Raw genomic sequence first — 133019 nt, forward strand, 5'->3', positions numbered from 1 at the left:
TGATTTATAATTACTTTAACTTATGTTGTAAGCCGCCCCGATGCTTCGGCGAATGGGGCGACATAAAAATGTTTTAATAAATAAAAAAAATAAAGTCCTGAGCCCCCGTCTAGCCCTCGCAAGCTCCTCCACACACTGGCGCTCATTGAATGTACACATTCCCACAAACAATTCTCCCAATATGATGCAGTTTAACATTATCTGACGAACACACACAAATTTGTGTTCCCCTGACTCAAATATGCACATTTTTGTAGGCATGTTGGGGCACTTGACCACAAAATCTGGAAAACTGCCAGCTTTAAAATTTTAGTTCATGTTATGTGTTGAAAGTGCGAGACTAAGTAAATTCACATTAACATGCGAGAGGAACCGATTTCTTCCCACCCCTGGTTCTGGGCACTTTTATTGTGGGACCTTTTATTGTGGGACCTTTTATTGTGCAATCACATATTATTGTGCTCACAGGAGAGTCAAGACAGAGTCATCTTCGAAGTGTGACCCTCCCGTTTCCTCATGCTGCATCTTTCGTCTCTTTCATTACCAGGAAAACTTGGCTAAGATAAAGAAGGTGGAATAGCTGCCAGGAGCTCTTCTGCCCACCAGAACCAAAACCCCCAGCCTGGAAGTACCGTCGGTTAACAGATCCGAGGCAAAGAGACAGACAAAGCCCAGCACTGGCTATGCAGCAGGGAGAATGCAGCTTCTGGCCCCGGCTCGTTGGTTGGAGCTGGGAAGGTCCTCAGCCTGAGAACTTGGAGAACCAAAAGCAGTTGATCTGGGCTGGATGGACCTCAGCACATAAAACAGCTCCGTGAGCTTTATTTCAAGGGGAGAGAGCAGTGATTTTTTTTTAAAAAAATGCAAACTGGCTCGTGCATCTTTCTGGCTTACTCTTGCTTTCTGGCAGGAATTGGGAAGTGCAGGGGCCTGACCTGGATCTCAGGACATGATAAGTCATGCGCTCTAAGCTTGAGCTCTGAGCCACTCGTTGTGACCACCAAAGGAATATACAGACGAGACGAGGCTGCTCTCTCCAGAATCACCCAAAGACCGAGTCTCCTAACACCTTTAGGGAGAAGCCATGGTGACTTCCAGATCCCCTTATCAGGCTGTGAAGGGAGGTGGCTCTTTCCTTGGGGTCATTTGGGTTCAAAGCAAGGGCGACCTATCTGGCCAAGCCCAAGTCACCATGAGCCAAAACCGCACCAGGTCCCCACACCTTCATGCGGGAGAATTTCCCACTGTCTTGGGCCACGTAGCTCAAAGCACAGTCTCGGCAGCAGACGTCTGCGAAAGGCTTTCCCAAGCTTGCTGCGAGAAACCGAGCTCCCTATGAAGACAGAAACTTAGCACTAAAAGCCACAGATCGCTCCTCGCCTGGCATTGGCCACTTACCAAAGTACAAGCCAAAGACGATGCCTGCCCCGAGGAACGCTCCCACGGTCTGCGCAATGGCGTAAACGGGCAGCTTGATCCACGGTTCCCGGGCCATGAGGCACATTGCGAAGGTGACTGCCGGGTTCAAATGGCCGCCTGTGAAATATCGGAGAGTTAGAAGCCGATCTTTTAATTGTCGGGCGCAAGTTAGAGGGAAAGGGTGCCCCTGGCCATGTTACTGGGGGGAGCTGCCAGGCCTGCACGGTCCTTCGAGGCCCCGTGGCAAAGCTCGGGGGAAACAGCTGGCATTCGCACACCACAATGGAAGTGCACAAGGTGCAGGTGGAAAGAGTGCGCCCCTGGAATGCAAAAGCTGGAGTCTGTCTGAATCACGCCTGAGACTATTTCAGGGCTGATCTGTCATGAAAGGTGGGCAGGGTGTTTCTGGTACGTCCTTCGTTCTAGTTCTGTTCTCAGGCAGAAACTTTGCACTGCCGGCTCTTTCTCTCACCCCGCCTTCCCTTGGTGGTGGAAAACCCTGCTTCAGCCTGGATTGAGTCCACGCGAAGGACAGCACAAGACAGAGCCTTGAAAACCGATGGCTGCAATACCAAAACCTGGGGAAACCTTGCACCGAGCGGCCGAGGTCGGCTGACAGGGCAGAGGGGCACTGAGCTCCATCCGCGACCTCCAGACTCCACCCACTGGCAGCACCCTTGGGATCCTCCTCTCTTTAGCCCTGTCCAGGTGCTGTCCAGCCAGGAGAGTTCCCTGGACCAGACGGTGGTGTGCACAGGAATCAACCTCATGGGCTGTGGTGACCCCACGCAGCCCAGTCTGACCCACATCCATAACAACTTCAAATAAACAGAAGGGGAATTTCTGCCAGATGGAGAATGACTGGGATTGACTGTCTAATTATTGTTTTATTGTTACTGCGATTGTCATCATCATTGTTTGCCATTTCCTTCAGTCATTGCATCTTTTCCAGTCATCCAGTTCATGCTTTCAGTCCAGTCTTTATAAAGAAAGCTACTACAGAAGGCCATGAGGGGGATCGTTCGGGAGGTTGTAAATGTGAAAACGGACGCATGTCTATTTGAAGTTCACTGGGGTTTTAGTCACAGATCAGTGAACCTTAAAGGTTTGCTCTCAGCTCCTTGAGAACATGAGAATTTTCTGCTTGTGGGCAATAACATTTCTGTGGACAGAAGTTCCACTAGGGAAGTTCCTCTTTGCTGTTGAACAAGGCCAGGTTCTTCCACGTGCATGGGAGACAATCGGACCCATAAATCTCCTGTCCATACCTGAAACCTGTCCAGCGATCAAAATCCCAAGTGTCACAGCAAAGCCAAACGCCAGGTTGACGGTCAGAAAGTGTCCGTGGCTTCCTTTGCTGAGCACAATCTGCGCCACAGAGCCACAACCGAACATCTGTAGGGAGAAAACAGGATCTCGGTCAAAGCCCATTGGGTGGGTTTCTCCTCCTTCTGCCTCGCATTGAAAGGTACAATTTTCTTTCTCAAGATGCTTCCAGGCGAGGCTGTAATGGCCCCATTGCTTTGGCTCTTCCATGGAGGGTCAACGCGCAACGCCCATGTGCAACCCCCCCACGTCCTTCTGCTGTTGCTGCTTCCCCTTTTTTCTCTTATAGTAGAAAATCCATTAAGGAAAAGAGAGAACAACTGCACAACGCCAACCACGTAATAGTCGCAGGAGCCCAGCATCTGGAGCCCCCCCCCCCCGACTTCACTCGGGGGAAACCAGCTTGGCGTGCTTATGGCAAAAGCCGCTTGTGCACAGCGCTGACGGGTCAGAAGCCAGTGGCATCACCCACCCGCCCTTTTCCATCATACGGACGGCATGTTTCAGGACTCTTGCGATTGCTCACCCATACCAGGTGCTTTACCCGTAGCATCTCCACCGCTTTTTCAGAATGGGGATAATGAGCTGTTTGGCTTTACTGCAACACTAGCTTGTGGCTAGAAACATAGAGTGGGTCAGAAGAGGTCTCCCGGGCCATCTAGTCTGACCCCCGGCTCCAGCCAGCTCCACTCATGACATCTCTGCCATGTGCATGTCCAGCCTGTCCTTGAGCACCCTCACCGTTGGGGCTTCAACCACCTCCCGTGGGAGCCCATTCCATACCCTCGGGGTCCTAACCTCAAAAATGGAGGCCGGATGACGGGAGAGTTCCCCTGCCAAGCCCTGAGTTCTCTCGGGTGTAACCCATCAGGGCCTGGCGCCTTTGTAACATCCAGAGCCCTGAGGAGCTCCTCACCTTCGGGTGGGGGGACTGTAATGGAACTCTAACGTTGTGTAATGGAATCTAATGCTGTGTAATAGAACTTATAAAAAGGCAGAGAAAGGAAACACCTGGGGGGGGGGAGGTGTGCAGGAGCCAAACCTGATCCTGCAAAGAATCCAGAAACAGAAGCCCTGAAGTAACAATTTAAATTGGGTTAATTACTTTGGATAGAGAAACCCTATCACTTAGAAAAGGGGAATATGAGTGGGGGGAGGCTGCACAAAACCCCGGAAGTCACTGGAAGTGGGGAGCGTGGCCATCTTGAGACCTCAGACTTTCTGTTTGCTGCATCATCACCTAGGAAGGTTTTTGCAAAGCTCAGCCAAACCGCCAGGCATAAAAGCAGACTAGCGATAATGTGCTTGCACAGCTCAGTGCAATCTTTGAGATCTGGATCTGGTAAATGTGCCATAGACTTTTCTGAATCATGTGGCCCAGGCATCCCAGAGAGTCCAGTGGAGCCCGACTGGTGTTGGCAGTTCGGGCAACTGGATTTCACATTCCCTGATACACCGCTGGAATTACTCTAGTGCAGGTCTTTGACTTTACGTATCTCGGAGTACGGCATCTGCACAGGCTGGATTTATCCGTAGGCTTGCAGAAAAGAGCTGCTGTTTGCCCAAGCTCAGTTTGCACTTAATGCGGCCTGGCCCTCTTTGCTTGGTGATTCATCGCCTTCCTCCTCCTCCTCCTCCCCGCACTAACTCTTGAACTGTATTTCTCCCCTTGCAGCAGAGGACAGAAACACCTGCGTGGTTCTTTGCCCTTGAACTTTAAACAAATATGATCCCTGAATCAATACACAGATGCACACAAGAGCACTTCTCAGTTTTATCTTGGACTAATTCCACAAGAATGTTATCTTTCTGAGAAACAATCTTCCTGAACGGGAAGCTGAGATGGCTGCGGCACTAAACCCAGCTTATTACCGCTGCAGGATGAGTCGAGGCTGCCAAGGAAATTGGCTCACCCGGAGCCGTTTGTCAAGTTTTAGGCTGTCGCAGGGATGGCTCCGGGGAGAAAGGCCATACGAGGAAGTGGACAAAACATGACTAAATGGAGGATGAACAGAGACCCCCAGGCAGTCTAGAAGTGAAGGCATTTCTTGCGCCCCGGCAGCTGCCCCTAAGCTCTCAGTGTGTTAAAGTGCTGCGGGTTTCGCCGGACATGATACACGCACATGAACAACAACACCCTTCCAGCTCTCGCACTCCACCAGAGCCAAGCAACGGCATCGTCTTCACTCTTCCTGCACCCCCAGCTCGGCCAGTTTCCTTTCTGGAAAATATCCCGCAAGGCCAAGCACTGCTAAGAGGGTGACTTGAGCCCTGAGGCGAGACCGATCCAGGCCTGGTGGTGCTGGAGGAGGCAAGTCCAAATGCCCCCCGGGCGCCCCAGGAGGGCATACGAGGAGTCTCTCTGCATCAGACCAGGGTCCGTCCAGTCCAGCATCCTGTCCACTGCATGCCAGCCAGCTGCCCAGGGGAGACATATGCCATGTTCCCCAGCCATCGGTGCACGAGGCCTTTTGCCTCTCCGTCGGGGCAGACCGCAATCCATCAGGAGGCACGAAATGGACAGGAGACTGGGCTGCTCCGAGCCGTACCAGTGGGGCTTGCATGCAAGCACCTCCTCGTGGGCTGGGGTCCAATGGGTCGGATCCCCCCATTGAGTCGCCCCTAAAACTCGCTGCAACCCTCCGCCTCCGACAGCCATGTCATCTTGCACGATGGCGCGGCCAGGGCAAGGGGGCGCTGTGGGTCCACGGCGTGGGACTCCATGCGGTGCACCGCTACGGGACTCCAGGAGTTTGCACATCTGTCGGCCTCCACATGGCAGCGCAAGGGGTGTCCGTGGGCCCCGGCCCACCCTCGAGCTGCCCCGAAGGAGGACGATCCTGGATGTCCTGCTCACAACTCTTCTTTGCCCTTTGTCCATTGGTCGAATACCAATTCATGCAACCTGCCAAAATCAGTCTGCCGGGCAAGTTATCACAAACAGCCCGACACAACCATAGAGGAAATACAGCAAAGGCTGACCTCGAAAGAAGCTGGGCTCCAGGCCCGTTGCCTGAAATCCCCGCGCACACACCATGAGGCCTTTCGTTTTAAGGTTTAAGCAGAGTATAAAGGAGCTCGAATCCTAGAACCAAGAGGTCTGTCATGGCCAGCGATGGGTATGGGCCAGCGGTGCAAACAGGACAGACGGAGCTGCCCAACTGAAGGCTCTTTCATAGGTGCGAAAGCAGCAGGTGAAGCTCATATTCTTAGACTGATGGCACGCTTCTGAATTTTTTGAGGAAGCATGTTTGGAAAAGGTTTTTGACTTCTCAAAATCTGGAAGAGGATTGAAGTCAAGACATTTTTTTAATTTGCTTGGTGAGCTGCAGGTGAGAAAAATGGGAGAGAGGGAAGGAAGGAAGGAAGGAAGGAAGGAAGGAAGGAAGGAAGGGGAAATGGGAAGTGGAAAAGGAAACTAAATTTTGCTCTGTGAAATACAAAAGGGAAGGTGGCAAGTTATCCTGGAAAAACATGGTGCAGATTTCATGTGTCTTCTTAGCACCTTTTTTCTGGGTGGGTTGGCGGTTTTCCTGGCCAGCAGTCCTTGGAATCTGTCCTACCTCCCTTCCGGCATACCCACAGCTGCTGTTACGTGCCAGCCACCTCCAACGTATGGCTTCCACAGAGCAATCCCGTTCTAACTGCAGCAAGAGGGTTTTGAGCACGTTCTGAACGTCCCTTGGCCGAGAATAAGAAGCATGGAAGTGGAGCTCAAAGAAACGGGCAGGTGCGAGAGTTTTCTCAGTGCAGCAGCTGCCCTCTGTCATCATCTCCCCGACTTCCTGTGGTTCCCCTGTTCCTATACATCTATTCACACACCTGCACGCACACCCCAGCATCCTTCTACCGAGGTGTGAGTTGTTCAAAATAAATTCCAAGCCGTTGGGATGCCACAAAAGGAGACCTCGTTTCAATCAACTGCAGCCGGAGCTCCCAGCCCGAGCCACGCGGCCAGCGTTGCCTCTGCTTGGGGTTTAAGAACAGCCAACCCAAACTTTTGGCCAAGTGTGCCTGATTTAGGGAGACTCTTTTCCCCCAAAAGAGCACTTGCCCTGTTCTTGGGTGTAATAGCTCGTCTCTCCATGACCAGATTAAATGGCTTAAAAGATTATCCCTGGCTGGCTTTGCCCTCAGAAAGAGTTAGAGCTCTTCTTCCGTGGAGGAGCAGACCTGGGAAGAATCGCTTCCCTCCCTCGAATTAGGAAGGCACCACCCGGCTGTCCTAATTAAGGACAGGGCAGCCCTAACGGCAAGGGAAGGGCATCATCCTGCATCCCACACGCTTGCCTTCCAGCTCTCCTTGAGGAGTTTTGGAAAATGCCCCTTCTTCCTCCTAGATGCCACTCAAAAAGGAGGTGAATGTTGCAGCAGAGAGAGAGAAGGGGATTGAGAAGGTTTCAGTGCAAGGACTGCTAGGCAGTTTGTCCCAGCTGGGAAGCAGAAAGGCTGGCCAAAGAACAAAGACATTTCCTGAAACTCGGCCAGGGTCCAGGGTCCAAAGATACACGGCCCGCTGGCCAGGGCACCAAGGGGCCCTGACCGAGCAAGCTCAGCACACCAGTTTGGCAGAACGCGTGTGAGCTGCACCAGTGCGGTGACTCGGCCCGGGACGGGCCCTGCCCTCTCTGCCTCTGCAGGGGAGCCTGCGCTTTACCCACAGCAAGGGGACAGGCGCTCACCCGCCCTACACAGGCCTTAATCCCGCAGCCACAGGTATGGGATGAGCTCCCAGTCCAGGTGCCATGTACCAGTGGCCGCAGGATCACTTTGTCCACACGGCATGGCATGTGAAGGGGGGTCGGTGATGCAGGAGCGGTTTGGGGTGTTGTGTGGCAAAGCAAGGAAGGGGGGGAATTCAGCCTCCTGCGTCCCCTGCTTAAAAAAATTCAAGTGAGCAGCGGCTGCGTTGCTTAAGTGCTTCGAGAACTGAGGGACCAGGCCCATATGAAACAAATCTGCACAGACTTTACGTATGCAAATGTTTAGCACTCGCTCTCCCTGTAATCAAGTTTAGAAATAATGACTTTAAATTTCACAGAAGGCAAAGCCAGACAATCCATTTCTCATCTAAATTGTGCCAAATAAAATAAATTATTTGTTTAATTAGCACCCCAACCTGAGATCAACCTAAATAGCCATTCCTTTTCGGTTGCCAAGAATTTGCAGTGGGCACCAGCAGGTGTGGAAAAAAATGCGCAAACCTGACAGGATGCGAAGTTTGATTGTCCTAGAGGGGAAAGCCTGCATTAGAACTCATTTTGCCATTGCTACCCCACCTCACACACACACACAGATGTACACAACTTTAAATGCCACACAGGGCATGTGTTTTGTGTATGTGTGCACGTGTGTTACAGTACATGGGGATCGGGAAGGTTAACCCTTCCCTTCCCAGGCATGATCCTCCTGGATACTTGTTTGTGCATAGAGATTAAGTGGAGGGGAGGGGATTCTGCTGGCACTCATGAATATTCAGTGTCCTGAGTGGGGATTTGGTTTGCAACACCTCTGTCAAGCAGGGGTGTCCGACCTTTTGTCTTCTCAGGCCCACATTGGAAGAATTGCCTTGGCCGCACATTAAATACACAATCAAAAACTGGTGAGCAAAAAAAAGGGTCTGTGCATGATTTTTGTGATATCCGCCAGCACAGATAAGCAAAAAACGATCATCCTAAGGGAGCCTGCCTACGCTTATTTTGCATGACATTGCAACACGACGTTGTCATCCACGAAGTTCACACTCAAGAACGACGCAATCGAGTCACCAAAAAATAGCAAAGAATCTCATAATGTTTTAAGTCAGTTTATGGTTTTGGGTTGGGCCGCATTTATAGCCATCCTGGGCCGCATGCGGCCCACGGGCCGTGGGTTGGACACCCCTGAGTGTAAAGCAGTAGGAGGAAAGTCCTGCTGTCTTTGACCTTGAATCTTTTGCTTCAGGAGAGGAGTTCCAGATCTGATGTGACCTTCTTCACGCTGCCAGCCCTTTGAAAGACGACAGCAACAGCCCGGGTGGGAGGCAGTGGTCCCAGGCTCTGCGCCTCCAGTGCTCTGGTCAAGATCCCCGCCCTCCGGAGCTGCCACATCCTGGGGAGGGGCGCACATTAAACTCCCCCTTGCTCCCTCTCCATCCCCCGCCTGGAGCACATTGCTAATACTGTGGCGTCTGGCCTCCCAGGGCAGGTCTCCTAGGAAATGGCTTTCTGCGCATCTCCTGTTTGCACAGGGTTTCAACTGGCCTCAGCGGAGCTGTGGAGCTGTGCCACGCAGCCCCACCTTGCCGAGCGGGACGGGCGCAGGAGACAGGTAGACGAGAACCCGGCAGAGAAGTCCTCCTGATGGTCACGGCCTGCCACGCGCTGCTGCACCGCACAGACACTGCTCCCCGCAACTTAGGATTCTCAGCATCTCATTCATTATTTTTAAAAGGTGTTTCAGATGGAAGGAAGCAATTTCCTAGCTGGAAATAGATCCCAGCATGTGAAGCCTCTTTAGCAAGAAGGTCCCAAGGAAAGCTCTCCACCTGGAGCATTCCAAGGTTCTTTCATTTGCCAGAGGAAGCGATACCATCTTGAGTGCATGATTGCTGGGTGTGGGTGACTTCATTAATTAAATCTGGCACCTGAGAGACCCAGCAATTGCTCAAGGCCCTCGACAAAGGGAGGGAATTCTCAACAGGGCTTAATTTTGGCTGACTAGTTGAGTTTTGCAGCACAAACCTGGGACTCGGGTGGAGTCTAGAGGCATTCTGTGCCTTTTCTGGTTTTTCCTCCTAAATTTTTTTTCCAGGTTATGAAAAAGGTTGGGAGCTGTCGTGGGGAAACATGGGCGTGTGGAGGGTTCAAGGCAAGCACTGTCCTGACTCTCTATAAAATTCTGTTGCACGAGGGAAAGGCCACCTGTGCATTCTGGATTTCCGTTAAATATTTTTAATATAAAAATACCAATCATCTGCCTGAAACTGATTAGCCAAGCACCTCCTCAATTAGAGTTGCAGCCTTAATTCATTCCCACCCAACAGATTCAATTCTGTTACCACATCTCTGGCTCAAACCAGAACCAAAACCAAAACTAGAACCGGAACAGAGGGTTCTCAGGACCCTCTGAAGCCTCATCTCCAGCTTCCCCCAGCTTGGAGGCTCCCAGGGGTGTTGGACTACAATTCCCATCATCTGCACTCAACACGTGGGCCAGCACGCCTTCAGAAATGCAAGCTGCTAGGAGGCAGGAGCCTGCCTTTTCCCTTACGTTACTCAGTAATTTGCCCCGAGCATTGCTGGGTCCGTCGGAACACGCAAACCAGTCGCTGCCCACCCAGTGCGGTTTCCCTGCGCACCAAAGCAAAACGAGAGAGCAAAGCAAAGGCGCATGCGTAAAAGAAGAGGTGTGAGAGAGGATGCAAAGGTCCCCCATGGGCCCACAGCAAATGCGTGGCGCATGCCAGATAAGGTCGCCGTCACCTATCCAGGCGACATTGCTTGCATTCTTCAATGCATCCAACCAAAGACAAGCGGCTCCCAAGGATCGCAAAGGCACCCAGGAGAATCAGGAGCATGCAGAAGGGACGAGCCAGCGGCAATGCAGAGATCGGTGAGATACCGCCAGGGAATTGCCCTTGGCAGGCTCACCTTGCCTTTTCGGAAGGGAGCGCATCGTCGATTTTATTGTTATCGCTGCGGGCCAAATATTGCTTTGTTTGATGGATTGCTGGCGCACGAGGCAAGGCCCCGCCAACGAAGTTAATCAATGGGATCAGTGTGAGCTCATCACAGGAGAATGAAAGCTAGGGATGTCTCGCCAACATTTGGAAAGCGATACCCATCACGGGCTGGAGAATACGATGCCCCTCCGGCTTATGGGAGGGTGGTGAGAGAAGGCTGGGGAAAGTGGTTTGCCATGGAAAGGGACCAACGGTGGACTGGCACTCGGGGTGGGGGCTTGGGGTGGGAGGCTATGCAAGCCCGATCGCATTTTGACTATGGGAGGGGAGGGGGCACTGTCCTGGTCTTTCCGCAAACAGCCAAACGCTGGCCGACGCCCCCTCCATCGTCTGTTCGCCTCCACTTCGGTTCCCGTTCAGATTGGCAAAGGAGGCGAGTTCCGCCGAGAGCCTGCATCTCCAGGCCTTTCCCCGTGCAGTTTCTCTCAGTGTGTGCCGAAAGCAGGCACTTAAGCAAGTGTTTACAGAAGAAAGCACTTTAAGGAGCACCCCCGTGCACATCTGCTTGGAAAGTCCTTATACAGATGGGCAAAAAACCTACACACCGTGGGCATCAGATGCCTGTATGCATAGTTTCCTAAGAAGCTGCATCTCTTGAACGCAGCAGCGGCCCATCGTCCACATCCTGGCCTGGGGAAGTCCGCACACCTGTGACTGGATGTGCTTTCTTAGCCCTTGTTGCACTGAGATTTTGCAAACTGGAGAAATGTTTGCTTCGCAGAGCTTTTTGCAGTTCTGTACAATTGAGGGGCTTCCCTCCTGTCTCCCCTCCTTACTCATATGGGGTTCTGGTGTCTTGAAAGCCGCGGGAAACCCTGCGGCTCTCCAGGCCAAGCCCGTGCGCATGCATGGGAGGGAGAGTTACCTTCTCCAGCCTCCAGAAGGCACCGAAAAGCCCTCCGTTAACCCTGCAGCTCCCCCATTAAGAGAAAAGAGCAGCACAACAGCTCCGCAGGGGCAGCCCTGTGACTCAATGCACCCGACACTTTCCTTGTTCTCCCACCACTTCTTCCAAGAAACCTGTTCATCAGGCTGAAGGAGAGAAGGCAGCAGGAAACTGAGCAAAGGCTACAAAGGAAAGAGGATGTTTGGACTCGCTGCCAAAGAAGGCAGCAGGATTGCACAAGAAATGCCTCGAAATAACTCCACGAGGTCTTTGGAGAGGCAGCGAACGGCAAAGCCACTGTGCAGGGTTAGCTCCCTGTTTCCACTCCCCCACCCCAACAATAAAAAATTCCCCCTCTTTCAGTATGGATATCTGTACTTCGACTTGACTTGGAGTAGGGACTTGACTTTTGGGGAGCAAATTTGTCTGGCGGGCAAGTGTGCAAGATTGCTAGCTACACAGAGCACTTCAGCTCCAGTCATAGAGTACATGTTTGCTTAAGTCCAAAGCTTGCCTTTTGCAGCGCATTTGATCTTCGAAAAATATTTCATTTTCAATCATCCCTTGCTTCTAAAGTCACAACCCTCACAGGCACAAACAGAGGATTTTTTCCCCTGAGCAATCCCCATTAAAATGAACGGTGTTTGCCCAAAAGCACAGCTCAGTCTTCCAATCTCCCTTTCCCTTCAATGGGGCTTTGTCCAGGGACCCTCTTCGCTCACCTGTCCCCTTGTTCCACACCTGTGAGTTGCCCCAAATCAAAAGCAGTCCTTGCAACCTTCCCCACAGGACTCTGACCTCCCCTCAGTATTTCTGCAAAGCTGCACCCACGTCCCTGGACACGGCAAGGAAACAAGCTGCTGCTTCGCCCCATCCGCACCCAAACCAGTGCTCCCAGTTCACGTACCACCAAGATCAGGGTGCCCAGGCATTCGGCCAGGGCCTGCCGGACGAGCTTGTTCCTGATCCTCAGCCTCTGCCCGACGGCTGCCAGAACGTCCTTCTGCCTGCTCATGGTGCTGGATGGTCCTGCCTAGGCTTGGGGAAAGATGAGGGAGTCTGCTCCTTGGCTCTCGGTGGCTCTGGAGAGCGTCCCACACCTGCCTGGTCTTATAAGCACGTGGAGAGCCGCTGCAGGTCCCTCCCCAAAGGAGCTCCACGCCTCCCAGCTTCTCCGCAGAGTTTCCCCCGCTTCTGACAGCAGAAGGCCAAGTGGGCGGCTCACTGGAGGTTTGTTCTGGCGCTGCCTCTTCCCCCCTTCCGATGACTCACCGGCCACACCCCAGTTCAGGATGGGTGCCTGAGTTCATGCCAAGCAGCACGGCCGGCCGCCCCGCCAGGCGTGGCTCCTTCCAGGGATGGGTCAGGCCGTGCGCTTTTCCCAGCCAGGCTCGTGGGGACGGAGCCCACTGCCTGCCTGGGCAAACAGAGCGAGCGATGCTGCAGCTCCAGGATTGCCGGGCCGGGGAAGGCGGGCCGGGCCGGGCTGGCCCAAGGGGAGGCTCGGAAGACAGCGTGGATTCAAGGAGGCCCGGAGGAGGAGACCCACCAGTCCAGCCGGATGTCGAGCAGACTGGGGTCGCAACCGGAGCCCCCCACCCCCCGGCTATGGGAACGTGGGGACGAATAGGGCACAGCTCCCTGAGCATGTGCAGAAGGCTCTTGGCACACACATTATGCGGAAGGAGTCTGCCTCTCTGGGATAAAGGGGCCAGCTTTGCATTCATTGGCCCGAGCAGCAGAACCTCGCTTATTTTCATGCGTTACACAGAAAGAGAGTGAGTCAGAAGGGGCCTCCTGGGGCATCTAGTCTGACCCCCGGCTCCAGCTGGCTCCATTCATGCCATGTGCCACGTGCATGTCTAGCCTATCCTTGAACACCCCCATGGATGGGGCCTCAACCACCCTCCGTGGAAGCCCATTCCATACCCTGGGGGTCCTAACCGTCAGGAAGTACTTCCTGGCATCCACTCTAATTCTTGGTTCCCTAAGCTTTGCTCCATTAGAACATTCCACCCTTTTTTTCCTTCCAAAGAACTCAAGGCAGCTTGCATAATTCACCTGCTCCAGTCAATCTTACCCTCGGAACAACAACCCTGTAAGGTAGGTTGGGTGGCGAGCCTGCGGCCGTTCCAGAGTTGGCCAGCGAGCAGAGCGGATCCCACGCAGAACCCCAGTGGTCTGGGCCCCAATCTGTGTTCTCAACCGCTGCAGCTCCCGGCTCTTTCCTTCTTGTTCCTGCTCACTGTCTGGAAATTTGGGGGTAAAGTGCTTCATGGCGAGCCACAAAACCTTTTGTAGGCCAAAGCTCTTTAAAACCTATTAGCAAAACTAGAATCAGACTCAAGGGAAAATGCACCTCTGGATACTCTGCACCTGTGGCTGGACAACTTGTGTCCATCCTTATGCACAGGATTGCAACTCCCATCATTCCCAACCAGTATGTTGGGGTCTGAGGCACCGGAGGGCACCAGGTTAGAGACGGAAAGGATCCTTTACCAAATTCTTCTTCTTCCTTTATTTTATTCTTGAACGAATCCATATCTTCAGATTAACATTTAAAGATCTGAGCGGGGCAGCTGACTGGCTTCCAAAATAGATACTTACATTTCCTGAACATGTGAAAAGAAACAGAACCTGGTCAGCCCTCTGAGTGGGATGGTTTGACTTGGTGTCCTGCAACAGCAGGGGGGTGGACTTGATGGCCTTCACGGCCCCTTCCAGCTCTTTTATTCTATGATTCTATGATTTATATTTTTCGTATATGAAAATGGCGTCTCCATCCATCTGTTCTGGTGAGGGCAGTTGAAAGGAAACGCCAAGTAAAGTGACAAACAGAATAAAAATTATTCTTGTCCAGAGAAACACAGCTGCTTTTTCAGCAGCAAAGTGATAGGAGTAGATTCTCACAGGTCCAAATCAACTCAAGAAAAACCAGAAGAGGGGAAACATCAGCAGTGGACAGAAACAGAGAGTGATAGAGAGAACAGCAGGCAGCAAAACATATTTTTAAAATTGTGAATACACTTACACACACACACACACACACACACACGATATTTTCCAGAATACTGAAGGTTCCTTATGTATCTTAAAATGATCAGGACAAACTCCTATACTTCCTTAGAGATTCTTCTACAGCTGGGGGAAAAACTGTTCCTTCACGAACACAAGGTTAAGAAACGAAAAGTACAAAACCAAACGGTCATTTTGAGCATAAGAAAACTTCCAAAATCTGTACTCATAGTAGTGTAATTCTTTTAATTAGCCCAACTCTAAACTTGGGGGCAGGCAGTGCAAACTTTGGGGATCCTCCAGAACTCTTCATCTGACAAGATGTCCAAAAAGCAGGCTTTTTGGGAGAGAGAGAGGTGGGAAGGGAAGGCTAACCAGACACTTGCAAGTGTAGACTCTTAAGATAATAGTGCACATGCACACGCACTCATACCACCAGCCTGCTTTTCTTAACATCTTGCCTGATGAAGAGCTCTGTAGCTGCCGAAAGCTTGCACACTTTGTGGCAGTGGCTCCAGGGTGAGTGAGGCCGTTCCTCCACCCGGAGTTCTCATCCAAACTTCGAGGGGGCTGTCCGTGGTGCTGAAAACCTGCCTCATCCTCAACGCTCGGCTCAGCACCGAGGACAGTGCCTGCGCAGCTCAGGCTGCCGCCCTGCATGGAGGCGTCTCCCCACTCCCTTTGGAGGCAGCAGCCTGTGCTGGAAGGGGCCGAGGAAACTAAAGGTGGGCCGGCGACAGAGGCATCTTTTCGGTTTGGGCTGATGCCACGAGGCCAGGAAGGAGGCCTCGGAGCGTTGCTGGTTCAAGCGGGACAGGGGAGCTTGGGTGCTGAGAGCAGCCCATCCTGACTCACCGAGGCTCTCAGGGCCACACGGCGTCAGCATGCAGGAAGCCTGGTCAGCCGGGTGCAAAGGAGCCAGTTTGGTCCTCCAAGCCGCTCGATCTGGGTGACCCCCACAACTCTGGCCCTGCGGCCAATCAGGGAATCGAACCACGTTTCTGCTGAGTGCGTCTGTGTTTCCTGTTCAGTCTTTGCTTCGTCCGTTCAGGAACCACAAAAACCTCAGGTTGATGGGTGATGGTGTGAATGAGTAATTAATTGCTCTTTACAAAATGGGGAGGTGGGGTGAGTGTTTTTATTTTTATTTATTTAATTCACCCATTAGATTTCTATCCCACCGTTTTGCTTACAATGAACGCAAAGCGGCTCACACAAGTCTCCTCCCCCCCTCAATCTCATCCCCACAACAATCCTGTGAGGTAGACTGACCGTTCCATGGCTCAGTGGGGACTAGAACTCAGATCTCCTGGGTCCCAGTCCTGCAGTCTTAACCACTGCACCGCACTGGTTTTAACAGGAAGTTTACAAAATCACATAGCAGCAGTTAAGCAAACGATATACAGAAGCAGATTTGATTAGCAGTAAGTTTTATCTTTTAATTTACACCTTCTAAGCAATCTTTGTCCATTACGTTGTAGGTAAGCTCTTTCCACTTTCCGAGGGGAATTCTCTGAGGCAGTTACTAGACATTTGAATGGGCTAGAGCTTAGGAGAGCTAAGCCTATCATGCATACCCTGAGACAGTTTGATTATTCTAGTGTTTGGCCGTGTCATACCTATCTGGAGCCTAGAGGAGTCATGCCTATCCTGAATGCCCTGAGAAAGCTGATAGATATTTATATTATGTCAGGATCCTGGGAAGTCAGGCATAACAGTTTTATATGTGCCAATATATGCATTATTACATTTATACCCTGCGTTTTTTCCTCTTGCAAGGGACCCAAGGCGGCTGGCAAGATCTTCCTCTTCTCTATTTTATCCTCACAATAAGCATGCTTAAAAGGATTGATAAATCTGGGAAAAGGCAAGCAGGGACATTCTGGCTGCATTAAAACCAGGGATGTTGTCCACCAATTTTGTGATGCTTTAACACCAGATGCCAAATTGAATGTTAGGAGATATTTGTCCCACTATGCATCACTTAACCGTTGAATTATATCGCGCTGCACTTGCTGTTTCAAAGAAAATTCCTCTGCTGTGCAGATTGTATTCTTCGCCAATCCTGTTTTGTTTTTAACCCGTCCAGTTTATCTCTGCTTCTTGTTCCATGTCTCAAGGAATCTGTGTGATTTGCTGAAGGATGGAGTCATCCAGATTTTATATTTTCAAAAATGGGGGGTCCATCATTGCTTTTCTTCTTTTAGCAGTGCTTGGGAAGGTCCAGGGCCCAGCCTGAAGCCATCTTAGGACCTGGCAGAGCCAAAACAGGATGTCTACAACCCCCTCCTGGTTTTCATCCTAAGACTGTAACCAAAGACCAACTCCACGACTTGAGCACCCCCTTTTTATATCCTTTGTGTATCATTTAGCCTGATGAAGAATCCTGAAGAACCCAAAAGCTTGCCCGGGATTTTGTGGCCTCTGACTTGGCCTTAGAAAAGCATTATGTAATATGGATCTGCACATTTTTCTTTTGAGTTGTGTCTTTTTGCCAACAGAGTGCTTCCACTTTCCGTGTGTCCCAAACAGTACAGCCTTGTTCAGCCATTCTTGCCTCTTCATGGTCCAACTAGAAATGCCCGTGGAAAAAGATCTGCCATGCTACAGTTCATCCCATCCAAAACAAAAACCCGACAGAGAGATCTTCTAGATCTAACTAGATCTTCTCGTACTGCAGAACACATCTTGCGGCTCCTTGGAGACCAACTGGTTCGTTGCGATGTCAGCTTTTGAGGACTCAGAAAGAGCCCGGCCTCTTGCCCACAGAAGTCCCACTGCAATCCGTCTGCGATTAAAACTGTCCTGCGAGACAGACCAGTCCCTCTGCAGCTGAGTCACTATGGCACAAGAGGGGGACCGTCCAGTTGCGTTCCGTTGCGGCACAGCCGAGGCCCGTCTAGCCCAGAATTTACTCTCCTGGACTTCAAGCTGACCTGCATTTCCTGACCTGCTTTCCTGCAGCTTTGGCTGGTCCACCAGCTGCGTCCTTACCTGGACAATCACTGCCTAGCGGCACTGATTCATGCTCTGGTAACCTCCCGCTTGGATTACTGCAACGCGCTCTACGTGGGGCTGCCCTTGACAACGGTCCGGATACTTCAGCTGGTGCAGAACAGAGCTGCCGGGCTGCTGACGGGGACCGGTTGCTGTCCTCCACCAGCTCCACTGGCTTCCAGTTGAAGTTCAGGCCCAATTCAAGGTGCTGGTTTTGACCTATAAAGCCCTGAACGGCTTGGGACTGGGATGTCGGAAGGAACGCCTCCTTCCTTATATGCCTTATAAGTTCTCCAAATAAATAAATAAAAATAAATGCCCTCATGCCCCTTAACAGGAGGAGCAGGAGAGACCCTGCTCCGGGACCCTCCCTGAAGGAGGTAAAAAGGATATCTACTCAGAGAAGGGCCTTCTCTGCAGTGGCACCCAGATTATGGAATGCACTCCCCGGAGAGGTTCGCCTGGTGCCAAGTTTGTATTCTTTTTGGCGTCAGGCCAAAACCTTTTTATTTAACTGTTATTGTAAAAACTAATTTAAATTTTAATGTTTTACAGTCACTTTCATTTAACTTATTTAATTTGTATTTTGGTTAATTGTTATTTATTATGTTAAGATTGCTCTTTAATGTGGTTGTTTTAATGATTTTCAGCTGTCCTGAGATGCCATGCATAAGGGACGGCATACAAAAGTTTTAAATACATAAATGAGTGCCCCTTCAGGGCAGCAGCACGCCTGCCTCTGAGCTGCAGAAGCCCCAGTAAATTCTAGAACACAACATGGTGCTTCCAAAAAATGTGGATTTTTAAGAAGAAGAGTGAAAATCCCCAATCCGCCTGCTGAAATCTCATCCTCACAAGAAAGACAGTCGAAAAATAGCCCTGGCCCTAATTATCTGCATGAATAGCTAACTTCCCTAAGATCCATTGGGATTCCTGAGATATATTTTGGCACCGATCAAGTGGAACTCAATCGTGGCCCTGAAGACACGGCGGATCCCGAGGGCAAGCACAGAAGGGAAGGCTGGGCTGCGGCCAGGCAGGCCGTGTCTGGACAGGGCAACCCAAGTGCAGCCGAAGCCACTGTGGCAAAGCGGAGCATGGAGGATGCTCCCGCGCGGCCACCGAGTGTGGAGAAACCCGGCCGCGCGCAGTCATGCGTGAACCAGCCCTTGGCGGAGTTGCGCACTAAGCTCCCTAGATGGAATCCGACAAGGAGCTTGCCAGGTGCGGAGACACTGCGACTTGCGTCTGACTCAGCGCAGCCCATCTCTCCGCTGGGTGACGCACCCGCATCTGGCCCGAATCGCACCATGACACAGGAGGTGCTGAGCGCATGACTCAATGCGCCGTCAGCCCATCCTCGCCTCGTCCCTGCAGCACTGCAGTGCTCCCAGTGAGGGGTTGCACAATAATTTCGTGGCTTGCACAGCCCGTGTGCCGAGGCATTACTCAGCGCAATTACCCAAGTCGTTGCCCAGGGAAGGAGGCAGGTGGAACATGTGCAACACAGCTTATCCCTGGAAATCAGAGGCTGGGAGTAGAAGAAGAGCCGGAACCAGCCCGGACACATTTCTCTTGGCCCTCCGGTTGAAGGCTGGTAACCTTTTTGCTTGTCTTCAGTTGGGAAGTCCTTCCTCCTGGTATCCAATTGGGTTGTCCTGCTCTAGCCTTTTCTTGTTCTATTTTTTTTCCCCAAAAGGGTAAGCAGAATGATTCTCGGTTTTCCAAGTGCTCCCGTATCGTGAGGCTGGGAGCCTTAATTCCAGTCACTTTCCCTCAAAATCACCAGATTGGATTTGCCCTGTTCTCTACTGCACATACTGACCCGAAATTCTCGTTGTGCCTCCTACGGCGATCCCGAGATCTCTCTCCTCATCATTCAGGCCTCACCAGGGTAGAGTTGTGTATTGTATTGAAGATATGCATGTGTGTATTTTTGTCATGTATACGAAGCCATCAGGGTGGTGCAGAGCCATTTTAAACCGGCTAGAGCGTAGGTGGAGGAAATCACGGGACGAATCTGACCGAACACACTTAAGAGCCCACTATCGGGCCTATGCTGTGGCGGTGAGGGCGGCGAAAAAGAGATTTTTTTTCCGCTTCCATTGCCTCCTCACAATGCCGTCCGGCGGAGCTCTTTCGAGTGGTGCAAGGCCTGGTCCGTCCAGGTCTGAAAGAAAAACTGATTCCACCCTCAAAGGCCCGCTGTGACGACTTTGCCAGGCATTTCAGGGAGAAAATCGCTCAGATTCGTCACGAGCTGGATTCCACTATTGAGTCAGAGGTCTTAAGGGAGACACCGATGCTACCGTCTGGTCCAGAATTATTGGATGAATTTCAGTTACTGCGGCCCAATGATGTGGACAAGGTGCTTGGACGAGTACGTCCCACCACTTGCCTATTGGATCCTTGCCCGTCTTGGTTAATAAAAGATTCCAAGCACGGGATTGGAACCTGGATCTTGGAAGTGGTTAACGCTTCTCTGAGGGAGGGTTGGGTGCCTGCCCCTTTAAAGGAGGCGGTAGTCCGACCGGTCCTGAAGAAGGCGTCACTGGATCCAGAGATGGCCACTAATTATAGACCAGTGGCCAACATCCCGTTTCTGGGCAAGGTGTTAGCGCGAGTGGTGGCGGGACAACTCCAAGCACTCTTGGATGAAACTGATTATCTGGACCCATTTCAGTCCGGCTTCAGACCCGGGTACGGTACTGAATCTGCCTTGGTCGCCCTGTACGATGACCTGTGCAGGGAGAAGGACAGGGGGAGTGCATCCCTGTTGGTTCTCCTGGACCTCTCGGTGGCTTTCGATACCATCGACCATGGTATCCTTTTGGATAGGCTTGCGGGATTGGGGGTCAGAGGCACTGCTTTGCAGTGGTTCCGCTCTTATCTCAATGGCCGATTCCAGAAGGTGGTGCTGGGGGACTATGGCTCTGCACCATGGCAGCTATGCCATGGAGTACCGCAGGGGTCCATTGTGTCCCCCTTGCTGTTTAACATCTACATGAAACCGCTGGGAGAGTTCATCAGGAGGTGTGGACTGCGGAATCACCAGTACGCTGATGATACCCAGCTTTACCTCTCGTTTTCCACCAATCCAGGTGAGGCAGTGGCTGTACTGAACCGGTGCCTGGCCGAGGTAATGGGCTGGATGAGGGCCAATAAACTGAAGCTCAATCCAGACAAGACGGAGGTCCTGTTGGTAGGCGGTTCCGGCTTCGGAGAAGGTGAATTGAACCTTGTCCAGAACGGGGTTGCACTCCCTCCTAGGGATAAGGTCTGCAGCTTGGGAGTGCTCCTCGACCCGGAGCTTTCACTCGGAGCTCAGGTAACGGCAGCGGCGAGGAGCGCTTTCCTCCAGCTTCGGCTGATTCATCAGCTGCGCCCCTACCTGGAGTATGACAGCCTCGCAACAGTGACTCATGCACTGGTGACTTCCCGTCTTGACTTCTGTAACGCGCTCTACGTGGGGCTGCCCTTGAAGATGGTCCGGATACTTCAATTGGTTCAAAATAAAGCTGCCAGGCTGCTGACGGGAACTGGACGTTATGCTCACATGACTCCAGTTCTCCATCAGCTTCACTGGCTTCCCATTGAAGTCCGGGCCCAATCCAAGGTGTTGGTGATGACCTATAAAGCCCTAAACGGCTTGGGTCCTGGTTACCTGAAGGAGTGCTTACGTCCATATATGCCCAGCCGCCCCTTGAGATCAGCGGGAGAGGCCCTCCTCCGGGAGCCCTCAGTGAAGGAAATTAGGAGGGTGGTTACTCAGAGGAGGGCTTTCTCAGCGGTGGCGCCTAAGTTATGGAATGCGCTCCCCAGAGAGGTCCGCCTGGTGCCGTCGTTATTTGGCGCCAAGTGAAGACCTTTTTATTTAAGCAGCATTTTAAATGTTAATATTATTGAATTTTATTTGGCCAGGGCGGCTTATTTTATTTTACTGTATATATTTTAATTGTTATTGTTTTAATGTATTTTGTATTTTATTTGATGTTGTAAGCCGCCCCGAGGCCTCAGCAAGGGGCGGCATAGAAATGTTTTAATAAATAAAATAAATAAATAAACCATAAAAATAAGACCAGTAAAAACAGTGGAATCTTAGAACATTAAGGAGACATCGTTTAGAAGGTTGCATTCAGAAGATGTGTCTTCACACCCTTTGCACCGCAGTGGCTGATCATGGGGTGCTTGGGGTGCTGGGATCTTGGGGTGCTGGTGGTAGACAGACTGATGAAAAGGCTAACGCCACGTACAGCTGCTGTGAAAGGGGCAAATGCCACATGAGGGAGAGCATTGAAAATAAAATTGTGATCCCTACATGGCTTCCTCTTTATCCAGTGACTGATCTATAAGACGATCCATGTTTTTATTACAGGGAAGCTAATTTTACCCAGAAGCTTCATGCACATCCAATCCTACAAACGGATAGTCTACCCCTAGGACACTCTGAGAACACATTTCACGCCGGGTTAGACAGAAAAGATCCTTACCATTCCCAGCATGCTTAGCTGGGGCATGCTGGGAATAGTGGGTCTCTCCTGTCTAGCCCTACACAGAACTGTGTCCCTAAATAGCATGACTTCCTTTGCAAAAGGCATCCTAAATCTTTTTCAGCAGGAGTTTCTTAATCATTTTTAATTTTTTTTAATTAGTTTGCAATATAACAAAACCAAGAAGGCATACATAATGGTCCCCACTCTCGAAGATACTGAGAAAAATCCAATACTCATGTTTTCAATCTGCACATGGATATCAACAGGTTACCTGTCGGAACAGGTATTCAAACAGGATTAATGGGGGTGGTGCATACATACAGTAACAGGCAGAGCGAGCAGTGAGGTCCTCAGGCCATCAGATAAAGATGATGGGTGATCCAGGCCCAGTGCTGCCTTTGTCCATCGGGCCGTCCCCACGGCTGAGAAATGTCATTTCAAAGCGTATGGAGAACCGAAGTTTGAAGGCACGATTTGCATGTTATGAACAAAAAGAAGCCATTGCAAAACATGCCCCGATTCTGTGCTTCTTAAATTAGGATTGTTCTCCTGCAGGACTGGCCTTTCGGGACACTTTCTGCCAATTCACCCCAAATAAATGCTAAGCTAACTTAGCCTGCCATTTTAAAAAATCTGCTTCATTCGCTGCTTCCCAACCTTGCAACACAGGGGTCTACTCTAGAGCCCGGTTGTAATTTTTTTTGGATGATAGTGAAGAAAGGGAATGCAATGTCTTCTAAAATATGTAGGTACTACGTCGAGATATTGTGCTGCAGATTTCTGCACTAATTGCTTGCAATTAATGCATAAATCATGAAATATCTCTCCTCAGTTGTGCAGTCTGGTCTTGTGCATGTCTCTCCCGCTGGGCTCCCTCTGGGCACCACCTCCCAGAGAGAAGGAACAAGGGATCCAGAGAGTCCCCTCCTCACAGCTTGCTCATGTCAGGAAATCATGATGGCAGGACCAGGAGAATGTATGCTCAGATGCACATGGAGGACACGATGCTCAGTCTCAGCAGCAGAACACCCAGGTGCCCCTCTCTGTCAGAGAAAAAAATGACAGCACTGCCAGGTAGTCAGTATGCCGAACTGACTACAAGTGTTCCAGAGCATACACAGAGTGTTTATAAGTTGTGGGTCACGTACAGTTTCAGGGTGGTGATGAGATTCTGAATGGGTGTGAAGGTGAGGACAATGGAGAAGTGCAAAATCATAATACAGAAACATTATAGAGCTCAGGAAAACATCCTGACATGTTGAAGGCTTGAGTCACAGATAACAAATAAAAAAACAGGAGTTACGGAATTCGAACAGGTTTCAATGTTTGGGTTTACAATCAGAGATACAAAATTCCTTAAGACAAGACTAGGTATATTTGCATTGCAAAGGAAGTGCAGCTGGGCTTGCAATTCTCTTTCAGATGGGTAACCAAGAGAGCAGGCAGCTTGGTACTGTTTTTCCTTTTCCCAGAGAAGGAACTAGAAAGGAAAACCCCTGTAGATGGCAGGGGAGAGGGGACAGGCTCCATACTTTAATGTATAAAACTTATAACTTTTATGAGGACAATTCCAGCACTCACTTGGAGAAGGGAACGGGCAGCAAAAATGCAGAGCCAAGAGGCCCCTGGACTTAACAGTGTGCCCCTGTTGGGGTTTGGACCTTAGCGGGTGCCCAGCTGTGCCAAACTCTGGTGCTGTTGCCATGCCTGCCATGGAGAATGGCAAGGAAATGGAAGCGAGACGATCAGGTTCTGCAATAGCCCTTCCGAACGAGAGAAGTCAAACTTTTTGAAATGAGAGTTCTGGAAAATGAATTGGCTCCTTTGATGAGCCGATTCAGTCAGCCAGCCCTGTACATGCTTTAAATCTAATATGACATGTCAAAGCATTTAAAGGCTTTTGAAGTTCGTGGCGCCACTGGTGACAACTACCATTGATGCTCCTGGTGGTGCATCTACATTGTGTGTGTGTGTCCACACGCACACACACAAGCGCGTGTAGGAATGCTTCCCAAACTCGACTGAGGTCCAAAGTTCACATGCAGAACTGAGGCTGATTCATGTATAATCTTCACTTGTGATCTCCATGCCGCATTCCAAGCGTCAACCTGAATGGCAACAGCACATAAAACTCCGCAGATTTTGGGTCTAACTTTTGCCAGAGGTCTGACAAAGACCAGGCAGCCCTGTGTGTGCGTTTGCCTTTCGCATGGCTCTGACATTTATTTTTATTTATTATGAATACCAATATGCCGCCTAAGACAATAGCATCTCTGGGAAGTTCCATATAGACTGAAAGTTGAGACTGTACTTGGAATGCCTTCAGTTCCGCATTTGAATCTGACACTTCTCTGATGCTGTTCCTGGCATTCCCAGGGAAGACCCCATTGGCACAAATGGAAAGGCGCCGATCCGTTGCAGAGATTGTTCTGACGTCTGCCTGGTAAGGAAGCTGCTTGACCTTACAGCTGCCCCAGTGACTGCCCACGTGGCTCCCTGGACCAGGGTCCAAGTCGCAGGAGGACGAGTCGCGATTGCCCCACATATTGTTGTCGTCATGGTTCTATAGAGTTCCTACAAAGTCACAGTTTGTAGGAGTGGGCCGTGTGCTAGTGAGGTGCTGTGGACCAAGACATGCTCTGGTCTTGGGTTGCAGCTCTGCCACAGCCTCGTTGTGTGCCCTTGTGTGTCCTCCAGGAGTTGCTTCCCATCTATAAAATGGGCATCGTCGCAGAAAGCTCATTGCAGGGACAACCCAAGAGCACTGGAAGAAGCTGTTCAGACTGCCAGTGCTAAGAGAAGAGTGGATGGTCAGTTATGATCAGCACTGAACGTACAAAGAGCTGAGGGGAATCAAAGCAACGGTCGGTCTGGCCCATTCTGTTTGCACGGTGGCCGAACATTCCCCATGGAAACCCACAAGAAGGATGGGAGAGCAACAGGGTTCCCGGGCAATTGGTGTACATAGGCATAGTGCGTGTAAAACTAGAGGTGCTATATAGTCATGAGGACTAGTAGCCATTGATATCCTCCATCTCCACGGATTGCCCAGTCCCCTGTTAAAGCCATCCATACTGGTGGCCAACTTATGGGAGTGAACTCCACTCTGGGCTGCGTGAAGAAGGGCTCCCTTTGATCTCGCCTGAGTCTCCCACTGTTCGCTTCAGGGGATGGTCCCTTTGGCTATGAGCAATGCGAGAGAGGGAGAAAAACACCCCCCCACCCCATTTGCATCCCAAATTGTCACTCTCAAGGCCCATGGAGGCTTTTAAAGAAGAAAAAGGCAAGGCAGGGCAAGAGGGCAGGGCAGGGCAGGGAAGGCAAGGCAAGGCAAGGCAAGGCAAGGCAAGGGAAGGCAAGGGAAAGCAAGAGGGCAGGGCGGGGCAGGGCAGGACAGGGTCTATCTATCTCCACATTTCACTTGACTGGCATCCAGGCCCCCCCTGAAGCCCCTGGCCTGGCAGCGGAGCACCAGGGAGCCTGGGGAATGGTCCATTTCCCCATGTGAGGAGCACCTGGTGGCAGAGCAAGGAGGAAACACGGCTGAGTTTGGAGCCCGGCTCCCGTGCCCCGTGGTGCGGTGACACCGGGGTCTGCAGGGACAACACTCCAGCACGCTTTGATTGGCAGGGATGCTGGCCCCCGGCTCAGACTGCCCCGCTCCCTCCTAGTGCAGCCGAAATCCTCACCATTGCGAAGGAAGATGAGTCTTCCCAGCAACCCCACATGGTTCCCAGCTGTCATGCAAAGTGTTTGGGACCGCACGGCCTCGACTCGGCAATTAAGGCCCATGCGTGTGACAACTATAATGGGTCTGGATATCAATTAGCCTCGCTGCTTCATTTTAGGGTCTCTTCTTGTGGAGAGTGAGGGAAGGCGGTGGGAACTGTCACGCCGGCCTGGCTGCACCACGGGAAGTCACTCCCTCGCTGCTTTGCAAGAGGCGAGTGGAGGAAGCCCCTGCCCATGGCAGGCCGGCAAGGTGAAATCCGAAGCGCCCAGTGAGATATGCGAGAGCCGGCACAGGCGAGGAGTGCAAGACCACACATTCATATCCGCTCCAGAGCTGAACACCTTGAGCAAACACGGCCAAAAGCGCCCTGATTGTCTTGCCCATTGCTGAGATTCCATTCAGAAGAGATGGCAAAACCAGAGCCCGGGTGAGTCGCAGTGGGCACTGGCTGTTCGGATGAATTTCACGGAGCCAGGGCTGGGGCCCAGCGGAGTGCAGCGACCGGCTGGGCTGCTTTGCCAGAATTCCCGTAGCTGTTGCCAAGATTATGGTACAATGAACAGAGGAATCTGGTAAACAAGCTGCTTTGGAAATGGATTGGTTGCCCAGTTCAAGCCTGATAGAAGAACGATTTCAGAGTCAAGATGCCTCAGTGTTTCGTTTGGGTTTTGTGCTCAGCCAGTGATGTGTTCACCACTGGCGACTAGAAATTGTCTCCAGACAACCACAGAGAATCAGAGATCTTGACTCGGGCCACATTTGCCAATGTGCATCTAGATGTGACTTGAACTTTGAAATCCTGAAAGCCCTGTCATTCTGAGATCCAGTTATATGTGATGCTAAAAATACCTTTGTTGCTAAGATTTGCAAAATTGCACCAGCTTTAGGGGGATATTCTGGGGAATACCCCCAGAATGCCCATTTCCATTTCTCAGGAAAATAGCAGTAGTGCTGAAACAGGATTTTCAAAATAAAGAAATATGGATTACCTCAAAAGATAAGTCCCCCAAGGAGTTGGAAGAATCCCTCTTTTGTGGGGGATTTTTTCAGGAGGGAAAGGAAATGGTGGGGGAGATTTTTGCTCATACTTAGAAGAAAATTCCTCCAGCGCTTGACTTTCTCTGGGAGAAGAGAAGGAGCCGATTCACTCTCTGTACTGCCTCCTGCCACTGCTGGCCCATCACATCCGGATGCAGAGGGTGAAGGGGGTGGATCAGCAGACCTTGGGTTGGACTTGGAAAGGGCGCTATGAGGTCCTCTCAGACGTGGAGGGATTTCTGCGGCTGCCCGTGAACACAGGAGTTGAGCTCAGCTGATGTGCTTGCACTGGAAAGCTTTCTTTGCTTTGCATTGTGCAACGGACCTGAGTACCTTCCACGGTGACTGACTGAGTCTCTGTTTGCCAAGCAAAGTTCACCAGGGGAGCCACTGCCTCTGCCTCAGTTCCCCTGGGCGCCAGGATACTCCCAGCTCCAAGGAAAGAAACAACGGGGAATAGGCTCTTTTCCCTTTCAACAGCCAAAGGGCACAGCAGGGAGATTCTGGGTGTAGCATAAATGATCTGCTGGGAGAGAAGGGGAAGTGCCCAAAATTGTACTTGGATTCTAAGAAACTCCTTCTCAAGGTTCCTTAACTCAGTGTATTTCCCACATCCTCTTTCCCTCAACAGGAGACCTTCTTGAAATTCTTGGGGAATGGCACTCACAGGGGCAAGAATGAATAGAAAGCTTTCCTTCCATGAATTTCTTTAAAATCATGTGTCCTTAAGATCCAAGTCAAGGAGACCCCCAGACCCCCAAGTTTGCTACTTGGATGCTCACCCAAAGGCCAACTGCTGCTCACCCTAGGTGAGCAGGGAAAGGACACTCTCTGACCTCAGCACTGTCAACTCAACTGTGCTCAGTTCCAAAATATTAAATGCTGATCCGCCATGGAACTAACTGGGTGAATTTGGGTCAGTCACAGATCCTCAGTCCAACCTACCTCACAGGGCCGTGCTTGCTGAAAAGATGGAGATTAGGAGAATGATGCAAGTCACCTTGAAATCCTTGAAATGAAAGGAGATGGGATCTTGATGAATGGATGACTATCCCTGCCACATTATTCTTCTTAATCCAAGCAAGTTGCATGGAAGAAAGAGAGGGAACACCTAACTCCTCCCATTGCTTCAGCAATGGCTGGTTGAAAATGATTGAAAATCGCAGTTGCTTTTACCAGCAGCTCCATTCAGCTCCCCCAAGTTCAAGGCTGTGGCTTCCTTCATGGAGTCCACCCATCCCGTATTTGGGCTACCTCTTTGTCTTCTGCCTTCAGCTTTCCTTAACCTTTCTGGGTACTTCAGCTGGAACAGAACAGAGCGGCCAGGATGCTGACAGGGACTGGTTGCTGTTCTCATATAACGCTGGTCCTCCACCAGCTCCACTGGCTCCCAGTTGAAGTCTGGGCCCAATTGTGTTGTAAGTCGCCCCGAGGCTTCGGCAAGGGGCGGCATAGAAATGTAATAATAATAATAATAATAATAATAATAATAATAATAATTCAAGGTGCTGGTTTTGACCTATAAAGCCCTGAACGGCTTGGGACTGGGATGCCGGAAGGAACGCCTCCTTCCTTATATGCCCTCACACCCCTTAAGATCTGCAGGAGAGGTCCTGCTCGGGAACCCTCCCTGAAGGAGGTAAAAAGGACATCTGCTTGGAGTAGGGCCTTCTCCGCAGTGGCACCCAGATTATGGAATGCGCTCCCCGGAGGGGTTCACCTAGCACCAAGCTTATGCTCTTTTCGGCGCCAAAATCATTGGTTATTTTAAAAATTAGTATTTTAATGTAACAGTCGGGTTCTACTTAATTTATTTTTATTGGCTTTATGTTTGTTTATTGTTACAGATTGTTTTAATGTATTTGATTTTAACTGATTGTAAGCCATCCTGAGATGTCATGCATAAGGGACGGCATATAAAAGTTTTAAATAAATACATAACCTGATTGTCTTTTCCAGGGAGTCTTGGCTTCTGGAGTCTTCCAAGCCACCAGGTAAAAATAATTTTGAGCAGAAACCTGGCTGAGAAGGAAACAGTCCCACTGCTGACCGTTTCCCCCCATAAACTCCGCTCAGACCCACATCCTCCTGGATCTAACATCCCTGATGAGTGGAAAATAATCACGAAAAGCTGCCACCCAAATCCAGGCTCTTATCGCTGAAGGGAAAGGCAGGGATTACATGCAAATATTCATCTAAGATCAGTAAGCTTAGCCAGCATTTAATAGGATTAGTCAACAATATCCCTGATGACTCAATCCACAGAATCTTCTTACTTGTTAATTTGCCAAAAAGCCATCCAGGTTTCAAACAATTAAATCAGTGAGAAATAAGCACATTGAAAAGAGTGAAGTGTTAAAAACAGCTAACTCTTTTAGGGGTGCAGTGCAAGTTTAGGCAGGAAAAAGTCCTACAGCTCTCAACATGCTGTTTCTTTCTTTGTTTAAAGTTTTTATATGCCATCCAATACCACGGTCTTGGGTCTCTGCCTACAAAAAACAACAGTATACCAACAAATGACACACTGTATCTGGCCATTCTGGATAAAATCTAAGATAAAAGCAATTCAATATTAAAATGTTGGGAAAATGAAAAGGGTTTCACCTGACACTGAAAAGAATAAAGTGACGGCACCGGGAGAACGTCCGTGGGGAACGTGTTCCGAAGGCGGAGGCCACCACCAGAAAGACCCTTCTCCGGGTAGCTACTTCCTAATTTCCGTCAGAGAGGGCTCCCAGAGAAGGTTCTCTCAGGGTTTCAGGGTTTGCTGTTTTAAACCGTTGTGCCTGGATGGCATTTTAGCCCATGAGGCAGCCTTTGGAAGAGATAAATAATGAATAAAGATCTATTTATTCTCCTGGGGGCGACCACATTTTGGAAGGCCATGATCGAACTACACTCCCCGCTCACAGCTGCCCTATTAGGTGTCACCACTGAATGGAACCTCCACTTTCAGAGGCAGGCTATCTTCAGATGCTGGAGGCTGGAGGCCAAGATCAGAGGAAGCCTTTCATGACCTGATTTCTACTGTTTGGAACAGAATCCCAGAACATACAGAGCTTCAGTCAGAAGCTTTGGCAGCTGTTAAAATGAGCAGATCGAAGAAGTATTGTTTGCCAGGAGAGATGGGAAACAAAACAATGGGCTTCCACGGGAGGTGGTTGAAGCCCCATTGGTGAGGGTAGGATTGGCCGGACATGCACATGGTAGGCATATCATGGGCGGAGCCGGCTGGAGCCGGGGGTCAGACTAGATGGCCCAGGAGACCCCCTTCTGACTCACTCTCTTTCTATGTTTCTAAGTGTAGAGTAAAGCAAGCTCGAGCAAAGAAACTTCAAGTATACTGTGCAAGAAAAGGATCTTGGGGTAGTGGACAACTCACTGCAAACGTTGCCCCAGTGCACAGCTGCTGTGAAGAAGGCAAGCTCCATGCTGGGCATCATTAGGAGCAGAACTGAAAACAGACCGGCAAAATCTTACCCCCTCATGCAAGTTTTCGTGCGACTTAAAATATCACGTGGGGTAGTGCTTGCTGCTTCTGAATGAGGACATTCTTGAGCTGGAAAAAGCACAGAAAGGGGCAGCTGAAATGGCGAAGTGGCTGGACCAGCGACTCCAGGAAGAGCAGTTGCAACAACTAGGATTGTGCAGGCAAACCGGGGGAGGCAGGGCAGAGGTGCTGAAATGCACGGTGTGGAGAGAGCAGAGGAAGACATGAGCGGGATGGTGCAAACTGGTGTCCTGCAGCAGCCGGGGGTTGGACCCGAGGGCCTTCGCGGCCCCTGCCAACCCTACTCTTCTAGGGTTCTACGATTTCTCTCCCTCTCCCATTACACTCGAACCCGGGGTCCCCCCATGAGCCTGATTGTGGGAGGCTCAGGACAGAAAAAACAAAGGATTTCTGCGCAAAGGGTATCGTTAAACTGTGGGATTCACCCCAGCAGGACATGGCGCTGGCTGCCAATCTGGACGGCTTTGAAAGGGACTGGCCAGATCCATGGAGGAGGAGAGGATTGGCGGCTACTAGTCTTGCTGGCCATGGGCTAGCTCCGTCACCAAAGGCGGCCCACCTGCATACACCCATGGGGCAGGTGGAAATCTTGCCCCTTCCTGTGGAGGAATCCTGGGGGAGCGGGTTTGCATGGAGTGTCGGCCTGCCTGGGCCAGTGGCCGGATCCAGCAGGGCTTTTCCATGGACCTACGAGCTCGGGCACCTACCTGCGAGCACCTGGCCCGGGGACCAGCGACGGGGAAGGACGGGCCGCTTCCTCGCCTGGAAATCAAATGGGCCTTTCATTTGGCTCATGGCCAGAACAGACACAACTTCCCATTCGCATCTGGGCACTACTCCGTCCTCATTTTCACGCTAGAGTAGACCCCAGGGACCTTTCCGCAGCTTAAAGGACTCCCTCTTCTCCTACACACTAGGATCCCAGTCTGGACACCTGCAACTGCACCTACTCAGGAGCAAAAATGCGGGCTAGAGGGACATCACTGCTATACAGATTTCAAGTCAGGTCTGCTTTGTCACTAAGTCAGTGCACAGGATCAGGCCCAGAGACTGGCTCGTCTGTGTCGATCAGACCGGCGCTTCCTTGCCTTCCTTTGTCTCTCTCTGATGAGCTGGTCTGCACCGTTGTTTCCTCTTGCAACCTGTGCAGGGGCGGGCTGCTCTCCCCCACGGGGGACCTCCAAAGGGGAGGCGCACGTGCCCCCCGGGGTCGAAGGGCCTTTGGGCAAGACGCCTGGGCAGAGACCTCTCCTGCTCCTCTTCCAGCCCCTGCCCTGCCTGGGCCAAAGCAAGAGGCAGGCAAACACGCAGGGACGGAGAGGAGGAGCAGGTCCCACGCTCCTCTCCCTGGATCCCCGCTGGGTGTGGACCCCGGCCACTGCCCGGCCGTGCCTTCCTTTGATGCCGGCCCTGGGGAGGGGGCCTAGGGAGCCCACGCACCCTGCTTTATGGAGGAGAATCCTCTGGTTGAAGGCATATGCTCTGGAGATGAGGCCCCTAAGAGCCCAGGTTCTCCAATCCGTGAGGAAGCCCCTGCTCTTCATACTGCTGCCTCCAGAGGGCTTGGACAGCCCATGGCAGGGCCTTCCCTGCGGTGGCCCTTCTGAGGAGCGTCGTGTGCATTTTGCCAGCGAGGCAAGACACCTCTCTTTGCTCAGTCCTTTCACCTGACGTGTCACGACACCTGCTTTTGTCTTGTTCTGTCACTATGAACGCAGGGCCCTGGGACCATAAAGTGAAGGATGGGCTAGAAATCAGAACAACGGATGAAGAGGAATTGGCCCTGAAGTTGCCCATCAACAGCCCTGGGCTGAGCAAAGCACATGGCCCCCGTCTTCTTCCCCATTAGGGGAGAAGCACCACAAGTGTAGCAGCTGTTCCTAAGCTAGCACATGTGCAAATAATTTAGCACATAGAACAGCAGCTGCATCCTCCTTTTCGCTTATGCAAAAGTGGGCAGCCAGTGGTAACCATCGCCTGCATTTTTCCCACACCCCATCTCCATCTCCCCATCTAATTAAACTCAAAAGCTCTTTCTCTGGCCGCAGTTCCTGCTACCATGTCAAGTCACCCGCAGTTTTCCCTTTCCACTTCCCATCCCAGTTCCAGATCCATGAGCAGGCCTTCTGCTGTGGGAAAATCCCTGCCCGGCCCAGGCAGCAACCTCATCTTTTCTCTAGCCAGGGGCTGGTGGGTGAGAGTTTAGGGCCCCGGGACTGACAGCATCCACGATTGTGCAAACTCTGGATTTTTCCGTGCCGTCTTCGTCCTTGGCCACTCTCTTTCTTCTCCTGCTGCAAGGACAGAGGCTCTGCAGCGAGGTCACCGTGCACAATGGAAAGCAAGGTGAGCTTCCCTCTCTTCACATAAACAACCATCATCCCGGTTTTCGCAATGCACTTTCAGATTATTCTCCCATCCGGCTCACGTCATGCACAAACGCAATTGCGTAGTGAGCGAGAGATAAGTTCCCCACGCAGCATGTAGCCACAAACAAACCCACACCCCACTAGATTGTGTGTTTCGCCACGAACCACGTCTTCCCGTCCGTCTCCCACCTTGCCAAAACCCACAATGCCAGGAATCCACATCCAAGGAATTTTTAACAATGCATTGTCCATTTTTCCCAGACAGCCACTTGGTCCCCACAACCCTGCCAAGAGGGAAAGATGTAGTCCTTCTTTATTTTTTTAAATTTATTTTATTTAAAGTTTTTATATGCCATCCAATACCAGAGTCTCTGGACAGCACTACGTTTTGAGAAAAGCTTCAAGTTTACCAGATTTGCCTCTCATGGTTTTGTTGCTTTAGTTTTACAAACACTGAATATCTATTTCAGTTTTATATTTCTTGTATCCCAAATATAGAAACAAAGAAACAGAGTGAGTCAGAAGGGGTCTCCCAGGCCATCTAGTCTGACCCCCGGCTCCAGCTGGCTCCGCTCACGACATGCCCACCATGTGCACGTCCAGCCTATCTTTGAACACCTGCACCAATGGGGCCTCAACCACCTCCCGGGGAAGCCCATTCCACACCCTCGGGGTCCCGACTGTCCGAAAGTGCTTCCTGGCATCCAAACGGACCCTGAGTTCCCTGAGCTTTGCTCCATTGGAACGCGTCCTGCCTTCCTCCGCAGGGGAGAACAGGTCTCTGCCCACCTCCGTGTGACACCCCCTCACACACCTGCATGTCGCCAACAGATCCCCTCTGAGTCTCCTCTTCTCCAGGCTGAAGAGACCCAGTTCCCTCAGTCTCGCCTCATACGGCATCCCCTGCAAACCGGCCACCAACCTTGTGGCCCTTCGCTGCACTGACTCCAACCTGGCTATATCCTTCCTGTAACGAGGAGCCCAAAACTGAATACTCCACACAATACTATATATTGTTATATATTTGTTCCTCTTGCATGGAACCCAAGGAAGCTTCTCCCCACTTTATCCTCATAATAACCCTGTGAGGTAGGCCAGGCCAGGCCAAAGTCGCCCAGCGAGCATGTGGCTGGGAACGAGGGCAGGGTGGAACCTGGGTTGTTATCTCAGCAAAGCACTCAATCCACTCGTGGGGCAGCTCATTCACTGGCAGGACGTCCTCCCTTTTAACAGGACGTCCTCCTACACGTTTCCGCAGCCAGAGGCCCTCCAGATCCATTGGGCTACAAGTCCCAGTATTCACCCCACGCACCTTATCCCCTTTTTCTGTCCCATCAGAAGACCAAATGTGGTACCTGGTTTAATGGAACATGTTCTGTAAGTGCCCAGGAAACGATGCCAGAAAGTAGCTAAAGAAAATTTTCTGATTCAGAATGTAGCTTAGGAAGAGACTAAAAACAGTGGGGTTTCTCGCAAGTAAGACAGGTCAGACTGTGCTCTCGGTGCCCTTTACGGAAGTCACGCTGCTGCCGTGCCTCGCATGAGGAGGGGGTAATCATCGCAGCCCGCCTTGCAAGACTGCGGGGCCGAGCACGGTGCCGGGACAACGTATGGGTGTTGTGTTGCTGTGAGAAAGTTCTCACACCAAAATCCAACACTCTTGCCCCACCTGCCATGGGCTGACTCTGCAGAGCAGAGAATTGCTTTGAAGCAGACGGCAGGTAAGCCTTTAACGCGAGGCCCTTGCTTTACCTCGTAGCAGGTATAACGTATTTGTCATCTTTCACCTACTCATCTGGGCTCCGTCAAAGGCTTGCTCCATCCTGGAGCTCCAACCAGCGAGGCAGGATGAAGAAACTAGACCCGTCTTTCATCTTCCTCCAGATCGTGTGCAAAATCGCATCTTTCAAAAGCTTCCTTCCCAATCCCTGATTCACCAAAGGAGATTCATTCCAGCAAATGGCATCCACGATTGCAACACTTGAAGTATTCCTAATGTATCTGCTTATCACCCTGTCAAATTAGCCTGCGCTTCCTGTTATGCCGTTGAACTGTTGCAAAAATGGGTCTCCGGAGGTGAGATGGAGTCTTGAGATGATAGAGCAGTGTGGATTTTTTGGCCTCCGTTCATCCTGACGCTATGAAGGAAGTTCGCGCAGGGGGCGGGGGGACTGGGAGTCTTGATTCAGGGGCATTTCTTCCTTTAAGGGTGATCCAGTGTCTGCTGGTCTGCCGGAACCTGAGCTCCTCCGTGCAGCGGAGAGTAAGGAGAGTCAGTCCAGAGCATGTCATCACTCCGGGATTCCCTTCCTGGAGATGTCGCGGAGGTCGCTCATTCACACGGCTTGGAATGGGGAGTGGACAAGTCTATGGAGGGAAATTGAGATCAGTGGCATTTAGTCCAGATGGCTCTATCAGAAGAAGCATGCCATGGACACCAGATGCTGGGGAACATGGGTGTGAGGGTGCCGTGGCACTCATGTCCTGTTTGTTAGATCCTGTGAGCAGCTGGTTGACCAGGTGTGAACAGAACGCTGGACTGGATGGATCCTTGGTCAGATCCAGGACAGCTCTTTTGATGGGGGGGGGGGTGGACCCACCATCTTTCCTCCCAAAGCACCCGGCCTGACTGACGACCCACAATCTGCCAGATAAAGAATATTTAAACAAGGTTCAGTCGTATCTCGAACAGAAGGAACGCTTCAAGGCTGCAATCCCAGACACACCGGGACAGAAAAGCCCCACGGCTCCGGCTGGGAATGCTGGAAGTTGGAGGACTTTTTCTACATGCATAGGAGAAAATATGAAATAAGCCACTTCGAGTTTGTCATCAGAAAAAAGTGGGACATAAATCTAATTAGTTAATTAATTAAAAGCGCAGAGGTGCATAAAACTTCGGGATTGTGCTCCCAGTCAAGGCCATGCTCACCGTAGTCACCAAAGGCTATGCAGGATCCAGGACTGTGACTGCGGGGGGGGGGGGGGCGGCCCTCTTCGCAATATCTGGCAGCTCCTTCCTCAATGCTCTGCTCTCGTCCCATTTGCAAAGGCCTCCAGCCCTTTCCCAGCTGAGACAAGAGGCAACAGGTGCAGAGCCACTGTCTGCTTTCCACACCCTGCTGCTTCCAGATGTGTGATAGTTGCAGCCCGAAACATCTGAAGGGCACCAGCTTGAGAAAGGGAGGCTGCAGCCTGGGCGTCCACACTGTGGACGGGTCCGTATTGCGCCACCTTGGACCGTCCCAAAGGGTGGGGCTGGTCATTCCTGACAAAGCAGTGCGTGGATAATTATATTCTGCACACCTTTGTCAAAGCTACTCTTTGCCGCTCTTGCCCGGCGAGCCACACTCCCTACAGTTTGTGTGAGCGAGTTTATAGGTTACCTAGATTCTTACACCGGATCCCTAAAATGCCTGCAGCATGCTTCCGTTTCAGTCATCTCCTTATCTCCAGTTCACCTTTCCTCCAGGCCACTTTGGAGTTGAAGCGCTTGAACTAGCACAACCTGAGAATGGATCCTTCCGCATCCATAAACTGCGCATGGGAATTCCCAGCCCGTTATTACTTGTGACACACGGCGATTCCTCCTGGCGCACATCGCTCAGTTTCCACATGAGGATGACATGTGGGAGGGAGCCAGCGCCTTTGCTCAACACCTTTTCACTAGACATCTCCACCAGCACGATTGCCAAAGCGCGGCCATTTAATGTCTATTTACACCAACCATTTGCTGGATGCTGCAGACACTGTAACCTCATTCTTGCGGACAGCACATTTTCAGACCATCAGATCCAGCCCATCGAAAGCCCGCTTACTAATGACATTAACCCCACGGCTCCCTCTGCATCCATTTTTAAAAGTCTCCTTCAAGCAGCAGAAAATTGGCTGCAGAAAAGTGAGCGCTGTTCAATAAGGCGCTGGAGAGGCCCCCAGAAACAGCAGCGGCTGGTCTCACCCCTGCAAAACCCACATCCCAATTTGGAGCTGGGGCGAATGACTCTGCGAAAGCTACTTTTGCAGAGTCAGCACTCAGAACTGGAATGCAAAGGGTTGCATGCAAACAGAGGGATACTGTGTGCTTATGCCCACAAGGCAGACTCAGCATGTTCAAAGGCACTTGGGGCTGATTTCTGAGTAAGCAAACTGAAGGCCTCGCCTCAATGGCCGAGGCAGCAGCCCTGAGCCTGTGGACTGCAGACAGCCCTCCTTTAAAAACATCAGTGCTCCAATTCAGTTACTACAAGCCACCAATTTTGGTGACCTGCTAAGCATCAGTCTCTGCAGCTTATCCTTCCCCAAGCTGCCCTCCAGGTGTGTCGGACTCAGGCTCCATCGTTCCCAACCGGCACCCCAACCCACCTGGAGAGCAGTTTGGAGAAGGCCACTGCAAGTGCCTGTACTTTAAAACACCCTCCCCCCCACCCCCCCGCCGCCCCATTCCAGCAGCTCTTTTGGCATTTATGATATTTCACTCTTTCCTTGCATTAGGTCATATTCCTTGATGGCTCTCCTTCCCTTTCTGGGCTACAAGCTGGCTCATAGAATCGTAGAATCATAGACCAGTAGAGCTGGAAGGGACCAGAAGGCCATCGGGTCCACCCCCTGCTGGTGCAGGACACCAGTTTACACCATCCCACTCAGGGGGCTGCCCAGTTTCTCCTTGGATGCCTCCAGCGTGGGAGAGCCCCCCACCTCCCCAGGCAGCTGGTCCCACTGTCTCATGGCTCTGGCAGTGAGGAAGCTCTTCCTGATGTCCAGCCTGAATCTGGGTTGTCGCAGAGTGACTTGATGATTCCGTGTCCTGCACTCTGGGATCAGCAAGAGGAGATCCTGGCCTTCCTCTTTGTGACAGCCTTGGAGGTGCTTATAGGGGGATATCAAGTCTTCTCAAGACTGCACATGCCCAGCTCTCTCATGCTAACAGCCCTCTGTGGTTTTGGACTCCTTGAGGCAACTCGAGAGGCAGAGGGCAGGTGGTCCTCAGCGGTGGAGGCCAGAAGAAGCTCTGAAGCAGTCCCGCGGAAGGGCTATGCGTCCTGACCAGCTCAGCCCCCTGTCCCAAATGGGGCAAAAAAGGTGAGTCACAGAAACTTCCTGTTGCATCACTCACGCTCTGGAGGACGGGTGCCCACCCACATGCTGCTCCGCCAGCGCCCATGTGCAAATTGCAGGGTTCATCATTTCTTCTCTGCTGCTTTCGCTTCAGCCATGTCATGCCGTGCTTCCTTTTGGACCTCACAAAGCTCTCCGGATCCCCGGCTCTTCCCCTGCACATCCAAAAGCAACAAGACAACCAAAAGGCAGCAAAGTAGAAAAAGCACCAAAAAATCACCATTAAAATGATCCTACGGAATCATTTACATCAAGGTAAAGGCGCAGGAAAGCGCAACACACACAGCCACAATCAGGGAGTCAGGCTGAGGCAGAACCACTCGCCGCTCGCTTGAGCAAACTCCAGGGGCATCCGGGCAAAACGGGGGAAGCTCAAGGCTGCCCGGCGCTCCGCAGGGGCTTGCCCTCGAGGCTTCCCCTCCACCGGGCCAGGGCAGAGTGCTTCCGCTCTCCTGCATGCAGCCCTGCGCTGCGGAAGAGCACGGCTGCCCATTCACTCCTGAGCCAGGTTTAGCTTCTGCCACTAGCATGCAAGTTCTGAAGCAACGTGGGGCAGGATTCCTGGGAAGACACCCGCTTGCCCCATCCCTGAGGCCATCCGAGAGTGCTGGGAATGAAAGGGCAGTTGTTCTTTGCACAGAGAGGACAGAGAGATTCAGGCTCTTCAGATGGGGAGGATGCGCCCTGGGAAACGACCTCCACGCATTGCGATGGGAGACGAGACGGGGGCTTAATGCCAAGCCACCATCTCCAGATGTTCAGGTGGACTCTGAGAACCATCAGAGTCTGCAGCTGTTGGGAGGGGCATGGGGCAGGAGCTCCAAGAGGCAGCCAAGCCTGGTACAACTCATGACCCCATGAGGCAGCATAGGGGGCAGGGGACGTACAGAGAAGATGCTTGCCCACCTCCAAAAGGGCCCTTCAAAATAAGGGTTCTTGAAAGTAGTTGCTAGACAGTTCAATGAACCACTCTGTGCATGCTCAGAGGGCAGGTTTCCGGGGCTTCCACACAGTCCCATGGCCTGACTAGAGTCTACCCCGAGAAGAGCTGTCCGTGCAGCGACCCCACCTGCTCTGGAACTCCCTGACTCTGGAGGTCAGGCACGCTCTATATGGTTTATTTATTTATTAATATTTGGGGGGGGTGCGGGTGCGCCTGCCACCTATAGGCTTTCAGCATCTGCTGAGGGCGTCTTTGCCCCAGGAAGCCTTCCTTGCTGGCCCGCCACAGTTCTAGTGTTATTCAGTTTTCGGTGCAATTCCAATGTCTTATCCTGATATTTTAAGGGGACTGCCACCTCCTCCGGTCCGGCCGTCACCCTGTGCCTGAATCCATGGGCTTCCTACCCTCTCTCTCGTCCAGATGGAACTTCAGATTGTTTATCCTCCCGGCCAGTCATCCCTGATTCCAGGCGCCCGCCCAGAACCACCACAGGCGCTCCGAATAGGAACGGGGATCCACCTTCCGGGGAGCCTGCTCCTTATCCTAATTATCCTCCACCAGAGCGCCAATTTTTGCCTGTGTTCATGTGAAAGTGCCTCACCTTCATCAGGGAGGAAGGCGTGGCGAAGAAACGCCCTCGGGTAACCCCGAAGAGGAAGGGAGAGGAGACAGGAAGCGGGAACTGTTCTCTGCCTGATGGCCGGTTGAGCACCTCTGGTGGGTCAGAGCCCCCCATCAGGGGGCCAGGAGGAAAGGGAGAGACGGAGGTGCGGCCGGACACGGGAGCATCCTAGCTTCTCCCGAGCAAACCTCACTTCGCCCTCTTGCTCCTTCCCGCCCGTGCCTGCGGGGACCCTGCACCACTGAGCCACCGCTGCAGCGGCTCTGCGGCTCACGCCCAGGCCCCCGACGGTGGCCGCCTTGAGCGCCACCGCTCCCAGCCTCCCACATTTGCGGGGAGAAAAGCAAGCCAGAGCCAAGGCAGGATCCAGTACAACCCCCGAGACAAGAACCACAGTTTACATTCCCCCACTACCCCTGTTGCTGAGAAATTCCTGGGCAGGATGAGAGACAGTGTGGTGGAGTGGTTAGTGGCTTGGATCAGGAGCATACGAGGACCCCTGCTGGATCAGACTCGGGGTCCATCTTGTCCGGCACTCTGTTCACACGGTACCATGTCACCTGGCCCATTCCTGCAGGGTGATCCACCCCTAAGGCTTCCAGGATCTTGAATGCTGCAGAGAGAGCTGGACAATCAACGGGGCCACCCTCCCACTCACCGTTCAACGGGGGCCACCCTCGCCCTAGGACACAGGTGCAGAATGCCGGGCTTGGAGCCCCCATCCCAGCCGGCAGGACTCACAATCCGGCCTTCCAGGCTGCGTTCCCTCCCCCTGGTCCCACCTTCCTTCTCTGACCACTGACCATTGGGAAGTTTCTAGCAAATGGTCAGTTTTCTCCCCATTGTAAAAGGCTGCATTTCCTCTCCCAAACTTCTAGCTTGAAGCTGAAACATGCTGGCCTTCCTGGCTGTGCCACTTGCGCCGTTGGTCCTCCCCAGAGCTGGAAGGCAGCCTCCAAGAGCATGTCTGAAACGGGGTTCAGCCCTTGGGCGACACTCCTAGCATGGCCATGCAACTCCAGTCTCAAACGCGGCTCAGGCGTCGGACTGGAAATTGGCAGGCTGTGAGTTTCACCCGGGAAAACTTAGATCTGCCCCCACCCCTGCTGGATACACCTGAGCACCTTGCCCAGTGATGGCGTGCTGAAGACCGATGGTCCTGCAGCCCAGTCTGTGGAAGGGGAGGAAACGGAAGGACACGGGTCTGATCCAGCGAGGCTTTCCTCAGGCCCGTCCAGTCCAGCACGCCACACACACGGTGGCAAGCCAGCTGCCCGCAGGACCCTCCATCCGGCCCCAGCCCCACCGTGACTGCAGTCCAGGTGAATGCAGGTAGGCCCCTCCGGGGACGGAGGAAGCAGGTATCCAGGGAGGCTAGTAGCCACCAAGAGCCATGAATCTGCCCAGTCCCCTCTGAAAGCCACCCAGGCGGGCGGCCAGCACCACTTCCTGTAGCAGCGAATTCCGCAGTTCAGCCGTATGCTGTGCGAAGGGCATTGAACCGCCCATCCCTCCGCTTCATGGGGTGACCCCGGGTTCAAGTGCAACAGGAGAGGGAGAAGGTGCCCCCCTCTCCACACCACGCGTCTTTAAGCTCCTCCATCGCGTCTCCCTCTAAGCTGGACCATCCAGTGGCTGCCGCTCCTCACGGGGGTGGGGGGCTGCTCCAGCCCCGGGATCAATTTTGCTGCCCATCTCCGCACCTTTCCCACTCGGAAATGCCCTTTTTCAGGCAAGGCGACCAGGACTGGACACGGTGCAGTGGGACCTCAGCTCACAAATGGTGCCTCGGTTTGTGAGCAGAAATTTCAGAAAAAATTTGCCTCAGTTCACGAACTCCGCACTGGGGAGTGACCACGATTGTGACCATGTTGCCGCACGAACACAATCACAATCACAGTCTGCACGTGCCCATGATCGCACATGTCTCCCCTGCCGCCAAGCACAATCACAACTGCATGATTATGGCTTGGACTCTCCCTCCAAACAATACCCCCCTACCTAGGTTAGTGTTCTCTACTGTACTGTAATTTGTTGTTCTTTGTCGCTTTGTTTCAAATGTCTGTTATTAAAAAATATTTACAGAATGGATTTACCTCATTCACATTGACCCTCATGGGGAAATCTGACTTGGCTCGCAACCAGTTCGGGTTGTGTCCAGAGTCCTGGAAGGGATTCAGCTCGTGAGCCGAGGTCCCGCCGTGCCGGATGAGCCTCCCGCAACCGTGACACGGCCGGGCATCGCCGGGAGCCTCCGCAGCTGAGAGGGATGTGAATTCAGACCTCACCTCTGAAGATCCAAGGTCTGACCAGGAACGGGAGCCCGGCCAGCGCCCGACAGGCCGCACAGGCCCCTGGAAAATTTCCCAGGCGGAAACGATGTGAGCACACCTGCCCAGGCACGGCCTTTCAGCCAGTGTGACAAAAGCCCTCTCAGGTGTGAAGAGCCCTGCCCACGGTGGTTTGGCAAGATGTTCTTTCTGCTTTCTCTCAGGTAACTGAACCTCAGGAATCCCAGGTGCTGGGCGTGTTCCCACGCCTCGGAGGGACCGACTGTGATGCTGCTCCGTGTGTTTGTGTCCTGCATGCGCATCAGGTGTGTGCAGCTCCCCTTTCTGAAACCAGGCCACCCCCCCCCCCCCCGCAGTTTGTCTTAAGGGGAAGAGGCCGAGGACGCCCACCCCCCGCCCGCCACAGCCACCCTTTCTTATTTATTTCTTTGGAGTACTTAAATGCTGCCTGTTTCGTAAAAGCCTTGGGGCGGCTTCCAATGCAAATAAATAACTATACAATTACATAAAAACTGGAAACATCCCAGCATAAATATAAAATCAATAAATAAATTCAGCAATTAAAATGGCATTTAAATAAAAAGGTCTTGGCCTGGCCTCTCTGGGGAGCGCGTTCCACAGGTGGGGTGCCACCGCAGAGAAGGCCCTGCTCCGGGTACTCGCCCTCCTGATGTCTCTCCCGGAGGGCTCCCGGAGGAGGGCCTCTGCCGCCGATCTCAAGGGGCGGGAGGGCAGATATCTGAATCAAGGTGAGCAGCTACTCTGCCGCCCGTGGGTACTAGGCCCCGGCAAGGAAGCGGGTTGTCCTGGCCAAGGAGATGAGGCTCAGGCCGCCCACCCTGGGCCCTGCCATTCCCTTTGGAGGCCTTCCTCAGGTGCCTCTTCCGCAAGAGACTCGAAGGGTGGCAACAAAGGAAGGGACCTTCTTTGTGGTGGCCCCCAATTATGGGTCAAGCACCCCACCAAGGCCTGCCTGGTGCCAACCCTGCCATCTTTCCAGCTCCGGGTTACAGCTGTGCTCTACTCCCAGGCACTGAAGGGCACATAAAGGTGCCTGTAGGTCAGCTGCCTTGAACAACTGGAATAGCTTACGGGCGTTATCTCTAGCTGCTGAAATTCTTTTAAATGCTGTACATTCAAAATGGTAGACTATGTTGTGTTATAATTTTGCCCCGTGTCGTATTATGTTGTGGTATGTGTTTCCCGGGAATTGCTGTGAACTGTCCACAGAGCTTTGGATATTGGGTAGTGTGGACATCCATCCAGCCCCCCACCACGCCCCCCATATTTGACTCAGCCCTTAGGGTCAGCCACTGGCAGCACCTTCCCCCCCTGCCCGCATCCTCAGTGGGCCACAGGCCATGTAAACATTTCAGTGAAAGGGGAAAAGCTAAGCCACTTTCAGCTCTTACTACTGCTGCTTGGATTAATCCTTTTGGAAGCCGTCCTTTCGGAAAACACTTAATCCAGAGTTACTCTACCAGCTCAGAACAACAGCCAAAATCATTTTTTAAACTGTAAAAAATGTTTCAGCACTTAAAACACAAACCATAATACATACATGAGTATATCCTCAGTATAAACTTACAGGGAGAAAATAGACAGGTCCCTGCTCCATGGAGCATACAATTCCCAGTTGGGATTAAGGGGATGAAATATATTGATAAATAAACTGAAAGCTCAGTGCAAAAGGTGGGTTTTAAGAGGCTGACTGAACCAGTGAATGTTCTGACACATTTCTGAGATGTTTTGAGATGCATATTTAGAAAGGTGGTGAATTTTACCATTCCGGAGTTGGCACCTAACAGCACATAACCGAGGAAGCACAATCACCCCTGAGAAGGGAGGCAGCCCTGGATTTCATCCTAAATGGTGTGCCCAGGACCAAGTATGAGGCTCAAGTGTTATTGAACCAGTAGAAACAGTGGCTGTTCAATATATGTTGTTGTTTAGACGCAAAGTCTTGCCCGACCCATCGCGACCCCAAGGACAACATTCCTCCAGGCCCCCCTGTCCTCCACCATCCCCCGGTGTCCACCCAAACCCACACCGACCGCTCCAGGGACCCCATCCAGCCACCCCATCCTCTGCCCTCCCCTTCTCCTTTTGCCGTCAATCGTTCACAGTCTTCTCCAGTGGGTTGTTCCTTCCTCTTCATTCGGTGGCCAAAGTATTTGAGTTCAATATATATTTAAGTGGAAAAGTGCTGTAGAAGGTCCGACACAGTTACTTTTGACTTCAAGAGAAGGAACCCTCTGCTGAAAGGGAAGCTGAAGAGGGGATCAAGAAGCCCAAATCCTTTCAGAAGCCTTGGAGGTTACAAAAAGCCACAATCACAGCAGCTCAGCTAGAATGCGTTCCACCGTTCGGAAAGGTGGCACCAACTCCACCCCAACGACCAATGAACAGTGTCAAAGCAGCGCTTGGAAAAAATGAGGCTTCGTCCAGAAAATTCATGTATTTTGTTTAGGATTTATAATATATTGTAAGCCGTCCAGAGACAACAGTAATGGACGGCCTATACATTTCCTAAATAAACAAATAACGAAATGAAAGTCTTGCCCAAATGAGGAAAGCAAAAGGGGGCACCAGCTTGCAGGGGGGAGACACGAGCAGGCAATCGGAGAAGAAAGGACACACAGGGAAGCTGAGGAGCGCCTTGCCCACGACAGCCAGGGCAACAACTGAGAACTGTTGAACAGAGGAAAGATCAGCAGCAGGAAACTGCTCAAGAGGTAGCAGGTCCTCTGAATGAGAATTTTTATTATTATTATTATTATTATTATTATTATTATTATTATTATAACATTTCTATGCCGCCCCTTGCCGAAACCTCGGGGCGGCTTACAACACAATACAATACATTGAAATACAATAGAACATAATAAATTACCACTAAATACAAAAATACAAAAAATACACTGAGTTACAAATATAAAATTAAAATTATCAGTATAAAATAAGTAAATAAATAATATAGGAGGAGAAAGAGAAGGAGGAAGAAGTTGCCCAGGCCAGATCATATGTTTTAACAATTGAAATGATGTTTAAATAAAAAGGTCTTTACCTGGCGCCGAAAAACCAGTAACGACGGTGCCAGGCGGACCTCTTTGGGGAGTGAATTCCATAGGTTGGGCACCACCGCAGAGAAAGCCCTCCTCCGGGTACTTACTCTCCTAATTTCTTTCATGGAGGGTTCCCGGAGAAGGGACTCTCCCGCAGATCTCAAAGGGCGGTCAGGCATATACGGACGTAAGCACTCGTTCAGGTAGAATGAACTCAAAGGAGGACTGGAGGAGGTTGTGGAGAAGCTGGTGGGTTTCTTTTCATCTGGCTTCACAGCAGATGCTACAGGACTGGTACTTGGTCCCAAACTGATGTGTCGGGAGCGAGCCTGAAACACTGAGGCAAATCGTGGTGTCAAAAGACGAGGCTTTCCACTTTTTTAACAAACTGAAAATGATTAATTACCAATCCCAGATGGACTCCAACTTAGGTTCAAAAGGATCCAAGTCTTAAAGAACTTAAGTGTGAAATTGCAGGTCTTCTAGCAAAAGTATGTACCATGTCCTTAACAGTAGCATTCAGAGAACCAGGGAAATCCAGTGTTGAGGATTTTAAAAATCCTTCTTTTTCGTTGTCTGACCATGAGAGAGACAGGCGATACCAGCAAGCCATTCTATATTGTTAAAAAAAACATTCTTTACCAGCTGCCACAATCACCACACACAGTGAATTTATATGTTCGGATTTCTGTAATGATTGGTAACAAAAAATCTCATGGCAGAAAATAATTGTTTGCTTTTGTACATGGTTATCTTGACGTACACTTCTTTTTTAGAACATCTGGTGTTAAAACATCTGCCTCCAGACCTGTCTCTGCAAATGCTGATCTTTTTGACAGAAGTTTATTTTGTATTTTCAACCCTCTTGTGTCTCTCTGATAGAACCCTAATCAGGAAATGTTATATTCTTCACCAAGAAATGACAGGCCAGCTAGCTAAACTCCTCTTCTGCGTAAATTGGCCGAAAGCGTTACGAAAGATGAAATTGGTAGGTATACAGAAGTACAATCTCCGCTGAAAAAGACAAAAACACGGTATTTGCCAAGGTGACTCCTGCCACGCTGACCTTGTAGAGTTCTTTGAAAGTTCTTTGTAAATAAGCATGCGGCTGGAGTAATATGGTAGCCGTTGGTGAGGGATTTAGCCAAAAGCCTCTTGGAGGGCCAAGTAAATAAAGACTCCAGAGGAAACTTAGCCCTCCTGGAGTAAGAGGGGTGAGTAACTAGAGAAAGCCGAGAGTAGGAATACATGGTTAATTCTCTCAGTGGAAGCATGTAAATAGTGGAAAGGGGAGGGGAGGGGAGGATTTTTGGGAGCTCCAAAGGGATCTCTCCAAGTTGGAAGAATGGGCATCAACTCGGCAGATGCAGTTCAGTGCTAGCAAAGCAGAGTCATGCTTGTTGGGGCCAAAATCCCAACAACCCGTCTAGACTGATGGGATCTGAACTAGCAATGCCTGAGCAAGAACGGGATCTGGGGGCAGAGCAAGGGAAGTATCGACCCCCTGGGTCACCACGCCTATAAAAGGACTTTGTGGAGCTGGGAAAAGCACAGCGGAGGGTCAGCTCAGGTGATGAAGGTGCTGGAGTATCTCCTGTATTAAGAACGGTTGCAATACCTGGAAAAAAGGTAAGGGGAGACAGGACAGAGGTGTAGCGATTCGTGCCTGGTGGGAAGAGAATGCTGGGGAGACCCTGTTCTTCCTCTCCCGCAGTTCTGGACTGCGAAGTTGATGGAGACAGCACTTGAGGCTGCTTGGAGCTGATCGGTGGAAGATTCAGGACAGATAAAGGGAAGTCTTTCTTCACACAGACATAGTTATATAGAAACAGGGCGAGTCAGAAGGGGCCTCCCGGGCCACCTAGTCTGACCTCCGGCTCCAGCCAGCTCCGCTCACGACATGCCCACCGTGTGCACGTCCAGCCTGTTCTTGAACATCCTCACCGATGGGGGCTCAGCGACCCCCGTGGAAGCCCATTCCACACCCTCAGGGTCCCGACTGTCAGGAAGTGCTTCCTGGCATCTAAAAAGTTAAATTTGTGAAAATAGTTAAAGTTGTGCAAATCATTACTGCAAGATGCAGCGATGGCCGCCAGTTTGGGCGGTTTTTAAAGGGGATGGGGCAGAGGCTAGCAAAGGCTGCTGTTCTTGACGGCTGATGCTACCACCAGTCTCCAAGGCTTCTGTACACCAGTTGCTGGGGAACATGGGAAGGAGAGTGCTCCCTTTGGAATGCAACCCTGGAGAAGTTCTCCAAAACAGATCCCTTCCATGAGTGGCAAGAGATGGGGCTGCTCTGTTTCTCAGTCCTTCTAGAAGTCTCTTCCTGAAGAAGACCAAACAGAGAGAACGTGAAGAGCTCTTGGCCTCCAGCTGAACTCACTCACGCGTCGTGTGAGGGCCAGTTCATTGAGTTACTATGCTTACACACCAACCGTTTCCTTACAAGGAAGCTAGGTCAGTTCACACAGGCCTCCTCATCTCTGTTCTATCCTCACAACAACCTTGTGAGCTTGGTCAGACTGAGGGTCACTTATTGGCCCAAAGTCCTGTGGCTGACTCAGGACTAGAATCTGGATCTACCAGGTCCCCAGCCTATGTCCGTATGTGTTTGACTTGATCTAGGCTTTAGCATAGTCAATGATTTAACATTTGCTAATTGTCCAGAGAGCCTCGTCTACTGGCCAGTGTATAAATGAAATAAACAAACCATTCCAGCACACCGCTCTCAATGGTGCTCACAAAACGCACATGACGGAAACAATGTGCATATTAAAAATGTGAATTTGTTTCAATGCACATTTTCACGCTTCAATCACTGGGGCGGGAACTGCGCCACTGGGTGTTAACGCTGAAAAATGTGCACCCTCGTGTAAATGGACACTTTCCCAGTTTGAACACAAAAGCTCCTGTTCAGGCGTGAGGTGAACTGAAAGTTGAAGAGGAATCTGGATAAACTTGATGCGGCTGAACTTCACTGATTCGGCCATCTCTGGTCCCCGGCATCAGCAGACAAAAGGGACCCGGGAAGGAAGATCTTGGTTTAAGATCTTGCAGGAACTCTGCCAGCTGGAGCAAAGAGACTGGGCAAGAAGGACGAGGGCTCTGCCATGATGAGATGGCCTCTGTGTGTAGTGGTTAGAGTGCTGGACCGGGACTCGGGAGATCTAGGTTTGCATCCCCACTCGGCCATGATACTTCCTGACTGACTTTGGTCCAGTCATAGAGTCTCAGCTGGCCAACCTCCCAGGGTTGTTGTTGTTGTGAGGATAAAATGGTGAGGAGGACTTGTAAGCCCCTTTGAGATTCTTTCTCAATGAAGAAAAGCAGGGTATAAATGTAGCACAATATTCGCAATCGTAGCTCCTCACCTGTGCAAAATAGCCTCTCTGCCCACCTGCCTAATGCCCACGGTCCAGAGATGCTGATCACTCTGCTGGCAGCTCACACCAAGAGATCAGCATGGACTTGATATAAACCTCTCCCCTTTCTTCCCGGTGATTATGTAATGGGGGTTGTATAACCTGTTACATAACATGCAAGTCAGGACCCATCCGACAGCCCCAGGAGCCTTTGTGTGAAGGGAGGGACCCCGTGAAAGGAGACGCCTCGGCTGGGGCTGGTGGAGGGAGAAGGCTGGCGGCTGCACCCGTCCGCACGCCACAGCAGAGCTTCCTTCGCCTGTCCGTGCACTCGCGGAACCGCTCGGCAAGAAAGACGAAAACTCAGACTGCATTCTTTGCTCACAGCAAATCAGGGTCCAAGGAGTAGATTTCCTTGGCAGAGATGACCTGGTTTCTACATGGCCGTTTCAGACACAGGACCCACAGCCTGACGCAGGGTTGGCCCTCCATCTTCAGAACTTCAGCCTCAGGGAAAGTCGGAAGGCTTTTCCCGGGCGGCACACAGACTCGGCACTTGCCGGACGGCACCTACTGGCCGTGGGGCTAACTCGTTTAGGCTTAAGTGCAACTCTCTGCAGGTAACTTGGGCGTCCAGGTAGGGTCGCAGCATAGTTCTTCTGGCCACCTTGCTTGGGAGTCCAGCAAGTGATCCCTCCACCCCATCATATCTGAGCTGTTTTTGTGAAGCAACTTAGAGTGGTCTCAGTTGTCCTCTTTACAGATGGCAGTCCTCTGTTTGAAGAGGCATGACAACGTAACTCAAGAAAAGCTATGCCAGATCAGACCCAAGGTCCATCCAGTCCAGGTATGGGATGGGTTTCCACGGGAGGGGGCTGAGGCCCCACCGGTGAGGGTGTTCAAGGATAAGCTGGACATGCACGCGGTGGGCGTGTCGTGAGCGGAACTGGCTGGGGCCAGGGGTCAGACTAGATGCCCCAAGAGGCCCCTTCTGACTCGCTCTGTTTCTATGTCTGGCCAAAACCTCCCACCCACCAGTTTCATGGGAAGATCCTGGGTTCAAGTGTTGTGGGAGAGGGAGAAAAATCCCGCCCCCCCCCGCTGCTTTCGCCTCACGGTGCATTCTTTGAAACTCCGCTCCCACGGCCCCCCTCACTCGCCTCTTTTCTGCGCTGAACAGATCCCGTTGCTGTAGCCGCTGCTCGCGGGGGGTCACTTTCGGAGGTGCAGCCGGGGTGAGTGGGAACTGGCTTACTACTCTCGGAATTGATCAGATGAGTTCCTACCGAGTTGGGTCATCTCAGGACCTCATCTGGCCCAGGGTCCACTCACACCAGCAGAGGGAACCTGGAGACGTCCCCACCTCAAACACAAATGGCCCTGTGGGACTCACTGCCCCCAGATGTACTCATGGACCAAGACCAATCCCCAGCTTGACGTATGCATGATAATGTGTCACACACCACCCAGAGAGGTTCAGTTACAGGGAGAGTTACATAAATATGCATGATATTGGCTCTGTTTCCCAACTGATAGTAATCTTCATCAGCACCGAGTTTTTCCGTGTGCCTGTGGGCAAATGAGTTCGCATAGCCTTATGGTCGTTTTTACTCCAAGCAAAAGTTTCCTCCCTCACTTGCCGGGTGAGTAAGATCAGATCCCAGGGGAGATAAGCTGGGCCGGGAGGGGCACGGCGGGGCTGTCCCTGCAGGCCCAAAGCACCCTTCCTCGCACGGGCCGCCGAAGCGGAGGGAATCCCTGGCCTCTCCTTCCGCACTCCAGGTGAGCATCGCCTGGGAAGGAGCAGGCCGTCTCTCCCTCTGACGGGCAGAGCTGGAGAACTGGGCCGAGCAGAGGAAGCGGAAGCGACCGCAGCTTCATTCCCCCCCACCTTTCTCCACGAGAGGAGCCGTTCTGACTCTCCACCGTGCGAGGACTGGGTGGGACGTGACGCATACAGGTCTGCAGCGCCAAAGAGCTAATGAGCAACTAGGGGAATTTACTCCAGAAGGTACCCATGACCCCTGCCACAGATGGCTTTTTTAATATCCCCTGGCCCCTTCCATCTCTACTGTTGTATGATTCTCAAAGCGCATGTGCGCTTCGAGAATCATACAACAGTAGAGATGGAAGGGGCCAGGGAAACTTTGGGCTTGTTCCACCTTCAGTCTGTCTGTCTGTCTGTCTGTCTGTGTCTGTCTGTGTCTGTCTGTCTCCGTCTGTCTGTCTGTCTGTCTTCCTTCCTGCCTTCCTGCCTTCCTGCCTTCCTGCCTTCCTTCCTGCCTTCATTTATTTAGAGCATTTGTATGCCGTCCCATTGCATAGCCTCTTTCCAGGGGATTCACAAAGCTCCCCTCCAGCACCATGTTTCAAACTCACCTGTTTTCTTCCTTCTTCACTGTCCAACTTTCATACCCCAAATCACCGTGGACTGGGAACACGACGGGTGAACTTGCCCTTGGCCACCAGTGACATGTCCTCCCACTTGAAAACCTGTATAAAATGTCTCATAGATGGCATCTGTCGCCAAATCGATGAGCTAAGATGTTTCCAAATATGTCAAATGGATGTTGGAAATGTAAACATAAATTGGGTACTTTCTATCATATGTGGTGGACTTGCGATAATGTGAAAAAGTATTGGATTAAAATACATAGATGGCTTGAGGAAGTGTTACAAAAACCTTTAGCTTTTAAACCTGAAGTCTTCTTATTAGGTATTATACCTGTTGATATTAGTAAACAAGAAATGTACTTGATCTTACATATAATCACTGCGGCGAGGATTGCATTTGCTCAACACTGCAAAAGTGAAGAACCACCCACTGACGAACTGATCCTAAAAAAGATCTTGGACTGTGCAGAAATGGACAGATTGACTTTGTCATTGAAGGAGAAAGAAGATACTGATTTCTATCAAACTTGGGACTCTTTTTATTATTGACTAGATAAATGGGACTTCATATAGATTCAAATACGTTTTTAAGTTATCATAAATAGAAAAATGTGGGGGCTGACCCAGCAGGCCCGATGTTTTTGACGGTTGATGTTGTTTTTAGTTTTTCTTTGTTTTTAGGATTATAATTTTGAATAAAACTTATTTTTAAAAAAATAATAAAAAAAGAAGTTGCTCCCTTCTCCTTCATTGCCACCCATCCAAGAGGCAGCTGCCTTCTCAAGTCTTGGCTCCATTCTCGTTCAGTTGATGACTGAACCAAGATATAGAAATATTTCTCAATGTACCGTATTTTTCGCTCCTGACGCACCTGACCATAAGACGCACCTAGTTTTTAGAGGAGGGATCCATGGAAAGCTTCCTGATCATCACAGGCACATTCCCCATCACTTCTCCATGGGCTTCATTAAAAGACGGGTTGCCATCTGAAAACACACACCGACCTGTGATTAACAGCTCTCACCTGCGCCGGGGGGGGGGTGGAGCAGGGCGCGCCGAGCGCGTGCCGGCCAGGTGTGGTGCAGCCGGGCCGGCAGCGTGCTGGCGGTGGTCTTCCAGGCAGTGCGGCGGCGGCAGGTCTTCCCGGGCGGTGGGGGTGAGCAGTCCGTCTCTCTGTGCGGCTGGCGGGTTCAAGCCCGCTGCTCCTCTTCCTCCGCATGCCTCTCTGAGCGGCACGGCTCTTACCTGTGCCGGAGGGGGGGGCGGAGCAGGGCGCGCCGAGCGCGTGCCGGCCAGGTGGTGCCACGTGGTGCAGGCGGCCGGCAGCGTCCTGGGCGTTGGGCACACACACATTCGCTCTATAAGACGCACAGACATTTCCCCTTACTTTTGGGGGGGGGGGGAAGTGCATCTTATAGAGCGAAAAATACGGTACGTTTCTTTATTGTTCGCATCGACGTTGTGCAATTCTTCTGTAGGCATACATTTTGTTTTCTTCATGTTCACACGGCAGCCCTGCCTTTCCATTTCCTTCATAGAATCATAGAAGAGTAGAGTTGGAAGGGGTCAGGAAGGCCATCGAGTCCACCCCCTGCTGTTGCAGGACACCAAGTCACATCATCCCACTCAGTTGACTTTCCAGTTCCTTTCTGAGTGTCTGCAGTGTGGGAGAGCCCACAACTTCTCCTGACAGCTGTTTCCACTGTCACATTGCTCTGACAGTGAGTGAGGAAACTTCTCCTGATGTCTAGCCTGAATCTGCGTTGGTGCAACTTGAGTCGACTGTTCCATGTCCTGCACTCTCGTACCTGTGAGAAGAGGGTTGGGGTCAGGTTCCCCCTCAGTCTCCTCTTCTCAAGGCTGAACATGCCCAGTTCCCCCATTCCCTCCTCACAGGGCAGGGTTTCCAAACCCTGGATCACCTTTGTTGCCCTCCTCTGGACCCTTTCTAATTTCCCTGCATCTTTCTTAAATTCTGGTGCCCAGAACTGGACACAGGATTCCAGGTACTAGTGAGGAGTAGAGGGGAACTACTACTTCTCATGATTTGAAGTAATACTTCTGTTAATGCATCCCAAAACAGCATTTGCCCTTTTGGCGGCTGCATCCCATTGTTGGCTCATATTTAGCCTGTTGTCCGCAGTAACTCCAAGGTCTTTCCTTTTCAGTTCTGATGAAATTCCCCATCTTGCACTGCTGCATCTGGTTTCTTTTTCCTACATGGGGGACTTGACACTTGTCCCCACTGAATCTCATTCTGTTGCTTTCAGTCCAGCATTCAAGTTTATCAAGGTCACCCTGGATCTTCATTCTGAAGAAATTGGTCTCTCGGTAGCTATTAGCTCCATGAGCAGAGACAGTCTACCACTGAATACCAGAGGCTTGAGACAAATGGCAGGAGAAAGCCATCCCAACACTTCTGTGGCACATGAGCATCAGCTCATTCAGACGGGCTGCAGCTGGAATACAGAGCGAGGACAGACAGACTACGCCACCCCCTTTCTCGGCATGGAGAGAACCAGCTATCAAGCTGCAGACGAGGAACAGTTCACAAGCGCTTGGCCCTCACCTTTAAGATCAGGGTGGGGAATATGAGGCCTTGGAGGTGCTGGGCTGATGTGCCAGCACTGGAAGGCATTCGAACGAGGACCCCAACAGAGCCGTACATCCCCCGTCCGTCTATTCCTCCATTTCAAAATTCAGCTATTTACATTTCCCCCGCTGCTGCGTTTATTATCTTGGCCACTTCCAATTTCCTTTCAACCATCAGGACAGGATTACTCCACTGGGAAGACTGCACCTGCCCCAGACGGAGGCACCACTTAGCTTTTCCCCATGGAAAAGAACATTCTCTGTCAGAATCCCTCAACGGGATGGTCCGTCGCAAGGGCCAGGTGTGCTACGGACAAAGGGTGCCCAGAACGCAGGCCGCTGTTGGAGGGAAAGCCCTTCCTGCCCTCCAGGTAATTCTCAGCCGGTGGTGCAAGCCACCTTCCCGGGAAAGCTTGGGCTTCGATGCGAGAGCTTCTGCAGAGCGCTGGCATCTTCGTAGGCCAAGTCCCCACTCGAGATGCCGAAGCTCCAGCGTGGGCAAGCCACACCAAGATCAGAAAGGGCGTAACTGCGAACAAGAAAGAATGGCTCACTCCTTAGGAGTGCAAAGGGCGCATCCCATAATGCTCTCTCGCTGCAAGGGCTCCACCACCCTCCTTCAAGCTCCCCTCTTGGAATGCGGGTCTTCCCGACAAGGTCCCGCTGTTTCCCGCCCCTCCCTCCCATTCCCCATTCATCCATGAGGAGCTTTTTGATTGACATGCACGGCGAGCCTCTTGCTCATAAGCAGCTCCCATGGTGGGCGACGGGAGGCCGTCACCAGGGCTGGGCATGTCCCTCCAGCCCCTGCAGGTCAGTTTGAAGGACACAGCCAGAGCTCCAGCCCAGGGCGCAGATCTTCGGAAGCGCTTCTTCACCTCCCCTGTCCCCTCCTCCCCTGTCCAGCCTCATTCCCTGCAATCCCACTGATTCCTGGGAAGGAGCAGATTCCCTTCCAGTGCTGCACCGTCGAACAGAAACTAGGCCGTGGCAGATGACCGGGCCAGTTTCTAGAGACTCCCCCAGCATCTACAGGTTGTTGGAGCTCAGGCCAAGAAAGTTGGACTAGGTAAACAGTGTGTCCATGTGTCCAGTGCTACAGAGGGCAGTCCTCTTTTCCAAGGTCAGCTGTTCAGGCAGCCCAGCTCTAACGTCAAGCAAGCATCACCGCTGCGGGAGCATGGAAAGGAAGAGGACCGTCGCCAGCACCCCGGCATCTCCTGCTCCAGGCGGCCACCTCGCTCAGCCTTGCTGCCTTTGAAAAGTGACACAAGGTCAACCGAGGCCCCGGCTTCTGCTGCAACACTGGGCCAGAATCCAGGAGAATCTCCTGCCATTCAGGAGCCATCTCTAGATAAGAACATTCTTCTCCCCGACTTTGATGCCACAGCTGTCTTCTCGCTCCCAACAGAGTCAGCAAAATCGAGGCAAGCAGTGACATTCATGATGGCCCCTAGAGTCAAGCCCCGAGGAGACTGCAGAACCGCAGGTAGCACGCTCGCTCGCTCGCGCACACACACATGCACGTTGTGGGGCTGTGGGGGATGGAACCAGGAGTGAATTCTCCCAGGTGGTCTCATTGTGTTAAAGGGAAACGGCACCACAGCATGAAGCATCAGGGGATGGAGTCCTCTCTTGCACGTTAGCTCTCTCCCTGCATCTTCTGCTCTTTTATTACATTTGGCAGCCGGAAAGCCACTCAGGCTGGAACAGGGTTGCATTGTTCGCAGTCACTTGCTCAACCGGGAAACAAACTTTTGAGTGAAAGGCACCTCCTTGGCAGTGCCAGTGAGGACAAAACACATGATCGCAACACCGCACGCTCTCGAAATACTGCAGACCGTGCGTGGCCTCTGAGCCGTGCTCCTGCATTGTATTGGGCCCAAATTCCTGCCAGCTGCGTGGGTTGCAAGAATATTTGGTAGGGAACCGAATGGCCTTCCCCGCAGTCACCACTGGTGCGTACCTGGGGTGCGGCACCCGCACTTTCTCAGGCGCATCTGCCACCTGCTCCAACATCCGTTTTCCTTGTGAGCTGGGCTGAATTTCTCAGTGGCTGCAGGGAAAGGCATTTTCCCAGCAAACCCAAGCCGCTGTTGTTCCGTGTTTCAGCACAGACCCATTAGCTTTGCCAAAGTCCTGCTCCCAGTGGACATGAAGTCTGCCAGAACCAGCTAGTTGGCTTGGATCGATGGCAGGCTGAATTTTTGGAGTCTCCTGGGAATCTCCAAGCTTGTTGTAAGCCGCCCCGAGGCCTCGGCGAATGGGGCGGCATTAAAATGTTTTAATAAATAAATAAAATAAATAAGCTGCGATGGTGACTGCCATAAGGCACACCTGAGCTTCAGAATGATCACTACTCCACCCTGTGAGAGAGGCACCATCAGTCGGAGAGGCATCCTCTCTCTAGGGTGAGCTTGCCCAAGCTGGAGCCCACCAGGTTCTTGGACTTCAACTCCCAGGAACCCCAGCCAACATGAATGCTGCTCAGGAATTCTGGGAGCTGTAGTTCAACTCATCTGAAGGTGAGCCGCCGCTGTGTTGCACACCTCTGCTGAAGATGGGAAGCGCGGACCAGGCCCCGTTTCCGCGGCAATTCAGCCAGGAGGGTCTTAAAACTGCCAAAACTCCAATGGAACAGCACAGCCTGCCAATCGCACGGGCCAAATCAGGAGAACCCCCGTGGTGTTGGTCAGCAGATCTAGAAATCTTGTAGGGTTGGGGGAAACCAATCTGTGCTTTTAACAGATTTAGTGCACCGTGCTTAGCAATCAGCAAAGTTGCACCCAGGTATTTGCAGAATGTGTGAACCTTGCTGTGTTTGATTTACTACACATCCATTTTGGTGAATGGTTCTGTAATGGGCTTGCTGGTTTTCCACATTTATCATTTATTTAGATTTATCTCTCGCCTTTTTTCTTATAATGAACTCAAAGCGGCTTACATCCTCCTCCTCCTCCTCCTCCTGTCTTATCCCCACAACAACCCTGTGAGGTAGGCATGGCTGAGCGCCTGTGCCTGGCCCCAAGTCACCCAGGTGGCTCCATGGCTGAGCGGGACTAGAACCCGGATCGCCTGAGTCCCAGTCCCGCGCTCTTCACCACTCCACCGCCCTGGATCCACATTTACCAGCAAGCAGCCGCTGTTGTGGCGGGTTGGCAAGGGGGTCACGCTGAGGTGGAGGACCTGTGTGCGCACCACGAAGCCGTGGGGTGGAGGAGGAGGAAGACAAGGAAGTAGTGTGAATGCTGCACGCAGACACACTTCCGCACCCCCTGCACCTGGCGGATGCACCCCCTGCACTTCCGCACCTGGGATCACACGGTTTATAGGCACCAGGCAAATTTTGCTTCTACTGCAACTCTGTCCAATTTAATTTGGATGCCAGGAATCCTTCCTGACAGGACCCCCAGGGTATGGAATGGGCCTCCATGGGAGATGGTTGAGGCCCCATCGGTGAGGATGTTCAAGGACAGGCTGGACATGCACATGGTGGGCATGTCATGAGCAAAGCCAAATGGAGCCAGGGGTCAGACTAGATGCCTTGGGAGGCCCCTTCTGACTCGCTCTGGTTCTAGGCTTCTAATTTTCCCTATTGCTGAAATGGCACCTTTAGCAGAGAATGCAAAAGGAACGAATTAAACTTGCCACTGGTTCGCAGGGACTGGGGCAGTTGGGGGAAATTGCCCCACGAATTCCAGTCTGCCCATTCTGTCCCCAAGGAACTCCAACAGGAGCAGAAAGGGCTTTACGAGCAGCACATCTCCATGATCTTGGACACAGAATCTTCACTTTATTTTTGTGTACTGAAAAAACAAGCTTCTAGTCCTTAAGGCTGAAGAGGCAGGCTTGAAAGACAGGCCAGGAAAAGGCAGGGGTGCCAGAGGGCAAGCAGGTTTCTGGCTTAGGGCAGAGCGGCGCTTCCGTGTCTTGCTCCTCCTCGTGATGAGCAGCAGAAAAGAGATCACGAAAATCAAGTGGCCATAAGCAGCATCACAGGATTCCAATAACTGGCAAGATTCAACCTTTCCCAGTACAGAATTTCATTACGTTGACACAGAAAAATTACACAGAACATTCCAGTCCTCTTTTTATTTGCTCCCGCAGCTCCTTTGGAAGAAATTTCAGCAGCTGCATCTTCTTCACAGGCACCTTGTGAGCTTCGGAGCCAAGCTGCGACCTAAATCCAGGTACCGTCTACCCAACCTGGGCAACCTGGCTACCTGGCCATCTGGCTACCTGTCCACCCACGGGATTCCACTCTGAAGAGCTGTCTGGTATCATCCCATTTTGCTGAACCGCTGACGTGGATTGAAACTTTACAAGAGCCCTATAAAGTGGGTTAGTGTTCAGTCGAATTGTAGGGCTGAGGGCGGTCATGAAATCATGGCAGAGGCGAGATTTGGACTAGGTCATTGGCCAGGATGGCGGCTCAACATGGACCTTGACCGTTTAGTTCGTTCTTCCCAGGTCTCTTTTGGCCCTGGCAACTCACTAGCCAACGCTGCCCGTGGCTATCGGTTCTCTTCTCTTTATTGCCCTAGCTCCGTTTCTGAGGCCGCTTGTCTTTTGCAACAGCAAAGGGCCAAGATGACACAAGCCAGTGCTGCCTCCTACACGGAAGGCACTTCCTGATTCCACTGTTTAAGAGGAAGTTTATATGGGCGAATAAAATGTCGCATTTGGGCATGTTTGACCGCTTTTGTTTGCCCTTAGTGTATATTTAAGCCAGCCTCCCCGGCCAGTTTCGTGTACCAGAAAGGATGGCCCGTGGCCGCCACACAAGGCCAGCAATCCATAAATAAAAGCACAGAAATCGCTCAGGACAGGTGGTACGGCCCTTGCGCCAGACAATGTCACGTGACACGGGCACGCAAGCCAGCCAGGCGTTATTACAGTCATTCTGCATCTCCATGGGGGGGGGGGGTCACCAATGGGCTGACTGCAATTCCCATCATTCGCAGCCATCCAGGCCTGCCGGCTGGGAATGACAGGTGTGGCAGCCCAACACATTGGAATGGGCACCCGTTGGGAAATGCTGCAATAACACAACACAACCGGAGTGCAACACAACCTGTAAGGACAAGCGCGAGGGATGGGCAGAGAAGGGAACCACAGAAGCGCCTTCCACGTTCTGCTGCTTTTTGTGACACTGTTGGTTTGGCAGGAGGCCGAGACCACCTTTGCAGCGACGATGGCGACGACCGGCATTTGCAGGTTGTGCAGTCTGGCTTTCCTTGGTGCAGAACTGCTAAATTTTAGCACAAGGACTGCACTAAGGCACCAGCCACGGGGCCACACACATCCTCCTCTCGAGATGCTGGCAGAGCAGACATCTTGTGACGAAGGCAAGGGGCTGCCCAGTTTGCAGCCCTGCAGGAGAGTAAGAGCGTTTCTTCCGACCGGCCCGCAGCCAGCCTCTTAACAAGGCATTGGTAGGCACGTCATGCGTGGAGCTGGGGGTCAGACTAGATGACCCGGGAGGTCCCTTCTCACTCACTCTGTTTCTTCTCCATGCACAGAAGCCAGTTTGGCGGCCCTCCACAGCCCTTGCCTTGCAGTTGTTTCACCTTGCAACCCACCACCTTTTCCAGTGGGGAGGGCTGTTTCCCCGCACCCCCCCAACCCCACTCATGCCTGCAGCGGCCCCACCTGGGCCCGACACAGGAGGTCGAGAGGCAGACGCAGTGGCTGTCAGACCCGCTACACGCACCGAGGGCCTTTTGCACACGCGGCATCTTCAGCTTCAGTGCCTCAGGCAGCAGCCATTTTGGAAACCTTAAATCCCGTTCATGCCAAGTCTACTTTTCTACTTCTTAAACACCATTTCTCTCCTCCTGCTCCTTTCTCTACCAAGTTCGTGCTGGTCTTAGAAAATACCTATTTCCTCCTACTGCCTCTCTCTTTTAACCCTGTTTTTCTGGAACTGTTCAGTGCCAGGGAAGGCAGACGTGCCGGCAGTGACTATTCCCCCAGCCAATCCAGAGCACAAGAAGCTCTGGAGAAAAGCCTATTTTAGCTTTAACTAGAATTCCACTTGATGAATAACGAGCCACTTGGAGGCAAAAGGATTTAATAGCGCTTCTGCAATTAACGTGTCCTTTACGAGAGATGTCAGGGCTACCTAAACTGGAGGCCTTTGTAGGAGGAAATGGCATGGAGCAAAGTTATCAGCATAATAAAAATTCCTTTCCGCCAAGAGATTTCGAAATAGAAAAGTTCTGTGTGAGAATTCCTCCAGAGGAGCACAGGAGACACGATGCAGGGTCCCACGAGCTTCTAAATGGACCATTTCTCGGTAGAAGCCTCCACCGATTTGACCAGTCCTCCTCCCAAAATCTCAAAGTCTTCCAAAATGGCCGCCACATTGGGAATTGTCTGGGGCTCGGTGCTGAGGGCCAGCAGCATGCTTCCCTTCATGTTTGATACCTGGGGATGGAAGCAAAAGGATTATGGCTACGGCACCCTTCAGACAGCACACGAACGATGGTTAGCGCCAGCCACAGTTTAGAGTACCAAACTGAGGCAAGCAAACCATGGTTTACCGCTGTGCAGCCTTCCCTGTACCTGACGCCATCTAGCTGTCCTGGTCCGCAACTCCCTTAATTTCCAGTCCCACGGTCAATGTGGTTTGTCGGTTTCTTCTAACAAGGTTACGGCTGTTCTAAATTGATAGCCACTCTAGAAGCTGCTGAAAAACTGAAGGAAGGGGTAGAAAAGTCTGGAAAAATGCATTTCGGATGCCTGTTTGCTGCCCATCACACACCTGTTTTTGCCAGCCTTCAGCCTCACTCACTAGGCTTGGCTGGTCGCTGAAACTGAGGCTTGTTTGCAGAGTTTTAGTAGATCTGACTACATGGGATCCGCGCTTGTAATTCATTTAATTGTTTACACGTTGCCCTTTTGCCAGCAACACCTAAGCTGGTGAACAGGATGTACGCCCAAGAACACAGCGGTGTACTCCCAGCTGCTAGCATGAGGACTAGGAACTTGCCTAGTGAAATAAAACGTGGGGGATAGGTGGATTTCTGCCTATTCCCTTGATCAGATGTCGAGCCAGAGGCTGTGTCTGAGAACCAGTGGGGTGTTACGAAGCCATGCAATTCCCTGCACCTTCTTACTAACAAAGCCAGCTTTATCTTTTCTGCGAGCTGCTGGCCAGAAGCCAGAAGCGGGAGCTCTCCGCCCTCCCCACCCTGCCTCCAGCAAAAAGCAATCGTCTCCTTCGTCTCCAGTCTTCCCAAGCCCTTGCTCCGGATCACTGCTAATCCTGCTTTAGCACCAGCCCGCCTCCCCGACACACCTCACCCGATTCCCTCGACGCTTGCCTTCTCTCCGCCAGCCTCCCTCTCCTCTACCGAGCCCTCCGGCCTCCACTCCAACCCATGCCTCTGGGTGCTCACGAAGCCCTCCGGGCAGCACCCCTTCCCTGTTCTCCCCCCACCCCCGGCAACCTGCCCCTTCCGCTCCCGTGTCCCTCCCAGGCCAGCTTGAGGCGGGGAGGCAGAAGGCTGGAGGCCCACACCGCTGAACCGGCAAAAGCCGAGCCCGGGCTCCGGACGCTCCCAGCAAGCCCCGTCCCGAGGCATCGCGCAGCCAGCCGGTCACAGAACTCGCGGCCGCTGTGAATGAGCCGGCCCGGACCCCCCCCCCCCCCAGCAAGCAACCCCCTCTATCTACTGCTGCCTTCCAGGGCTCAGCGACTCAGCCCCAGGCCACTCTGGCACGGCACAGAGCCCGAGTGCCTGGTGAGCCTGCCCGGTGTCCGCACGGTGCCTGCCAGGAATCGAGCCCTGCAGAAACACTGCGCAAGCCACGTCCTCTCCTGCAGCCTGCACCCCGAAGTGTCCACAGACGGACGGCCTGCCAGCTTGGCCCGCTTTCCAAGCCCAGGCTGGGCGTGGGGGGGGGGGGCTGCTTCCACACAGCCCTTGCGCAACCCCGCTCCCGGCCCTAGACTTTGCGCGGCCTTCCCAGCACCACGCCCCTCAGCCCGGGCAGCGTTGCCAGATGTTAGGGGAACTGGTCCACAACGTCTGCAGGACTAACCCGGAGGCTCCTGCTTCAAGTCCCAGAATCCACAGAGCAAGACCCATCCTGGCTTCGTGCCGTCTGCTCCTCTCCGGTGCCCCAAGCGCCCCTCCTGACTCCCCAACAAGTTTCCCCGGCCCCTGGTGTCCCTCGGCGCATTCTGGGCAGGAACCGGCGTCCCTGCAGGGGCCCTCAGCTCCCGCTGAGCCACTGGGCCCTTCCCGCAGCAGTGGCCACGCAGGGCCCACGGCCGGATCCTGGCACGGGGACTCACCTTGAATGGCTGCGGCTGGAAGGCGGAGGGCTTCCAGAGGACCCCGATGACCTCTCCGCCGTGCTGGTCGTGGAAGAACAGGGCAAGGGCGCCAAAGGCTTCCTGCAAGGTACAAAGGGACTGCGGTGACGCCCGGCCACCACGGAGGCTCCGGCAAGAAGCACTCTTCCGGTGTTCCTCTGCTGGCTCCATAAACCAGCTTGCATCTGTTCAGACCCCACACGGGCTCAGACACCTCACCCTGCTCGGTTCATCCAGCCCAGAACGCGCTTCCACCCAGCTTGCCACGGAATGACCACCGCATTCCAGTTATCCCAAAAAGGTGATCGTGGGAGGAGAACTGAGACTTGTGACTTGCTGTCTGGGTTATCCTCACAACCACCCTGCGAGGTAGGTTAGACTGAGCATAAGGAACTGGTCCAAAGTCGCCCAGGAAGTTTCACCACTGAACAAGGACTGGAACCTGGATCTCCTGAGCCCCAGCCCAGCCCTATAATCACTACCCCACACTGGGATAAAGTGGGGAAAACTGCCAGGCCCAGAGCCTGTATTTCCTCAGCTCAATCCTCTTTTATTGGCCTGCCCCCACCACCCCAGGGGGCATGGAAGCACTTGAAGCTGAACATGGAGATGGGGCAGAGTGATGGGCTTTGAGATCATTCCTTCCCTATAAACAACTAAGGCCACCACCAAGGATCGGCCTCATATTTTCATGATTTACATGCTTAGCTTTACAACATGCTGAGTTGGTGCCTGTCCTTATTCCTGCCTGTGAGGACTGCAGAAGTCAGCAAAGATCTTGAAATAGTTTTCAGAGGGGTTACGGCGTCAATTTATGTAGGCAAAATCTTCACAGAGACTGAGAGAAGAGATTCTAGTTCTAAATGAAATAGGCTGAATGTTTAAATAACCAAACAGCTGCGTGGAATAGATTCTCACTCACACACACACACACAGACACACACACAGAGTCAAGTGTATCATTATGTGTTATGTCCAGGCTCCAGCAAAAACACTAAGATGACACTGTAAAAGTGATACAGCATAGAAGTCCAAGGGCAAAGAAGGTACGGCGATTTTACTAGCAAGTGCTGGAAAGATAAACAATTCAGAACCGGCCCTTTTCCCCACATCCGGCAGGAACAGGAGGCTGATCAAAAGTATGGGAAGGACATTTTAGCCCGCCTCAAGTCTGTAGCTGGATGTGACATCCAGGACACAAACAGTGAGACTCCAGTTTCTCAACCACAGGCAGGGCCACGACAGCTAAATACTGGGAAAAAGATCATGTGTCAAACTGGAGATTTGGAAAAGCAGAATGAGATTGGGACAGGCAAGTGGGGCTATTTTGAAAAATCTAAAGGAAGGAGGGGAAAAGAGGATCCCCTTCTGTATGTTGGAGCAGGACGGTGTTTGCTCAGAAATACTAACCATGGTCTGAAGGAGAAATGGGATATATGAGACACGGGCAGAGTGTACAGCAAAAACCTGCAGCGGATCCTAGCTCCTAGTCCCTAGTATTCCCTGGGATGCTTTCTTGGGGGCTTCTTGGGGAATCATCCAGATGGCAGCCAGTGACAAGCGGGGTCCCCCAGGGCTCTGTCCTGGGGCTGATCCTGTTCAGTCTTTTCATCAATGACATGGAAGCAGAGGTGAACAATCTGCTGATCAAATTCGCAGGCGACACTAAAACTGGGGCAGTGGCCACAACTGAGGAGCAGGTACTCCACATCCAGAAGGATCTGGACAGACTATGGAAGTGGGCAGGAGACAACAGGATGGCGTTCAATGTGGATAAGTGCAAGGTCTTGCACTTGGGGCATAGGAAAAGGTGTCAAAAGTACAGGTTAGGGGACAAGTGGCTGGAGAGCAGCGCTTGTGAAAGGGACCTCGGGGTGCTGGTTGACTGCAGGCTGAACATGAGTCAGCCGTGTGATGCGGTGGCCAAGAGGGCGAACGCCACCCTTGGTTGCATAGCCAGAAGCGTGGCTTCTAGATCGAGAGTGGTATTACTGCCACTCTACACGACTCTGGTGAGCCCGCAATTGGAGTATTGTGTTCACTTTTGGGCCCCTCATTACAGGAAGGATATAGCCAGGTTGGAGTCAGTGCAGCGTAGAGCCACAAGGTTGGTGGCCGGTTTGCAGGGGAAGCCGTTTGAGGCGAGACTGAGGGAACTGGGTCTCTTCAGCCTGGAGGAGACTCAGAGGGGGTCTGTTGGCAACATGCAGGTGTGTGAGGGGGTGTCACACAGAGGTGGGCAGAGACCTGTTCTCCCCTGCAGAGGAAGGCAGGACGCGTTCCAATGGAGCAAAGCTCAGGGAGCCAAGGTTCCGTTTGGATGCCAGGAAGCACTTCCTGACAGTCGGGACCCTGAGGGTGTGGAATGGGCTTCCACGAGAGGTCATTGAGGCCGCATCGGTGCGGGTGTTCAAGCACAGGCTGGATGTCCACATGGTGGGCATGTCGTGAGCGGAGCCGGCTGGTGCCGGAGGTCAGACTAGATGGCCTGGGAGCTCCCTTCTGACTCGCTCTGTTTTCTATATTTCTGCCAACTTCGCCATCTTGGGATACAGGGCAAGTTGTTCAGAGCCTGAAGCAGGGCAGCCCACGCTGCTCCTCAGCTTCCCCTAGCCGCCCAGCTACTATGCATCCGACAGACTTCTGGGGGCTGCTTGACAGAGGGGGTTTTGCCACCTTTTGAGCTTTTTCTACTTCTGTATATATGCGGTCTCTACCCCAAATCCAAACCGCCTCCTTCTTGCTTCTCCGCAGCGCCTCTTTGGGTACAATCCGGTCCAGACACCAGTCGCCAGAATGTCTTTGCCGGGCAACGCCTCTGGTGTAGCTTTGCTGCCGAGCTCAGGTCTTCTCCTGAAAAGCTCTTCCATCTTTTTCAGCTTTAAGCTGTCCTGACTTCCTGCAGTTGGCATTAGGTTGTCTTATTAGCAGTTGCTGCTGCTAATTGCTCTAGAGATTTATACTGCCTAATTTTTCCCTTGTGAACCACTTGGAAACTCTGCTGCAGGGCAGCCCATAAACAGTGAGTGAATGCTGGGCCATTAAATCAGGAGCTGAGTATAATACGCATTAATTGGCGCCTGACAATGTCAGGGACTGAAGCTTGACCCTTTACTATGCAAAGCAGGGGCTATACCACAAAGCCCTGCCCTTGACTGACTGACTGACTCTCTCTCTCGTGCACACACACATGGTCAGAGACTGCAAATAAGAATCAAAAAATATTGTCTGGTTCTATTTTTAATGTATGTTTTTAAGCCAGCGTGATACACTAGTTAAGAGTCCTGGACTGGGCCTTGGGAGACCAAGTTCCCCTTCAGCCACGAGGATCACTGGGCGACTTTGGACTAGTCACTAATTCCCCACCTAACCAACCTCACAGGGTTGTGGTGAGGATAAAGGCAGAGGAAGATAATCTGCAACAGTTTGGGACTCATGCCCGACCGCTAGGATATAATTGTCACGAAGGAATAACAAAAATCCGCTTTAGCCACAGTTCCAATTAACATTTTTTGCAAACGTGTGAGAAAAGAATCGACGGAGCATAGTGCCGAACACCATCAAATCCCCAGGTGTCCCAGCATTTAGTGGCCACTGTCACGCCATGCCGGCATTTTCTTCTTCCTTTTATTGGATTGTTGCTTTGGAAGGACAACAGACGCATTCTTCAGCGAAAATCACAACGGGGTTAAAATACATCGCTGTGTCGACATGGCAAATGAACGATTCTCAGCAAAAGGAGGCCGAGAGCAACACAGTTAAACGTGAACTTCAAATGTAAATCTAAGTGTAACCAGCTCCAATTAATGCATACCCTTTGGCACACCTGCAATGAACATGACGCAGATCTCAGACTTCAGTTCCAAGAAGGCCGTGTCAGCACGGACTAAATTTAGGACTGTGGCAGAGGAAGTCCAGAACATGGGGAACTGCCTTCCACCACCCTATCGCACGTGCTATTGGTTTCTGTGATATACCAGAAAGAGTGTTGCATTCAGAGCCTCCCAGGTCTTCGGCATGTCCGTTTCCCCCACTGTAGACAATGACTGATCTTGCGGGGAGAACGAGACCTCAGGGCTAGGGCTGCACCCCTCTCGCCACGTCACACTTCGCCCTTGTCTGACATGGGGAAAACCGGGATGGGCCAGACCAGCCGCCTAAAATTGCCTGGCACTTGCCCAGCCATTCCAGGCAGGGGAATGTCCATTCAGACGGGATGGGCACGTTTCGCTAAATAACTACTTACCCGAACACACGCGCACAATATCCAATGTCCCCTCGCTCCTCCAAAGAGGTTTGAAACAACATGAAATGCAAAGGCAGAAAAGGGGCTGGTTCCCTGAAGGAGCGTCTCCTTCCGTGTGTGCCTGTCTGCCCCTTAAGATCTGGTGCAGAGGCCCTTCTCTGGGAGCCCACCTTGAAGAAGAGCAGGAGGGTGGCTACCCGGAGAAGGGCCTTCTCTGTGCTGGCCCCCCAATTGTGGAATACACTCCCCAGAGAGGTTCGCCTGGCACCGTAACTTTATCTTTTTCGTTGCCAGGCTAAAATCTTTCAATTTTCCCAATGTTTTAAGGTTTGACTGTTTTAATACGGGTTTTATTGCCGACTGGTTAAGAATCTGACTAGGATGCTGCGTTTTATTCTATTTTGTCTTATTGTTAAACCATCCCGAGACCACAGTAGGGGACAGTCTAAAAAAGTTTTAAAAAAATAAAATAAAGGCCCCACACCCCACGCTTACACAGATCTGGCCAAACCTCACAGAGGTCAACCCATGTGCAAGCTGAAAGACAATGGGTGGGCAGAAGGCAGGTTGGGGGTCTCCTGGAAGATTAGGGGGGGGCGTGGCGGTGCATGCAGCAGGACAGGACTAGCTATAGCAAAGCCCCCTCCATCTGTATCTTGGCCTTGGAAATGAAGCAAGCTTCGAGACGAGCAGCAGTGGGCCCGGCCAGCTGCACGAATGCCTCCGACATCTCACACGCAAAGGCATCTGGACAGGCAAACTTGTGTGTATGGATGGACTGGTTTTGCACCCTGCGCTTCTGCCAAGAAAAACAGCAGCCAAGGAGCTCCTGAGTGGACTAGAAATGCAACGAATAATATTGATTCCGCAGGTGACCCTGACAGGTTGCAGCTCTGAACGCTCGGGCTGAGAAGGCTGCCGTTCTAGCCCCAGAGCGCTGGAACGACGTCTGTGCACCAGCTCCCTGGCCTCCTGCCTTGCCTCTCCCCGAAAACTGAGCCCTGTTCTAGGGCTTCCTCCATCCGGACTGCCCAAGGAGAGGCAGTGTGGCGTAGTGGTTAGAGGGTTGGGCTGGGAGCCAGGAGATCTGGGCTCTAGTCCTCAGTCAGCCATGAAGCTCACCGGGTGAGGCTGGGCTAGTCAGGACTCTCAGTCCAGCCTACCTCACAGGGGGCTTGTTCTAAGAATAAAATAGAATCATAGAAATGGAGCAAGTCAGGAGGGGACTCCCAGGCCATCTAGTCTGACCCCCGGCTCCAGCTGGCTCCGCTCACGACATGCCCACCATGTGCATGTCCAGCCTATCCTTGAACACCCTCACCGATGAGGCCTCAATGACCTCTCGTGGAAGCCCATTCCACACCCTTGGGGTCCCAACTGTCAGGAAGTGCTTCCTGGCATCTAAATGGAACCTTGGCTCCCTGAGCTTTGCTCCGTTGGAGCGCGTCCTGCCTTCCTCTGCAGGGGAGAACAGGTCTCTACCCATCTCCATGTGACACCCCCTCACATACCTGCATGTCGCCAACAGATCCCCTCTGAGTCTCCTCCTCTCCAGGCTGAAGCGACCCAGCTCCCCCAGCCTCTCCTCATCTGGCTTCCCCTGCAAACCAGCCACCATCCTAGTGGCCCTTTGCTGCACCGATTCCAACCAGGCTACATCCCTCTTGAAATGAAGGGTGCAGAATTTAACTCAATACTCCAGCTGCGGGTGCCCCAAAGTCATATAGAGTGGCAGTCTCTCCACGAAGAAAACCTTGTAACCCTCGGGCTCCCCGCAAAAGGAAGAAAGCCGGGGTATAAATGTAATTCAGTGACACAAATACAATCACAGCCATGCCTTTGGTACTAATCCTGAGTCGTTTCTCTGCAGCGCAGTCCTCATACCATAGCAAGCAGGGCAGAGTAACGGCAGCAGGAGCTCCAGCCAGGTACTTGAAAACACATACCTGGGCAGGGCACATGAATTCTGAGCATACGTGTGGCACCTAAGACAATATTTCTCACTGGGGGCTGCCGAATCATGGAGTTCTGGCAAAGGAAATCCCACCCGGACCTGTCGGTCTTAGATCTTCCCTCCCCTAAAACAGAGAGAGTCATGCCATGAAGATTAAGTTAAGCTTGTGTTGAATGATCTGTGTGCACAATTTAAGTGAAAGCGGGAGCGGTAAGAAAACTAGTTTTGCAGCGGCTTGGCATGAGGGCTATTTGTGTGCTCAGCGAGGCTGCCAGGGCACGTGGAGATCCCCGTGTGCAGCCATACGTTGTCTGAATTTCAGACCTGCTTCTCACCACTCCAGGGAAACAAGTCTAGCCTGGATGGCGGTCACGCTGCATCTGCAAATGCCTCGGGGATTTCGGCAAGCGCAAAAGACAGCCCCCCGTTCCTGATGGCTACCAGTTTCTGTGGCCACTACGCCATTGAACAGCTGCACTTCAAGGTGCCAGCACTGACTTTTGGGATTGCTGTAGTTCCTAGTATTCCCTGGGGTGCTTTCTGCCACAGTGGCCCCCTAGACACTAAGAGCTGGTCCTCCGCTCATCTTTTCACCACTCAGGAAGTTCAGATGGCCATTGGCAGGGTCTTTTTGGTGGGGCCCTTCAGCGTGGAACACCCTCTCCACTAAAGCAGGCGCCAGGTGAAGACCTTTTTATTTAAACGTCATTTTAATTGTTAACAATATTTGCTTATTTATCTGGCCAGGGCGACTTCTTCTTTTATATTGTTATTTATTTTATATTGTTAATTTTATATTGTTATTTTTGTATTTTATTGTATTTTATTGTGTTGTAAGCCGCCCCGAGGCTTCGGCAAGGGGCGGCATAGAAATGTTTTAATTAATTAATTAATTAATTAATTAATTAATAAAGTCAGGTTCGCAGAAGCTCTCCTCTCATTTCTACTCTACTCTGCCTCTTCTGTATGGTTTTTTATCTTGAACCTTTCCGAATTCTTCTGGGTGCCTTCTGTTTTGGGTTCAAGGATGGGCTGGACATGCACATGGTAGGCATATCATGAGTGGAGCTGGCTGGAGCTGGGGGTCAGGCTAGATGGCCCAGGAGGTCCCTCCTGACTCGCTCTGTTTCTATGTTTCTTTCCAGCCCCTTTTCCCTGCCTCCTGCTACATCCCAGAACTTAATCGACTGCTCTTGGTGAGCCCTGGACTGGCTGACTTTTAAACCAGTGTTCTCAAAGTGGGGGTTCAAAGTATGAGAAGACGCTGATGGCAGCCACAAAGATCTGCAGTCAAGGAGAAGCCAAGGGTTGGAAGCCAACCTGGAGAAGAGCAGGTTCACAGCTCAGTCCAAGGGGACAAGGCCCGTTGGGTGTTGGAAGGCCACCTCCCGGACGCTGAAGCCAGAGGGCGTCCCTTGGAGGAAAGGGGGAATTTGTGCTGAGGACTGGATGAAGACCACGGATGGCCGCCCTGCAAGCCTCCCTGGCCCAGAACAGCCTCTGGGAAAACTGTGGGGGATCTGGCGGTTTCCTCGTGGCCCGACATGCCCTCGAGCTCCTCCACCCAGACCAGGTGGGACAATTAAGCCTGCGGTAATCCAAACGCACAAAGAGGCATTTCCGCAGAAGTCGCTCTCGGGGAGGAAAAGCCGTCTCTGACGGGCTCTCGCCTCCCCGCCGCGGCTCGTCCGCAGTGGACACTCGCCCACGCAGCCACAAAGATGTGCCGAGCGGAGTCTCCCCGGGGCGGCCCACTGGGGCATCCCGCGAACTAGCGCTTGCTGCCTTGAAGTCGGATCCGCAGGCACTCACAACACGCCCCTTCTGGAAGAAGAAGAAGTCCCTGCTCTGGCGGATGAGCTGGGAAGCGAAGGGCCGGCCTTGCAAGCGGATAAACTCGCGTTCAGGAAACCGCGGGCATTCCCGGGACAGCCATCCCCAACGCGACCGATGGGCTGCTGGAGAAATCCTCCGCCAGTTCAAGTGAGTTTGGACTCATTCGAATCCAACACGCAAATTCTGCGGTGGATCGGCTTTTTATGATTCATTTCGTGCTCGCGCTTTCATTCCACCCAATAGCACGAAGTTGTCCCTGCACTGCGGATTCGTAGCCTTTTCTTGCCTTTTCAGGGGAGGAACCTGCCCTCCTCGTGCGCATTAGCACAAGTGCCCCTTAACACCAATGCTCACATGTGCAAACGCACTAGCCCGCTCCACTGAAGGCACACTAGTGCTGACTCACTGTTCAGCACATTTGTACGTGTGTACGTTTGCACTAACGCAAATCAGCTCGAGGGGGGTGACGTTCTGGCAAGCAGATTCCTTCAGTGAGCAGGCGATGGAGCAAGAAATGCCAAAAGGGAATAGTTGGGACAAAAGCCACACAATCCTAGCCTACAACACCCATCAGCCCCAGGCCATGCAGAGAAGCTGAGTTCCATAAATGCAAGAAGGCCACCACATAACGCAACGTTGGCTTAATATAAGCCTCTCAAGGTGGGGCTGGAACCCCAGATGGCTAGTGGCCTCTGGTGCTGAGCCACACGCCCGGGCAGGATGGATGGCGCCCATCCTCACAGCTCCCCACTGCGCCGGGCCAACTGTTGCGAGGTCAGCCGGCTGTGGGCAGAGGGGCGGGTGCAAGGAAAAGCAATTTTACGCATCGCGTTTTGATCGGGGACAAAGACCGGGAGGGGGTGGCAGGCAGGAGGCTGCAATCCAAGGCCCTCGGGCAGCCAGGGGGGCCACGGGGCATCCCGGAGTCCCAGATCTGAGCCCCGAGGCAGCACGCTGGCCTGAGAGCCGAGAGCTGGAGCTCCACCTCCTTCCTGCCAAGAGAAGCCCCCGCGGAGCTCTCCGAGGTTGGGGAAGTGCCCCCGGAGCAGGGAAAAGGGGGGATTAGGAGGGCAGGGATGGGAGGAGACTGGGGAGGCCAGGGTGTGAGCTCTCCTGAGGCTCCCCCAGCCTCCCCCACCCCGAAAACTGTGCCACCTCTCTAGCTGGACAGGGAAGCAAAGACAGCTTTCTGCTGCTGCTGCTCCTGCCCTAAACAGGAGGCTCAAAGGGCTGCAGGACTGGGGGCTCACGGGCGTCCCCGCAGGGTACTGTCCGCATAGAATAAGCCTGTCCTTAAAAGGTGCTGAGCCCTTTCTTAGCGAGGGAGCCCTGGGCATAAGGGCACGGCTGCTCGGTGGGAGAGCCATCCAGCCCTTCAGCACAATTGCACAACGCAACCACATCGCCCCAGTGCTTACGCAACACAAGCGAGAGGCCAAGGGACCGGGGACTCCTCGAGTGACAAAGCGGCTCCGTGCGGCAGCTGGCCGAGAGCGGGGACAAACCCCCTCCACCTCGCATCCGAGGCTCCGACCCGAGAGCAAGAGAAAACAGGTTCCATCCCGATCGGCTCCCGCGCGAGCAGGAAGTTTCCCTTTTCTGACAGGCTCTGATGTGGGTGATTTCAACGGCGCCTGAATGCGGTGGTTTTGACACAGGGCGATAATCCTCCGAAGCACCTCCTCTATGAGCCATCGCTGCTTCGGCGGCAAAGTGCCAGCCAGCCCGAAAGGTTGCGGAGGGTGGAGGTGAAGCAGGCACGCACCGCGTCCCCCGTTCCCCAATACCCCCCTGCTGCAGCTTCTGCCCACCTGGCGCGCTCCAGATGCGCCAGACCACAACACCCATCATCCTCCATGGCCATGCTGGATGGGGACGAGGATGCTGCAGTTCCACACCTCTTGGGGGCGCGAGGCTGGCAAAGGCAGATGCAGCACCACTGACGTTCACAGCTGCTCTGCAGAATAGGAGAGGGTAGGTGTCTGCCCCGAGGAGCTTACAATCTAAAATTCAACACGGGAGAAGGCAGACGGTGGAGGCAGGGATAGGCAGGGAACTGGGGAAGTCACTTCAGTGGGACCCACTGGGTAAAGGACAGCTTGGGAGAGAAAGCCTGATAAAATACGCCTTCTGCCAAAGCGGGAAGAGATTTGCCGTCAGACAAACCTACTAAGAGGCTTCCAAGAGTATAAAGACAAGCTCAGCCACTTTCACTAGGCCAGCCAATGTTGCGGGGGGGGGGCGGCTTTGGATGCCACCCGGATGTGATGGGGAGCCCCTCCCTGCCCTCCCCTCGGGGCAGACACTCCCTGTGCTCTTGCCTAGAAGACTCACAGAGACCACGCGGTAAGTGCTAAAGCTGCCGCAGGAGAGCCGCGTTTCTTTCGAGAGGACACAAAGGGGGGGGGGCCCCCCCCGCTTGTGGTTCCTTTTTTTTTTTGGCCGGGGCTTTTTTTTTTTTTTTTGGTTAAAAAAAAAAGTGCAGGAACTCATGTCTTGGAGTCACACTTTTACACTAAAAAAGATTTTCAATTCACCAACTTTTTTTGAAATAACTTATTTACCTTTTGCACGTAGCCAGTCATTCTAAACACACTAAACGCAATGGCCGCCGCCAGCAGTAAGCACTCAGCGTGCGACCACACGACCGATCCCAAGCCGAGCAGCATCCCAAGCCGAGCAGCGCCCTCACAAGCAGCGCCGACACACAAGCAGCCCGCAGGCGGTTCAAAATCACTCCAATGGAAAAATCCGTCAAAAACAGGTGCCGGAACGCTGTTCCGGTGCATTTTGTGACAAAAAAGCCCTGTTCTTAGCGGTCCATGGAAGCAGCTGAGAACCAAGCCCACGGCTGCCCAGCAGCCTCCTCACCCTCTGCCACTGGGACTGCAACCCTGAGCACGTTTGCCTGGGGAGAACAAACTGGGGCCGAAGCCCAGGGAAGCCCGGAAGGGAGGTGGCTGCTGCTGCTGCTGTGGCAGCATCGTGAAAGGCCGATTATTCCCGTGGGTCATTGCTTTATTTTGTGAACTGCTTTAAGACGCGTTTAAGGCACGTGCTTTTTCCAAATTGTACGTCCAATAGGTGCATAAACAGGAATACTCCAGGCTGCGTCGGAGGGCGCTCCAGGAGCAGAGGTACAGCCTGGGGGACTGGCTATGCAATTTCAGCTCACAGGCCATCGCCCCTTAATAAGGCCTATAGGACAAGCCTAATGGAAAATTAAGCCCTGCAATATTTCCAGTGAGCACTGGCTTTTGTGAGGCTAGCCAGGGGCACGAGGAGCTGTGAGCTGTCCTGGTATTTGTGGCAAATTTGGCCCCAGCCCAGGTGTGATTTGGCCGCAACCTTGAAGGCTGGACAGCCGCACTTGCACCCCAGAGGAGCAGGCCTGGAACAGCCTGGAGCCCCGCTCAGCATGGCTGGCTGTGGCACCACATGTGCTGGCCCCATGCGCAAAACATGGGCGCACTCCAGGTTTCCAGTTCAAGGTTTCCAGACGAGGCAAATTATTGCTGTCACTGCCTCCATCTCCTCCCACTTTTCTTCCACTCACAAGGGACCCGGGGGGGGGCTTGCCAGGTTGCCCCCCTCTCCATTTTATCCTCACAATAATGACCCTGTGGGGTAGGTCAGGCTGGGAGTCACCCAGGGAGCTTCTGAGGGCGGGGACTAGAAGCCGGATCCGCACGTCTCGGTCCGGTATTCTACTCAAAACTGCACATCCGAGCTTCGTCAAAATAAGCAAGACAGAAAACCACGGCAGAGAGACCAGTGAGAAAAACTGAACAAATTGGCACATCAGGAAGATCACAAACACAGATAATCTGGGGGCTGAATACATTCCACGAAGAAAGCTTGGAAGGACCACGGGGCATGGCGGCGACACAAGCTCCGGCGGCCGTTGGTTGCCGCAGAACAACCGTGGGCAGGGGCCGCGTGCACAGGTCCCACTGGAGCGCGTCCCAGTGGAACATGCGAAGCCACCGTGAGGGAGCAGAGGGAGAGGCAGGGCCCTTCCACGTGCCTTGCCAGAAGGCTTTACCGCCCCCTCTTCCCTCCTCTTCGCTGCGCCTCGTGTGCTGCGCCTTTTCCGTGTGCCGGGTCGGAGCAGGGATTGCCTTGTTCTACCGATCACACGTAAGTCTCCAGGGAGTCTTTTCTGACCAAGCAGCAGAGCAAAAAGACATTCAACGAATCAATGCACTAATTAGCCACACTAACTAAAGGGAGTGGGGCTCCAGATGCCAGAAGCTGGGGAAAGACCGCGGGGAAGGCTGTGCCCTCCTGCCCTGCCTTTCGTTTTCTCCAGAAACACATGTCTGATCCCTCCTGGAAGCATACTGCCAAACAGGATGATCTGTGCTTGCCCTTGCCAGAAGAATCAGCTCTGTTTCGCGGTGGATTGGTGGAACATCAGCGCCCGAATCCCTGGGCAAGAGACTATCGTTCCACCAGCCTCTGGATTCCTGCAGGGGCTTGCCCCGCCAGTGCAGATGCTCAGGGACGGGCGCCGATGCACATGCACCACCCGCCCACACGAGAGGGAAGGGAAGGCAGATCGGCCAAGCCCTGCGGTTTACAGAACAACAACAGAACTGGCCAGCAAAACATGCCTGGGGGCGGAGGGGCTCCTAAAGCAGCCCTAATAAGGACAAACCATGGAATGACGGCTTTGACTGCTGGGCAAGCAAGCAGCAGCCACGGGAGATGGGGCGGAGCACGGCGGCCTGAGCAGCTCAAACGTGCGACGACTCGCCGCCATCTCACGTGGACTTCATCACCTGCACGAAGTCGGAGCTGCACGGTTCGCCCGTCTCCCGCGGCCCGGCATTCAGCCTCCGTGCGCTTACCCGCAACTCCTGGAGGAAGAGCTGCACCGGGTCATAATCCACCACGGGGAAAGCCGAGGTCTTCACCGCCGCATCGCTTCTCAGCATCCCCCGGCTGAAGGATTTGACCGGCCGGTCCACGGCCTCCAAGTGCCTGGGGATCTGCCTGGGGTTCAGGTGGATGAGGACATCGTAAGGGTCCAGCGGGGGGCGGAAGACCATCTGCGAGAGAGAGACCCGGGAATGTCAGGTGTGCCAGACAGGTGGAAGCCTGAAGGACACGAAGGAAGCCTCGAGTCGGCCTCTGCTCAGTAGGACGCGAGTGAGGCCCCAGCTAGCGATGCATGTTGCTGAAGAAAACCATTTCCCAAAAGCAGCAACAAGCAACCCTATCACCCAGGGCCAGGAGGACAGGAAAATGCCACCTGAAGCAATTCAGCCAGGTAGCCTTTTTTGACCTGCTGGCTGGAGCATCCTGGGAATTGTAGACCTTCTCCCTGTGTAAAAATATTGATTTATTTATTCAGCTTCCATTCCGCTATAACCTTCAAGTGGCATAGAAATGAAATAAATAACCAGTCCAAAGACTCTCTAAGCAGTTTACAGCAATTTTATATAAAATAACATCATAAAAGCAACATACAATAAAAGACTGAATATGCAGCTGAGGGGTGAAATATCAATAACTTAAAATATATTAAGACTAAAAGCAGTATAAATAACATCCAAAGATAAAATCAGTCATTAAAACGCCTGGAGAAGACGACTGTTTTCGCCTGGCACCAAAAAGTTTACTACGATGGTGCCAGGCAAACTGCTTTTGGAAGGCCATTCCATAAATGGGGTGGGGGGAGCACCCCGTTACCATATTTAGAAACCTGTTATTGAATACCTTTTAATAAAAGGAGAGGGGTGTGAACCACCACAAGAGTCAATGCAGTTCTGGAAGGGAAATGGGGAAACCTGAATGAATAAATGATCTTACATGAAGTAATTAGAGTCGTTGGCCCTGGTGGCGGTAGCACGGATGTTGGTTCGGTTGCCATTGCTGTTATTGTGTTAATTGTATTGTTTTTCTTACTTGTCATAAGAATAAAAATAAAATTGAAAAAAGCTTAAAGGAAAAAAAGAGAAGAACCCCTCTTCCTTTTGCCATCCTCTTTGTCTCCTTATAGGACGGATCTCTCAAAAGCACCTCCTCACCACATCTTAGGGACTGGGTAGGTAAATATGGAAGCAGGCGATCCTTCCATTAAGTATGCCTAAGATTGCACACTTAACAGTGTAAAAATAAGCTGTAAATTTAAAACTTGCTTGGAGCTGTAAGTTTGACACCATCTGCCCAAGCTCGAGGAGGAACGAGTTGGTTGGAAAACAACCCATAATGGATTGGAATTGTTTCTGGGAGCATCATGGAAAAGATGAGGAATGTGCGGTGCCAAATGCGCAAGGCAAGCGCGGAAAACCTTGCTTTTCAGCTGGCACACCGACAGAAGGGCTCAGAGGCCAAAGCATAGCCTGCCACCTGCGCATGAACCACCCAAACCTTTCTTATGCAACCTGTGCGCTGACATGAGTCAACGGTCAATCACAGCTCTGTTCAGGTAACGCTCCTCGTGCAAAACTGTTCTCCAACCCTTTCATCTCCCAGCAGTTTCTTCTAAACAAATTTAGAATCTCATTACAAGAGGGATGTAGCCTGGTTGGAATCGGTGCAGCGAAGGCCACTAGGATGGTGGCTGGTTTGCAGGGGAAGCCAGATGAGGCGAGACTGAGGGAACTGGGTCTCTTCAGCCTGGAGGAGACTCAGAGGGGATCTGTTGCGACATACAGGTGTGTGAGCGGGTGTCACATGGAGGTGGGTAGAGGCCTGTTCTCCCCTGCAGAGGAAGGCAGAACGGAGCAAAGCTCAGGGAGCCAAGGTTTCGTTTGGATGCCAGGAAGCACTTCCTGACAGTCAGGACCCCGAGGGTATGGAATGGGCTTCCACAGGAGGTGGTTGAGGCCCCAACAGTGAGAGTATTTAAGGACAGGCCGGACATGCACATGGTAGGCATATCATGGGTGGAGCTGGCTGGAGCTGGGGGTCAGTCTAGATGGCCCAGAAGACCCCTTCTGACTTGCTCTGTTTCTATGTTTCTAAATGGATCTTTAAATGGAGTGGCTGATTTCACCTTGTTATCAACAAGGTTTGGCTTTTTTAAAGCCATCTACTACACTAGTAAAATATTCACCCTGACAGCCACTGGTAAGGAGTAGTTTTTACTGAAATATATATATATGTATGTATGTATGTATAGGGACAAAGCAAAGCCTGAGAGAGAGAGAGAGAGAGAGAGGGAGAGAGGGAGAGAGAGAGAGAATCGGGACAAAGCAGAGCCTGAGAAGCCTGGCACTCACATTTAAGCACACAGTAGCAAAGCCAGGGGTCAGATCCAACCTGTCCCAGGAGAAACAGAAGTCGGAGAGGTGCAGACAAGAGAGGACCCGGTTCCATAACCATGTGCCACGTCCCACCAGGCGCTGAGGCCACGCCCTGCTCTGTGCGCATGGAAACAGTCCTGTCCAGACAACCTGCAAAGCCAGGCTGCCAGTCCGTGTCGGCAATACCGAATTCGATGCAGCCCAAGAAGGAACCCGCGTCCCTAATGCTGCAAAACCCTTGCGGCCCGTTCCTCTTCGTTTCAGGTCAGCACCCGCGGGCCCCAGAGCTGCAGTAATGCAGGGTCCCGTAACCCATGCCAGGAGGGACAGCAGTACCTCAGAAGCTGTGCTCTGTGACTACTGGGCCGGACAGCCCTCCATCCCCCATAATCTTCACCTGGGAGTCCGGGGACAAAATCAAGGGGTGCAAATTATGAGCTGGATCCGAGGCAAGAGCAGGCGAAGGATCCGAGGCAGTGCAGGGGGCCCGGTTGGTCATGGCCAGGCCTGTGTGTACCCTTTGCAGGATCAAAGAAACAGAGCAAATCAGGAGGGACCTCCCTAGTCTGACCCCCAGCTCTGCTCATGACATGCCTAGCAGGTACATGTCCTGCCTATCCTGGAACATAAGTGGCTGAAGCCCCATCAGTGAGGGTGTTCAGGGATAATATCAACCCATGAAATTCTGCAGCCAGACAATCCAAATTCTTTGGTAAGAAAAGCATGTTCAAGCACATTTTCTCCAACTATTCTGCTACAGTTGTAATTTTTAAATGAAGCTGAGATTCTTCAGAAAGTGGATTCTTAGGAAGTGTTTGAGAGGTAAGCCCTTTTCCATGGGATTTTTAAAAAAGGAAAGTTGCAAAAAGCTACAAAACCGATTTGCTCTGTGCTGAGCAGAATCCACCCAAGTTCCCTTTACCAAGAACAGATACCGGGGCTTGCGACCCTTTCGGCACAACGCTTAGTGCCCGTTTTGCTGACTCAGGGTGAGGTGTGAAACCACACTGCCTCCCATGTACGCAGATCTCCCAGAAACGGAAACCCGAGCATTAGATGCAGCTCGGCCGACGCATGGGATCCAAGCGCAGCTTGCCCCTTCACGCTGCCCACAGCTGAGTCACGCGGGAGCAGATGGTTCATGGGAGCTCCGTCATCCAAGGAGCACAGATTCACAGCCCCGGCCTCCAAAACCAGAACGAGAGAAGCCCCAGATCGCTGCTGCAGCTGCATAACCGATTCAGGAAACACGGCCACCCTCCCCCAGATGCACTAAACGCACCAAGTCATGCTGACCGGGATATCCGAAAAGAGCATCGTGGTCAAAGCAAACATGCTGATGCTCCCATCCGTGTCGCAGAACACATGCCAGAGAAGATCTTTACAAGGCCACCACCGAGTTTCATAACCAAAGAAATGATCCGGACCATCTGCAGCAGGCGCCCACCACGCTCCCACAAGGTACACTCAAGCCTGCAACTTACAAAAGTTGGCTAGAATGGCAATGCTTTCGCTGTCTCATGAAAAACACGTTGTATTACACGCGCTCGCATGGATCGCTGCTATGTGCCGTCAAGTCGTCCCCGGCTGGTGGCAGCCCCATGAGTGAAGCGCCCACAACAGCCCCCTGCAGCTGCCTCTACGGATTCGGCCCATGCCATGCTTGCTCTTCCTTTTCTGCCTTCGCCTCCGAGTTTCTTTAGCACGAAGCGTCCTTATGCATTCATGTGTTTCACTGTTTGTATACAGGCCCATTGACACAGGCTCTGGCCAGTTTACAAGGGATTGGAAGCAACAAGAGCTACAATCTCAACGAAGAACAAGCACATTAAGTAACGCTGACCTGGGAAGGCCTGGCGGAAGAGGCACGTCTTTCGCTCCCTCTCAAAGGCAGCGGACTGGATACTCGAGCCGCCTCTCCCGCAGGCCGTCCCACAGTTCAGGGGCAACTCTGGGGAACAGGCATTAGTCCTACAGAGGAAAACCTCAGGAGATCATCCCCAGATGACCTTAGCAGGTGAGGCGGAATGTATGGGCAAAGGTGCTCCTGAAGGTATTTCGGACCCGAGCCATGAAGAACTTTGCATCTATACCGGCAGATTTCGATACCATCGACCATGGTATCCTTCTGGATAGGCTAAGGGGGCTGGGAGTAGGAGGCACTGCTTGGCAGTGGTTCCGCTCCTACCTCGACGGCCGATTCCAGAAGGTGGTGCTGGGGGACTATGGCTCTGCGCCATGGCAGCTATCCATGGGGTTCCACAGGAGTCTATTCCGTCCCCCTTGCTCTTCAACATCTACATGAAACCGCTGGGAGAGGTCATCCGGAGGTGTGGGCCGCGGAATCATCAGTACGCTGATGATACCCAGCTCTACCTCTCGTTTTCCACCAATCCAGGTGAGGCAGTGGCTGTGCTGAACCGGTGCCTGGCCGAGGTAATGGGCTGGATGAGGGTCAATAAACCAAAGCTCAATCCAGACAAGATGGAGGTCCTGCTGGTAGGTGGTTCGAACTCCTGGGTAGGTGACTTGGATCTTGTCCTGAATGAGGTTGCACTCCCTCTAAAGGACAGGGTCCGCAGCTTGGGAGTGCTCCTCGACCCGGAGCTGACTTTGGAAGCTCAAGTGTCGGCGGTGGCGAGAAGCGTTTTCCATCAGCTTCGGCTGATCCATCAGCTGCGTCCCTACCTGGAGGACGACTACCTAGCGACAGTGACGCATACATTGGTTATTTCCCGGTTGGATTTCTGTAATGCGCTCTACGTGAGGATGCCCTTGAAGACAGTCCAAATACTTCAGATGGTGCAAAACAGAGCAGCCAGGTTGCTGACGGGGACTGGGCGTTACTCTCACATAACCCCAGTCCTCTACCAGCTTCACTGGCTTCCCATCGAAGTCTGGGCTCAATTCAAGGTGTTGGTTATCACCTTCAAAGCCCTTATCAGCTTGGGACCTGGATACTTGAAGGCACGCCTGCTTCCACATTTGCCCTCCCGCCCCTTGAGATCGGCAGCAGAGGCCCTCCTCCGGGAGAGACATCAGGAGGCAAAATACCCAGAGGAGGGCCTTCTCTACGGTGGCGCCCCATCTATGGAATGAGCTCCCTAGAGAGGTCCGCCTGGCGCCATCGTTATTTGTTTTTCGGCTCCAGGCTAAGTCCTTTTTATTTCAACAATATTTAAACAATGTTTAATATTATCTATAGGTTTTAACTTCCAGCCAGAATGAATTGGGGGTTTTAATTTGTGTAATTTGTATTTTTTGTACTTGTATTGAGCACTATGTTGTCTATTTTTGTTTATTTATGCAAGCCGTCCCGAGGCAGTAAGCAATGGGGCGGCATATAAAAACTCCAAATAAATAAATAAATGATCGAGCTATCTATCCTGCCTTTTCTTCCCTCCTGCAAAAGGACCCAACGATTCCTTTTATCCTCACAACAACCCTGTGAGGGAGATTGGCTGAGAGTCTGCGACTGGCTCGAAGTCACCCAGCTGGCTCCACGGCCCGGCGGGGACAAGAGGCCAGATTTCTCAGGTCCCCAGTTCAGTGCTCTCGATACCACACACATCATCCCCTCTCTCAGGGGATGGAGGTGCCCAATATTAGCACAGCCACTGAGAGGGGCCTGCCTCTTGCCCTCATCAGCCGGGAGCCCTAGCTGGGCTGCACAGACAAAAGCGTCTTTGCTTTCGATTGCACGGGACAGGCACGCTGCTGATCCTCCAGGTATCCAAGCTATTTGGGGCATTATAGGGCAAGCGACAGGAGGGAGGCGAATTCAAGCGCGTTTGGCAGGACATACTGTGCAGTTCTTAAAAAATCCCTTTGAACAACCCGAAGTAGTTGTGCCAGATGCAGTGGTGCCTCGGCTCACAAACTTAATCCGTTCCAGGACTCTGGTCGTGACCCGAACTGGTCGTGAGCCAAGTCAAATTTCCCCATAAGGTTCAATGCAAATAAGGTTAATCTGTTCTGTAACCATTTTTTCACTCAGAAAAACGTGAAGCAGAGTGAAAAAGAACAAAGATCGCGGCCATGTCCCCCGCAACCTCCAGCATGAGCGCGGCCATCTCCCCGCACGCCCAGCACGACCGCGATTGAGCCTGTCATCCCTGCACACACCGGTCGTCCTGACGCGCTGGGGCGGGGGGAGAGGGGTGCAAATGCAGGTGCGCTGGGGGGGGTAGATGGCCGCGCTCGTGCTGCGGGGGAGATGGCCAAGATCGCGGCTGTGCTCCTGCAGGAAAGAAGGGCGCGATCGCAGCCATCTCCCCACTTGAGATGGGGTGGGGAGATGGCCACGATCATGGTCGCCACCCAATGTGGAGTTCGCAACCTGAGTTAAAATTTTATGAAATTTTAGCTCGCGGTCCGATTTGGTCGTGAACTGAAGCGTTTGTGAGCCAAGGTACCACCGCATATGGAAACACAAGGTGCTAAGTGAAGCACCGCCAGCCACTGGAAGGATTATTCACCAGCTCTGTGGTCTTCGGCATTTCTGCCAGTGGCTTCCTACAAATGGTCGAGCACAAGGACTAGAAACCTACTTCAGAAAGCAAGCGAGCAAGCGAATTTGCTTAACCTCCTCCAGAAGCTGATTCTGCAGCTTTTCAGTGACAATGGAACAGGTACACAGCCAAAAAAGAAACCTGACAGATTAGAAAGGGTTGCAAGATCACCTTTGCACCGGAGAAGTGACCAGGACAGGCGCTGGCTAACAGGGCGACCTGTGGCTGACCACTCGGCACACACCCTGCCCTCCAGGCACCTTCCTGCCAGGACATTTAATTTCCAGCTCCACAGAGACCGTTTTCTTCAAATGAGCCCTCCTGCGGGGACCACCAGGGCTCGGGGGGGGGCTCTGGGTTGGCCAACTCCAGCAAGCTGACACCACAGGAGAGGTGAAGGAGCATTCCTGGCCCACAGCCAGGCCAAGAAGGGGGCAGAGGGAGCCCCCCGGCACCCATGCACAGCCGAGCTCTGTGCCGCAGCCCTCGCCACCCGGGGCACCGTCCACCACGGGCAGAGCAGCCCAACAGGAGTGCGCAAAGGGATCCCGCCTTCCTAGGCTCGTGCTCCCCCCAAAACAAAATCCAGACACCCCGCCCCCCCAGCTGGAGACCAATGCTCTTAATGAAAGCAACTCGTCTGCCAAAAGCTTCAGGTCATTGGCAGAATTAAACACCACCATCGCGATTATCTTTTCCTTCTCTGTTCTACAAGAAGTTGCGAAAGAATCTTTCCACCCCTCACCCAAGAAATAATAATTGCTATCATCATCATCATCTTCAGTTTTATTTCTATACTGCCCCTGTAGCCAAAGCCCTCTTGGTGGCTTACAACCGTCCATAAAAACAATAGAATACAGTACAAATTCCCTACACAGCCTCTCACCTTGTGGGCCACAGCTTTGCGTCTTCCCATCTAACCAGTCGACACCTGCAGCCTTAGCAAGGAGACCCTGCTCCCCCCTGCAGCCGGCCTTGCGAGGCAGCCCACCCTCCTTCCCATTTTACAGCGGTGTAAAGGCAGCACAGTTGCCGAAAGGGCTCATCACGGAGCAGGACGCTGAACCCAGGTCTCTGCGGAGCAGGTCCGCCCCTGCTCCCCGGGGCTTGGCTTGGCAGTCTTACCTTCACATCCTGGCCTCCCAGGGGGTCCATCAGCTGCTCCTCCAGAGCCCGGAGAGACTCCAGAGCCAACACCAGGAGTCGCTGCAGGATCTGAAGGGAGGGAAAGCTTTAGAAAGGGGAGAACTCACGGGGCGCTGGCCCATGCCCTGGCCACCCTTTTTTTACTCATCGAATGTCCAAGATGATGCACAACATAATCATCACAACATCACATAAAACACAAACATGCAGGTGCAACAAAATCAAACCTGAGGGCAGAATTCACACTGAAGAGTAACAAGGGGTGACACGACACTGAGACCAGCAAGGGGCCCTGGAGCTGGATCAGGTCCAGGCCCGCCTCATCCCACATTCTGTTTACACCGTGGCCAGTCAGCTGCCCAGAGGGTCCCACAAGCAGCACCCCCCGCCCATGTTCCCCAGCAACGGGTGTCCAGAGGCATGCTGTCTCTGCTCTGCTACTGGAGGTCACGCAGCGTCATGAGGACTAGTAACCCTGGTCAACCACCGCACTCCTGACAAGTGTGCAGCCTCCACGTTGAGCAAGGTGCCAGCTCAGCCGCAAGCAGCGCACGCTGCAGTCACCCACGCAAGACCCGCCCAGAAGCCTGGGAGAAGCCCACACGCTTTCTGCAACACGGCAGTCTTGGGCACGCTCTCATTTCGCGGGAGAACCTGCACGGCGAGAGGTGGCAAGTTCTGCAGGCACGCTCAGCGGGGCCCTGCGGAAAAGGGTGGCCCGAACGGTCCAGGGGCCGGAGCAGCTCCCCAGAGAGGAAAGGTGGCAACAGGTGGGTCTCGTTGGCCTGGGAGAAAGGTGAGTGAGGGGGACACGGCCGAGGCGTGGAAACCCATCACGGTGCAGGGAAAGTGGACCGGCAGAGGTCTTTTCTCCGTCTCCTGCAATCCTGGAACGCCAGCAGGGTCAGCCCCGGAAGCTGTTATGGGGGAGGTTCCGGAGAAACAGAGGGGAGGCCATCCCCACACCGCACAGAGCTAAACCCTGGAATTCCCCCCGCAAAAGACGGGGCGATGGATGCTCGCTTGGACGGCTTGACCGGGGAACTGGAGAAATGCATGGGGGAGGAGGCTGCCCAAGGCCAGGGTCCTCCCAGGCTACTGAAATCCGGCCCTTCACCCCGCAGGGCCCGTGCAACGGCCGCCGTGGTGCTGAGCGAGCATCGTTCCAGCCAAAGGAAAAGCCGGGGTGCTTCAGGGGCAGCCGGGGGGACCGCCCCGAGGCCGGGACGAGGTGCGACCTGCCCAGGCAAGGGTGGCTCACCTGTGCTGAAGGCCTCGCCTGGGTCCACATGGAGCGCCGCTGATCCCTGGGGGTGGCGATGAACATGACCGGCAGCCGGGGCCGGGCCGCCACGAAATGGTTCCTGATCTCCACGGAGTCGGCGTCTGGATGCAAAAGACCCAAAACACGCCCCGTCAGGCGCTGCGGCAGAGGCGGCGGCTCCGTGGAGCAACGCTTCCTGGGGTGCTGCACCTCCAGCAATCAGGGCGAGACAAAGGGATGGGGAGGGCCCCCGGGGGCCATGAAGAGTGTTGCCTGGGAGGCAGGCAGGCAGGCCTGGGAAAGATTCTGGGCTGAATCTCTGCCTCTCAGCGAGAATGCTGAGCTAGAGCTACAACACAGCGCGAAGTGCCAGCCGGTGTCGCTCTGCCCCATCGCCGTGGTCATCCACCACCGGGTGGAGTGGTCAGAGCGCTGGCTCGAGTCCTCACTCAGCTTTGGAGCACACGGGGTGACTTCAGGCCAGTCACGGACTCTGAGCCTAACCTCCCTCACAGGGTTGTTGTGCGGATGAAACGCAGAGGCTGGAATCTGGCAAGCTGCCGTGGGTTTCTTGCAAGAGGAAGAAAGGTGGGGCACGGATGTGACGAAGACACAGGCACTGCGTTCCTGGACCGTGCTCACGGCAGCCTGCCCCTGCCAGCCAAATCCCAAGGCACGAGGTGGAAGCTGCCGGCTCCCCTGGCAGAGTACAAATGCGCTCTGTCGTGGGGGCAAGCAGAAAGAGGCGCGGGGCAGCCATTACACCCCCCGAGCCAGGAGGGGCCTGTTTGCGGCCCTCCAGAGCGGACGAGAGATGCGGCCACAGGGCAAGATGGACGGCTGAAGTCCTGGCCAGCTGTCCTGACCCAAGAACCGAGTGCAGACAACATAAGCCCCGTTCAAGGGCTGAGCACGGGCTGAGCATGGCTTGCTGCAGAACTGTGGGTGGTGTGAGAAGCACAGGCTCCTGTGTGGCTTGAATCCAGCTGAGCTGAGTGGTGGTGAACAAGCCAGAGCTCACAGCCCAACAAATAGCCACAGGTTCCTGCCACGGGGTGTTAAGCTATTCACGTTGCACCGATCTGCAGTTCAAAGGCAACCTGAATCTAGCATGTTTTCAAAAAAGAGGAAATTTCTGTACGGCACTGAATTCCGCAACCCTTAACAGCGATGTGTATCACTCACATCTGCACACATCTTCCTTTGAATAGTTTACTCTGCTCGCTAAGCACAGGGAGCAGTCAAGAGAAGCAGGGTGCCAAAGGCCTGCCTTCTGGACCTTGAGAAACTGGAATCAACCACCTCGCAGCCTCAGATTCCACCACATCCTTTCCAGCCACGAGGGCCAGAACCTTAGTAAAAGCAAACGCTAAAATTTGTAGGAAGCAAAATTCTGCACCAAAACAAGCACAGACCTGAACTAGGTGCTCAGGTGCACCGCGTGAGCTCCAGGGAAACTGTCTGAAAATTGAAGAATGTTGCTGCCTTCCTCTGAGTCGTCTGGGGCTACCTGGCCTGCAGTCACATCTCCCACAACGAACCCACTTTGGGCCCGCAGAGGTGGGCCAAGCGAGATAACCTTTGCCCCTGCCTGTCTCGGAATCTGACAACAGACCTGTGCTGCCACTCCTTGATCTACCTGCACAGGAAGGTGAGGGAGTCTTCTCCTAGAAGCACCATGACAAAATTTAAATTAATTTAAGGAAAGGTGCAATCTTATGCACCTTTAGACAGTCACCTGACTCTTTGCAAAGGGGCCTCCCTTTACAAAGCTAATAAACATGCCTCGTTTTGCTGGAAAAGTGCCCCACTTCCCCAAGCCTCTCTAAATAAGATTATTGGTTTCATTTTCCCATGAGAACAATTTGGGTACCGAGAGTCTAAGACAAGCAGACCTGCAAGGTTTTCAAAGCTGGCGAGAGACGCCTGCATGTTGCACATTCAGCCTCGAGAAGAGAAGGCTGGGGGGGGGGGGACGTGGTATCATTCTAAAAGCACCTCCAAGGCTGCCACAAAGAGGAAGGCCAGGATCTCTTCTGGCTGATCCCAGAGTGCAGGACATGGAATAATACACCCAAGTTGCAACAACCCAGATTCAGGCTGGACATCAAGAAGAGCTTCCTCACAGTCAGAGCAGTGCGGCAGTGGGACCGGCTGCCTGGAGAGGTGGGGGCTCTTCCACACTGGAGGCATTCAAGGAGAAGCTGGGCAGCCCTCTGAGTGGGATGGTGTGACTTGGTGCCCTGCAACAGCAGGGGGTCCAACCGCCTGCCCTTCGTGGCCCCTTCCAACTTCACAAGTATTATTCTCTGATTGTATCCCCACAAAGATAATCATGGTTTGCTGCCAGCTACGAATCACAAGGAAGCTGTGGTTTGTTGTCCATCTGAAGGTGGGCTTATTTAAATCGCAACTTCTTGTGATTCTGGACCCCTTTGTGATTGTGAATCTGGACGCCACAATTTAAGAAAGATGCAGGAAAATTAGAAAGGGTCCAGGGGAGGGCAGCAAAAATCATGTGGGGTTTGGAAACACGGCCCTGGGAGGAGAGACTGAGGGAACTGGGCATGTTCAGCCTTGAGAAGAGAAGGCTGAGGGGGGACATGGTGTCCCTCCAGAAGTCCCTCAAAGGCTTTCCCAAAGGGGAAGGTCAAGATCTGGCTGATCCCAGAGTGCAGGACACGGAATAATCAGTTCAAGTTGCGACAACACAGATTCGGGCTGGACATCAGGAGAAGCTTCCTCACTGCCAGAGCGATACAGCAGTGGAACCAGCTGCGTGGAGAGGTGGGGGGCTCTCCCACACTGGAGACATTCAGGAAGAAACTGGGCAGCCCTCTGAGTGGGATGGTGTGACTTGGTGACCTGCAGCAGCAGGGGGTTGGACCCGATGGCCTTCATGGCCCCAATTCTACTCTTCTATGGCCTGAGGTTTATGCCTCCTTCTCCCAGCTCTTTGGAGAGCAAGCCTGAGGAACGGCTCTGTTATCCTGCTATTCGCATGAATCTCCTCTGTCCAAAATCCGGAAAGGACCTCAGAGGTTTGCCGTGAAGTTGGGATGTGGCAGCCACACCAACAACACCGCAGGGGTGCTTTGCAAACAGGAAACTACTCCAGATACACAAAATGTCTGGCTGGAGGGAGTTGAAACAACGACTGTTCTTGCCTTGAACTGCGGACAAGATTTGCAACCCAGATAGATGGGGGGCAGCCCCACCTCCAAACGGCCACGGCCACTTCTCCCCAGCCACTAATCGCTTGGTGGTTTTCCAGCTTTTGAACAGCTCTCCCCCCATTGCTAAAGGCTGGAAGCCTGTTATGGCTTAGTTGCTGGCAGTAAAGATCGAAGCCTGAATGCCTGCTATTTGGGGGCCCGTCCCTTTTGCCCACACCAGTTGCCTCTGGACCCAGCAGAATGCAACCCTGACAACAGCCCCAGAGCTGAATTTGCCCCATGGATTAAAAGAATTCCCCGCCCCACAGTGTGAGCACGACCTGCTTTAATAAAGACAAATTTTATTCTGTATAGACCTCTTGTTCTAGTTTTCGCCTGGCTGGTTTTTATTGATAAGGAGATTATGTAGAATGGGCAAAGCCATGGATGTTGCGTTTTCCTTTGTTTTATTGTAAAACTGTCCCGAGACTATTTGGTAGCAGACAATATAGAAAAGCTTTGAATAAATAAATAAACCAGTGAGCACTCGGGTGCAAATAAGCAGGAAAACCCCCATGAACGGGTAACTCGTTGCATGAATGGTATGTATCAATCACTGGCAGAAAAAGATGAATTCTCAGCGATGGAAAAGGCATTTGCAAGCAACTTCATAGAAAGCCTAGACTGAATATCGTTGTTTTGTATTAAGTGGAGAAGCTGCCCAGATTTTATAAGAATCCCTGCAGAGGATTTTCTGGAATTTGAACCCACCAAAAGAGAGATGAGAGAAATCCTGGTTCTTACCAGAACCTAAAGGTTTTTTTCTTTTTTTTAAGGCAAGGTAAGGCACCACCCCTACTAAGAACCTGCAGAACCATGCTCCTCTGCAAATCTGACCACGGAAGATTTTAAAATGACAAAAAATCTGTATACATTTGGGGCAATTTTTTTAAGCTGGCCCAACAGTAACAGTCCCTCCATTCAGAGCTCACTGTTCAAATTCTAAGGGAAAAAAGCAGAAAAAGCAAAAAGGGCTTGAGAGAGAGGCCGGAACTGCCACAGGTTTCCCGGAACAGCAGCAGGAGGGCTGAGGGGCAAGGGGAGGAAACCCACCGCTGAATCCCCTGGGCAAGAACCAGCCCACCGTGGCTTGTGGCAAAGCTGGGTTAGGTGGAGGTACAAACCGCCAGCTGCCTCCGTGGTTACAACACAAGCCGACTCATCAGGCGCTATTTTTGGCTGGAATGATGAACTTCCAAAAAACTAGGAGGTCCGATGCTTTAAGCAACCCTGTTTCTAAGAAGGCTAATCTGTGGTAGGTTCAGGACAGGCACTTCCTCACAGAGCTCATAAATTAATGATCTGCTTCGCTAGGGCAAGATGTTGCAACCGCCGCTGCTTCCAGCCAAGCAGACCGGACTGAAGTCACGTCGCTTTGGAAAAGTGTGTTAATATCACTCCTAAAGAAGCTTCCATGCCAGCATGCGCTTCCCATGACACTTTCCAGATTAAAACTGCTCTGGGGAGGCCAATTTAAATTGATCCCGATATGGAGGCTTCAACTTTACCCACCCAAACACACCGCTGTGGTCCCAATCCTGCTCCACAGCGAGATGTTGGCACGTATTTATTTATTTGGGATATTTCTAGCCCGTCCAATTGTTCTGGGCCTCTGGGTGACTCACAGCACACCTGATTCACAAATATTCTGCCCCCAAGAGCAGAAAATTTCTTTTTAAGGACTTGGGAAATTTGAAAGAGAAACTGGGGAGCTGCTAGTCAAAACTTGAACGGCCACCCACAGCGCTCATGGGCTGGATCCAGTCTTGGCCATGCTTAGAGTGGCCCCACCAACATCAATGGAGCTTAAATTAGTCACGGTGAAATTCCATGGAATTCAATGGGCCTAGTTGAAATGGGCTGCAGGAGAGCATAAGAAAAAACACGGCGGGATGGACCAAGGGACCAAGGTCCTGCTTCCACCGCAGGCCAACATTGGCCTGTGGAAAGAAAGCCACCAGGACGGTGTGCACGCAACAACACCATGCTGCCCATCTTCCCCAGCAATCGACACATATGGAACCCTGTGATAATGATGGGCACCTACAGCCGTCAGCGCTGGCAGCCACTCACAGCCTGTTCCCCAGGCAACGTGTCCCAAGTCCCTTTAAAGACATCGAAGCTGGTGGCCGTCACTCAATCATGGAGCTCACGGGGTGACTTTGGGCCAGGCACAGCCTCTCGGCCTCACCCGCCCCACAGGGTGGTTGTTGTGGGGAGAAAATGGAGGGGAAGAGAATCCTACGAGCCAGCCTGGTGAAGGAAGAGGCGGGCTAGGAACGTCATCTTGCACTATTAAGAACAGCAGCGGCAACAACAGCAGCGACAGCCACAGTTTAACTTTGCACTGGGTGAGGTTCTTCCTTTTATCTGTCCTAAACCTCCCACCAAGCAGCTCCGTGGAGGGACCCGGGGCCCAAATGCTGGGGAAGAGGGAGAGAAATGCCCCCACTCCATTTTCTCCACGCCAGGCCTCTTTCTCCACCTTCTGCCCTGTCTCACCTTCCATTCCTGCTTTTCAGGCTACGCAAGCCCAGCTGAGGCGGCCTTCCCTCGCAGGGGAGGTGCTCCGACTCCTTTGTCATCTGGCTGCCTTTCTCGGCACTTTTTCCAACCCAATTAATGCCTCTTTTCGGGTCACGGCAGCTCTAATTACCCATTAATGTCCTTTTTCAGGTACAGCGATCAGAACTGTACACAACATTCCAAGTGTGGCCACACCAGAGAGTTCGCTCTGGGCAACGCAGTTTTGGATCCAGCCCATGGAATCTCCCGCAATTAATCAAAGACGCGGAAGAAACCAAGAAGCTGGGTATGCGCGCCCCCTCCGCAGGAGTCCTCAGGAGGAGGGGGGGGATTCTTGGGTAAATCCTGCCATCCAGCATGCTCCGGCACCCAGGGAGGAGAGGCGCATCATATGCTGGCCCCTCCCTGGGGCTACCTGAGACAGGGAACGTGGTGGCAGTGCTCCAGGATGATGGGATGGCCCTGGCCCCAGGGAGGGATCTTCCTGAGGACAAGGCAGGTGCTCTCTCTGGACAACCCTCCTTCCTGCCAGTCACTTTTGCAGAGGAGGCACCCGGAAAAGGACCCGGTTCCATCCTGAACTTTTCCAGGACTCTCTCGGGACCCTGAGATCCCACCAGGAGCAAAGGCAGACCAGGGAAGTGGAATCTGGCCCTCCAGATGCTGTAGACTACAGGCACCTTCAGCCCCAGCTAGCATGTCCAGGGGCTGGGGATGATGGGCAACATGTGGAAGTCCACCGGCTCCCCATCCCTGGGGTAGACGACGCTGAATTCAAGCGACCAGCGGCTTTGCTCTGTATACAAGGATTAAGAATGTAAGACACCCCGAGACATTTGTAGGGACAGAAAAGCTTTCAATCAATAAATAAAATGTAAGAGGCGTCCTACTGGATCCGACCAAAAATCTGGATCTGAGTCATCAAGGACATAAAAGCAATCCTGCAGGACCTGGCCCTGGTTCAACATTCTGTCCCCGCAGAGGCCAACCAACTGCCCTCAGGAAACATACAAGCGGGAAGAAACGTGGCCTGCCCTCCCGCCTGCATGACCCCACAAGTGGCATGCTTTATCTCTGCATCACAGATGTCGGGGTGCAAAATAAATTGGGGCTGCCCCCCCACCTCATCATGCCCTGCCTGCAAGCCTCCACCACCCCTGGGGTTGCCTTTTCTTGGAGAGGGAACAGGTAAGCCAGCAAGCCAATGGCTACATTCAAGAGAGAGAGAGAACATAAAAGGATTATATTCGCTTAGGGTGCGGCAAACATGGTAAAATTAGCCATCCTTTAAAACAAAAGAAGCAGGAAGCTTTTTAACGGTACAAATCGGATGACAAGCCACCTGGCTCGGCTACAGGGATCAGGTAACGAAATTCCTTGGAAACAAGGTGTGAGGATTCAGGGAGTATCAACGGAGAGCCGGCTGCTTTTTGTTCCTTCTGAGGTGAGTGCGCACCTTCAGGAGAGAAAGCACACGCTCCTCTGACCCTCCGCCATTCCTCTCCCTCAGACCCAGCTTACCTTTGAGCTCCGCGTTCAGGTTCACCACGAGGGGGCTGTTCTTCCAGTCGAAGGTGGTGAGCAGGTGAAGGAAGCGAAGGAAGCCCACCTGGGGAGAGCTGCGGGAGGGGGAAAGGCGTGAGACCGAGCGGAGGTGCCGCACACACCTACACACGGCCCTGCCACAAACAGCGCCTTGCGATTACGGGAGCATAAAAAGACACACACTTACACCGACTCGCTACCTGCTCCCAGGTAAGTGCAAACCAAATCGCAACGGTCCTATAGATCTCCAGATGTTTTGGACATGCTCCTCCCCATGTTGGCTGGGGACGATGGGAGCTGTAGGCCAGAACATGTGGAGCACCGCTCACCCCTGGAAAGACCCAGGAAAGGGAGAAATCTCCTCCTGTGATTCCCCCTTTTTTCCATCTAAGGGCAAGACGGAGACCCCTTTGATGGGAAGATTATGGGAGAGAGCAAGTGACGGACAGACCCCACACGGACATGCCGCCTTCGCCCCGTTCACGAGCCAGTGACGGTGCCGCGGAAAGAGACAGGTCCGGGCTGAGTATGGCTGCCGTCTGGACCCACTAACTGAATGGGCCTGACTTCTGAATAGATTTGCGAGCGCTGCGTTGAGAGCCTGCCTTTTGCCTCTTGTGAGGAACCCGGTTCACCTGGCGCTGCTCCGTTTCGCTGCCCATGTCCCGGACTGGCACACCAGCCACCCGGCCACGCTGGCTCTCCTGCATGCACTCAGAGTCACCTCCGTTCCCGCCGGACGCAAAGAGCAGCTGGAGTCCCATTCATGTCAATGGATGGGACTCCAGTGGCTAGCTTACAGCACAGCCCTGTGCCTGGCTGCTCACACGGTGCGTTCGATGGGGCGTCCTCCTGGGTAAGCACACACAGGATTGCGCCCTTAATCCAGATCCACTCAGAAAGCCTGTCTTGGATTAAGGGAGGCTGGGTTCAAATCCACCCACCCTGCCGCCTCGGGCCCCATCTTTATGGCAGGGATGTGGAACCTATGATCAGATCTTGGTGGACTCCGACTCCCATCAGCTCAAACCACAATGTTCGATGGTGAGGGGCAATGGGATCTGTAGTCCGGACCACGTGGCAGGCCACCAATCTTCCTGGCCCTGGTTCAAAGTAACTGCTGCCTATTCCAGCTTTCCCTGGCTCAGCCCCCTCCAAATGTGGTGGGTTACAACGCCCTGCATGCTGGATGGGGATGCTGGGCACCGAAGTCCCACAGACCTGGGAAGCACCTGATTGAGCAGGACTAACCTACCTGAAGACTATGTCACTGCTGGGGATGGAACACTGGAGCAAAGGTGCCCAGGGCGTATCCTGCACAGCTCCTTTCCCAGGGCAAGTTGCCACATTCTGGGAACCCGCAAGCAGGATGCGACGCCAACAGCTCCGGCCCGGCCCCGGAGGCTCAGCAGCAGCTCCCCGCGGGACACGGAGGAGGGGGACAAGCCCTGCCTGGCACGGAAGTGGGGCTATCCAGCGGCGGGTGGCCTGGAGAGCCAACACCAGCCCGGGCTCTTACCTGGGTGCAGTGAAGGGCGCTGGGCACAGGAAGAGGAAGGCCACCAGCAAATCCACACACTCCTCGGAGAGGCTGTCGCTCAGCAGCTGCGCACGGATCCAGCGCTTGGCCAGCCGGCTGGTGCTGCCGAAAGCGGGGTGCTGCTGCTGGAGGCTATGGGAAGGGGACAGACCGTCAGGGACCCGACTCCCAGGGCCTCCGTCCCTCCCCCAGGCAGCACAGAGAAGGCGTGGCCGGCTGTATCTGCGCGAGAACCCCCCCTCCAAAAGCCTACAATCCCCAGCAAGAGCGGGCATGTGTAAATGGGCACCAGGAGCCGATTCTCGGGCGGCGGCTGTCCTGGCCGGCTGAACAGCCAAACACCGAAAAGGGCAGCTGTCGTCCAGCTCCGCCGGTTCTCCTCCTTGTTCTTGACCGTGAAATTGTACACGGTGCTTTAACTGGAACTGTTCTGGGGTTTTAAGCAGCATAAAAGGGACCACAGGGATAAAGTGGGAAAGATGACTTGCAGGACTGCAGGTGAAAAGGGAGGCGGGTGCTGGGAGGGGGTCTGGGGAGGCCTGAGAAATGAGGCCAGGGAACCGCAGAGCACCTTCCTCGCACCAGTGGCTGAACCTGACCAGGTGCCCCTCACTCGCCCCCATGATGCATGCAGGTCTGGGATAGTGGGAAGCTTCCTGCCCAAGCTGCCTTGCCCAGCGGCTCTCCTCCCGCTCAGACTCTGTTTTCCCACAGGAAATTCAGGGCAGCCTGCAGGGAGCTCAGTCTCTTAAGCAAAATGTCCCAGAAGAAGAGCAAGCGACCTCATTATTATTACGGTCATAGTCATCACTGCCCCCCCCCCCATTTGCTAAAAAGCCTTCACGGAGCAACAATTCAGAACTGCGCAACACGAGGTCACTGCAAACTTTAAATAACTCCACCATACAGGGAGCAACCTGAGCATGTTTAGACTGGAAAAAAAAGTCCGACAGCTTTTAGCATTCTCCAGCCAGCCCGTTCCCCCTTCCGGAAGCCAAGAGAGCGGAGGCCAGTTGCGATGCCTGAAGAAGACACGCTGCCGTTTGGGGCAAAGCCCTTTGTGGGCACCAGGCAAAGGGTCCCCCCCCGGAGTCCAAGGGCTGCCCAAAAGTCCCATCCAGCAGATCTTAATCCTTGGACAGGCGCACGCCAAGAGGCGGACACTCTGGTAGGCAGACTAAGCCCCCTAGTTCTGGAGGTGGACAGCACCACCTCGACTTCTGCCTGAAAAGAAGCTGGCAACCGCAGCCTCTGGACAGTCTTCAAGGGCAGCCCCACAGAGAACACACTGCAGCAGTCAAAGCATGGTGTGACCAAGGGACGGCTGGCTGGGGCTTCCGCTCCTTTTTTACCCATGAAGGCAGCTGGTCAGGTACGGCAAATGCTGGGTCTCCAGTTCCAGCTGCCGGGACTCCTCGTTGTCCTCGTATTTCAGCATCCCCTCTGGGGTGACCACCTCCTTCAGGATCTGGGGCTCGCGGTGGTAGGCCACTCGGAGACGGAAGACATAGCCATCCTGAGGAAGAGGAAGGACACACAGAAGATTTGCTTCTGCCCCGAGCGCCGTCTCCCTCCTTGCCCTGACTTTCCCTCCCCAGCCCATAATACTATCCCTGCAATGCTGCCTCTGTGGAGGAATTTGCGCCTTTGATGCACACATGCAATTGTATACACAGAACTGGGGTTGGCTGCACATCCCACACGATTAAACTGTGAATTTTAGTTGATTAATCTATTCACTAAGTCACTAAATCTCAAATGAGAAATCTGGAAGGAAAAAAAATCGGCTTTTAGGGGGTCTGTGTCACAGCAGGGGCAAAGGTGGGCGGAAAGCAGAACTTTTTGGACTCCAGCTCCCAGCATGCCTGGCAATTGGCCACGCCCACAGGGCTTCCAGGAACGGAACTATCCGGAGAGTCACCTGCCGCCCACTGGCCTAGGAGAGGCATCACCTTCTGTATGAGACAAAGAGGAAAGCCTCTTCTAACAGAATGCTTCCCACCTATTTCTCTTGTAAAATAGTTCTATGGAAAATTATTCACCTTTTTTAAAGTCTGCTGCCTGGTTCAGCAAAAAAAAATTCTTCTTTTCAAATTCAACCCAAATCAGCTGACACTGTGGCCACAACACCGAGATAATTAATCGGTTTGCTCCGATTAAAAACTGTCCATTCAGATCACACCAATTAATATCTCAATGTCGCCATCCTTTTCCTCGCTGATTCAGGATTCCTTCCTCCAAAATCAAAGGCAGTGATCAGTTTTGGGCACGTTGGTGCTGTATTCACACCAAAACGGTTTTGCTTGCACATCGGCACAGCAAACACACACACACACACCAGAAACGCTATGCATGGAGTGATTTAACTGAGGACACACAAGCAGATGGAGACTAAAATCTTCCCAGACTTTGTAGGTTGATACTGGAATGACTGTCGGAAAATACATCAGGAAGCAGGAGGGCCAGTGTGAGTGCTGGACTGCGGACCAGGAGGCTCCGGGTTCAAGTCCCCACTTACCCCTAAAGCTCACGGGGTGACTTTGGGCCAGTCCCAAACTCTCAAACTAGCCTACCTCACAGGGCTCTTGTGAGGATACAAACGGAGCTATGGAGGCCTCCTTGGGTTCTTCATGGGATACGGATGCAATGGAAGAAGCAGTAGCTGTATACAGAATACATTCCCACTTTATTTTTTAAATTTAGATTTAAAGTAAAATAAAAATAAATTTAAAGTAAATCAAGTTTACTTTATAGAGAAGTAAATCTAGGCTTTAATCCTTTCAAGGGCAGAGCGGTTCTGAAGAATCCAATCAAGTGCGCAGAAAGGCTCCTGCGTGTTGCAAAGGCGCTCCATCTCCCAGGCCTCTATGCCAACCATTAGTCCTACCGGCCAGGGATGATGGGAATAGGAGTTCAACCCCACTGCATACAAGACACCAGGTTAAAGAAGGTTGCCACTTGCCACAGGACCCTTCTGTTGGTCCTCCTTTTGATCAAATCCCATTCCTATTAATAACATTTCTTGGTGATTAAGAACAGCGGCAGATGCCCTTTTGAAGACACGTGTGCTGAAGGAGGTCTGTGGGGAAGGAATTTCTCCTGTGTGCTTCCCAAACTCCAGAATACCCTCTCCCTGGAGAGGCGACTGCTTCCTGCCACCCCTGCATTCAAGGAAGGGGTTAAAGATGCAATCCTATGCTTGTTTAGGCAGAAAAAAGGGTAGTGACTGGCAAGCGCTTGAAGGCCTTTTTCCTGCCTAAACATGCACAGGATTCTCCCCTAAATGACAACAAAACCAAATTCTACCACCACGTCCCTCCCATTCGGGGGAAATCCACTTCTGCACTGAGCCAATTATCTAGCACACATAAACAAATCTCTGGGGAGCCAGTGCGGCACAGTGGCTAAGAACGCGGGACTGAGGAGACCTGCGTCCTCATCCCCACTCAGCCATGGAGCCCACTGGGTGGCTTGGGGCCAGCCGCAGACCCAGCCCAGTCTACCTCGCAGGGTTGCCGTCTTGGGGATAAGACTGAGGGCAGGAGGGGGAAGAATGATGTAAGCCACTTTGAGTTCTTTAAAAAAGAAAAAGGTGGGATGGGAATCTAACAAATGAATACTAAATAGCCCTCTATACCGCTGAGGCTCAGGAGAATCAGAGCTGAAAAGGAACTGAAACCCCAAGTCTGAAATCCCGGCCTCAGATGGCCATCATCCTCTTGCGTCAGGACCTCACAGATTTGCCACAAAGTACAGACCACAGAAAGGAAGTCCGGCACACTGCGGCACCGGGCCAAAAGAACCACACGCCCTCCAAGAAGACTCCACCCAAGCCACGAAGGAGAGGGGGCATGGGGTTGGATGGGGCAGAGGGTTCCAGAGCTACCAAACTGGTGAAAATATTCTGGACCCACTGGCTGCAAATGCTGGATTCGCCGGGGGGGGGGGGGGTGGCGCAGCGACTGGGCCACCACTGTGGGATCCAGCAAAGAACTATTCAATGAAAAAGTTGTATTTTAATATACACAAATGACTTGTATCTACCCCTAGCAATTAAAACACTTGAAATGACTATCACTTTCTAACAGCTCATCGTAAGCTTCAACATTGAAACAAAGCGAGTCGGAAGGGGTCTCCTGGGCCATCTAGTCTGACCCCTGGCTCCACTCATGTACTCCCCAACCTGTGGTTGTCCAATCTTTCCTCGAAACCCTCACTGATGGGGCCTCCACCACCTCCCATGGAAGCCCATTCCATGTCCTGGGGGTCCTAACCAAACGCAGGCTCAAGATGCACAGAAGGACCCATTCAAAGGTGGTATTGATAGCTACCCATTTAAAGACTGGAACCGTTGTAAAGTCGTTAGTCTACTGCATTACAGGAGTCTTCCTACTTTTGTAATCTCAGTCTTTTAGCTTTCCCAAGGGGACAGAAAATCCGTTTCTGCTGGGCATTTGTTAATTTCCATAAAGCAGTCAGCTAGAAGTGCACGTACATCAGTGAATATTAAAGGCTGTTCCAGTACAAAATTTAACAGATTAATAATCTCCCTGCAACAAGCAGCAACCACTGGACCATGCCAAGGCTTACTTAAAAGCAGCATTAGCAGAATTAAATACTCCCTCATTAAAAAGATGCTGTGACAGCAAGCATGGAGGGAACGTTTTCACTGAGTAACACACATGTGACTGTAGACAAGCTACGGCAAATCTGGACAGCATCCTAAAAAGCAGAGGCATCACCCTGCCAACAAAAGTGCGTATGGTCAAGGCGATGGTTTTCCCAGTTGCAATGTATGGCTGTGAAAGCTGGACCATAAGGAAGGCTGAGCGCCGAAGAATTGAGGCCTTTGAATTGTGGTGCTGGAGGAGACTCCTGCGAGTCCCTTGGACTGCAAGGCGATCAACCCTGACTGCTCCTTAGAAGGCCAGATCCTGAAGATGAAACTCAGGTACTTTGGCCACCTAATGAGAAGAGGAAGGACTCCCTGGAGAAGAGCCTGATGCTGGGAACAATTGAGGGCAAAAGAAGAAGGGGACGGCAGAGAATGAGGTGGCTGGATGGGGTCACTGAAGCAGTAGGTGTGAGCTTGGGTGGACTCCGGGGACGGTGGAGGACAGGAAGGCCTGGAGGAGTGTTGTCCATGGGGTCGCGAGGGGTTGGGCACGGCTTTGTGACTAAACAAGACTGTAGACACGCCAATGGCAATCCAGCGATAGGGTATTTTGTGTTCATGCCAACAGCCATTCCTCAGATTTCCTGAACTGCCCCCCCCACAAAAAAAGGGGGGACGCTGGCTTGGTGCTAGCAGGCCCTGCCCATAACAAACAAAATAATGATTTTTACGAATGCACATGCAAAAATCGGCCGTACCTTATACACGTCCGTGTAGGTGGGGGCGGCCCGGCAGAGCAGCTGGTGCTGCTGCTTCAGGAGCTCTGCCAGCCGCAGCTGGAAGGCGGCCTTGACCCGCTGGATGGCTCCCTTGTCCTGGGGCCACTGGCCACTGCCCTCCATGTGGCATATCACTAGAGTGCAGAGAGGGAGGGGATCAGCTCGCTGGAGGGACGGGGTGCGGCAGAAGCACGGAGGCAACAAGGCAAGGCAGCCCTCCTGGCTGGGCCCAACGCCTTCCCAACCTGACACTCCCCCATCATCCCCAGCCAGCACGCCTGGGGTTGGCCCAGCTGTCGGGAAGGCTGCTCTTTAGCGAAGTCCGGCCACTTAAGGCCCCCCAGCAGCTTTGGCCCAAGCGCCCATCAGCCCCGGCCAGTGCTGGTAATGCGAGGGATCCCGGCCGCCCCGCCTCTGTCCCGGAAGCGCCTCCTTGCCTTCCACTGGGGCGATATAGGCCGGGCACGGCTTCTCCTCCAAGGGCAGAAGCGACTCGCGGTCCTTGCTTCTGGCATGATAGGCGTAGTCTGGCTTCATGGGCACAGGAGGGAAAACCTGGAAAGCGAGGAGGAAGGGTGTCCGCCAAAGCCAGGACGAGGCGGAGCGCTCAGATCCCAAGCTGGTGGTCACTTCCATATTTCGGGCAGGTGGTTCGTGACCTCTGGACCCCAGACGCTCTCAAGTCAGCCGAGGGTGGCAAATCAGGAGCTGGACGAGTCGGCGGGAAGGATCCGACTGCCTCAGCACTCCTGCTACTGGCCTAGCTCTCGAGTAACCCAATAGGAACTGGAGTGCGAGAACCTCCACCTTGGCACTGAACCAGCATTTCCGGAGCGAACCCTGCGACCCACTGCGTCCTTCCCAGGGGCTGCCTCTGGCCTCTGCTGCTCGGGGCCGACTCTTGAAGGGCGTGTGCCCAAGGCCTCCCCTGCAGACCTGGGAGCTCCTGCAGGGATGTCTGCTGGGTCGGTCCAGGAGCCCCTCCAGGCAGCACCTTCTCTGGCTTGACCCAGCCGTGGCCTCGCTGAGAAGGGAGGGGACCCCCGCTCAGTAGCAGAGGACAGGGCTGGTGTCTGCAGACTGAAATCCACTCTGGAGGATCTCTCGGGGACCGCCTTCCAGGGGGAGCTGCGGCTGAAGGAAGGAGGTCAGAATTTCCAGCTGCACCAGCTGAAGTGCTTCCTGCCACGAACTCCAATTGCCTTCAGAGGCGTTTCAACCTTTCCGAATAGGCAAAAGCTACATGCAAGACGGAAGGCCAAGCTGGGAGGGCAAGGGAAAGGGTGCGGCCTGCTGGGGAACGAAGAGGGCTGGACTGGGGCCCAGTCAGGCCAAACCTGGCCTGTAGGCCTGGGCTCTGCCCACCTGTGTTGAGGTGACCAGGAGGGTCTCTCCTCCCCGCCTGGGGGCATCCTGCCACTGAAAGGAGGAGCGATACCGGGCCAGACACACCAATGGTCTAGCTCAGGAGAAGACACCTTAGCTTCTCCCAGTGGCTGCTTTACGGAAGAGACCTCCAGGTTCCTGCCAGGTGCAGAGAGGCTTGAAAGAGTCACTCGAGTGAGCAAAGCCTGTCGCGAGATCCTTCCACGGAAGACCCCAGAAAAGCCTTCCCAGGGAGATATGCTCTGCTACTAAAGTGCCACGAGGAAACCCTCCAAGAAACCAGAGAGGCCCCCCGCCATGGGGAACTCACATCTGTGCACCGAAGAGCCGGGTGGGCCCCCTGCACAGCCGTCACTGACAGCGGCAGCCCCTCCAGTTTCCACAGCTTGCGGCTCAGGTCATCGTAGGAACGGACCAAGCTCACGGTGGCCTCCTCTCCGGTTCCTGTTGGCTGCGGAAGGCAGTGGGAAAACGGGCAGGGAGAGAAAGCTTATTGGCACAAGCCCAGCAGTAATCGGTGCGGATGGCTGCTCCGCCTCAAAATTACACAAGCAAACACAGAAGGGTCAATGAAGCAAGAGAAGACGGTGTGCCCATTTCTTGAAATGCAAGGCCGATCCAGGCCCCAAATGGGGTAGGCCCTGAGGCCAACGAGAGGACAAGCTTCCGCCCACCTGCCCACAAGCTGCCCTTGTCTCCAAAGAGATCTGTCGGGAATCGGCAACAGCTCCTTGGCCACTGAAAATCCACTGTTCTAGTTCTTGCTGCCTTACCGATCTCATTCTGTCTGTCTGTCTGTCTCTCTCTGTGTGTGCATGAGAGAGAGAGAGAGAGAGAGAGAGAGAGAGAGAGAGAGAGAGAGAGAGAGAGAGAGAATGAATCCTTGTTCAGTTTGATGGATGCTTTGTTATTGTTGCCCTTGTCTTAATTTTAAGCAGCTCTGGGAAAAGCGTCATATAAGGCTTTGTGTTTTTTCTAAGAGAAAGAGCCCGCTTGTTGAGAGGGCAGCCAGGGCTGAGCCCCAAGGGCAGGGGTGGGCAAGAGTGGCAGCCGGGGCACCTCCGTGGCCTGCTTCATGGCTTCCCAGGCAGCTGCGGAAGGAGAATTCTCACCCCAGCTCTTAGGCATCAGATCCAGCGCCTTATCTCCCAAGTTGCAAGAAAGGAGCAACCCCTTCCCTTTCACCAACCTGGCACTCTCCGGGCGTTTTGCTCCACACCTCCGAGCACTGCGAGACGGCCGTGCTGGCCGGGGCAGATGGGGAGCTGTCACCCAAGTCCTCTGGACTCAGTCCCAGACGGGGGAGAGCTTGGGACACTCTCTGCTCCCAGCTATTCCCAGTTCCTGCCTTCCGAGAGCCAAGCGACTCATGAGCTTGGAAACAAAGGAATAATGCCCCCCCTTGACCAAAGCTGAATGTTCCTTTGTTAGCCCCCCATGGGGGTGGGATTTCAGGAAGCAAATGGAGGCTGTGGGTGAGCTTTAATCTTCTCCCAGAGTCTGGTGCTCTCAAGCTGGACCTAAAGCTGGATGTTTCGGGCAGTCACAATCATGCACATGTTCAAAACCAAAAGCCATCAGAAATACACTGTTATGGCCCAGTAACGCAGAGGCAGACAAGACCTAGGTAACATAAGAGCAACGTGGGGTGATTTAGCTGCCTCTCCATTTTAGCAAAACCGGGGGTCAGGGTTATTGTAAATACCCTGCAATACAGGAAACCGCAACAGAAGAACAAATCTGGAGTGACTCTTCCTGGCCGCCAATCCAAAGAAAAGGAACCTTTAAGACCCCCCTAGTACAGCAATCAAGATTTATCCAGATCAGAGCAAGAGAGAAAACCTGTTGATTCCGTTCAATCTGGTTTGCTCAGCTGGCCCTGGGCACTTTTATGACTCCACGGTATAATATCTTCAGTTTTCCTCTGCTAATTTATAGGGTTGACCTGCCAGAATATCAGAAATCTCCCCATTGGGGTCACCTGAAGACTAGTTCTTCCATCTCGCGGCAGATGAGCAAGGGGAGGCTGGCCTTCCCCACAGGCAGTGCTCAGACAGGTCAGGAGAAGGTGCCACGATGAGCCAGGAGGGAAAGCCACATGCCTTGCCACGAGACCTTGGCAGAGACACGGGCAGGCTGTCAGCCACTGGCTTGCCAAGAAGCCCTCGGAAATATCACAAGCGAAGAGCACCCCCTCCAGGCCAATCTGGGCCTTGCAGAGCAGAACGAGCCCTGCTCCTTGGACCGGCAGGATCCGGTTTGCCCTCCTCATGAGCAGGAGGGCCCACGCCAGACAAAATGTTGCATGGGTCAATGCATTTCATATTGTAAGTGCGTTTCACAGGAGATCTGCTTTTTGTCCTTCCAGCAGGAGCTTTGTGGGCACCTCAGCAAAACCAGGACCACGTTGGGAGAAGAGGGGCAACGCCGGGCCGGGCAGCCTCTGTCCTGCAGGATAAACTGGGCCCACGGAGGACGAGGCATCCTCCGTGGGTCCCTGGCCTGGCCAGGTGGGCACAGGAGGCAGAGAGGAACCCTGCTTCTCCTCTGACCTGTGACCGGGAGAATGAGGCGGGAGCAGTCGTGCATCGCTCCCCATTTCCCCTCTGCGAGATGGTCCCAGGAAATGCCACTTGGAGGGAAGAGTTAATAGTCCTGGGGGGAAGCTGCCAGAAGGGGGGGATTCTGTGGGAAACTGCATGTGTGGTGCGGAGGGTTGTGGGGAAAACAACATGCACAGCAAGCTGATTCACATATAAGGACAAGATGGCCAAACACGGGCTGCTGCGGAATCATGGGCTGTCATGATACGCTTTGCATGTCATTAAAGCAGCGCCAGGCGAAGACCTTTTTATTTAAACGTCATTCTAATTGTTAATATTATTTGCTTATTTTATCTGGCCAGGGCGACTTATTTTATATTGTTAATTTGTTTTATATTTTGAATGTATTATATTTTAATTTTATGTTGTGAGCCGCCCCAAGGCTTCGGCGAATGGGGCGGCATAAAAATGTTTTAAATAAATAAATAAACCTACATTATGGCTTAATATGATGTGTTAACTATGAACAAGCCAGAAAGAAAACCATGATCTAATGCTGGGTTGCGAACTCTGGATTGCCTGTAGTTCTTAGAGAGCTTGGTCAAACCATAGTGCAGGGTTTGCATCTAGCGACAACCCACGATTCAAGAAAAAGCCCGTAATTCGGCAAGCCACACACAACCCCAATCCAGGGTTGTCATTCCATGTGAACCAAGTGACAGAGGGGCAAGAGCATCCTTCTTCAATTTAGGGATTCGGTGTCTCCTGTTCTCCTCCCAAGGCTGTGCTGCTGGCTGCAGATCACGGGAACTGTAGGCCAACACTTCGGAGGACACCCGCACACAGAGGAGCGCAACCCAAACTACCGCAGCATGCGCCCCAGCAGGCGGGCCCTGCTAACAGACCCACCACAGCTCACCCCGAGATGGAAGGAGAAACTCGGCTCTCACCTCGCGACCCTGTTGGATCACTGCCTCCAGCCGGGTGCCAGTGTAGCAGATGCAGGACTCTGGAATGCCCATGTGCCTGAAGGGAGGGACAAGCCCAGCCGAGAGGGACAAGTAAGCAGAGAAGGCCGCTGTTCCCGCCTCCCCCGTTGTTCCTTCTAGTCCTTTTACACTGTCAGAGAAAACCTGAGGCCAGACCGGGAGCCCCAGAAGCTGGAAAGCAGCTGCATGAGGAGGACGCACTCGGCAGCACCCTTCTGGGTTCGCGTGTGAAAAGCCCGGCCTGCCTTCTGTTGGGGCAGACGCAGCCGCTGTGCTCCGAGCACAAGCAACGCCCGGCTCAGCAGTGGCTCCGACAGTGGGAGAGCAGGACAAAAGGCAACGGGCTGTGCATTGCTTGTTGTGTGCAGCTGCTTGGTTTTGGGGTTTTTGCCAGCTGCCCAGAGACTTTTAGTATTGGGACGGCATATAAAAACTTTACATAAATAAATACAGCTCCTGCTGCATGAATGGCTGTGCTGCCTCGAACTGTGACGCCCCTGTACCCTGCTTCCAAGCGTGGTCCGCATCAGCTCAGAAGCGCTGCTGCTTTAGATGGGGAGCACCCGCCTCAGCTTCTCCCAGGAGGAAGGAGGATCCATTCCCCTGCCGGTGACACAGCTCCTTCCTCCTCTGCTCCCTCCCCGCCTTGGGCTTGCCCCCGAGCGACTCACAGCTGCAGCAGGTGACGAACGATCCGCTCCGGAATGCGGCGCTTCTGGCTCACGTTCGGCGCGTCCCACAAAACGGCCTCACAGATGGCCCCATCCTGAAAGCGCCTCAACTCGGAGCGCTCGCCCCAGAACTGCCGAAACTCCACTGCCTGCAGGAAGAGACATTTTGGGAGTGGGGCGCAGGATGGGTTGAGGTAAACGAGGCTGTAGATTCTCTTCCTTTCTTCCGAGCCTTGTTTTGTTTGAATTGGCATCATTTAAGGAACCTGCCTGTATGAACGCAAACTGAGAAAAGATCTACACTTCCCAGCTGTAGGAACCGTAGGACTTTTTTTCAGCCTAGCAAGAGCAGGATCGCACGCTTAACAGAATTTTAGGCAGGAACACGATTGTTGAAACAACAAATGGAGAGAGAAAAATGCCTGTGGGACCGACACACATTTGTTATACGCTCAAAATACAGGAGCAAGTTTAAGTTCAGTCCTGGCATAATCCTTCAGCTGCTCAACAGAGCCTAGACGGACACGGGATGTTTTGGGATTATAGTGCTGACCCTGGAAACTTGCAGCAAGACCCACGCCGGCTGCAACCCCAAGTGGAAGTGGAGCTTGGGGGGCAGGAAGTGGAGGAGACAGCCCTTACAAAGCACCCTGGTAACACCCTGCCCACCCCCCACCGGGGGAAGGCCGTGTCCTATATGACCAGAGGGGTGGGCCTTCCCTCCGCAGACCCCCGTGCTTTGAGTGCCAACAATCCCTCAAGCCCTCAGACAGGGCCAGGCACCCTCGCTGGACTGCACACTCCGCTTGCTCATCAACCAGATGAAAGTGGAGAAGAAAAATCCTAAAAACAGAGTGTCGTAACACTGACTGCCTTCATTTGGCCTGTTTGCAAACAAGACAAAGGGAAAAAGACAAAGGGAATGTTGCATTTTTTTTAAAGTAAAACCTAACCAGACGTGTAGCTTTTGTCCATGGAAGCAAAACATGGCTGTGAATAGACCAGCAAAACACTCAGAAGGGACAGAAAAAGGAGTCTTCTTGTGAACGGTGAGCAGGAATTAGCTGTATCCATGGCTAGCTGGAGCAGGACACTCACCTCCGGCCGATCCGCTTCGGGGCCCCTCTCCAAGACGCTGCTTGCAAAGTCGGGGCTCAGCAAGAGCCCCAGCGACAGGCACCCCGCATCTTTGTGCTTTGGGGGATCCGCGTTGATCGGCCACTGGATGGGTGGGGGAGAGAACCGGGGGGGGGCAAAATTAGCTGAGCCAGCCAGGGAAAACATTCCGCTGCCCCGAGCCCATTGCAAGCTTCCCTGCATGCCCCTCCTGGAAGTATTTGGAGAGGTTCTCAGCTGTTTGAGCCAGCCCAGGCTCTGGAATACGCATAAAGCCTCTGGCTTTGAGAAGAGGAGGCGGCACCCCTGGGCCACGTCTACGCTAGTTTTGCAGAGCCTGTGATGTTAGCGACACGAATACGGACACGATCCCCATGTCTCCCCCATGGCCCACGAAAGGCAGAGAAAACCACGCCATGGCTAGGCTCAGCTGTTAAGCCCAACACGACGAGCCGAGGGTACCACTCCGGAGAAATGTTGCCCCACGGAAGTCAACGCTTGGCAATACCCAGCGAAGCTCTATGGGAGCCATTTTGGTCTTTGCTCGACAAAATGCTATTTCCGACCCTTCTGACTGCAAGGGCCGGGAACTGGAAACGGAAGGCAGGCCTCACGCAGCCTGAAGCACTGCTTCCTTTAGCAGAAATGCTTCCAGAAGAACGGTTACCGGCGGGGTCTCGGGAAGACTGTGCGCCAGCAGCAGAACCCTCTGGGCCAGCCCCCGTTCCAGCAAGCCGAGGAGGAAAGGCAGCGTGGCGGCCACGTAGTTCCCGCCGTGGTCCATCAGCTCACTGAGAAGCTGCAACTTCTTGCAGGCCAGCTGCAGCTTTGAGACGTGCCGGAGGCTGAGGGGAGAGGGAGGGACGCGGTCATTGCTCGGGGCACGCAAAGAGAGACACACCTTTGCCCGGCTGTGTGCTCGGCCACCGAAAAGAGAAATCAGCGTTCCGCACAAGCCAACTCAGGGCCTTCCCCAAGAAAGCTTAATTCTGCAAAAGGCAGAAATCGTGCAACTGCCCTGATTTTGCACCTGTGCTTACAGAGGCATCAGCGACTGAGGGTTCAAGTCAGGTCACTGGTCCCCTGGGGCCAAAGGGCTGAACCCGTCGTATGCCGGGGGCCGCAGGCTGACCACCCGCTCTGCTCCGACTGGCTGGGACGGTCCAGCACCTCTGACAGAGGTCACTTCCAGCACCTGCCACCTGACCATGGAGATGCTGCAACCTGGACCGGCGACCCGTTGCGTGCTCAGCCGCTGAACTGCATCCCGTACCCAACTTCGCACACATGTCCTATTTTCCACCCTGCAAGTCTGTTCTTGCAGGCCCCAGAAAGTTTCCCAGGCATGGAAGCCCCTCCCGGACCACTGGCAACCTGGTTCTGTTCCTCCCCTCCCGGTTTCTGGGATGCTGCCTATATATTCAAATTGCCTGCTGTTGCAGTAAGGATTAGAATCAATTTTTTTCCTTAAAGAGAAACTGAACAGTCAAAAAGCTGATTTTTGGCACAATGTCATGCTTTAGGGTTCAGCCCGTATATGAAATTGCAGCAAAAACTACCTTCAAATGGTAAAGAACCAACTCTTTTTCTTTTAAATGTGAAATCAGAAAGTAGTGAATTCTACACTCAAACCTAAATTGCACCTTACTGGTAAATTACTAGCAATCACACACAATCTTTGCTCAGGAGAGACAATCAACCTTAATTATTTTGTGTTTTCTTTTGCTTAGTTTCAGAATGGCCATCCACTAACACAAAAATAAAAATAAAAAATCCACAACCACCCCAGCAATCCTTTTTCAAATTATAACTTCCTTGGCTGTTTTCCTTGGTTTTCAAACATGCCTCTGCAATCATGAGGTCTAGAACCTTAGGGTTTTTTTAAAAAAAATTAAGAGAACTCAAACTTAAGCAGACTCAACTTCAGAGGAGGAGAAGAAAGGAATGGGACGGGACAGATTTTAACAAAAGCAGACAACAGGACAATAGACTGTGCTTCTCCTGCCTGACCCCAATAGCTGCAGGGGCCAATTCACTGAGCCACACGCTCCGAAGTAGCAGTGTGAGCTGCCTAGAGACGCTGTTGGCGGAACGGGCAGCCTATAAATGTTTTAAATAAATAAATAAATAAATAAATAAATAAATAAATAAATAAGGGGGCATACTGGAAGACGTGGTCAAAGGCTTGGATGAGCGGCTTGGGGGTCATGAAGAGCAGCTGGAATCCGTCCACTGTTTTGTCATCCAGAACTTCCATGGAGCGCTTGGCTTCAAACTGGACCTGGAAAAGGGCAAAACCTGTGTCTTCGGCCTCCCCACCCCACCAGAAAAGGGGCCAGGTCTCAATCCCCTAAGCGCCTTTCAGACTGGCTGGAAGGTTCAGCAAAGTGGCATCTGTTGAACTGCTGCCTGCCAAGCAAGCACAGCACGGGCGTGTATTTGCGGGGGGTGGGATGCAGGGGAGGAAGGGGGCTCCTCCTTCCAGGCCTCCGGCGGGACACCATCTTGGCAGCCGCTCCCAGAAAGGGAAGAGCAGCCTCGCTGGTTCAGACCCCTGGAGTCCATTACTGGCCCAGGCCTGTGGGGGGCCCCTTCCCAGGCCTAGGGGAGGCTGGCCAGCAAGCCCCTCAGCTCCTGTACATCGTGCCAACTTGGCTGAGAGCCATTCGCAGAACACTCCTCCGCCGCCGAGCTAAGCCTGCATAGCCGGAGGGTCCCACAGCCTCCTCCACCAGGAAATTCCCGAGGCGGAGGGCACGTGGTGGGAATCAGCCTCTCCTTCCATCTGGTCCCAAAGCCAGTATCGCTGGATAACGGCAGTTCCAGTAGTGGGGGAGAAAAGCCCACCCTTCCCATTATTCCCGAGAAAATACCCTCTTCTATAAACCTCAGCCAGACTCCACCCCGCTCTCTTTTCCCCTGAGCTCCAGCACTCTGATTTCTGACCGGGAGATCGTGGCCCTTGCCACGTAGGAGATCAAGAGGAGGAATCCAGACTCAGGTGGAGCCCACAGACCTAGCAGGGGCTCCAGCCACCTGCTCGCTGCTCACCGCATTTACCTGTCTGTATGTGTTGACAGTCATATCCGCACACAGGTTCACCAGCCCGGAAGGGTCCACAAAGACCACCTGGAAGGCCTTGTGGAAGTCAGCCAGCGTAGGCTAGAAGGGAAGCACACCATGGCGGCATCAGAAGCCGCTGCTTTTGCAGTGGAAAAGGGGCGGCTTTCGGCGGGTGAAGCGAAGGCGCAGAACAGGAGCCCAGAGTCCAGCGAGAGCACGCCCCCTCCCCAGCCACAGCAAAATGAGGAGCCACGGACAGCCCCCGACAGAACGCTGGTGGCGCAGCGGCACCGTGGCTTCCAGAGACGAGGCACACAGCCTTTCATGCTTCCCAGACTTTCTGTCCCCTTCATTCTCAGCTGGCTCAAGTCCTTGGAGCAGCAGTGCCTTAGTCAACTAGGTTTAACTAAAAACCTAGTTAAAATATTTAAATATTAAAATACTGGGCAAATAAAGAGGCTTTTACCTGGCACCAAAAGGACTATAGAGTCGGCGCCAGGCGAATCTCTCTGGGGAGCGCATTCCAGAGTCGGGGTACCACAGCAGAGAAGGCCCTCCTCCGGGTATTCGCTCTCCTAACCTCCTTCACGGAGGGCTCCCAGAGGAGAGCCTTTGCCTCAGATCTTAAGGGGCGGGAAGGCATAGAAGACCAGTTCTTCTCTGTTTGAGAGAACAGCTGCTCAAACTGATTTGCAGGAAGGCACCCACAATGCAGCCGGAACGTGCGGACTCTCCTTAGGGATGTGGCTAATGGGGCTGCCAGAAGTACGGGGGTGCATCAAAATTCCAGCACTGTGCCATCGTTTGGTACCCGCATTACAGCCGCTGGCATGAGCAGCCTCCACTACGAGAGGGCAGAGCCGAAAAGCAGCCTCCAGCGACAGTCACACGAATTGCCAGGTGCGGGGTCTGGACTGAGGCATCGACGTTCCGGGAAAGAAACCCTCGCCACACGATTCCCACAATTTCTCCTCCATTCGGTGCCACTGCTTTACGCAGCTCTAATTTTGTCAGAGGCACAGAAAGGTGGGGTGCATTTTAAAAGCTTTCGTTCACAAAAAGCGGTGGAGAAGGTCTGGGGAGATGCGCTCTCCTACCAGCGTGACGTCGTCCTCCTTCGCGAGGCTGATTCCGGATTGACTGAGGTCCGTCGTTGCTGCAGAGGGAGAAAGAATCGCACATCGGCATCAGGCGAAGGCTCGGGTTTTGTGAAGGCAGTCATTCCACAGAGGTGAAAGGAGATGCTGGCGGGAGCGCTCGGTCCATCCCTTTGCCCAGACACTCCCATGCACAGCTGCAGGCTCCGTGCACCATCCGCTCCAGCCAGTGGGGCCCTGCTGATGGACTGAGCTTTGCAGGCTCTTCCGTTCGCTCAATCAATAAGCCAAGCTGGACCAGCCCTGCTGGCTTCCTTGGGATTCCAAGCAACTTGGAGTCCACGGCCACAGATAAGGGGTGCAGCGCTGTCCAGATGGGAGAAGCGCCACACGTTCCCTGTGCCCAATATCCCCACCTGTGGGGTGCAACGCGGGAAGGGCGTTCTGTGGGATCTCACCCCCCCCCCGGCTAATCAGCCAGAGGAGGCACCTCCCCAGAGGAGAACAAAGTCTGGTCGAAACGCCTCCCACCTCCAAGTCGAAACAGACCACGCTCACCCAAGAACTGGAGGGCGTTCCGCAGCACCTGGTAACCGCTCATCACTTTGTTGATCTTGTGCGTGGCCAAGAGGAATCCCACCAGCATGGAGGCCAGGAAGCCGCTGAAGCACCCAAGGCCCTGGAGGCGGGGGGAGAGGAAGGCGATACCGCGCAGTCTGCGGAAGGCTCCGTTCTGCTTCCCATCGCTGCCCTGTACGGCCAACCTCACGCTGGCCCCATGTTCATTGCTAATCGTCTTAATTGTGGTTTTGTATTTATTACTGGATGCTGTGCTGCTTTTATTTTTTATCTTATCGCTACTATTATGAACCGTCCCGAGATGTCAGTGAAGGGACGGTATACAAAAGTTTTAAATAAATAAATGTTTTTCTTGCTCAGACTGAGAGAACAGCCTGCAGCTGCACATGGAACATTTAATGCAGACCTTCTCAGCTTTTAGCTTGCACATAACAACCTTTGACCTTCCAAATCCTGCAGGCGGAAGGCAACTGGCACTGCTATTTTTACAGATGAGGTTGCAAAGCAAAGATCATAAGAACAGTCTTTTGTGTATCTTCTGTGATTCTTCAGGAACACAGAAAAACATGGAATGCATTCATTTAAAAAATGGAATGCAAGTTTCTAGACCTCATTAACATCAGTATTTATTATTTAATTTTGATGCTGCCCAATAGCCAAAGCTTATGGCTGTAAAGATTTGGTTGAAAAGATGCTAGGCTGAGGGCTAAAGCAGCTTTCCACTGCGGTTGATGCTGGCAAGCAAGACTCGAATGGCCTACAGAACTGCTTTCTCCATGCCAGGTCTCGCCAAGCTAGAAGCACCATGCAAACCAGTTTTACTGACTGTATTTCTATAATGCCTTTCTGGAAACCCCCAAGGCAGTTTACCACAAAGAGAAACTAGAACCCCCAAGCAAAGAAAGACGTAGCAAAATTTCCAAAACAGCCCATCCATAGAAACCGTAACAATTCCAAAAGCCATATGAAAACTAAGCAGCTTGTCCCGCTTCCTCAACGCAGGGTCCACCCGCAATGCTGGGGGCGTGTTCCAAAGTCTGGGAATGACCCAGGAGCAAGCCCTTCCCGGTTTTCCGGACAGTTGTGCAAGCGAGGCTGCCTTAAAAAGGACACCACGTGCTCTGATTACTGATTCCGGCAGGAAGCCCACCTCGCTGTCAAAAGCGTAGAATAGAGTACATAAAGGAAGAGAAATCGCACCCTTGGTCTGGCTGAGTTGTTCACTGGGAGTTGCGGGGAAGGGAAGAACCCACACGGGTCAAATGACCTTCCGGAATTGCGCTTCCAGCGAGCAGCAGACATTGCAGGGCTGCTCTGATGCGTTCCAAACTAAACCCGACCTGGAAAACCACAAGGTCTGGTCCGGACTCCTCCGCTGCACGGGACCCAGTTACCTTATCAAGCTTCCGCTGGTGTAGCCAGACTTTGAAGAGACACACGCCATCCCGCATGCCTTGAAAGTCTGTCGCTGCCCCGGCGAGGAAGGCCAGGTTGGACTCCATCGCCAGGTCCCACAGAATCGAGTTGTTGTAGTGAGGCGTCGGCGGTTCCACCGCTCCTAGACGGGGAACGAGCAAGGAACGCAACGTAAGCGGAAACCTCGCTTGGCCGGCCCTAATATACCAACCCAACACACTCAGCCTTCAGACCTAAAATGGAGGCTCACGGCGCTCTGGGAATGGCCCGTGTGCATCAAAAGGATGGAGACAAACCGACCAAATTTGGGAATATCAGCGGCGGTAAGAAACATCAACAGGCAGCCATGCAGCTGCTTGAGAACTAACACGGTTCTTGCAGCCTGAGCTTTTGTACCCAAGAACCTGAATCAGGTCAATTAAAAGGGTGAAAAGATTGTGGAAACGAACAACATGCCATTCATCTTCTGCTTTATTTTGCTTTTTCAAAAAGGGGGCATTCAGTGGGTCAATCCCAAACAAGAAACATGATTTCTTCTCTACAGGATGATCTTGAAAGAAAGGAGGAGCTTTAGAAAAAGAGGGACTGAGGCTTCACTTCTGGGTATGGAAGGCAGAGCGCCACCAATCCCTTTTTCATGGTGTGACATTTACTGAATAACATCCGCGCACTGCCAGCTGGCCAGGGGATGATGGGAGTTGCTGGGCGTTTTTCCGTCTAAACATGTAGAGCACTGCGCCTTAGGTTCCTCCATGAGAACCTCCAGCTTGATCAGCCGCAGCGTGGGGCAAGGGTACCCCTGAGCACAGGAGCTGGTTTTCAGTGTCACGCTTGCAGTCTGCCCTTCGGCACACAAAACGTACTCCCATCTCTTCCCTTACCTCCCGCGATTCAAGAGGCGCTAAAAGGTGTTTGTTTCGGGTTCTGCCGCACCTCTGGGCTTCAGCTTCCCCACCCCCGATGCGGACCATTCCCCAACCCAATCTGGCTGCCCTCCTCTAACCCCCCCACCCCAACGAGCAGGCCCTCTTCCCTTGACCCCTTCCCATCACTTCCGGGCATACCTGCCACAGGTGAGTCTTTCTCCAGGAACCAGGCGGTGCGGATATTGTTCTTGCTGGGATGCAGGCGGCTGGGCCTGAAGACCCCTTCGGCAGGGCAGGCGAAGAGGCGAACCGTCAGCATCTTGGCATCTTTCCCTGCGAGTCACCAGGAACAAACCGAAAAGGGGGCCGTGATGGGTGAAAGCACGAACCACCCCTGCCCGTCCAAAACGTCTCGTCCCATCGCCCGCATGCAGTCTCCTCCACTCTGGTCCGGTTTTATCTTGGAGGCCCAGAAGGAGCACGGAAGTAAAACGATGAAACGCCCTCCACTGCAGAGGTGTAGAACCTCGGCCAGCCCAAGAGCCAAATTCTGGGGACCCGCATTCAAGAGACAGGCAGGCCAGCCAAAGGCAAAGACAACAGAGCCCGCATATTTTCACTTAAAGCTCTCACTACCCAAAACGGAGCCGTAAAAGAACGGGAAAAGATGGCATGAAAGCCAAGAAGCTACCAAGCCATCGATGCTGGAGGTAGGGAAGTGGGTGGGGCTTCTGGGGGCACCGGAGGGGGCAGATTTGGCCCTGAGCCCGAGGCGCCGCACCCTGCACCCGAGGAGCCAACAAGAACGGCACGACGGGATGCAAAGGCCACACTTAGCATCCTCAAGGTATAACCCACCTGAGCTGCCCTCATTCCAAAAGCACCCACAGCTTAATTCAGGCACTGTGTCAAACCATGGTTTGCACTCATGACAGTTTAAGGCCAAAACCGTGCATTGAGCAAAACGCAACATCGACAAACCGTGGTTACAAGTTGCTCAGCTCCTTTCGTCTCCCATCTTCTCAGCATTCACTGGCACAGGCTCAGAGCTGCCTCCATGCAAAAGAACCGCCACTCCAGCAGCCCCCTTGTCGCCTCTGCAGACCTCACACCGCGAGTCGTTCAGCAGAAACATTTTCCTCCTATCCACTGGACGGTGCAAGCTCTCTTCAATAAGGGATTGTCCAATTGGGCTCATTGCTGGCACTGCATTACAGCTAACGCTGCTTTTAAAGATGTATTTTGGCCATGCTCAAGGTCACTTCCTTTGCAAGGGAGGTTATGACTCCATTAAAATTTGTACTGGAACAGTCTTTAAATATTCCCTGACGTACACGCTCCTGCAAATTATTTACTGCTCGCTGGACCGTAACACATGAAAGGGGAAATGGATTCCCTGTGACCTTCTGATAGCCAGAAGCCTAAAATCACAGAAGTGGAAAGAGTCACCTCCAGTTGGAGGCTTAGTTGGATTTCGTGATCTTTTGCTGAAGCTCATTACAAATCACCAGAAAGCTGTTCCTGTTCTGCACATGTCCATTTATATTAAAAAACAGCTTTTTTTCTTTGTTTTTTTTTTTTTGGAAAAGCCCATTTTTCTGGTGGCCACTGGTGCCACTGGGGGTTCCTGACACTGTGAGTCAGAGATGCCAGACAATGGAGCTCAGCATAAAGCGGCTTCCCACGCAACACCTCAGGTTCAAAGAACGCAGAAGACTCGACCGTTAAATCCTTCCTCCTCCTCCTCCGCTTGGCTCCACGCCAAGGCAGAGCTTACTGTTAGCAGCCGTCTCCAAAGGTCACCCTCTCTTCTCAAAATTCCCATTTCTACTGGCCGATCAGGCCCATGAATGGCAGGCACCTCCCCCCCCCTTGTCGAGGCCTCCCCTGGGGCCGCCCTCATTCCAGGGCGAGGCTTTGCTGTGACCCTGGGGGCCAATGCACCAGCGGAAGCTGTGCAGGCAAGGGAGCTGCCCGCTCAGGACGCTTCCTGCTGCGACGCCGAACGGCTCCTTCCAGATGCGACTGCAGGATCTCGTGCACAGGAGAGGCTGGTTGCAGCCAGGACCTTCTAAAGGACCGTCTGCACACATATATACCTACCCGCCCCTCAGATCAGCCCAGGAGGCCCTTCTACAGAACCACCCCCCAGGGAGATGGGGGGCCAACCAGGAGAAGGCCCTTTTCCGCTGCTGCTCCCCATCTCTGGAACCCCCTCCCTAGGGAAATCCACCTGGTGCCGTCTTGATTTCCCTTTCGGTGCCAGGCAAAGACATATCTTGTTAGGAATTTTTTTAATGTTTAGCCTGTACGCTGTGGCCCCTTTTAAATGCTTTTATAGATGTTTAATTCATTATGTTTTAATTGGTTTTTAATGTGTTTTTACTCTGTTAGTATGCTTTGCATTGTAAGCCGCCTAGGAAGGCCTTGGCAATTATAGATGGTCCATAAATATTGGAAAATAAATTTTAAAAATGCAGAGGAGAGAGGGTCTGGGGCAGCCCCGCCCGCTGCAAAGGCCGGGCTCACCTTGGGGCTGCAAGAGAACAAGCGGCTTCAGGTGGTTTCCGTTCATGTAGGCAAACTTCACGCTGCCGAAGAGCGTTTCCTTCGCCAGACAGTGGGCAACCCAAGCCAGGTAGAGCGCCCTCTTGCGGTGGTAGCGCTGGTTAAGGTGGTCCTTGTCCTGGAAGATCTCCTGGCGAGGCGGGGAGAGACGGTCGGTTGGCAAGTGTCACTTTAAAAGGAGCCCTCTGCCAGCACAGGTAAGCGCTCGGTCTCGCGGTTCCCCTCCCCTAAAGTGCACACAGGTGCTTCTGCTCCCCGCTGAGGGCCCAAGAAATGCCCACGTGCGGACGCTGCAGCGAGCTGGCGGAGGCGCCGCTCTCCGGGTCTGCTCACACGCAGATCGGAGGCCTTCCAGAAAACCCGAGTTCCCACATGGAAGGAAAGCAGGCTATCAATGTTAGCAGAGTCCTAATAGGAGATAGATTAATTAAAATGCCGCAGCCCTTTCATATGGGGGGCAAGACCACAAGTGGGAGAGTTATGTGAAAGGAGCGGAGAATCAAGGGCAAACTGGTGCCGTGGGGAAACCTCGCTGGGGGGGGCGACAGCTCAGTGGTGCCTCCCCCGCCTGCCCCCGCCTTGCTCCATCCAGAAGTGGGCAGCCAGTCTCCCTTTCTGGGCAGCCCTCCTCAGCAGGGGGCCGCAGCAACACGCCCACCCATCTTGGGGCAGTCCGGTACTGAGGCGCAGCTCTGTGGCCGAGCCCCAGTTCTGCAGGAGGGAGGCCCCGGGTTCAAGGAGGGCCTGGGAACGCCCGCGGCTGACTCCCTGGAGATCCGCTGCTGTGAACCCCAGAGTCAGGCCCAAGAGGCCTGGGGTCAAGGACCCCTCACAGCTGTCCTGCTCCTGCTGCACGGATCCTGGCCGGAGGAGGGGCTGCAGAGCCGCCTGTCAAGATCGGCAGGATCCTGGGGTCCCTGGCCCAGCCCCACAGGAGGAGGGCAGTTCCCCCTCTGAAGCGGAGGCTGGGCAGCGACCAGGGACAAAAGGGCTCCTTGGAGAAGCTGCACCCGATTACAACGGACGACTCCGCAGGAGCAGGGCTTCCGGCAGGGAGCTGGGAGGCACTGCAGCTGAGCCCCGGGTGGTGCCGAGGAAGCTCCGGCAAGCTAAGCCTTCAGAGGCGGCCCAGCCGGCGCTGAACCTGCCCTGATCCGTCACGCCCAGGGCCCTGCTCCCCGGGCCAGGCCTCGCCCTGCGACTGAGCCTTGGGCGCCGCTGAATTCCAATTCTGGAGCGTACAACTGCTTGCCCAAAACTGGCTGCCTCGCTGCTCGTATTTCAACCACTGTCTCAACCCACTCCAAGCTGGACTGGAGCGGTTGCAGGGCTAACCCCGCGAGAGAACAGGCCCGCAGCGTTCAGAGCGTGTGCCACGCCGGTGCCGTGGCCCTCCCTGGCCAAAGGAAAGCTCCAGCTGCCCCTCGCCGATGCGAGCGCCACTCACCCTGGGCATGACCATCGCCACGTCCACATGGACCTCCGGCTTGATGCAGGTGCCCAGCAGGTAACTCCCCACCACCTTCACCGCCGCCGGCGGCAGGAAGCGGAAGCTGCCCTTCACGCTGAAGGGGAGCTGCAGAAGCGGCACCTTCACCCCCTTTGGGAGCCAGGACTGGTCCGTGATCTGGACAGGGGAGGCAAGAGAAGAGAAGATCGGTCCCGCCGGGTGCATCCATGCAGGGTGATCCACAGTTCAATGGAGGATGTGCCAGCCGAGTCCCCTCAGCCTCAGCCTTCTTAAACCCACGGGCTCAGAGAGGAAGCCCCGGCCAGGGCGCCCCCTGCTGGGATGAAGAGGCTGCAGCACTGGAACCTGGTCTCCGTCCAGCCATGAGGCTCATGGGACTCGGGGCCAGGATCCGACTCTCAGGCTAACCCCCTACCCCACAGCGTTGTTGTGAGGATAAGAGGGAGGGGAGGGCTATCCCCGCCACTTTGGGCTCCTTGCAAAAGGGGAAAAAAGCAGGGTATAAATGCAACTATCAATTTAAAAATATTGATTGATTGATTGAAAACTTTTCTAGGCCGCCCCTTAGCGTGGTCTCGGGATGGTTTAACAATCAGACAATATAAAACAAAACACAGCACCCTAATAAGCTTCCAACCAGCACTAAAACCCCCATCAAAACAATCAGATCTTAAAACACTGGAAAGGAAAAAGGTTTGAAAATTTGAAAAGTAGCATAGCCGAACCAGTGGTCACCGCGGCAGCATCCGGAGCATGTGCCTGAGCTGGCACCTGCCGTTCCTCCATGGTCTGGATCAAACATTCATGCAAGCGTGGGATCTCAAGAGCACGACCAGCTAGCTGACCGAGGCCTCGTTCTCCCCACAACCGACACTGCAAGGGGGAGCTCTGGCAGCACTTGCTGCGGCCGATTGAGGCCAGATTGAGGCTGCCCCCCTGGATGCCCTTACGCCTTATTAGGAGCAAGTCTCCCTGAAGGCCGCAGGAACGACATCCGTTAAAAACGCACACAAGATTATGATGTAAACGGTGTGCCTCTCAGACATACATTTCTTTCTGGAGTCTCTGGAACTGCGCTCAGCAAAGCATTGATTTCGTGGAGGAAGGAGTCGATTTTGTGTTTCCTCTTCTCCTTGAGCGTCACCTCTTTTAAAAGTTCCTCTATCTGCAGAGGGGGAAAGACACAAGAAAGAAGATAATCATAGGGATGGAGACTGAGAGGGGCAGAGGGGCAGTAATTCCACCAGGGAAGGGAGCAGAAACGAACAAAGTGGATTCACAAAGGTCAACGAGAAGAAGGAAATAACCGACTGACACAAAGGGCAGTAGAGGCTGTGAAAAACAAGACAGCGTGGGGAAAAGAACTGAGAGAGATGGAGGATGGTGGAGAGCTTTCCCAGTGAGAGCAGAAGCTCAAAGATATGCAAAATCTAGCAGGACCTCAGTATTGAGAGACGGGGTGGCATAATCAGAACTGAGAAAGAGAGTTGAGCTCTGAGGGTTTAACAGAGGGCTGGCAGCACATTCTGCAGTCCTTGGGAAAGCTGGAAGGGAGATCGAGCTAGGAAGAAAATATGACAGGTTCTCCCAGCCGAAGCTCTCTCCCAGTAGGCTAAAGGAGGATGTTTTCCCAGCAGAGACAGAGCCAACCAAAGTTTTCTCTAGGCTGACAAGGCCTGCCGTGCAGCCAGTGCAGTATCTCCTGGAAGGGCTGACTTGACTGTTCTAGGGCCTTGATTTATTTTATACCCTGAGGCTTCTGTGAGGTCCTGCCAAGCCAGATGTCAGCCTATGGCCTCCAGCCAGAAGGGCCTGGAACAAGCCTCTGGCCTTCCCATTCCCAAGGATGTTGCCAGTGCCTTGTCCTCCCCAGAGCCTTCCGTTGCGGCCTGGAAGGCCAAAGGACTGAGGGGTCAGGTCAGCTGGAGCAGGAGCCAGGGCAACGAAAGAGGGCGGTCTTCAAAGCACGAAGAAGAGCCCTTCAAAGTCTCTTTCGATGCAGAGGAAAGAATGGAAGGAGCCCCCAGAAGCTGTCGCCCCTAGCATGCAAAAAGACACAGCCTGGCTTACGTAGCAGACCGTGCAGAAACAGCGAATCTTTCAAAAGCAGAACTCCACCAGCTGGAAGAGGTGTGCCCTGCTAAGTCAGCTCCACCCACCAAGCCTCACCTGCAAGCGCAGAAGGTTGGAATGGAACAGGTTTTCGGTCTCCTTCAGGCGACTCAGTTCTTCATTGGTGGGTGGCTTGTACAGCTCCGCTTTGCACAGCTTCACTGGCTGCAAGACGCCTGCAGAGGCTGGGGGCCTTTTCCTGCCCCGTCGCTTCCCCTCCTCCTCGGTGGAAGCCTCCTCACCCTCATTCATCTCCAGCGCTTCACCTGTCTCCACATCTTCGGCCATCTGTAGTTAATGACAAGCTTATCAGGTCTAAAAGTACTGCTGGGTGAAAAGCAGAGTTGCTTGCCAGCTGGATTTTCTGCAACCCTTCTAAGGGACGAGTTGCTTGCTTCCATTTATTTATCTATGAAATATGTGTACCGCCCATTACTTCCATCTCTGGATGGTTTACAACATTAATCAGAATAAATTAAATTAGCTAAAGTAACCATTAACTATTCCACGCTGGCTGAAAATCCAATAAAATACAAACAATAAAATCCAATTAAACCATATTAAAATATTGATCGAATAAAAAGGTCTTGACCTGGCACCGAAAAACGTATAATGACGGCGCCAGGCGGACCTCTCTAGGAAGTGCATTCCATAGTCTGGTGAGGCTGTAAAATCTGATCTAACATTTCACATTTTCTGCTTCTTCCCCCAACACTTGCTTCTTGTACCACCTGGCCAGAGGAAGGATTCAGGAGAGCCCCAAAGCGTACCCAATTTTCTGCAGCACTTTGCTTGATGCAAGTTAAAGTATTGGTTAAATGCATACCTTGGCCTCTCTCCTCGAGTTGGACTCAAAGATCAGAGTGGCTACAGCTGCATGATATTCTAGCCCTTGTCTGGCCCAGCACAGCTCTCCTTGCCAGTTCCTGAAGGGGAGCTTTTAACTGGCCGGGCTCTTTGACAATGCCTTTAACGAACCCGAATCTACACAAGGTCTCAAGAAATAAAGCAGTGCAAGGACGGAGTGGCGGTTGGCCGCTACAAAAGGGAGCTCGGGCGCCAGAGGGACGTCACATTCGGCATACGGCCATCCTGGAGGCATCAAGGCGGGTGCTGCGGGAAATAAAGTAGCTCCGCCTTCCCCAACGAGGCGCCCTTCGGGCGTGCTGGGCTGAAGCACCCCTCATCCCCATGCTGCCTGGGAATGATGAGAGTTGCAGTCCAACGCACGCGGAGCGCGCGGCTGGCACAGGCCGCCCGGAGACCCTCCCCAACGGCGCCCCACGCCCAGGACCCACCTTGCGCAGACCGCTGCTGCATCCACGCGGGGGCAACTGTGCAAAACCACGTGGAATCCGGAGGAACGGCCTCTTCCGGGTTGTGGTCGCAATTAGGCTTCTGATTGGATCAAGCTAGGCACGTGGTTTCTCCCTTTCCGCCCATTCGAGCCACAAGGCCACGCCCGCAGGAGCAGTTCGGTTGATTTGCGGGAGTCTAACGCAAACAGATATAAAAAGTGTAGAGCAGCCCGCTTCAAGTTCCAGCTGGGGACTTCCGCGTCCGCAAGCTCCAAAATGAAAGGTTAGAGAAGGATGGAGAACTGTAAGGACCTGTCCAAGATTTTAGCACCGCCGCGGCCGGATAGCAAGAGGAGCCTGCTCCAGCTCGGGTCTCCTTGCGCGCGGTTGCTCTTTTGCGCTGTAGAGACTTAACCGAGAGATCATCATCCCCATGCCGCCAATTGGAGAGACAGCCTGTGACGCAGCTTACAACAACCCTGCAGTGTAGCTTCACCTTGATCTTGCATTCAGAGGTCGGGATGAGGTTGTCCTGGATCCCCAGTCAAAGGCATCCTATTGAAAATAACCCACACGGGAACCTCTTTCGAAGCATTTAGAAATGAACGGTGCTCGCGCTTCCCTTGCCCCAGCGGACCCAAGCAAGCAAAGAGCTGGACGTTTCGTCCCCTGCACGGGCGGATGGGATGCGCCGCTGCCCGCCCGGAGCCGGACGAAAATCCGAGAGTTCTCCTCTCGTTTCTACAGAGAGCTTTTGCAGCCGCCCCAGCGCACTTGAAGGAAGCGGCTCGGGACCCGGAAGTGAAGCTTTGAGCTCGAGGCTACATCTACCTTCCACCATGGGCGGGCCGCTGCAGCGGGAGAGCGACACTTCCCGTCGCTGCTTTACGGCTCGGCGTTGCTGTGGGAACGGGGTAGCTCGCCAGGGCCTCGAAGGGGAAAGCGCGGCCGGCGGACGTCGAGGCCACCCTGTCCCCCCACTGAGGAGCCTCGCGGTTTCCTAACGAGCTCTTCTGATTGGTGCCAGTGCTTGTCCATCAAAGCCAATCCGGGCCTCTATTGGTAATTGTTAGCCCAATGGGGGCGAAAGGACTTGTTCGGGCTCCTCGACATAAAGTGAAAGCCTCACAAGTTAGGCACTTCCGGGTTCCTGGCGTGGGGCAGACGTCAGAGCTGTCCGGAAATGTGATTGGTCAGCAGGAAGAGAAAGGCGGGCGTTTCCCAGGAGGGAAGTCCAGATTTTTGAATGGCCGGGAGTGAAAGTTTCCCCGCTTCCTATTGGCCCTTTTCGCATTCGCTCCCTTTGTAAGCTCCTCGGGGCGGGATGGCTTGTGCCCTTTGTTTCGTGAGCCTGGGGAAAGCGACGCCCTGGGATCCGCCATTAACAATGCCTATAATTATTCATTAAATAAATAACTATTTATTCACCCGGGCTAAAATTGCTATTCGATTTGAAATTCTGTTCAATTAGTTAATATGGGAGGAGTTGAAAATTACATTTGAAGAAGCTAGGGAATATGTTGAGGGCTGTTTAAACAGAAAATTTTTTTTCACATCCGAGCCAGACTGCACCCCACCTTGAGGGCGACACTATCATAATTCTTCCATCATCATTACCATCATCATCCATTTTCTTTATAACTTTATTTCTCTTGTAAGGAACCCAAGGTGGCCTACATTGCTTTACTTCACAACAGCCCTGTGAGGTAGGTAAGGCTGAGGCTGGCTCAAAGTGCAGAGTGACTTTCATGGCCAAGCGGGAACTAGAAGCTGGAACTCCCAGGCTCCTGTCCAACACCTTCACCATTATGCCCCATTGGGTCTGTTATTATCTGTGTTGTTATGTCATATATGTATTTCCCTTTAGTAAATGTTTTCTTGTTCTCAAAGCTCTAGGACCATGTAGCACTGGTAAAACAATTATATCTAAGACACGCCCTCTCTGGAGTTTTTCATTCAAACTTCTCCGTTCTTAAGTTTCTAACCTTCCTGTGCGCCAAAAATGGCACTCAAGTCATCTATGATAAAATACCAAAACAAACCCCAGTCCAGAATTTAGATTAAAATGTAACAAATTAAGGGCACAATACTATGCATGCTTAGACTCACCCCCCAGCCCCCTGCAACTCCTCTGTGCTCTTTAACCTGAAAATCCTGTTTCTAAAATATGTCTTAAAGCCAGCTTTGTGTCAGGTTTCCCTGAGTGACTGAAATGTTGAGGAATCTGTTGAATCCAAGAGGCTGAAATTTTGGGTTTAACAGGATCTTGCTCAACATTTTGGTGCTCATGCCAAGCCACCAGCTGCCCCGCGATGCTTTTTGCCGCGATATTCAACCCCATTCTGCAATCTGAAGAAAACCTAGCTATTCATTGTGACATTTTCAAACAGCTCCATATCCACACCTCTTGGAGCAGTGTAGAATAAAAGCACACAATGCAAAAAGAAACATCAAGACGTTCTTAACATTTTTGGAATATATTACTCGGTCAAGATGCCCTTGCCTACAGAGGAATGTCCTGGAAAATGTAGTGTTGGCTACACAGGCGCCTGATCTCGGTTGGAGAAGAGCCTTCCACTGGCAAATGGACTTGTCGAAGGGATTTGAGCGGCCTGTGTCAGAATCCCGGAATCTCAATTTGAGAAGAGGGAATAAAACTCGGGTTCGTGGGAAAGATCAAGCATCCAGACCATCTAGGCTTTATTGTATTACCCAGGTTCCCCGCAGGTCCAACTCACGATAATGCATTACCGGGCACGCAGAGGTGAACTCTGCTGCCAAGCTTCAATACCATTACAGGGCATTTATAGGTACACAGGTACAGGGCAATTGATGACAGAATGCAGAGATTACAATAAGATTCTGAGGTCATCACATGCAGAACAGATAAAGGAATGTCAGCCAATCATACAGAGACAATAAGATTACAATATCTCTAATTGCAGTGTATTGACACTTTAGCTGAGTAACTTGAACCCATCTCCAGGTCTGCTCCGACATGCAAATTCAAGCTACTGAGAAACTATGCATGATAAACTCAAGACTCTTATCTAGACTCTAAACATTCTGAGTGACCAGGGCACATGGAGCCCTGAGCCAGGAAGAGACTTCCTTGTAAAACTGAATTCCAACAATGACTATTTAATCACTGTGAAGGTATACAATGTAAATTTGGACTAAATGGCCTGTGTACTGTAGCTTACAGCTAAAGGTGAGAGAAAGGAGCGGGGGAGGAAGGCCATTTGAAACAGTGACTTAGCTTGGTTTGAGAAGTACAGGATTTGATCCCACAATGCAAAAAGCACACAGAAGTAATGCTTTTCGGACAAGATTTATCCAAATTTTCCCAACACCTGCAAGAGGAGTGTCTCCAGAGGCGTGTGGATGGCTGGCTGATGATCAGTAGGGAGGCATTAAATGCATCCTCTCGCCAGAGGTGGGGAACAAGGCACGGTTTTGAGAAGAACACTTGAAAATCGGGCTGGGACGGCCTGTGTGGACTTTGGCCTTGGTGAGCGTTTCAGGCGTTGGCTGTTTCTTGGAGCTCTCCTGCAAAATCCATGGACTTTGGATGTCTGGAGTGTTTACCGGGACTTAGGCAACTGGCTCCCCTTCAATCACAACGTCCTGGTCTTGCTGGCTGTGGCTGCTTGAACCCATAGTCTGAAACGTGTGAAGAGGACCCAGTTGTCTGGTTAAAGCTGTACTTCCATTTATCCTAAAATTCTGTATTTGTAAATAAGGGTAACTATTACACTAAATATCTTCCAATTCTTTTCAGAGTGAAATCAATGTAGGTGCTGTGTTCCTGGAAATTCTCGGAGCATGAGCATCGGGTTTTTTAAGGTTTTTAATTATGAAATGCTGTCGAAAGAAAACTATAAAGAAATGGGGAAGCTGTCTCTGTATAGATTTGGGTAGCTCAGGTTTAGTGCGTGCATTTACTGATGCATGGAACTATCAACGAAAATACTGTGTTCTAAGAATTATGCATAAGGTGGGTTTGCGCGATACATTAAGCCATCCTGCAAATAGCCAAGGGTAGCTTGGTTGGTTGTTCGCGAGACAGCCCACAATGCGCCCAAAGACAATTGAGCTCATCCAGGGTTCTCTCTTCTGCCAGCGACACAGGAAACCTGGCAGCAAACGCCGCCGTGTCAGCTTTCCCAGGGCCGCTTTGCTCGCTGCAGGGTTCTCTCCCACAAACTCTTTATTCCTTTTTAGAATACCATTCTTCATGTTGAAGGAACCTGTAGAGACAGTCCCACTGCCTCTGAAAAAAAGCAAATGTTTTGTGTTTATGATTCAGCTTAAGAACGTGAGAAGAGCCCTGCTGGATCACACTCATTTACTTATTTCATTTTATTTAACACATTTTTACCCCATCCTTCCCAATAAAATGTCTTGGGATGGCTTGCGATAATTAAAATAGTAATATACTAGTACAATGATTAAAACAACAAGTAACAAAGAAAAAAATATAACAATTCCACAAAACTGAAGAAAAAAAAGAAAATGTGACTGTAATCTTAAATCTTAAAGCATCCAGAATCTTTAATTCTTAAAACGATGGTTAAATACAAAGGTTTTTACCTGGCGCCGAAGTGAGTATAAAGTCGGCGCCAGGCGAACCGGCTGCTCCAGCAGTCCCTGCTCATGGTGGCGAACCAGCTGCCCACAGGACCCCTCCAGCCGGGTGGGTGCAAGGCCTCCTCCTGCTCGAGCCCCTCAGCAACTGGGGTATACAGGCAGGCCGCCTCTGGTGAAGGAGGCGCCCATGGCCAGCAGGGCTAGTAGCCCCCGATAGCCACCTCCTCCTCCACGAATCTGTCCGATTAGCGTGGGCAGTGAGTGAGCCATAGGGAATAAAAGGTCAAGCTCCTTTTGAGTTGGAGCCAGGTCCCATGCATGCATGCATGAGCTTTCGTCCGGGTCACACGACAGCCGGAGGGACTGCCCCGCTGGGCTGAAGGGGCCGGATCCTGTGCCCCCCCCCATGGCCTGAGCGGCTGCCCAATCATTGCCCCTACGCCTTGTCTTGCTGCTTCTGCAGCTGCAGGAATGGCGGAAAGATCCCGCACGGCCCCATCCGTCCTTCGCCCACAAATGAACGGGGAGCAGCAACGCCCGGCAAAATGCTCGTTTTTCTGTTTATACCAAGAGAGGGAAGAAGCCGAGTGCCAATTCCGCAAGGAGATCAGAGCAGATGTGATGGAAGGGAAGGAGGAACTGAGCCCCCGAGGTTTTCTACTCGGCTCTTCATGCTCCTTGCAATGTATGGCTGTGAAAGCTGGACCACAAGGAAGGCTGAGCGCCGAAGGATTGAGGCCTCTGAATTGAGGTGCTGGAGGAGACTCCTGCCAGTCCCTTGGAGCGCAAGGCGATCAAACCGGTCAGTCCTAGAGGAGATCAACCCTGACTGCTCTTCAGAAGGCCAGATCCTGAAGATGAAACTCAAATACTTTGGCCACCTGATGAGAAGGAAGGACTCCCTGGAGAAGAGCCTGATGCTGGGAACAGTAGATGGCAAAAGAAGGAGGGGAGGGCAGAGGATGAGGTGGCTGGATGGAGTCCCTGAAGCAGCCGGCATGAGCTTGGGTGGACTCCAGGAATGGTGGAGGACAGGGGGGCCTGGAGGACTGTTGTCCATGGGGTCGCGATGGGCCGGACGTGACTTCACGACTAGCAGCAACAACTCCATGCTCCACGTGAGCCTTCCTCAAAGACTGTGCTTGGTGGCCACAGCCGTGCAGGAGTTGCCGAGGCCCTAGGCTGTCTGCCTTTGGCTCCTGCTGGTGTGTGGGAGGCCGCTCGGCATCCACGGCAGGGAAAATAGATGCACACGGTTCAGGTTTCCCTGGGACAGGAGGAGCACCGGGAGGGGGCTGTACGGGGGAAACTCCAGTAGTGCAGCGAAGGAGACGCCTAGACGGAGCTGCTGCCAGGTTTCGAAGATGCAGCTGGACAGCCCCCTGAGACGGAGGGTGGAACTGGGAGTCCTGCACCGAGCAGGGGGTTGGGCTCGATGGCCCCCTGGCCCCCTCCAACCGCTGTGCTGTGATCGCCTGTCAGGGACGCGTCTGCTCTCCCGCGGCCTCTGCAGTCGGTCGGTCAAGGCCTGCTGGCCCTCTCCTCCGCGGGATCCATGGTGTGGTCTGGAGAGCGACGGAATCAAGCAGGCAGGTTTTGCTGACTGCGGCCACAAAAAGACCCACGCAAAGGTTTTGACGGCTAATCTGCTCACATGGGGTGGGTTTCACGATGGAAGCAGACGAGGATTCCAGTGACTAGAAGGAATCGGTGGGAATATCTCATCGAAAAGGAGGGGTGTTAGGGCCAGCATCTATGCAGCGCACAAACAAGACACACTTTTACACATGCCACTGTGTTACTAAATGTGTGAGTCACGTACAAGCTTTCTTATTTATTTATTGTATTTGTATGCTGCGCCATAGCCAGAGGCTTCTCTGGGCCACTCCCAGTGCGATATAAAACACAAATAATAATAGCAACCAAAGCCATGAAACATAATAGGATTAAAATACAGGATAGATACAACAATATATATTTAGAACAGGGGGAAATACACACAATATTCCCAATAAAACAACAACCAATCAAATAATAAAACAATAAACCAACAGCAAACCTAGAATCTAATCTAAAACCAGATACTAAATAAAAAAGTCTTAACTTGGTGCCAAAAGCAAGATAAAGTGGGTGCCAGTCACACCTCCCCTGGAAGGGCATTCTGAAGTCCCTTTTCCTCACCAAATCCCCCCTCACCAAATTTGGGGAGGGTTCGCGAAGCAGGCCCTCCATTGATGACCTGAGCGGCCCGGTAGGAATATATGGAGACAGGCATTCCTTTAGATATCCCAGTCCCAAGCTGTTTATGGCTTTATATTTTAGCATGAGCACTTTGAATTGCGCCCAAGCGATGACAGGTAGCCACTGCCATTGGCGTGATAAAGTTCCCTAGGGCCATTCCTTATGAGTAACCACACTGCTCTGTTTCGGATTAATTCAGACCACCTTCTTCAAAGGCAGGCCTGTGTCGAGCGCATCATGGAAATCCAGGCTGCACTTGTCCAAGTAGGAATGCAGCTGGAAAATCAGCCTAAGCTGACAGAAGGTGCTCCTGGCCACTGAGGCCACCTGAGAAACTGGGGAGAACTCAGGGTCCCGGGGTGCCTCCAAGCTACAAACCGTTTCCTTTAGGGGGAGCACAACCCCGTCCAGGACTTGAAAATTTCCAAGTTGGACAAACAGGCTGCCCTGCAACAGAACCTCCATCTTCTCTGGATCGAGCTTCATTCATTGGCCTCATCCAGTCCATTGCCGAGCCAGGCCACTGCTTCAGGACAGTCACCTGGTTTGGATGAAAGCAAGATCATGACACTCCAGCCCATACTATCCCTGGAGGACCCCATCCAGCGGTTTCCTGCAGATGTTAAAGAGCATGGGGGACAGAATGGAGCCCTGCGGGACTCCGTGGCACCAAGGCCCTGGCGCAGAGCGGCGGTCCCCAGCTCCACCAGCTGGAGACGGTCAGCCAGACAGGAGTGAGGCCACCACAGAGCGGTGCCCCCAACTCTCAGCCCAACCAGCCTGTCCAGAAGGATACCTTGGTCAGTGGTAATGAAAGCCACTGAGGGATCCAGGAGAATCCACAGGTCACGCTTCCCGGTCTCTCTCCTGATGCAGGTCATCCCACCATGAAAGCAGAATACAAGCATTTGTCCCGGAAGAATCCTGCGGGCAACCCGTGAAGCAGAGTGTGGTAGAACGACAGCAGTGGGCAAGAGAGAGCCGTTCGCTCGCAAGAAGTGCAATGGCGAGGAGACTCAAGAGGTGGAGAGGACGCTGCTGAGCAAGGAGCGCAGCCCAGCAGGTTTCTTGGATGACTCTGGAACCGAGTTTGTACACCAGGAGCGGAGTGGGAGCCATTCTTGCCAAAGACTTAGTGGCGCTTTGGAACCCCCAGGCATAAAATTGCTTTGCCAGGTTTTACGGCACGGCGATACTTCATGGCTAAAGCAGCTCCCAGAACAAGCCTCCCAGTGGGAAGCAACCTGGGTTCTGATGACACATGAACCCTCTGTGAGGGATTACCCATGAAGGGTTGCCATTACCATGAAAATCCAGCCACACGCTTCCACAGAGGCAGACCAATATCTGTCCACGTAGGACTCTATTCTCGCGGCGTTTGGATATCTCTTGTCCCAAGTAGTGCTCGCAATCCATTGTATTGTAAGAACTGAGCATTTATCTTTCCAATGTTGAAATATCAGTCTTCAGCTATCAAAAGAACACGGAAGGTCAGTTTGCGCTGGGCATGTGTCCATGTCCAGGGAGCAGACAGGTAATTTAAGGGAATTATATAACCTAGTAAATATGATATAATTCCAATACAAAATATAGCCATATAATAACCTCCTCCCCAAAGGAGGCAACTGTGGGGGATTGCCAAAACATGCAGTGGAAAGACAGGTCAGCTGAGTTACACCTCCAGTGATGAGCTGACTTAGACGAAGCAGAATGAAAGGGAGACTGCGAGGTCCAACAGGCGCACAACCAGTGTTTTTGCTGAGCAACATGGACCTTGAGACACTCAGATGCTTCAGAGACGCGTGCTAAAGTAGCTATCTATCAATTATGCCAGTGAGAGAATCCACTTCTCCATTCCTGCTTAAGGCGCTGGCTGTCATACTTATTCAGCAATAATATAGTTCTATAGACGTGGCTCATGGGTCAGGGTATCCACCTCGCTGCAAGAAGGGCTTCCATCGTGAAGGAGACTCTGGAGCTGCAAAGGCCTGAGCAGGGCCAAACCTCGATTCGACGTGACACGCCGCAAAGAGTTCCCTTCAGCTGCAGCAGGCAGACCGTTTAGCAGCTCCTCCCAGATGAAGGGTGCACACAGGTGCGTTCACATGACACAGGAAGCCATGGATGGGCTGTCATGTTATCGGAACCTTGATGATGCCGCGTGCCACGTTTTCCTCCTGCTGCACATTCAAGGCAACAGACTGTTTCTTTGCAAGAGCTCTTTATTCACCGAAGGATGCCCAACACCCAGAAACCCTCCTTGTATCTCTGAGCATGCACAGAGCTGTTTGCAGAGCCCAGTCTAAACAACTACTTCCGGAAACCCTCCTTTTGAGTACGTCTGGGTCCGGTCCTTTCTGGAAGCGAGCATGCCTCTTTGGTCAGGCCTTGGCTGGCCTCTTCCCCCAACACCACACCAAGGGTGGTCAAGAGCCCTAAGGTTCGTCTGACGCGGAGCGCGCTTCCAGGACCCTGCTGAACACCGGTGCATCCTGGCACTTCTCAGAGCCTGACCGGCCCTTGAGACGAGCGCCTCTGCTTCGACCATCTCGAAGCCTGGAGCTCCACATTCCCAAGCTCTCTCCACTTGCTCGTCTTCATTCTCTGGCTCGGGGTCCAGGTTGGCACGACCTGTGCCGAGAACCACGGCAGCCCTCCTTACCAACAGTCACAGCATTTCAGTACAGCACATTTGGTTTTTAGAAATCACAATAAAAAGGCGGTCTGTTCCATGCCTTCCAAACTTCACCATGGCTTCTCTGCTGGTCCGCACTCAGCATCGTGGTTTCCATGGTTCTGGGATGTGGCTACCACAGATTCCCTTGGAAAGAGGAGCAGGAATTGCTCTGGCCGTCCAGTGAGGGATTGGATATTGGGCACGGTGGCTGATGGCAACCATGCCAACAGTGGGAGAGCTGAGCGAGGAGGCTGGAAGCCACATTATTGTGGAAACCATTCAAATCAGACAAAGGAGAGCACACCATGGAAAACAAGCAAGGTTTCTTGTTTCGACATGTGAACCTGGGCAGTAGGATTGCTGCCTAAAGATTTCTCCAAAGGTATATGTGTGGAAGGGATGAGAGAGAGCTGCAAACTTCACGCCTCAGGATTGTGCTAAAGCAAAATAGCTGCGAAAAGATTCAGATCCTGAAAGACAGGAGCTAAATACCTGCATTAAATAAAGAACGCAACCCCGCAGAAAACACCTGGGCCACGCATGGACTGCGCCGTGGGACGTCGCAAAAACAGCTCCCCCAGAGCAACTCTTCCACACCTGAAGAATTTTGTACTGGGCTTTGGCTTTTGGTAATCCAGCCCTGACCAAACATTAAATCACATCAACTTCCAAGTGACCTTTGCAAAGGACTGACCTTCTGCTTAACTATAGGAGATGCACAATGCGCAACCCGGTCCACATTTGGTTTGTTGATAAGCGTGTTTGTAAAAGAGAAAACAGCCAGCTGGCCCTTCCCAGCCGGAGGGAGGAAAATGTGGTGCGCTCTCTTTAGAACTTGCCTCGGTACACTGCCTTCCACCTGTGGTCCATCAACTGGCTGGAAGTAGTAAAGACAGTTCGGCTGTATTTATGCAATTAAATTTATATCCCACCTTTGCACTAAAAATAGCACTCAGTGCAGCCAGTAATAAAAATAACACGGTTATAATTAAAATCCATCCAAGAAGGTATTTTAGGTCTCTGCCAATCCCTTATTTGATCTGAGATATGTTAAGTGTTTATCTCATCTTGCTGGTGCTTGGGGCAGCTTGGATGGGCGTTCTGCGCGCTTGTTTCATGCATGGATCAAGTTCAGGCGATCTTTGAAGCTCCTGCCTCTGATTTCCAACTCACATCCACCTCCACTGCACAGAGATTAAACCATGACCGGCTCGGGAATGCTGGGAGTTAAAGGCCGTTTCCCTGTCTAAGGATGTATAACATTGCAACCCCACCATGAAGAATCGGGAATCCAAGGGGATCGCATTACTGGCCACCTGACCCAGCCATTTTGATGGGCAAGAGGAGATGCAGCAAAGAGCTGGCAGAAAGCTCTGAAGGCACGTCTTAGAAAGATCAGCCGAAAAAACCCTCTTCTGCAGGAGAAAAAGGGCCTAAAGGAGGGAACTTGCAGACAAATCGTATGCAAAGGTCAGAGGGAAAAGCGGAGAAGACAATGGCCGGACCCAGAGGACGCCCGGCAGTTCTAACGCCAGGAGGTTGTATTTCTCCAATAACCGGCACCCACACTGAATAGCGGGCCCCACGGTAGCTGGCAAGTTCCCGATGAAAGAAGCGATCAGCCACAAGCCTTTGGGTATATGCATTCAGCTCAAGTCCTTGAGACGAGGATGAACAGGGCCTCTATGCTCAGACAAGGGAGCAGCTGCGGACTCTCAAGGAGATGAGCTCAGCTCGGAGGCCGCGAGACAAAGGATGTAAAGATGGCAAAAAGAACACATCGGGAGCTCTTTCATTCAGGCTTTCAATACTGGGGGGCTCGTGCCAGAAGCGGTTACTGTTCCTCCAAGCACTTGGTTGTATATCAACGTCTACTTGTGTTACATAAGTGATACCGCACATTCAGGAGAGCCCCGATGCTTCATAGACTACATTCAGGACAACACAGCCCAGTGGAGCAGAGTCGCCCCAAAACAGTTTGCGCAACGACCGTTGGTCTGTTCCGTGCCCCTGGTCAGCTCTGCAGGACTGCCACGTCGGGCCCGAGCGGGGAGGCAGCTCTGTGGGCTTTTGCATCAGTTTTGCCCAGCTCCCCCTTCCCAGACTGAGCACAGCCTGTCTCAAGCTGCAGTCAAAGCCTACACATCTCTGGCCCTGGAATATGTTTTTTTGACCCAAAAGATAAGGAAAAGGAAAATCAAGCAAGCAAACCCCTCCAAATTGGCAAGATTGAGAAAAACCCATGGCAAAATGCATACTTTTAAAACATTCCCACAAATATATATTTAATCAAGGGCAGGAGAATGTGTAAATTTCAGAGATGCACAAAATTGATACCTACCTTTGAAAAACAAATACAGAACTTGGTGTCAAAAGAAAAAACCTCAAGGCTTGGGCCCTGGGAGGCACTTGTGTTGGAATGAGGGGGAATCTGGAGGCTGTTTCTCGAACTGCAGATCGAGCTGAGCCGAACTGCAGTTCCACAGATTTTTAAAAAGAAGAGCCTTTCCTGACCTGCCCACCCCACTTGGGCTAGGTGACAACCCCCATGATCCCCAGCCTGCATGCAGGTTTTATTTATTTTATTTATGTTTCGATGTATATCCTGCCTTTTTCCTCAAAGGGCTCAAGGCGGCTTGCATCATTCCCCTCCTCCATCTTATCCCCACCACAACAACCCTGTGAGGTAGGCTGGGCTGAGAGTCTGTGACTGGCCCAAAGTCACCCAGTTGGCTCCATGGCCGCGCGGGGACTCGAACCCGGATCGCCTGAGTCCCAGTCCCGCGCTCTTAACCACTGCACCACACTGGCTCCCAGCTTCAGGAAGACTGCTTAGGAACAAACATCAACCTGTCCATTTGGGCAAAAAGGTATCTTGAAGCTAACCAGTTCAAGTTCTCCTGGGAAAACTCTTGTTTGGAAATGTTGAAAAAGGAAGCTCAGGAAGTGAGGCACTTTTCGCTTTTATGTGCTGCCTACAGACCGTATGCTCAACAAATGCTCTGCCTCAGTTTCCCCGTCAGCTCAACCAGCAGGGAGCTCCCCACCTTACCCGTCAGCAAACCCCTCCCTCCCAGGCCGCGCATCCACCCACGCTCCCCCCTTCAACAGGCACTGAGCCGTTTCCAGGCTAGCCTTGCGTGGCTTCCTTGGGAAAAGAGGATTCTATGGGAATTCTGTCATACACAGTATTTGCCCTAAGGGCAAAAGCACCGGTAGCACATGCCAAACCCCACACAGAACTCCGACCCCAGATCACAGACGAGCCCCGGAGCTTGTTCTTACTCTCAGTCAAATCCTGGGTATTAGTAATAGCGATGCTCAGATCCCGTGTTGCTTTGAACGACGGCAAAAGAGGACCGTGGCTCAAAGCCTCTGGGACACAAGCTTTTTGAGAAACGTTAAAAATGTCAATAAAAAGCAAACACGCGAAATATGAAAAGTAGAGTTTAAAGGTGAAACCAGAGCGTAATACAGAGCCAATTCAATCGACTCATGCAGTGCTTAATTACGGTGGAAACTGGATGGATTTTCAACACTTGTCCGTAGTTTGAAAATTATAGAAGAGCTGATAGGATGCATTCCAATTTTTGTTGCATGGCAAGGTTTTTGAAATGTTTTTATAATGTTTTAAGTGTTATATCATAACATACCCCATATCAACATGGGGTCACAATGATATACACACAGGGGAGGCAATCTATTAAAGAATCTCAAGCTGCCTAACTTGGAGGCCTGCAAGTATCCTATGCGGGACAAGACACCTTGACTTTTTGCCCAGCCATCGATAGCTTTTTTGGGAGAGAGGTTAGGAGGTCGCAGTATAATGTGGATCCTCGCCAGCTTTGTCTCCTCCCCAGCCACCTGAGCATTTTCTTCTCCTCCTTTTTGAGGTTGCTTTTGAGACTTCGGCCCTAGAAAGACATCCAGCGGACCTTTGATCTGAACCTTCGCAGCCCTTCTACCGCAGCTGCCCTCAATTTGCGCATTCACGAGGTCAGCTTTCCCCAGTATGGCCCAAAGGGGAGGATGGGAATTGCATTCCAACGCCTTGGGAAGGTGCCAGGTTGGCAGAAGCTGATTCTGCAGGCAGGGCATGTCCTTATCCCTGTTATTTTCTTTCTGTCCAAACCTTCCGGCTGGATACCAATAACTAGCATGAATACCGACCATCATTATTGCGATACGATGACCTAGGGCAGCCAGGGTGGTTCTTTGAATCCCACAGCAACGCAGTGGCGTCCTAGTGAAAATCTTTCCATGCACTTGTGGGCAGCAGAAGCAAACCACTTAGCCCAGCAAGGGCCGTCCACTGAATGGGGAAGGCCCATGGCCCGCAATGGACGGGCAGAGCGTCCCGCATTTCACAGGCCAGGCTGTGGCTCCTGCAAGAAGGTCCCCCTTCAACAGCGTCAGCGTGCGAAAGAGGACGAGCCCGAAGCGGGGGGCCCTGGAACGCCTCGGGGTGTCTTTCCTTCGCGTCTCCTCTGCAGAGACGCCGTGTAACCTTTCCACTGGTGTGTGCGGCAAGCCGGAGGTAGCTTCACTGCCGTTAAATACAGACCACCGCTTCCGATTTCTAGATTCTGATTCAGTGAACATGCATATTTATTTCTTCGGTAATTTCTTGGAGCGACTTATGTTTGCAGAGTAGCAGCCACACGGATCTGGATGAACCAGTGACCT

At 52.7% G+C, this 133019-nt stretch overlaps 2 protein-coding genes across 5 annotated transcripts in view; both read right to left on the bottom strand.

Moving 5' to 3' along the window:
- The window catches only part of AQP3 (aquaporin 3 (Gill blood group)), a 19010-nt gene extending 6589 nt beyond the window's left edge, over positions 1 to 12421 (bottom strand). Inside the window, exons 1-3 of the mRNA XM_044443932.1 lie at positions 12262 to 12421; positions 2688 to 2814; positions 1399 to 1536 (exon numbers count right to left, since the gene is read on the bottom strand). Of these exons, the coding sequence (XP_044299867.1) occupies positions 1399 to 1536; positions 2688 to 2814; positions 12262 to 12369 (373 nt within the window). The 5' untranslated portion in view covers positions 12370 to 12421. The remainder of the gene's footprint in view (positions 1 to 1398; positions 1537 to 2687; positions 2815 to 12261) is intronic.
- Positions 12422 to 58947: 46526 nt separating this feature from the next.
- NOL6 (nucleolar protein 6) lies at positions 58948 to 119617 on the bottom strand. Of its 4 annotated transcripts, none has more exons than XM_044443995.1 (26): positions 118826 to 119615; positions 117585 to 117815; positions 116464 to 116580; positions 115392 to 115571; positions 113906 to 114074; positions 111575 to 111709; positions 110489 to 110652; positions 109074 to 109194; positions 108516 to 108574; positions 107416 to 107517; positions 106521 to 106636; positions 105023 to 105200; positions 104338 to 104460; positions 103240 to 103388; positions 102530 to 102605; positions 99347 to 99487; positions 98088 to 98205; positions 97630 to 97784; positions 93609 to 93772; positions 92236 to 92388; positions 90693 to 90790; positions 83428 to 83552; positions 82146 to 82235; positions 74107 to 74307; positions 61197 to 61298; positions 58948 to 59320 (listed from the first exon to the last, which is right to left on the bottom strand). In XM_044443995.1, exons 2-26 carry the CDS (start codon positions 117813 to 117815, stop codon positions 59171 to 59173), a joined length of 3417 nt encoding a protein of 1138 aa, XP_044299930.1. In that variant the 5' UTR covers positions 118826 to 119615; the 3' UTR covers positions 58948 to 59170. The 4 variants fall into 4 exon arrangements, with proteins under 4 accessions (XP_044299930.1, XP_044299931.1, XP_044299933.1 ...); XM_044443996.1 differs by lacking the exon at positions 118826 to 119615 and adding an exon at positions 118354 to 118398; XM_044443997.1 differs by lacking the exons at positions 58948 to 59320; positions 82146 to 82235; positions 83428 to 83552 and having other exon boundaries at positions 61193 to 61298; positions 118826 to 119617.
- Positions 119618 to 133019: the final 13402 nt, after the last annotated feature.

This window comes from Varanus komodoensis, unplaced genomic scaffold, assembly GCF_004798865.1.
Source record: "Varanus komodoensis strain SLA01 unplaced genomic scaffold, ASM479886v1 scaffold43, whole genome shotgun sequence".
Classification (NCBI taxonomy): Eukaryota; Metazoa; Chordata; class Lepidosauria; order Squamata; family Varanidae; genus Varanus; species Varanus komodoensis.

What these genes read in the sequence shown, in the direction of transcription:
- NOL6 (XM_044443995.1), bottom strand. Translation starts at nt 117,815, where the DNA reads ATGGCCGAAGATGTGGAGACAGGTGAAGCGCTGGAGATGAATGAGGGT. An exon ending in CAGAGACTCCAGAAAGAAAT is followed by an intron (nt 115,572 to 116,463) that starts GTATGTCTGAGA and finishes TCCCCTGTCCAG; the next exon opens with ATCACGGACCAGTCCTGGCT. An exon ending in CCGAAGCGGATCGGCCGGAG is followed by an intron (nt 103,389 to 104,337) that starts GTGAGTGTCCTG and finishes CTCTTCCTGCAG; the next exon opens with GCAGTGGAGTTTCGGCAGTT.